This window comes from Hypanus sabinus, chromosome 1, assembly GCF_030144855.1.
Source record: "Hypanus sabinus isolate sHypSab1 chromosome 1, sHypSab1.hap1, whole genome shotgun sequence".
NCBI classification, from domain to species: domain Eukaryota; kingdom Metazoa; phylum Chordata; class Chondrichthyes; order Myliobatiformes; family Dasyatidae; genus Hypanus; species Hypanus sabinus.
The window spans coordinates 213,024,583-213,168,761 of record NC_082706.1 but is presented as its reverse complement, the minus strand read 5'-3'; the positions used below and the strand labels follow the sequence as shown (position 1 = coordinate 213,168,761).

The following is a 144,179-nucleotide window of genomic DNA, read 5'->3' as shown; positions in this document are numbered from 1 at the left end:
ACACATCAAAAGAAGTTTGCCAGAATTTTAAATGTCATGTCATATCTTTGCAAACTCCTAAGGAATAAGTTGCTGCCATGCTTTTGTTGTAATTGTGCTGAGCCCAGGACAAGTCCTCCGAAATGATAACACTGAGGCATTTAGAGTTGCTGACCCTGTCTACCTCTGCACCTCCAATGAGGACTGGACCAGTATCTCTGGTTTCCTTCTGATGAAGTCAATAATCAGATCCTAGTCTTGCTGACATTGAATTGGGAGGTTGTTGTTGTGGCACCGCTCAGTCAGATTTTCAGTCTCCCTTCTATGATGATTCATCACCACTTTTGATTTGGCCTAAGGCAGTGGTGTCACCAGCATTCTTGAATATGGCATTGGAGCTGTGATTAGCCATACCACTGTATGTGTAAAGCAAGCAGAGCAGAGGGTAAGCACCAAGCCTTGCTGTGTGCCTCTGCCGATGACAATTGTAGAGGAGATGTTGTTGCCAAACTAAACTGACTGAGGTCTGAAAGTGAAGAAATCGAGAATCCAGCTGCACAAGGAGGTGAACACGAGGAAATCTGTAGATGCTGGAAATTCAAACAACACACACAAAATTTGTTAACTTAGCAGCAGCAGTTCAATGCAATACATAATGTAGCAGAGAGAAAAAAAAATAATAATAAATAAAATAAATATAATATTTTACGAATGCAGCAGGGTTGCATTGAGACAGGGTCTCAATAAAATAAATCCCGAGATTTATTAACCTCTACTCAAACTTAGAAAAGTAAACAAACGACTAACTTAACCGAAAGTTTACAGTTAGGCAGCAGAAACATTCAAACTTAACGAGTTCTCATCCAAGCTCAGACTTGAAGTGATAAGTTCAAAAGTCCATGCGATTTATACAGTCAGTAAGGAGAGACTTCCCCAAAATAAAGGATTCGTTCGAAGTATCGACGATCTGTCAATTCCACCGCTGGGAGATGCCTTGTTCGCAGAAATCATGAGGAGATAAAAGGAACAGACCTTTTGACTGGAGGGTTGTCACTGCACAAACCTTCCCGACTTCGCAGGGGTTTAACTTAAATATGCATGCTGCAATTCCTGAATGAAGTCTCAAAGATCCATCATTCCCCAAAACACTGAATGACATTAACTTTATCCAATCCTTTGAGCTCAGTTAACTCTGATAATGCCTTCACTCTCTGCTACTGGACTGTAAGGGACAAATAAATGTGCAACAAACAAAACCGGTGGACCCTCCACACCTCCAACCGGCAACAACAACGTTGCATCAAAAATAAAAATGAGAACTGCGTCTCAGATCGCAGGCTTTGGTTTAAAAACCATTTGGAACATGCCATCACATGACATAACATCATTCCACTCATAAGACCATTACATCACCCCTCTCACAAGACCATTACATCATCCCACTGTCCCATGTTCAAACTGTGGGTATGTAACAAATAATTATAACAAATAAGTAAATCAATTATGGTATTGGCCAGCTGGTGGCGCAATGGTATCAGCACTGGACTTCGGAACGAAGGCCACCCCCCTCCCCCCCCCCTTTCCATCCACACTGTCCATCCGTGCCGGGTTGAGCGCCGAGATAGCCACTCGGCCTCACAAAAAACAAGGATCGGGTCAGGAATGTTCATATCGTGACCCGGTTAATCTGAAAGAACACCAATCCTGACACCACGTGCCAGACTAGAATGGCTGACTGTCTGGTGTGACACACTGAAAAAAAATTATGGTATATGCACAGTATAGTGAATATATTTTTAAAAATCGTGCAAAAACAGAAATACTGTATATATTTAAAAAGTGTGGTAGTGTCCAAAAATTCAATGTCCATTTAGGAATCGGATGGCAGAGGGGAAGAAGCTGTTCCTGAATCACTGAGTATGTGCCTTCAGGCTGCTGTACCTCCTACCTGATGGTAACAGTGGGGAAAGTGTATGCCCTGTGTGCTGGAAGGTCAAATTCCTTACTAGAGTCCATGTAGGCAACATCCACTGCCTTGCATTCGTCCACTTTCCTGGTAACTTCATCAAAAAAACTCGACGATTAGTTAGACGTGAACTGCCACACACAAAGCCATGGTGACTATCGTTAATCATTCCTTGTTTATCCAAGCACTTACATGTTTGCTCCCTTACAATAACTTTCCACAACTGATGTCAGACTCACTGGCCTATAATTACCTTGTTTCTGTTTATTGCCTTTTTGAAACAGGGGAACAACATTGCCTATCCTCCAAACCTGTGCTACTACTCTGGTTGCTAGGGTGCTTTAAATATCTCTACTAGGGCCCAAGCACTTTTGGCACTTGCCTCCTTAGGATTCTGGAGACTTATCCACCCTTATTTGCCTCAGGGTTGAAAACACCCTCCTCTCTAAGCTGTAGAGGATTGATGAAATTGATGCGGGTTTGCCTCACTTCTATAGACTCTGTATCCATCTCCTGAGTAAACACAGGGGCAAAGAATGCATTTGACATCTCCCCCATCTGTTTTGCCTCCACAGATTACCATTCTGCACTTCCAGAGGACCAATTTTGTCACGTGTATTCTTTTTGCTCTTAACATACTGTAGAATCCTTTAGAATTCACCTTCACCTTATTTGCTCGAGCAACTTCATGCCTTCTTTCAAGCTTCCTGCTTTATTTCTTGTGTTCTCTTGCATTTTCTTGTAGTCCATAAGCACCCCATTTGTTCTAACTGCCTATATCTGCTGTGCACCTCCTTATGTTTCTCTTAACCAGGGCCTCAATATCTATCAAAAACCAAGATTCACTATACTTGTTATCCTTATCTTTCATTCTGACAGACACATACAAGATTATTACTCTCACAATTTCATTTTTGAATGCCTCCCAGTTTCCAAGTACACAGTTACCGGAAAACAGCCCAATCCACACTTGACAGATCACTTCTGATGCCGTCAAAACTGCCCTTTTCCAATTTAGAATCTCAACCCGCAGACCAGACATATCCTCATCCACATTTACTTTGAAACTAATGGCATGGCGGTCACTGGAGGCAAAGTGTTCCCCAACACAAACTCCTGTCACCTGCCCTGTCTCAATCCCTCATAGCAGATCCAGTTTCACATTGTCACCACGGTTCAGATATGGCCCATGTGCAGAGTGAGAGGCACTGAAGCAGGTCGATAGTTCACAGACTTTAATACGAAAAAGGGAAAGTAAAACAATAAACACTAGGCCAAACAGGGCCGTTAACAAAAACTCTCAAAAGGAAAAGGAAGCCTACACTGCAGCTGAAAAGAACATCAAAATATTAAATGAATACCGTTAGTCTTCAGAGCCAGTTGATTTTGAAAATCCAATATCTCAGGAAAGGCCAAATGCAAAACAGCAGCGAAGCTTTGCTATGCTCTGTCCAAGTCTCGACAAGCACTACGACGGCAAGAATGGAGTTAAATACTGTCACGATTAAACAGTAATTTCCTGACATGTGCAAATTCACAAGCACAATTGCCGTATCTACTGTGCTGCTGAATCCGTGGTTGTGACACACATACGCTTTGGTTGGGATTTCTACCTACTGATGAAGGAAGTGTTCCTGAAAACTTTTGACAAACTCTATCCCATCTAGACCTTTTACAGTATGGGATACCCAGGCAACATGTTTTTATTTTTGTGACTGCATGTTTCTTGCTATCATAATTACATAGGCTATATGTGCCTTGTGCTACTGTTGGTTCTGTGATTTGCACCTTGGTCCTGCAGGAACGCTGATTCATTTGGTAATGAATTGAATTAATTTTATTTCTTCCATCCTTCACATACATGAGGAGTAAAAATCTTTACATTACATCTCTGACTAAATGTGCAATGTGCAATCATAGTAACATAATAAATAGAACAGTCAATGTAATATAGACTACACTCATATCAGCATGAGTTAATTGGTCTGACGGCCTGGTGGAAGAAGCTGTCCTGGAGCCTGTTGGTCCTGGCTTTTATGCTGCAGTACCACTTCCTGGATGGTAGCAGCTGGAATAAATTGTGGTTGGGATGACTCGGGTCCCCAATGATCCTACGGGCCCTTTTCTCACACCTGTCCTTGTAAATGTCCTGAATCATGGGAAGTTCACAACTACAGATGTTCTGGGCTGTCCGCACCACTCTCTGCAGAGTCCAGCGATTAAGGGAGGTACAGTTCCCATATCAGGCAGCGATGCAGTCAGTCAGGAGGTTCTCAACTGTGTCTTGTAGAAAGTTCTTAGGATTGGGGACCCATACCAAACTTCCTCAACTGTCTGAGGTGAAAGAGGCGCTGTTGTGTACAGACCATGTGAGATCCTCTGTGATGTGGATGCTGAGGAACTTCAAGCTGTTTACCCTCTCAACCCCAGATCCATTGATGTCAGTAGGGGTTAGCCCGTCTCCATTCCTCCTGTAATCCACAACCAGCTCCTTTGTTTTTGTGACATTGAAGGAGAGGTTGTTTTCTTGACACCACTGTGTCAGAGAGATGACTTCTTTCTTCCCTGTTGGCCACCTCCTTTATTGTTTGAAATAAGGCCAATCAATGTAGTGTCGTCGGCAAATTTAGTTAGCAGATTAAAGCTCCGGATGGCCATACAGTCATGGGTATACAGAGAGTAAAGGAGGGGACTCAGTACGCAGCCCTGAGGGGCTTTTGTATTGACAGTCAGAGGGCTGGAGGTGAGGGAACCCACTCTTACAACCTGCTTGCGATCTGATTCTGACAGAAAGTCCAGGATCCCGCTGCACAAGACAGGGTCAAGGCCGAGGGCTCTGAGCTTCTTGTCGAGCCCGGGTGGAACTATGCTGGTGAATGCTGAACTGCATGGTTGAATGACAATTAAACTTGGCGGAGACCGCGGCTCAGCGCCATCGCGACAGCTCGCCCTTGCAACAGCGAAGAGGGCATGTCAGAGGAGGACAAAAGGCCCGAAAAGCGATGAGGCAAAGATAACTGGCAGCTGATGCTGAAATGAAGCGTGAGCTTTCAGCTGAGGAGTCAGTCATAAATGGGGAAGAAGGCAATTGGTCAGGAAGCAGGTTAAAGAAGACAGTTGACAAAGCTTGCAAAAAAAATGGGGAAAACACCAGCGAGCCAGGTAGGAGTCGAACCTACAATCTTCTGATCCGTAGTCAGACGCGTTATCCATTGCGCCACTGGCCCCCTCCGCTCACTACAAACGACTGTCGGTGCTGGAGTACTTCAAAACGAACCAACACCAGAAAATTCTTTTTCTGTCGTTGGAAGTCTGCAGATGCTGGAAGTACAACGCAACACACACACACACAAAATGCTGAAGAAACTCAGCAGGCAACACAGCCTCTACGCCTAAGAGCGAAGAGTCGACGTTTCGGGCCCAGGCGGTAGGCAGGCAGCTGTCACTCAGCTCCATAAACATCGTTCGCAAGCAGGACTTCCCGACCTGTTTTATCACATCGAAGTAAGATCTTTCCTCTTACTGGCTTTTCACCTGGCACCTACCAGCCCTCTCCTTCTCTGACGAAGGGTCTCGGCCCGAAACGTTGACTGCTCGTTTCGACGAAGGCTGTCCGACCTGCTGACTTCCTCCAGTGTGTTGTACGTGTCTCTTGTGCCTTTCCTTCGATAGCTCAGCTGGTAGAGCGGAGGACTGTAGTGACAAATGCCGTCATCCTTAGGTCGCTGGTTCGATTCCGGCTCGAAGGACTCGCTCTTTTCTTATGCTAATCATCAATTCCATATCGCGGAGCTACTTACTGGCTGGCTCAACACTACTCTCAGAAGTGCCCCGACACGTAACCACATGGAAGGCATCCAATCACATTAGAGTATCGGCCCGAAACGTCGTCTGTGCACTGCACTCTTTCCCAGAGATGCTGCCTGGCCTGCTGAGTTCCTCCGGCATTTTTAGCCTGCGGCTTTGCATTTCCAGCAGCTGCAGAATATCTCGTGTTTGCCATACAAGGCGAGCTTATTTCAGGGTAAAATTCCACAGTGCCAGGTCTTCGCACAAGCTGCTTTAGAGGTACCGCCTGCCTGGCATGCAAACACGAATGCCCAGCAATGCAAAGCTCCACACAGAAAATGATGGATACAGTCCAGTCCATCTCTTGAAAAATCCTTCACACCATTGAGCACATCTCCATAGATCACGGTCACAAGAATCTTTCATTAAGGATCCCCACCATTCGAAGCTGTGCTCCTCTTTTCCGGCGCAAATCGTCACTCCCGTGTCACGGAGCAGCTTGTGACGTGACACTCACTCTGGAGTGCTCCCACTCGTCACCAGATGGAATACAGATGCATCACATCACACAATACCCATTGCTAGCTTATCTCAGCGTACCATTCCAAAGTACCAGGTCTAAAGACAGGCTGCTCCAGCAGTATCACCACTCTCAGAGTTGATTGGACTCCGCGCAACAAGATGATAGCACTCTTTGCTTCATAGCAAGTGTTCAACAGTAGAGATTACCACAAAGACACAGACATTACTTTCTAATTGGGAAACCTTTCGGTTCAGCGTTTGCAAATCCACACCAGCAGGTGGTGCCAGTATCTGAAGTTTCAGAACGCAGATGCAGGCCGGCATTATGCCAGGTCTCCTCCGATTTCTGTGGCTCATCTGAATCAGAGTCAGGCATGTGTCCTGAAATATGTTAACTTAATTCAATGCAATACAAAATGGAGGAAAAATATAATAAATAAATAAATAAATAAATAAATAAATAAATAGATCGTTTACAGTATACGTATATTGAATAGATTAAAACTCGTGCAAAAAACAGAAATATATATTTAAAAAGTAAGGTAGTTTTCACGGGTTCAATGTCCATTGAGGAATAGGATGGCAGAGGAGAAGAAGCTGTTCCTGAATTGCTGAGTGTGTGTCTTAGGCTTCTGCAGCCCTCTACAGCTTCTTCCGGTCTTGTGCCGCAGCCAGCCACCATGCCCCGCCTCCCCCAATACCGGACAGTGATGCAGCTTGCCAAAATGCTCTCCGCGGTACATCAATAGAATCAGAATCAGGTTTATTATCACCTGCATGAGATGTGAAATGAGTTAACTTAGCAGCAGCAATACTAAGTTTTTGAGTGTATTTGTTGACATCGTCTTCAAACTTCGAATGAAGTGTAGTCGCTGTCATGCCTTACTTATAGCTGTATGAATATGTTGGGACCCGGTTAGGTCCTCAGAGATCTTGACACCCATGAACTTGAAACTGCTCACTCTCTCCACTTCTGATCCCTCAATGAGGATTGGTATGTGTTCCTTCATCTTACCCTTCCTGAAGTCCACAATCAGCTCTTTCATCTTACTGACGTTGAGTGCCAGGTTGTTGCTGCGACATCATTCCACTTGTTGGCATATCTCACTCCTGTACGCCCTCTCGTCACCACCTGAGATTCTATCAACAATGCTTGTATCAACAGCAAATTTATAGATGGTATTTGAGTTATGCCTATCCACACAGTCATGGGTATATAGGGAGTAGAGCAGTGGGCTAAGCACACACCCCTGAGGTGCACCAGTATTGATCGTCAGCGAGGAGGAGATGTTATCACCAATTCACTTAGATTGTGATCTCCCGGCTAGAAAATTGAGGATCTAATTGCAGAGGGAGGTACAGAGGCCCAGGTTCTGTAACTTCTCAGTCAGGATTGATAAAAGCCTACCATCTGGGAAAAGGATCCAAAGCATTTGGGCTGTCACGACCAGACTATGTAACAGTTTCTTTGGCCAAGCTATCAGACTCCTCAATACCCAAAGCCTGGATGGACACCTTACTGCCCTATTGTCCTGTTTATTATTTTTTGTAATGCCTGCACTATTTTGTCCACTTTATGCAGTCCTAGGCAGGTCTGTAGTCTACTGTAGTTTTTTTTCTGTGTTGTTTTTTACATAGCTCAGTCTAGTTTTTGTATTGTGTCATGTAACACCATGGCCCTGAAAAAACGTTGTCTCATTTTAACTATGTACTGTACCAGCAGCTATGGTCAAAATCACAATAAAAAGTGACTTGACTTGACTTGATATGTGCTACTGCATGGACTGTGAAATTGGAGAGCTGGATGTACATTCAGTGTTGCAGAGAACATAAATATGACTCTGTCCAGAAGGGAGCTCTTGGAGTAGAAGTTGTGTCCCCAATAGATATTGGAGCTGAATTAGACCATTTGGCCCAATGACTGATCCAATTCTTCTCCCAGCTCCGATATCCTGCCTTCTCCCCATATCGCTTCATGTCCTGACTAAGCAGAGAGTCCATCTACCTCTGCCTTTATCATACGTAAAGATCTATGTATTCACAGGTGCATGTGGCATAGAATTCCACAAATTCACAACTCTCTACCAAAAGAAATTCCTCCCCATCTCTCTTCTAAAATGATGCCCATCTATTCTGAGGCTGCGTCCCCTGGATTTACACATTCCCACCACGTACGCTCAATCAAGGCCTTTCAACATTCGATAGGTTGAAAGGATTGTCCCTAGCAATCCTTTTGCTCTTAACAAACCTGGAGATCTTCACCATGTTTACTAGAAGAAATTAATGCCTTCACTAAGCCTTACTGATTTCTTTCTTGTGTTCTCTATAAAGCAGAAAAAGTGAGTGGGAAATTGGATGATTGGGAAGGTTTTAAAATCCAACAAAAAGCAACTAAAACGATATAAGAAAGGAAAAGATGAGATTTGAGGAAAAACTAGCCAAGAATATAAAGCAGGAAATGGTAAGTTTTTTTTCCAGTTATACAAAGAGCAAAATAGATGTGAGAGTTGATATTGGGCCACTGGAAAATGATGCTGGTCAGGTAGTAAGGGGGGACAGAGCAATGGCAGTTGAACTTAATAAGTACTTTGGATCTGTCTTCACTGTGGAAGACAGTGGCAGTGTGCCAGAGGTCTGTGAGTGTCAGGGAGCAGGAGTGAGTACCATTGGGATTACACAGGCAAAACTGCTCAGCCGACTGAAAGGCCTGAAGGTGGATAAGTCACTTGGGCCGGATGGACTACACCCCAGAGTCCTGAGAGAGGTTGCTGAAGAGATAATGGATGCTTTGTTCACAATCTTTCAAGAACTTATTGATTCTGTCATGGTCCCAGATTGCAAATGTCACTCCACTCTTTCAGAAGGGAGGAAGGCAAATGAAATGATATTATAGGCTAGTTAGCAGATTCAATGGGATGAATGAGCAAATTGTGCTCCTATGTTTTAGGACATAAAACCATAAGACTTAAGGGTAGAATTAGGCCATTCATCCCTTCGAGACCACTCCGCCATTCCATCATGGCTGATCCCACATCCCATTCAACCCCATGCACATTTCCCTTGATCCCCCAACCAATAAGGAATCTATCGACTTATGCTTGAATATACCCATGCTCTTGGCCTCCACTGCAGAACATTGCATATATTCATCACTCTTTGGCTAAAAACAATTCCTCCTTACTTCTGTTCTAAAAGGTCACACCTTCGATTTGAGGCAGTGCCATCTGGTTCTGGATGTCCCCACCAGAAGGATCATCCACTTCACATCCACCTCATTTAGTCCTTTCAATATAAGACCATAAGACACAGGAGCACAATTAGGCCATTCAGCCCATCGAGTCTGTTCTGCCATTCCCTCATGGCTAATCCCAGATTCCACTCAACCCCGTACACCATTACAGCTGTTGGGGAGGGTTTAAACTAATTTAGCAGCGGGGAACCAGAATGAAGGAATTCAGGATGGGACGAACAGTAAAAAAACAAAGATAGCGTGCAGTCAGACTGTCAGGAAGGGCTGGCAAATGAAAAGACATAATTGCAGCCAGCAGGGTGATTATCAGTGCTGTAGGGATGCAGAATCAAAAGGGGTAGCAAATACAGCACTCTAAGTGTTATATCTCAAGGCACGAAGGATAAAAAATAAAGTGGATGATCTTGCTCCACGATTACAGATTATCAGAAATAATATTATGGCCATCACTGAATCATGGCTGAAGGATGGTTGTACTTGGGAGATGAATGTCCAAGGTTACACATTGTATCAGAGTGATGGGAAGGTAGGCAGGGGGTGATGGTGTGGTACTGCTGTTAAAGAATGGCATCAAATCAGTAGAAAGATGTGACATAGGATTGGAAGATGTTGAAACCTTGTGGGTTTAGTAAAGAAACTGCAACGGTAAAAGGATCCTGATGGCAGTTATACACAGGCCTTCAAACAGTAGCTGGGATGTGGACCACAGATTACAACAGGAAATAGAAAAGATGTGTCAAAAGGGCAATGTTATGATAGTAATGGGGGGAGGTCCCAACATACCAATGCAGCTATAAAGAAGGTAAGACAGTGATTATATTTCATTAGGACTTTGAAGAGATTTGGTATGTCAACAAAAACACTAAAAAACTTCTATAGATGTACTGTGGAGAGTACTCTGTCAAGCTGCATCACTGTCTGGTAGGTGGAAAATACTTCACAGGACCGAAAGAACCTAAAGAGGGTCATAAATTTAGTCAGCTCCATCTTGAGTACTAGCCTACAAAGTACCCAGGACATCGTCAAGGAGCAGTGTCTCAGAAAGGCAGCATCCATTATTAAGGACAACCAGCACCCAGGCCATGCCTTTTTCTCACTGTTATCATCAGGTAGGAGGTACAGAAGCCTGGAGGCACACACTCAGTGATTCAGGAACAGCTTATTCCCCTCTGCCATTCGATTCCTAAATGGACTTTGAACCCTTGAACACCACCTCACTTTTTAAATATATATTATTTCTGTTTTTTCAACGGTTCTAATTTATTCAATATATGTATACTGTAATTGATTTACTTATTTACTTATTATTATGATTATATTTTTCTCCTCCTAGATTATGTATTGCATTAAACTGCTGCTGCTAAGTTAACTAATTTCACGACAGATGCCGGTGATGATAAACCTGATTCTGGAAAGATGCAATCACAACAGGCTTGTTGTGGTGGGAGATTTTAATGTCCCTAATATTGATTGGCATCTCCTGAGAGCGAGGGTTTAAACACAGAAACAGAGGAGCAAAATATCAGTCCTTAGGACAATAAAACTGTACCAAATGTGTCCTCACCTAAGAAATTACCTAGGGTTAACCATAACCCTGCATTTTTCTAAGCCCCCTCTACCTATCCAGGAGTCTCTTCAAATCCCACCACTTCCTCATCCAGGTCATTTATAAAAATCACAAAGAGAAAGGGTTCCAGAACAGATCCCTGTGGCACACCACTGGTCATCAACCTCCATGCAGAATATGACCCATCTACAACCACTCTTTGCCCTCTGTGGTCAAGCCAATTCTGGATCCACAAAGCAATATCCCATGCCTCCATACTTTCTCAATCAGCCTTGTATGGAGTACCTTATCAAATGCCTTGCTGAAATCCATATACACTACATCTACTGCTCTACCTTCATCAATGTGTTTAGTCACATCCTCAAAAAATTCAGTCAGGCTAGTAAGGCAGAAGCTGCCTTTGACAAAGCAATGCTGACAATTCCTAATCATATTATACCTCTCCAAATGTCCATAAACCCTTCCTCTGAGGATCTTTTCCATCAACTTACTAACCACTGAAGTGAGACTTACTGGTCCATAATGTCTTGGGCTATCTCTACTCCCTTTTTTGAATAAGGGAACAACATCTACAACCCTCCAATCCTCCAGAACCTCTCCCGTCCCCATTGACGATGCAAAGATCATTGCCAGATGCTCAGCAATCTCCTCCCCTGCCTCTAACAGTAGTCTGGAGTGTATCTTGTCTGGTCCCAGTGACTTATCCAGCTTGATGCTTTCCAAAAATTCCAGCACATCCTCTTTCTTAATGCCTATAAGCTCAAGCCTTTTGGTCCACAGTAAGTCATCCCTGCAATTTCCGAGATCTTTTTCTATATTGAATACTGAAGCAAAGTATTCATTAAGTACCTCCGGTATCTCCTCCAGTTCCATACACACTTTTCCACTGTCACACTTGATTGGTCCTATTCTCTCAATTCTTATCCTCTTGCTCTTCACATACTTACAGAATGCCTTGGGGTTTTCCTTAATCCTGCCCGCCAAGGCCTTCTCATGGCCCCTTCTGGCTCTTCTAATTTCATTCTTAAACTCCTTCCTGCAAGCCTTATAATCTTCTAGATCTCTATCATTACCTAGTGTTTTGAACCTTTCATAAGCTTTTCTTTTCTTCTTAACTAGATTTTCAACAGCCTTTGTACACCATGGTTCTTGTGCCTTACTATCCTTTCCCTGTCTCATTGGAACATACCTATGCAGAAATACCATATCATCAGGTTCACCAAGGATAGGACCGTGATGGATTTCTTCAGCAAGAACGATGAGTCAGCATACAGAGAGGCGGTGCAACAGCTAACGGACTGGTGCAGAGCCAGCAACCTGTCTCTGAATGTGAACAAAACAAAAGAGAAGGTTGTTGGCTTCAGGAGGGCACGGAGCGACCACTCTCCACTGAACATCGATGGCTCCTCAGTAGAGATTGTTAAAAAAACCAAATTTCTTGGTGTTCCCCTGTCGGAGAATCTCACCTGGTCCCTCAATACCAGCTCCATAGCAAAGAAAGCCCAGCAGCGTATCTACTTTCTGCCAAGGCTGAGGAAAGTCCATCTCCCAACCCCCATCCTCATCACATTCAACAGAGGTTGTATTGAGAGCATCCTGAGCAACTGCATCACAGCCTGACTTGGAAATTGCACCATCTCGGATCGCAAGACCCTGCAGTGGATAGTGAGGTCAGCTGAGAAGATCATCGGGGTCTCTCTTCCCAACATTACAGACATTTACACTACGCGTTGCATCCACAAAGCAAACAACATTTTGGAGGACCCCTCGCACCCCTCATTCAAACTCTTCTCCCTCCTGCCATCTGGGAAAAGGCACCAAAACACTTGGGCTCTCACAACACACAATGAAACAGTTTCTTCTCCCAACCCATCGGACTCCTCAATCGCCAGTGTCTGGACTGACACCTACTTACTGCCCTTTACTGTACCTATTGTCTTGTTTATTATTTATTGTAATGCCTGCACTGTTTTGTTCACTTTATGCAGTTCTGGGTAGGTCTGTAGTCTAGTGTAGTTTTTTTCTGTGTTGTTTTTACATAGTTCAGGGTAGTTTTTGTATTGTTTCATGTAGCACCATGGTCCTGAAAAACGTTGTCTCATTTTTACTGTGTACTGTACCAACATTTATGGTCGAAATGACATTAAAAAGTGACTTGACTTGACTTGACAGAACGCCATGCAAATATCCCCTGAACATTTGCCACATTTCTTCTGTAAATTTCCCTGAGAACATCTGTTCCCAATTTATGTTTCCAAGTTCCTGTCTGATAGCTTTATATTTCCCCTTACTCCAATTAAACACTTCACTAATTTGTCTGTTCCTATCCCTCTCCAATGCTATGGTAAAGGAGATAGAATTGTGATCACTATCTCCAAAATGCTCTCCCACTGAGAGTCCTGACACCTGACCAGGATCATTTCCCAATAACAGATCAGGTACAGCCTCTCCTCTTGTAGGCTTATCTACATATTGTGTCAGGAAACCTTCCTGAACACAACTAACAAACTCCACCCCATCTAAACCCCTTGCTCTTAGCAGATGCCAATCAATATTTGGGAAATTAAAATAGCCTACCACGACAACCCTGTTATTATTACAACTTTCCAGAAGCTGTCTCCCTATCAGCTCCTCAATGTCCCTGATACTATTGGGAGCTCTATAAAAAACACCTAATAGAGTTATTGACCTCTTCCTGTTCCTAACTTCCACCTACAGAGACTCCGTAAAAATCCCTCCATGACTTCCTCCTTTTCTACAGCGTGACGCTATCTCTGATCAGCAGCGCCATGCCACCAGTTCTTTTGCCTCCCTCCCTGTCCTTTCTGAAACTTCTAAAGCCTGGCACTCCAAGTAGCCTTCCAAGTCTCTGTAATGGCCACAACATCGTAGCTCCAAGTACAAGTTTAGATGGGGTGGAGTTTGGAGTACTGTGCTCATTTCTGGTCACCTCACTGCAGGAAGGATGTGGAAACTATAGAAATGGTGCAGAGGAGATTTACAAGGATGTTGCACGGATTGGGGAGCATGCCTTATGAGAATAGGTTAGGTGAACTTGGCTTTGCGAGGGAAGAGAAGTGACAGTAATTACTAGTAGAAGGGTGAAGGTCCTCAAAAGTTGAAATATCTGAGGGTAAGTAAGTCACTGGGGTTAGATGAACTGCACCCTCAAGTTCTGAAAGAAGTAGCGGTACAGATAGAAGGGGCATTAGTAATGATGTTACAAAAATTTTTGGACTCTGGCATGGTGCTAGAGGATTGGAAAATTGCAAATGTCACTCCACTATTTAAGAAAGGAGGAAGGCAGCAAAAAGGAAATTATAGACCACTTAGCCTTGTTGGGAAGATGTTGGAGTCAATTGTTAAGGATGACATTATGGAGCACTTTGTGACACAGGACAAGATAAGACAAAGTTAGCATGATTTCCTTAGGCAAAAATCTTGCCTGATCAACTTGTTGGAATTCCTTGAGGAGATTACACATTATCTAGATAAAGGGGATGTAGTGGATGTTGTATATTTGGACTTCCGAATGCCTTTGACAGGGTGTCACACATGAAGCTACTTACCAAGTTAAGAGCCCATGGTATTAGAGGAAATTACTGGCATGATTAGAGCATTGGCTGGTTGGTAGGAGGCAGCAAGTGGGAATAAAAGGGATCCATTTCTGTTTGGCTGCCAGTGACAAGTAGTATTCTGCAGGAGTCAGTGTTGGGACCACTTCTTTTTATGCTATCTATTAATGAATTAGAAGATAGAATTGATGGTTTTGTTGCCAAGATTGCAGATGATACAAAGATTGTTGGGGGAGGGGCGGGTCGTATTCAGGAAACAGGTATGCTTGCAAAGGACTTAGACAGAATAGGAGAACATAAGAGATAGGAGCAGGAGTAGGCCGTCTGGCCTGTCAGTCAATAAGAACATGGCCCATTGGGCAGAGAATTCCACAGATTCACCACACTCTGGGAAAAGCAGTTCTTTCTCATCTCCGTCCTAAATCTACTCCCCTGGATTTAGAGACTGTGTCCCTAGTTCTAATCTCACCTGCCAGTGGAAACAACTTTTTTGCCTCTATCTTATCTATCCCTTTCATAATTTTATTGGTTTCTGTATGTTTTATGTGTAACATGCTGTAAGGTTTCACTGCTAAGGTTAATGTAATGGCTTCTGCTGTTAAGGTAGTGTTTTCTCTGTCGCAGCAATGTTTGGGTTTTGACCAGAGATAATGGGACTTTGGAATTCAGTGGCTATCCAATGGGAGAAATGTTGTTCTTTCTTGTGTGTCTGGGGGCTGGATTTTTCACGGTCTTTTGTCGAGGAGAGATGAAGAGGGAGGATGCGTGTGGAGAGAGCAGGTAGACCACTGGATGGAGTGGACTGGGATCTGAGGGTCCGAAGGTCGGCGACATTCGGAGGAGACCGATGGTGGAAGAACGACTACTGAGTGAGCTCCAACGGGGACTTTGACTTTGACTTGGGCCCTTTTTTTTGTCTTGTTTATTTTCATTACTATGTTCAGATTAAGCTTCATGAAGTCTATCACTTAATTGCATATGGTGTACTGTTTGATATTTTGCAGTGTTGGTTTGTGACTGTGGGTACATTACACAGCATCCACAGAAACATCATTACCCAGTTTGGCGGGGCTGAAGGCTGATTCCTCTAGACGAATGTGAGCTGGGTGAGCCTGAGGCTTACATATATGTCTATATTTTATATGAATGGGCATGGGCAAGAGAGTGGCAAATGAAATACAATGTTGGAAAATGCATGGTCATACACTTTCATAGTAGAAATAAATGTGCAGATTATTTTATAAACGGGGAGAAAATCCAACAATATGAGATGCAGAGGGACTTGAGAGTCCTTGTGCAGAACACCCTAAAGCCATTTAACCATTGGCTTCCAGTCCTCCCTACTCCTCTGCTTTCACCCCATACTCTTTGATGCCCTGGCTAATCAAGAACCTATCTATCTCTGTCTTAAATACACCCAATGACTTGGCCTCCAGAGCTGCTCATGGCAACAAATTCCACAGATTTACCACCCTCTGACTAAAGTAGTTTCTCCACATCTCAGTTTTAAAAGGACGTCCTTCAATCCTGAAGTTGTGCTCTCTTATCCTAGAATCCCATAGCATGGGAAAGAACTTCGCCATATCTAATCTGTTCAGGTCTTTTAACATTCAGAATGTTTCTATGAGATTCCCCCTCATACTACTGAACTCCAGGGAATACAGCCCAAGAGCTACCAGAGGTTCCTCATACAATAACCCTTTCATTCCTGGAATCAATCTTATGAATCTTCTTTGAACCTTCTCCAATATCAGTATACCCTTTCTAAAATAAGGAGCCCAAAACTGCACACAATACTCCAAGTGTGGTCTCACGAGTGCTTTATAGAGCCTCAACATCACATCCCTGCTCTTATATTCTATACCTCTAGAAATGAATGCCAACATTGCATTTGCCTTCTTCACCACCAACTCAACCTGGAGGTTAACCTTTAGGGAATCCTGCACAAGGACTCCCAAGTCCCTTTGCATCTCTGCTTTTTGAATTATCTCCCCATCTATATAATAGTCTGCCCATTTATTTCTTATTCCAAAGTGCATGACCATACACTTTCCAACATTGTATTTCATTTGCCACTTCTTTGCCCATTCCCCTAAACTATCTAAGTCTCTCTGCAGGCTCTCTGCTTCCTCAACACTACCCGCTCCTCCACCTATCTTTGTATCACTGGCAAATTTAGACACACATCCATTAATACCATGGTCCAAATCATTGATGTACATAATAAAAAGCAGCGGTCCCAACACTGACCCTTGTGGAACTCAACTGGTAACCGGCAGCCAGCCAGAATAGGATCCATTCATTCTCACTCTGTTTTCTGCTGACCAGCCAATGCTCCACCCATGCTAGTAACTTCCCTGTAATTCCATGGGCTCTTATCTTGCTAAGCAGCCTCATATGCAGAGCCTTGTCAAAGGCCTTCTGAAAATGCAAGTACTCCATGTCTACTGCATCTCCTTGTAATTTCCTCAAAGATTTACAGTCGGTTTGTCAGGCAGGATTTTTCTTTCCAGAAATCATGCTGGCTTTGGCCTATCTTGTCATGTGGCTCTAGGTATTCCATAATCTCATCCCTAACAATCAATTCCGAATTCGTTACCTCTTTGGTGTACTTTGCCCGTTTAAATTAAAGCCTTCTGAACTCTCTCATTTCACCCAGTGTTCACGGCAGCTTCCTTCTCACCACTTAACTGTTTTATGACAGAATCCTCACAGGAAGCTTATCCTTTACTGAAACACCAGCTGCCAGCTAGCTTTTCCTCCTATCTGCTTTCAACACAGCAAACCTACGACATTTTCTCCCTGCCCTTCGACTGAGACACTTTCCGCTCCATCTCCGACAGCGGCGTCTATTGTGCATTCCAAGCTTCGCAGGCACTTGATGAGACGAATTCCTCCGAATACAAAATGTCCATGGAGAATGCGAGCATCGATCTCGCTACCTCTCGCATGCTAAGCGAGCGCTCTACCATTTGAGCTAATTCCCCAGCACATTCGAGTAACCTTCTATAATTTGCTTCGCACCACAAGCACTATTGCATGCCTGCGACTGCTCACCGATGTACAATCAGCAGCTCACAGACAGTCACACACACTCCCTCACTCACTCACTCCCTCACTCACTCATCAACCAACCACTCAGACACCCTGACTCAGATTCACGCTATCTGCCACTGTTAATATTCAAGTCCCGAAACTCATTCTCCCGCAAGAAAAAAATTATCCTTCTGTCTATTTGGACAACAGACCGTTATAGCAATTGGAATTGATATCTCCATTTGAATGTAGCCACTCCCATTCAGTGTCCAATCAATTCATCACTTCTACATGGAAACATACCAATACAGTATGCCAAAGTGCTCCGACTCGTGACTGGATGGAATATAGAGGCATCAAATCACAGAATACGCAAGGCCAGTTTATCACAGGGTCACATGCCAGTGCGCTATGTCCTCACATTTGCCATTCTGACAGTACCACCACTCTCACTGGTCCTAAAGTAACAAGATGATAGCACTCTGGCCTTCATAGCAAGTATACAATGATACATCTGGGCCTTTGTGGAAGAGACTGCCACAAAGGCCGAGATGCAACATTGGTCAACTCTTCGTTGGAAGACTTTTAGCAATAATTCGATGTTCAGCAATTCCAAATCCACACGAGCACATGTTGCCAGAATTGGAATTTCTGTACACAGTTCGAGGGCACTGATATACAGTGGCATGCAAACGTTTGGGCACCTCTGGTCAAAATTTCTGTTACTGTGAATAGCTAACTGAGTAAGAGATGACCTGATTTCCAAAAGACATAAAGTTAAAGATGACACATTTCTTTAATATTTTAAGCAAGATTACTTTTTTTTATTTCCATCTTACAGTTTCAAAATAACAAAAAAGGAAAAGGGCCCAAAGCAAAAGTTTGGGCACACTGCATGGTCAGTACTTAGTTACACCCCCTTTGGCAGGTACCACAGCTGGTAAATGCTTTCTGTAGCCAGCCAAGAGTCTTTCAATTCTTGTTTGGGGGATTTTTGCCCATACTTCCTTGCAAAAGGCTTCTAGTTCTGTGAGATTCTTGGGTTGTCTTGCATGCACTGCTCTTTTGAGGTTCATCCACAGATTTTCGATTATGTTTAGGTCAGGAGACAGTGAGGACCATGGCAAAACCTTCAGCTTGAGCCTCTTGAGATAGTTCATTGTGGATTCTGAGGTGTGTTTAGGATCATTTTCCTGTTGTAGAAGCCATCCTCTTTTCACCTTCAGTTCTTTTTACAGATGGTGTGAGAATTTGTTGGTATTTAATTGAATTAATTCTTCCCTCTACCAGTAAACTGTTCCCCGTGCCACCGGCTGCAACACAAGCCCAAAGCATGATTGATCCTTCCCCGTGCTTAACAGTTGGAGAGGTGTTCTTCTCATGAAATTCTGCACCCTTCTTTCTCCAAACATACCTTTGCTCATTGTGGCCAAAAAGTTCTATTTTAACTTCATCTGTCCACAGGACTTGTTTCCAAAATGCATCAGGCTTGTTTAGATGTTCCTTTGCAAACTTCTGACACTGAAGTTTGTGGCGAGGACGCAGGAAAGGTTTTCTTCTGACAACTCTTCCATGAAGGTCATATTTGTGCAGATGTCACTGCACAGTAGAACAGTGCACCACCACTCCAGAGTCTGCTGAATCTTCCTGAAGGTCTTTTGCATTCAAATGGGGGTTTTGATTTGCCTTTCTAGCAATCCTACAAGTAGTTCTCCTGGAAAGTTTTCTTGGTCTTCCAGACCTCAACTTGACCTCCACCATTCCTTTTAAGTGCCATTTCTTAATTACATTACCAACTGAAGAAACAGATACCTGAAAACACTTTGCTATCTTCTTATAGCCTTCTCCTGCTTTGTGGGCATCATTTATTTTAATTTTCAGAGTGCTAGGCAGCTGCTTAGAGGAGTCCATGGCTGCTGATTGTTGGGACAAGGTTTGAGGAGTCAGGGTATTTATAAAGCTTTGGAATTTGCATCACCTGGCCTTTCCTAACAATGATTGTGAACAAGCCATAGCCCTAACAAGCTAATTAAGGTCTGAGACCTTGGTAAAAGTTATCTGAGAGCTCAAATCTCTTGGGGTGCCCAAACTTTTGCATGGTGCTCCTTTCCTTATTTTAACTCTAAAATAGTACAAAACAAAAATAATACACCAATCTTGCTTTAAATGTTGAAAGGAATGTTTCATCTTTAACTTTATGACTTTTGGAGATCAGTTCATCTTCTACTCACTTAATTGTTCATAGTAACAGAAATTTTGACGGGGCGCCCAAACCTTTGCATGCCACTGTAAGCTAAGCCAGCTAGCAGCTTTGTTATTGGCCTTATGTCGTTTCCATTGATCAGATGAGCTGCTACTTCTGCTCCCGTGTGGTGAAAAATCGGGAACAAGTCGGGAGAAAAATCTTAATATTTCTGCAAGAGGTTTGAGGTGTGAGCTGTGAAATAGAAGAGGTAGATGTACATTAATTGTAGACGAGCATGAAACTGGGAGTCCTGCGAAAGAGAACTCTTGGAACAACAGTTTTGCCGTGTGGGTATGTCGGCAGTGTGTTGTCCCTCCTATCATCGTCCAGGACAGAGGCAAAAGGTCCAGTAATGATCGACTTTAGTCTTGTCCGTGTGCTGCACAGAACCCTTTGCCGAAGCCATCAGGAGGGATGGGGGCATAAGAGGGGTGACGCTGCCAGGCAGTGGAGGGACCCAAGTCAAAACCTCCCTGTACATGGACGACGTCACCGTCTTCTGCTCTGATTCGAGGTCAGTTCGCAGGCTGATCAGCATCTGCGAACAGTTCGAGCAGGCATCGGGGGCCAGGGTCAACCGCACGAAGGGCGAAGCCATGCTCTTCGGCAACTGGCCCGACCGATCCACCATCAGGGCTGATCACGTGAGGGTATTAGGGATCTGGTTCGGAGGGGCCGAGGCGTGCAACAAGAACGGGCAGGAGCGGACTGCCAAGGTGAAACAGAAACTGGGACTGTGGGGAGGGCACTCCCTATCGATAGCGGGCAAGAACCTATTCATCAGGTGTGAGGTGCTCTCAGGGCTGCTGTACTTGGCGCAGGTGTGGCCCGTCCCCCGCTCCTTCAACTCGGAAATCACCCGAGCCGTCTTCAGATTCCTCTGGAGATCCAAGATGGAGCGGGTCAGACAGACCACCATGCACAAGTCCCTGGACAACGGGGGCAAAAACGTCCCCAATGTCGCCCTCACCCCAGTGGCCAACTTCGTGTGTGGCTGCATCAGGTTGTGTGTGGATCCCAGGTACGTGGGCACCAAGTACCACTAGGTGCCCAGATTCTACCTGTCGCCCTGGCTACGAAGGATGGGTCTGGCCCCTTTACCGCGCAACACCCCTGTCAGCTGGTCGTTGCCGCCATACCTGTCCTTCGTAGAGAAGTTCTTTCAGGTCAACGCCTTTGACCACAGGGCCATCAGGCAGTGGTCGGCACGTAAGGTCCTGCAGGCACTGCAGAAGGACGAGATGGACACAGTGGGGTGGTTCCCTGAGCAGACTGTCCAGTTCATCTGGCAAAATACCTCATCGCCAGACCTCACCAACAGGCACCAAGACCTCGCCTGGCTGGCGGTGAGAGGGGCCCTCCCAGTCCGATCCCTCCTGTACGCCCGGAACGTCGTCTCCACACCCCTCTGCCCACGGGAGGACTGCAGTGAGGAGGAGTCGGCGACCCACCTCTTTGCACACTGTGGGTTCGCGGAGAAGGTGTGGAGAGGATGGAAGGGCAGAGTCGAGGTTCATCCCCAGCAGCTGCGTAACAGAGGACTCTGATCTACGGGCTGTTCCCGGAGACGCACACGGAGACCAACATCCGGTGCTGCTGGCAGATCATCAACTCGGTCAAATACGCTCTTTGGTCGGCCCGATACTTGATGGTCTACCAGCACACGGAGATGTCCGTGGGGGAATGCTGCCGACTGGCACATTCTCGGCTGCCGGAGTACGTGCCGAGGGACGCACTCAAACTCAGTGCAGATGACTCGACATTTGGCTGCAGTTTTCCAAAAAACGTCAGAGGATGCTGCAAAAAATCGACGGGAATGGCAGATGCGAGAATGCTCTCTTTGACAGCAGTGTAGATTTCCAGCAGAATGCTCAGTTGAAGATGGAGTTGTATCATCTGTCGGAAGAAGTGCTTGACGCCGCCAGCTTCTCAGTTCATGAAGAAGTTCTGCTTGTGACAGATAGGTCCCACCGGGGCGTCCTGATGCAGGAAAAGTGAATGTTGACACGCTGCTAACTGTGGCGTTGTTGATGATATCTGGGAGTTGAGGGGACACATTTCAGCTGAGGTATGCATGTTCACGTAAGCGACGTATTATACGGCATGTTTCCATTTATATTCGATCATTTGAATCGGGAGCAAGTTACAGCTTGTGATTCAGCTGGGAGCTCAGAGAATTCGACCGTGCAGGTAGGATTTAAGCCTACCTGGTCAATACCTGTGGAGGAGGGGGAACTGCGCAGGCGCGAGTGACGTCAGCGTCGAGTGCGCACTTTAAAAGGCAGGACTTCTTTTCAGAGCGGGCAGCGGAGTCCGTGGAAGCAGAGTCCTGGGCTTTGGCTAAGTGGGCTTCGGCGTAAGGGGACTTCGGTAAGCTTGTGTGATTGCTCGCTGAGGGGAAGAAGGTAAGGTCGCTAGGTGCTTTTTAGACTTATTCCATTAATCCAGTTCAGGTATGGGGGAGACAGTCAGAGCAGTGGTGTGCTCCGTATGCAGTATGTGGGAGGTCAGGGCCAACACAGTTGTCCCTGATGACCACACCTGCAAAAGGTGCGTCCAGCTGCAGCTCCTAACAGACCGAGTTAGGGAGTTGGAGCAAGAGCTGGATGAACTACGGATCATTCGGGAGGTGGAGGCAGAGAGGAGTTATCAGGAGGTAGTCACACCAAAAATCCAAGAAGTAGGCAGATGGGTGACGGTCCAGAGAGGCAGGGGGAGCAGGCAGAGAGAGCAGAGCACCCCTGCGGCCATTCCCATTAACAATAAGTATACCGTACTGGATACTGTTGATGGGGATGACCTACCAGGAATGAGTTGTAGTGGTCCTGCCTCTGGCACAGAGGTTGAACCCTCAACTAGAAAGAGGAGGAGGGAAGAGAAGAGAGCGATAGTTTTAGGGGATTCTACAGTTAGGGGGGCAGATAGGAGATTTTGTGGGGCAGATCGGGAGTCTCGGATGGTATGTTGCCTCCCTGGTGCCAGGGTCCGGGACATCTCAGATCGGGTGCAGGCTATTCTTGAGAGTGAGGGCATGAACCCAGATGTAGTGGTCCATGTAGGGACCAATGATGTAGGTAAGGTGAGTGAGGGGGTCCTGCTTAGAGATTTCAGGGAGTTAGGAGTGAAGCTGAAAGGCAGGACCTCCAGGGTGACAATCTCGGGATTGCTACCTGTGCCACGTGCGAGTGAGGCGAAGAATAGAATGATTATGCACATTAATACGAGGCTGAGAGCATGGTGCAGGAAGGAAGGGTTCAGGTTTTTGGATAATTGGTCTTTGTTCCAGGGACATTGGGATCTGTTTCGAAGGGACGGTCTACATCTGAACCGGAGGGGTACTAACATTCTTGCAGGAGTATTTGCCAGTGCTGCTCGGGGGGGGGGGGGGGGGGGGTTAAACTAGATGCGCAGGGGGCAGGGATCCAGATCCAGAGGGTTGGTCAGAAGGTGCATGGGTTAAATGTGTACAAGGTTTGGGTGATCTTGAGAAGGTCATCAAAATTCAGGGTGCAATTTGCCCGATGGAAGTTCAAGGAGCTGGGTTAGGTACAGTAGACAGTGTTTTAAGCAAAGAGAGGAGGAATGGGCTAAGAATTCTATACTTGAATGCGTGTAGTGTCAGAAATAAGACAGATGAGCTTGAAGCTCAGATGAAAATGGGGAACTACGATATTGTTGGGATAACGGAGACGTGGCTGCAAGGGGATCAGGCCTGGGAATTGAGTGTACCAGGGTATACGTGCTATCGTAGAGACAGAAATATGGGAAGAGGGGGTGGGGTGGCCCTGTTGGTGAGGAATGAGATTCAGTCCTTAGCAAGAGGTGACTTGGGAACAGGGGAAGTAGAGTCTGTGTGGATTGAGCTGAGGAACAGTAAGGGTAAAAAGACCCTTGATGGGTGTTGTGTACAGGCCCCCAAACAGTAGCATGGATATTGGGTACAAGTTGATTAGGGAGTTAACATTGGCATGTGCTAAAGGTAATGCAGTCGTTATGGGAGATTTCAACATGCAGGTGGACTGGGAGAATCAGGTAGGTGCTGGACCCCAGGATAGGGAGTTTGTGGAGTGTCTAAGGGATGTATTTTTGGAACAGCTTGTGCTTGAGCCAACCAGGAACGAGGCTATTTTGGACTTGGTGATGTGTAATGCACAGGAATTGATAAGTGATCTTGAAGTAAAGGAGCCATTAGGAAGTAGTGATCATAACATGATAAGTTTTTATCTACAATTTGAGAGGGATAAGGGCAGATCAGAGGTGTCAGTGTTGCAATTAAATAAAGGAGACTACGGAGCCATGAGGGAAGAGCTGGCCAAAGTTAAATGGGCGGATGCCCTGGCAGGAAAGACAGTGGATCAGCAGTGGCAGATATTCTTGGGCATAATACAAAAGATGCAAATGTAGTTCATTCCAATGAGAAGGAAGGATTCAAAGAGGGGGAAGGGGCCACAGTGGTTGACAAAGGAAGTCAGAGATTGTATAGCATTAAAGAAAAAGAAGTATGACAGGGCTACGATGAGTGGGAATACAGATGATTGGGAAAGTTTTAAGGAACAGCAGATCTTAACTAAAAAAGCAATACGGAGAGAAAAAATCAGGTATGAGTTCAGTCTAGCAAGGAATATAAAAGGGGATAGCAAAAGCTTTTTTAGCTATGTGAAGAGAAAGAAGATAGTTAAGAACAATGTTGGCCCCTTGAAGAATGAATTGGGAGAAATTGTTATGGGAAACAGGGAAATGGCAACAGAATTTAAAGCGTACTTTAGATCTGTCTTCACCAGGGAGGATACAAGCAATCTCCCAGATGTATGGATGGGCCAGGGTCATAAGATATCAGAGGAATTGAAGCAGATTGACATTAGGAAAGAAACTGTGATGAGTAGACTGATAGGACTGAAGGCTAATAAATCCCCGGGTCCAGATGGTCTGCATCCGAGGGTTCTAAAAGAGGTGGCTCAGGAAATTGCGGATGCATTGGTAATCATTTTCCAATGTTCCTTAGATTCAGGATCAGTTCCTGAAGATTGGAGAGTGGCTAATGTTATCCCACTTTTCAAGAAGGGAGGGAAGGAGAAAACGGAGAACTATCGCCCTGTTAGCCTAACGTCAGTCGTGGGGAAGATGCTTGAGTCCATTATTAAGGACGAAATAGTGGCATATCTTGATGGCAGAAATAGGATTAGGCCGAGCCAGCATGGATTTACCAAGGGCAAATCATGCTTGACTAATCTGTTGGAGTTTTTTGAGGGTGTAACAAGGATGTTAGACGAGGGTAAGCCAGTAGATGTTGTGTACCTAGATTTTCAGAAGGCATTCGATAAGGTGCCACATAGGAGATTGGTGAGTAAAATCAGAGCTCATGGCATTGGGGGCAGGGTTTCAACATGGATAGAAAACTGGTTGGCAGATAGAAAGCAAAGGGTAGCAGTGAATGGGTGTTTCTCAGACTGGCTGGAGGTGACTAGTGGGGTACCAGAGGGCTCTGTATTGGGACCACAGCTCTTTACGATTTATGTCAATGATTTAGATGAGGGCATTGAAAACTATAACAGCAAGTTTGCTGACGATACTAAACTGGGTGGCAGTGTGACATGTGAAGAGGACGTTAGGAGAATACAGGGAGACTTGGATAGGCTGAGTGAGTGGGCAGATACTTGGCAGATGTCATTCAATGTGAATAAATGTGAAGTTATCCACTTTGGAAGCTGGAACAAGAGGGCAGAGTATTGTCTGAACGGTGTCGAGTTAGGTAAGGGAGAAATGCAAAGAGACCTAGGAGTCCTAGTTCACCAGTCAATGAAGGTGAATGAGCAAGTGCAACAGGCAGTGAAGAGGGCAAATGGAATGTTGGCCTTTGTTACAAGGGGAATTGAATACAGGAGCAAGGATGTTCTTTTGCATTTGTACAGGGCCCTGGTGAGCCCACACCTGGAATATTGTGTGCAGTTTTGGTCTCCAGGTTTAAGGAAGGACATTCTGGCAATTGAGGAAGTGCAGCGTAGATTCACTAGGTTGATTCCTGGGATGGCAGGGCTGTCTTACGCAGAGAGATTGGAGAGATTGGGCTTGTACACGCTGGAATTGAGGAGATTGAGAGGGGATCTGATTGAAACGTTTAAGATAATTAAAGGATTTGATAGGATTGAGGCAGGAAATATGTTCCAGATGTTGGGAGAGTCCAGTACCAGAGGGCATGGATTGAGAATAAGAGGTCAGTTATTTAAAACAGAGTTGAGGAAGAGCTTCTTCTCCCAGAGAGTTGTGGAGGTGTGGAATGCACTGCCTCGGAAGACGGTGGAGGCCAATTCTCTGGATGCTTTCAAGAAGGAGCTGGATAGATATCTGATGGATAGGGGAATCAAGGGATATGGGGACAAGGCAGGGACTGGGTATTGATAGTGAATGATCAGCCATGATCTCAGAATGGCGGTGCAGACTCGAGGGGCTGAATGGTCTACTTCTGCACCTATTGTCTATTGTATTACGATCAAATTACGCACCAGATGGCGACGTATGGAGAAAGACTGGGGGCATTTGCAGCTGATCTTCGCTACTGTACTCAGCATTGCTATCTCTCGTTCCCTGCCGCAGCCCAGGAATTGCTTGCCCTTCACGGCTCTGCAAAGGCACTGACAATGGAGCCCCCTTCGGCAGCATGATCGCCTGACATCACGATCGTCGCTGGACTAAGCGCTGGCGGACGCGGAGAGGCAATTTTTTTCTCCCAAGATGTTCCAAAATCGCCCCGCACGCTGCGAGCCTGGGCTTGTGTCACCGAGGTGGAGGGGCAATCTGAGGTAGAGAAGCCCGTGAGGCAGGTCCGACCAGCGCCGCGCCGACCCAGCCAGCAGCCACGAAACAATCTCTGATACCGGTGTGGTGAGGCAGGTCATTTGGCTCGGGACTACCCCGCACCGGCACACACACCAGCCCAGTGCAACCATCCGGAAACGCCGAGCGGGCAGCGCCGCCCGAATCCCCCCGTAGAACCCCTCCGTTTTCGCCCCGCCGGGTGGGCCGTTTGGGTGAAGAGCAGGACTTCTACGTGGAGAGCATCAGATGCCGGGCGTTGCTGGAGACAGGATCACTATCATCCGTCCCGGTGTTCTCCCCAACACCGACCAGCCATCCCCACCTGGGTGGACAACGACTGTGCCGCGCTGCGAGGGAAGAGGAGGCTGCGCATCGCAGTGGGGAAAACACGGTGCAGCTCGATGTGTAGCTCGCCGACATCTGAGGGTCCTGCAGCAGCCTTGGCCTGGACCTGCTGTCCAGCTGGGCGGCCCGTGTAGATGTGTCGGAGCCGAAACCGTGGCTCTCCGGCAGTGCAGATCCAGGAAGCGGCCTTCATCAATCGTGGAATTGAATTTAGGTGCGAAGTGGTAATGTTGCAGCTATATTGGACCCTGGTCAGACCCTACTCGGAGTACTGTGCTCAGTTTTGATCGCCTCACTACAGGAAGGATGTGGAAGCCACAGAAACGGTGCAGAGGAGATTTACAAGGATGTTGCCTGGATTGGGGAGCATGTCTAATGAGAATAAGTTGAGTGAACTCTGCCTTTTCGTTGAGAGCTGACCTGACAAGTGTATAAGATGATGAGAGGCATTGATCATGTGGATAGTCAGAAGCATTTTCCCAGGGCTGAAATGGTTGCCAAAAGAGGACATAGGTTTAAGATGATGGGGATTAGGTACAGAGGAGATGAGGAAATGTCAGGAGTAAGTTTTTTACTCAGAAAGTGATGAGTGCATGGAATGGGCAGCGGGCAAAAGATGGTGGAGGCGGATACAATAGGGTCTTTTAAGAGACTTTTGGATAGGTACATGGAACTTATAAAAAATAAAGGGCTATAGGTAAATCTAGGTAGGTACCTGTTCGGCACAACTTTGTGGGCCGAAGGGCCTGTATTATGCTGCAGGTTTTCTATGGTTCTAACATTTGCCTCACGTTATTTTCTTCACTCTGTGCCACAAACTCCACTGTATGCTTGCAAAGACTGCCTAATGCACAAGGAGGAATGAAAGACAAAACAGAAACACACACCCAGCAGCCAGCTATTGCTGCACACGTTCTGGTGCTCTGTGCTAGTATGGATTTGCAACAGTGGAAACTGGAATTCATTCCACATGCTGATGAATATTATTCTTGCATATATGTGGAGAACATTGGTGTTGAAATGTGGCGTTGAATGTTGCGATTCCTATTCAGATTTGAATTAATTTAATGCATACACATGGAAACATACAGAGAAATGCAATTTTTTTTGCATTAACAACCAACCAACCAACCAACATCCGTGAAGATGCGAATTAACCTCAGAGGAAATGCGTCTGCTCTCCACCCACATAATGTCAACAACTCTACAGCTGGCACCGTTTCAACATTCAGCTTTTGGATATGTAACCACCTGGGTCGCCTCAGGCTCGCTCAGCTCATTCTCGTCTGGAGGGAGCAGCCTTCGGCCCCGCCAAACTGGGTAATCAGCTGGTGTGGATGCTGTGTGATGTCCCCGCCTCGCCCAAAAACAGACAGTACACCATAAGCGATTAAATGAGTACAATTTATAAAGGTTACTATAACTAAGTGATTAATAACGATACAGTATATATGAAGAGAAAAAATAAAGAAAAAGCACCAAACTTATCAAAGTCCAAACCACTTCGTGCACAACCGTTGGAGCTCAATTACTGAAGTCTTCTGGCCACCATTGATCCCCTCCGAACTCCTCGACTCGCAGCTCAGGACCCTCCAAGTGGTCAACCAAGCACATCTAGCTTCATCCCCCCTCCTCGGAGTACCTCCTGGCCACGGACCCCCGCTTGGGGTCCGTTCCTCGCCCAGCTTACAGCATTGCGTCCTCTCTCTCGACCCCCTCGCGCCGATCTGCCCAAAAGCCCGTCAACAAAAGCTTACAGACTCAGAAGAAAGAACATTAATCCCCATTTGGTTTACAAAGGAATACAATTCTCATTATCAATAATTTTTAACCCAAACAAGCTTCCAGCACTCTCTCGCAACAAAGAAGCATTTCTACTAGTTAACAAAACAAAGCCCTTTTGATTACATACACAGTAACAAAGAAAAAAGAAGAAACCCCCTTTACAGATATAATAACGTTCCGGCCAGGACCTCTTGTGGGAATCATATCTCCTTCATTAACCAAGTGATTGCCAGAGGATCTACTTCTTGTGGCAGATGGTAAAATTTCATCTTCCACAGATCATGCTAGTGTAATTCGACACAGCTGTCAGGGAGCGCATTCTCACATCAACCATCACTGTTTGGTTTGGTGCTGCATCCTCTGACAATATCGGAACACTAGAGCGAACTATCAGATCAGCTGCAGTTCACCATCACTGGACGTCTTGTCTGAGTCCAGGACAATGAAGGTGAAGAAAACACAGTACAGACACGAGCAAAACTACTGTTCCAAGATCTCCCTTCCGCAGAGTGCCATATTTACCTTATTACAGCCCTAAATGCATATCCACATCTTCGATGTCATAGCCCATACTGTAACTCTGATGCAGGGGGGATTTCTAGATGGCTTTTTAGAGCAGCTCGTGGTTGAGCCCACGAGAAGATGAGCTATTCTGGAGTGGCTGTTTTGCAATGAACCAGCATTGATTAGTCAACTTAGGGTGAAAGAACCCTTCAGAGTGAATGATCATAACATGAACGAATTCGCTCTGATATTTGAGAAGTAAGATGCAGCAGTATTACAGAGAATTAAATGAAATTACAGAGGCATGAAAGAGGGGTTGTTGAAAATTGCAGGGATAACGGCGGAGCAGCAATTGCTGGAACTTCTGTAAGCAATCTGTAAGGCACAGGTTACATACATCCCAAAGAGGAAAAACTATTCTAAAGGTAATATGACACAACCGTGGCTCACAATAAAGTTAAAGCTGACATAAAAGCCAAAGAGAGGATATATATTAGAACAAGAATTAGGGGGTAATTAGAGGATTGGGAAGCTTTTAAAAACCAACAGAAGACAACTTAAAGGGTAATTGAGAAGGTGAAGATGGAACATGAGAGTAAGCTAGCCAGTAACGTTAAAGAGGATACAAATGTTTCTTCAAATACATAAAAGTCATGTGTGACAATGAAATGATGGATGAACTGAATAAATGTATTTTGCCTCAGTCTTCACCATGGAAGACACGAGCAGTATGGTGGAAATTTCAGGTATCGGGGGCATGAAGTCAAGTCAAGTCAAGTTGTCACTTTTATTGTCATTTCGACCATAACTGCAGGTACAGTACACAGTAAAAATGAGACAACGTATTTCAGGACCATGGTGTTACATGACACAGTACTGAAACTAGACAGAACTATCGTAAAAAAAACAACACAGAGAAAGCTACATTAGACTACAGACCTGCACAGGTCTGCATAAAGTGTACAAAAACAGTGCAGGCTCTACAATAAATAATAAACAGGACAGTAGGATTGGATGCCTTCCATGTGGTTACGTGTCGGGGCACTTCTGAGAGTAGTGTTGAGCCAGCCAGTAAGTAGCTCCGCGATATGGAATTGATGATTAGCATAAGAAAAGAGCGAGTCCTTCGAGCCGGAATCGAACCAGCGACCTAAGGATGACGGCATTTGTCACTACAGTCCTCCGCTCTACCAGCTGAGCTATCGAAGGAAAGGCACAAGAGACACGTACAACACACTGGAGGAAGTCAGCAGGTCGGACAGCCTTCGTCGAAACGAGCAGTCAACGTTTCGGGCCGAGACCCTTCGTCAGAGAAGGAGAGGGCTGGTAGGTGCCAGGTGAAAAGCCAGTAAGAGGAAAGATCTTACTTCGATGTGATAAAACAGGTCGGGAAGTCCTGCTTGCGAACGATGTTTATGGAGCTGAGTGACAGCTGCCTGCCTACCGCCTGGGCCCGAAACGTCGACTCTTCGCTCTTAGGCGTAGAGGCTGTGTTGCCTGCTGAGTTTCTTCAGCATTTTGTGTGTGTGTGTTGCGTTGTACTTCCAGCATCTGCAGACTTCCAACGACAGAAAAAGAATTTTCTGGTGTTGGTTCGTTTTGAAGTACTCCAGCACCGACAGTCGTTTGTAGTGAGCGGAGGGGGCCAGTGGCGCAATGGATAACGCGTCTGACTACGGATCAGAAGATTGTAGGTTCGACTCCAACCTGGCTCGCTGATGTTTTCCCCATTTTTTTTGCAAGCTTTGTCAACTGTCTTCTTTAACCTGCTTCCTGACCAATTGCCTTCTTCCCCATTTATGACTGACTCCTCAGCTGAAAGCTCACGCTTCATTTCAGCATCAGCTGCCAGTTATCTTTGCCTCATCGCTTTTCGGGCCTTTTGTCCTCCTCTGACATGCCCTCTTCGCTGTTGCAAGGGCGAGCTGTCGCGATGGCGCTGAGCTGCGGTCTCCGCCAAGTTTAATTGTCATTCAACCATGCAGTTCAGCATTCACCAGCATAGTTCCACCCGGGCTCAACAAGAAGCTCAGAGCCCTCGGCCTTGACCCTGTCTTGTGCAGCGGGATCCTGGACTTTCTGTCAGAATCAGATCGCAAGCAGGTTGTAAGAGTGGGTTCCCTCACCTCCAGCCCTCTGACTGTCAATACAAAAGCCCCTCAGGGCTGCGTACTGAGTCCCCTCCTTTACTCTCTGTATACCCATGACTGTATGGCCATCCGGAGCTTTAATCTGCTAACTAAATTTGCCGACGACACTACATTGATTGGCCTTATTTCAAACAATAAAGGAGGTGGCCAACAGGGAAGAAAGAAGTCATCTCTCTGACACAGTGGTGTCAAGAAAACAACCTCTCCTTCAATGTCACAAAAACAAAGGAGCTGGTTGTGGATTACAGGAGGAATGGAGACGGGCTAACCCCTACTGACATCAATGGATCTGGGGTTGAGAGGGTAAACAGCTTGAAGTTCCTCAGCATCCACATCACAGAGGATCTCACATGGTCTGTACACAACAGCGCCTCTTTCACCTCAGACAGTTGAGGAAGTTTGGTATGGGTCCCCAATCCTAAGAACTTTCTACAAGACACAGTTGAGAACCTCCTGACTGACTGCATCGCTGCCTGATATGGGAACTGTACCTCCCTTAATCGCTGGACTCTGCAGAGAGTGGTGCGGACAGCCCAGAACATCTGTAGTTGTGAACTTCCCATGATTCAGGACATTTACAAGGACAGGTGTGAGAAAAGGGCCCGTAGGATCATTGGGGACCCGAGTCATCCCAACCACAATTTATTCCAGCTGCTACCATCCAGGAAGTGGTACTGCAGCATAAAAGCCAGGACCAACAGGCTCCAGGACAGCTTCTTCCACCAGGCCATCAGACTGAATAACTCATGCTGATATGAGTGTAGTCTATATTACATTGACTGTTCTATTTATTATAAATTACTATGATTGCACATTGCACATTTAGATGGAGATGGAACGTAAAGATTTTTACTCCTCATGTATGTGAAGGATGGAAGAAATAAAATTAATTCAATTCATTACCAAATGAATCAGCGTTCCTGCAGGACCAAGGTGCAAATCACAGAACCAACAGTAGCACAAGGCACATATAGCCTATGTAATTATGATAGCAAGAAACATGCAGTCACAAAAATAAAAACATGTTGCCTGGGTATCCCATACTGTAAAAGGTCTAGATGGGATAGAGTTTGTCAAAAGTTTTCAGGAACACTTCCTTCATCAGTAGGTAGAAATCCCAACCAAAGCGTATGTGTGTCACAACCACGGATTCAGCAGCACAGTAGATACGGCAATTGTGCTTGTGAATTTGCACATGTCAGGAAATTACTGTTTAATCGTGATAGTATTTAACTCCATTCTTGCCGTCGTAGTGCTTGTCGAGACTTGGACAGAGCATAGCAAAGCTTCGCTGCTGTTTTGCATTTGGCCTTTCCTGAGATATTGGATTTTCAAAATCAACTGGCTCTGAAGACTAACGGTATTCATTTAATATTTTGATGTTCTTTTCAGCTGCAGTGTAGGCTTCCTTTTCCTTTTGAGAGTTTTTGTTAACGGCCCTGTTTGGCCTAGTGTTTATTGTTTTTCTTTCCCTTTTTCGTATTAAAGTCTGTGAACTATCGACCTGCTTCAGTGCCTCTCACTCTGCACATGGGCCATATCCGAACCGTGGTGACAATGTGAAACTGGATCTGCTATGAGGGTTTGAGACAGGGCAGGTGACAGGAGTTTGTGTTGGGGAACACTTTGCCTCCAGTGACCGCCATGCCATTAGTTTCAAAGTAAATGTGGATGAGGATATGTCTGGTCTGCGGGTTGAGATTCTAAATTGGAAAAGGGCAGTTTTGACAGCATCAGAAGTGATCTGTCAAGTGTGGATTGGGCTGTTTTCCGGTAACTGTGTACTTGGAAACTGGGAGGCATTCAAAAATGAAATTGTGAGAGTAATAATCTTGTATGTGTCTGTCAGAATGAAAGATAAGGATAACAAGTATAGTGAATCTTGGTTTTTGATAGATATTGAGGCCCTGGTTAAGAGAAACATAAGGAGGTTAGAACAAATAGGGTGCTTATGGACTACAAGAAAATGCAAGAGAACACAAGAAATAAAGCAGGAAGCTTGAAAGAAGGCATGAAGTTGCTCGAGCAAATAAGGTGAAGGTGAATTCTAAAGGATTCTACAGTATGTTAAGAGCAAAAAGAATACACGTGACAAAATTGGTCCTCTGGAAGTGCAGAATGGTAATCTGTGGAGGCAAAACAGATGGGGGAGATGTCAAATGCATTCTTTGCCCCTGTGTTTACTCAGGAGATGGATACAGAGTCTATAGAAGTGAGGCAAACCCGCATCAATTTCATCAATCCTCTGCAGCTTAGAGAGGAGGGTGTTTTCAACCCTGAGGCAAATAAGGGTGGATAAGTCTCCAGAATCCTAAGGAGGCAAGTGCCAAAAGTGCTTGGGCCCTAGTAGAGATATTTAAAGCACCCTAGCAACCAGAGTAGTAGCACAGGTTTGGAGGATAGGCAATGTTGTTCCCCTGTTTCAAAAAGGCAATAAACAGAAACAAGGTAATTATAGGCCAGTGAGTCTGACATCAGTTGTGGAAAGTTATTGTAAGGGAGCAAACATGTAAGTGCTTGGATAAACAAGGAATGATTAACGATAGTCACCATGGCTTTGTGTGTGGCAGTTAATGTCTAACTAATCGTCGAGTTTTTTTGATGAAGTTACCAGGAAAGTGGACGAATACAAGGCAGTGGATGTTGCCTACATGGACTCTAGTAAGGAATTTGACCTTCCAGCACACAGGGCATACACTTTCCCCACTGTTACCATCAGGTAGGAGGTACAGCAGCCTGAAGGCACATACTCAGTGATTCAGGAACAGCTTCTTCCCCTCTGCCATCCGATTCCTAAATGGACATTGAATTTTTGGACACTACCACACTTTTTAAATATATACAGTATTTCTGTTTTTGCACGGTTTTTAAAAATATATTCACTATACTGTGCATATACCATAATTTTTTTTTCAGTGTGTCACACCAGTCAGCCATTCTAGTCTGGCACGTGGTGTCAGGATTGGTATCCTTTCAGATTAACCGGGTCACGATATGAACATTCCTGACTCGATCCTTGTTTTTTTGTGAGGCCGAGTGGCTATCTCGGCGCTCAACCCGGCACGGATGGACAGTGTGGATGGAAAGGGGGGGGAGGGGGGTGGCCTTCGTTCCGAAGTCCAGTGCTGATACCATTGCGCCACCAGCTGGCCAATACCATAATTGATTTACTTATTTGTTATAATTATTTGTTACATACCCACAGTTTGAACATGGGACAGTGGGATGACGCAATGGTCTTGTGAGAGGGGTGATGTAATGGTCTTATGAGTGGAATGATGTTATGTCATGTGATGGCATGTTCCAAATGGTATTTAAACCAAAGCCTGTGATCTGAGACGCTGTTCTCATTTTTATTTTTGATGCAACGTTGTCGTTGCCAGTTGGAGGTGTGGAGGGTCCACCGGTTTTGTTTGTTGCACATTTATTTGTCCCTTACAGTCCAGTAGCAGAGAGTGAAGGCATTATCAGAGTTATCTGAGCTCAAAGGATTGGATAAAGTAAATGTCATTCAGTGTTTTGGGGAATGATGGATCTTTGAGACTTCATTCAGGAATTGCGGCATGCATATTTAAGTTAAACCCTTGCAAAGTCGGGAAGGTTTGTGCAGTGACAACCCTCCAGTCAAAAGGTCTGTTCCTTTTATTTCCTCATGATTTCTGCGAACAAGGCATCTCCCAGCGGTGGAATCGACAGATCGTCGATACTTCGAACAAATCCTTTATTTTGGGGAAGTCTCTCCTTACTGACTGTATAAATCGCATGGACTTTTGAATTTATCACTTCAAGTCTGAGCTTGGATGAGAACTCGTTAAGTTTGAATGTTTCTGCTGCCTAACTGTAAACTTTCAGTTAAGTTGGTCATTTGTTTACTTTTCTAAGTTTGAGTAGAGGTTAATAAATCTCCGGACTTGTCTTAAACCCTGTCTCAATGCAACCCTGCTGCATTCGTAAAATATTATATTATTTTATTTATTTATTTTTCTCTCTGCTACATTATGTATTGCATTGAACTGCTGCTGCTAAGTTAACAAATTTTGTGTGTGTTGTTTGAATTTCCAGCATCTACAGATTTCTTCGTGTTTACCTCCTTGTGCAGCTGGATTCTCGATTTCTTCACTTTCAGACCTCAGCCAGTTTAGTTCGGCAACAACATCTCCTCTACAATTGTCATCGGCAGAGGCACACAGCAAGGATCGGTGCTTAGCCCTCTGCTCTGCTTGCTTTACACATACAGTGGTATGGCTAATCACAGCTCCAATGCCATATTCAAGAATGCTGGTGACACCACTGCCTTAGGCCAAATCAAAAGTGGTGATGAATCATCATAGAAGGGAGACTGAAAATCTGGCTGAACGGTGCCACAACAACAACCTCCCAATTCAATGTCAGCAAGACTAGGATCTGATTATTGACTTCATCAGAAGGAAACCAGAGATACTGGTCCAGTCCTCATTGGAGATGCAGAGGTAGACAGGGTCAGCAACTCTAAATGCCTCAGTGTTATCATTTCGGAGGACTTGTCCTGGGCTCAGCACAATTACAACAAAAGCATGGCAGCAACTTATTCCTTAGGAGTTTGCAAAGATATGACATGACATTTAAAATTCTGGCAAACTTCTTTTGATGTGTGGAGGAGAATATATTGATCAGCTGCACCACAGTCTGGTTTGGTAACACCAATGCCAATGAATGGAAAGTCCTACCAGAAGTAATACATGTGGCTCAGTCCATCAAGGATAAAGCATCTTGATAGGTTTCAATTTGGTCACCCCTCATTCTTCTAAATTCCAGTGAATAGAGGCCCAGAGCCATGTAACGTTCTTCATATGAGAAACTATTTCATCCTGGAATCATTTTTGTGAGCATCCTTTGGACCGTCCACAGTTTTGGCACATGCTTTCTAAGGTAAGGAGTCCAAAACTACTCACAATACTCCAAGTGAGGCCTCACCAGTGCTTTATAAAGTCTGAATATTACATCCTTGCTATTAAATTCTAGTCTTCTTGAAATGAATGCTAACACCCTATTGGCCTTCCTCGCCACAGACTCAACCTGCAAATTCACCTTTAGAGTAAGTCCATAAGACATGGGAGCAGAATTAGGCCATTTGGCCCATCGAATCTGCTCTGCCGTTCAATAGTGGCTGATCCTTTTTATCCCTTTTTAGCCGCACTCCCTGGATTTCTCCCCATAACCTTTAATGCCATTTCCAATCAGAAACCTATCAAACTCTGCCTTAAATACACCCAACAACCTGGCCTGCACAACTACCTGTGGTAATAAATTCCTCAAATTCATCACCCACTCTCCGCATCCCTGTTCACTGGTCACTGGCAGACAACCAGAAAAGGATCCTTTTATTCCCAGTTGTTGCCTCCTACCAATCAGTCAATGCTCTAACCACGTTTGTAACTTTCCTGTAATAACATGGGCTCTTAAGTTGGTCAGCAGCCACTTAAGTGGCACCTTGTGAAAGGTTCTGGAAGTTAAAAACATGCTACATCCACTGCATCTTCTTTATCTATAATATGTCATCTCCTCAACAACTTCCAACAGGTTTGTCAGGCAAGGTTTTCCCTTAAGGAAACCATGCTGACTTTGTCTTATCTTGTCCACTGTCACCAAGTACTCCATAACCTCATCCTTAACAACTGACTCCAACATCTTCCCAATCACTGAGATCAGACTAACTGGTCTATAATTTCCCTTCTGATGCCTTCCTTCTTTCTTCAAGTGTGGAGTGACTTTTGCAAATTTTCAGTCCTCTGGCACCATGCCAGAGTCCAATGTTTTTTGAAAGATCATTACTAATGCCTCCACAATCTTTACCACTACCTCTCAGAATCCTAGAGTGCAGTCCATCTGATCTGGGTGACCTACGTACTTCTAGGTCTTTCAGCTTTTTGAGCACTTTCTCCCTTCTAATACTAACTCACCCACTGCTCTACTTTTACACACTACAACATCAGGCACACCACTAGGGTCTTTTACAGTGACAACTGATGCAGAATACTCAGTTAGTTCATCGGCCATCTTCTTGGCCCCTGTTGTTATTTGTCTGGCCTTGTTTTCTAGTGGTCCAGCAGCCAACCAGAAAAGGCTCCCTTTATCCTCACTCTTGGCCTCCTGCCGATCAGCCACTGATTTATCCATGTAGAATCTTTCCTGCCATGCCATCGGCTCACAGTTTGTTAAGGAGCCTCATCCCTGGCACCTTGTCACTTTCTGAAAACCCAAGTACACAACATCAGCTAATTCTCCATTGTCTATCCTGCTTGTTATTTAGAAACATAGAAGCATAGAAAACCTACAGCACAATACAGGCCCTTCATCCCACAATGATGTGTCGAACACGTCCCTACCTTAGAAATTACTAGGCTTACCCATAGCCGTCTATTTTACTAAGCTCCATGTACCTACCTATAAGCCTCTTAAAAGACCCTATCGTATCCATTTCCAGCACCATCGCCGGCAGCCCACTCCACGCACTCACCACTCTCTGAGTAAAAAACGTACCCCTGACATTTCCTCTGTACCTACTACACAGATCCTTAAATCTGTGTCCTCTTGTGGCAGCTTTTAGCTTTCAGCCCTGGGAAAAAGCCTCAGACTATCTGCACAATCAATTCCTCTCATCATCTTGTACACCTCTATCAGGTCACCTCTCATTCTCTGCTGCTCCAAGGAGAAAAGGCCGAATTCACTCCACCTATTCTCATAAGGCATACTCCCCAATCCAGGTAACATCCTCGTTTGCTACTGCTGTTCAGGAGGCTTTAAACTAATGTGGCAGGGGGATGGGAACAAGTCCAGAGAGACAGAAGGGCGTAAAATCAGGGTAGAAGCAAAAAGTAGTAAAGTGAAAAGTGAAAGTGGCAGGCAGGCAAATCCAGGGCAAAAAGCAAAAAGAGCCACTTTTCAACATAATTGTATAAGGGCTAAGAGTGTTGTAAAAACAAGGCTGAAGGCTTTGTGTGTCAATGCGAGGAGCATTCGTAACAAGGTGGATGAATTGAATGTGCAGATAGTTATTAATGAATATGATATAGTTGGGATCACAGAGACATGGCTCCAGGGTGACCAAGGATGGGAGCTCAACATCCAGGGATATTCAATATTCACGAGGGATAGACAGGAAAGAAAAGGAGGTGGGGTAGCATTGCTGGTTAGAGAGGAGATTAATGCAATAGAAAGGAAGGACATTAGCCTGGAGGATGTGGAATTGATATGGGTAGAGCTGCATAACACTAAGGGGCAGAAAACGCTAGTGGGAGTTGTGTACAGGCCACCTAACAGTAGTAGTGAGGTTGGGGATGGCATTAAACAGGAAATTAGAAATGCGTGCAATAAAGGAACAGTAGTTATAATGGATGACTTCAATCTACATATAGATTGAGTGAACCAAATTGGTAAGGGTGCTGAGGAAGAGGATTTCTTGGAATGTATGCGGGATGGTTTTCTGAACCAACATGTCGAGGAACCAACTAGAGAGCAGGCCATTCTAGATTGGGTATTGAGCAATGAGTTAGTTAGCAATCTTGTCGTGCGAGGCCCCTTGGGTAAAAGTGACCATAATATGGTGGAATTCTTCATTAAGATGGAGAGTGACATAGTTAATTCAGAAACAAAGGTTCTGAACTTAAAGAAGGGTAACTTTGAAGGTATGAGACGTGAATTAGCTAAGATAGACTGGCAAATGATACTTAAAGGGTTGACGGTGGATATGCAATGGCAAGCATTTAAAGATCACATGGATGAACTACAACAATTGATCACCCAAGTTTGGCAAAAGGATAAACCAGGGAAGGTAGTGCACCCGTGGCTGACAAGGGAAATTAGGGATACTATCAAGTCCAAAAAAGAAACATATAAATTAGCAAAAAAAAGCAGCACACCTGAGGACTGGGAGAAATTCAGAGACCAGCAGAGGAGGACAAAGGGCTTAATTAGGTAAGGGAAAAAAGATTATGAGAGAAAGCTGGCAGGGAATATAAAAACTGACTGTAAAAGCTTTTATAGATACGTGAAAAGAAAAAGATTGGTCAAGACAAATGTAGGTCCTTTACAGTCAGAAAGAGGTGAATTGATCATAGGGAACAAAGACATGGCAGACCAATTGAATAACTACTTTGGTTCTGTCTTCACCAAGGAGGACATAAATAATCTTCCAGATTATAGTGGATGCATTAGTGATAATTTTTCAAAACTCCTTAGATTCTGGATTAGTTCCTAAGGATTGGTGGTGGCATCCGTCGGTCTCGAGAGACCATGGATCTGCGCCCAGAATTTCCAGGGTGCAGGCCTGGTCAGGGTTGTATGGGAGACCGGCAGTTGATAAGCTGCAGGCCTTCTCCTCTCCATGGCACTGATGTTGTCCAAGGGAAAGGCACTAGGACCCATGCAGCTTGGCACCAGTGACGTCGCAGAGCAATGTGTTGTTAAATGCCTTGCTCAAGGATACAAACATGCTGCCTCAGCTGAGGCTCGAACCAGTGACCTTCTGGTTACTAGTCTGATGGTTGGCCCACGCGCCAACAAGTTCCTGAGGAGTGGAGGGTGGCTAATGGAACCCCACTTTTTAAAAAAGGAGGGAGAGAGAAACCGGGGATTTATAGACCGGTTAGTCTGACATCGGTGGTGGGGAAAATGCTCGAGTTGGTTATCAAAGATGTGATAACAGCACGTTTGGAAAGAGGTGAAATCATCGGACAAAGTCAGCATGGATTTATGAAAGGAAAATCATGTCTGACGAACCTTATTGATTTTTTTGAAGATGTAACTAGTAGAGTGGATAGGGGAGAACCAATGGATGTGGTATATTTAGATTTTCAAAAGGCTTTTGACAAGGTCCCACACAGGAGATTAGTGTGCAAACTTAAAGCACTCGGTATTGGGGGTACGGTATTGATGTGGATAGAGAATTGGTTGGCAGACAGGAAGCAAAGAGTGGGAGTAAACGGGACCTTTTCAGAATGGCAGGCAGTGACTAGTGGGGTACCGCAAGGCTCAGTGCTGGGACCCCAGTTGTTCACAATATATATTAATGATTTAGACGAGGGAATTAAATGCAGCATCTCCAAGTTTGCGGATGACATGAAGCTGGGTGGCGGTGTTAGCTGTGAGGAGGATGCTAAGAGGATGCAGGGTGACTTGGATAGGTTAGGTGAGTGGGCAAATTCATGGCAGATGCAATTTAAAGTGGATAAATGTGAGGTTATCCACTTTGGTTGCAAGAACAGGAAAACGGATTATTATCTGAACGGTGGCCGATTAGGAAAAGGAGAGATGCAATGAGACCTGGGTGTCATTGTACACCAGTCATTGAAGGTGGGCATGCAGGTACAGTAGGCGGTGAAAAAGGCAAATGGTATGTTGGCATTCATAGCAAGAGGATTTGAGTACAGGAGCAGGGAGGTTCTGCAGTTGTACAAGGCCTTGGTGAGACCGCACCTAGAGTATTGTGTGCAGTTTTGGTCCCCTAGTCTGAGGAAAGACATTCTTGCCATAGTGGGAGTACAGAGAAGGTTCACCAGATTGATTCCTGGGATGACAGGACTTTCATATGAAGAAAGACTGGATCGACTAGGCTTATGCTCACTGGAATTTAGAAGATTGAGGGGGTTTCTTATTGAAACGTATAAAATTCTAAAGGGATTGGACAGGCTAGATGCAGGAAGATTGTTTCCGATGTTGGGGAAGTCCAGAAGGAGGGGTCACAGTTTAAGGATAAAGGGGAAGCCTTTTAGGACCGAGATGAGGAAAAACCTTCACACAGAGAGTGGTGAATCTGTGGAATTCTCTGCCACAGGAAACAGTTGAGGCCAGTTCATTGGCTATATTTAAGAGGAAGTTAGATATGACCCTTGTGGCTAAAGGGATTGGGGGGTATGGAGAGAAAGCAGGCACAGGGTTCTGAGTTGGATGATCAGCCATGATCATACTGAATGGCGGAGCAGGCTCGAAGGGCCGAATGGCCTACTCCTGCACCTATTTTCTATGTTTCTATGTAAATCTCCTCTGCACCCTTCCTGTAGTGAGGCAAACAGAACTGAGCACAGTACTCCAAGTGAGGTCTGACCAGGGTCCTATATAGTGCAACATTACCTCTCGGCTCCTAAATTCAATTCCACGATTGATGAAGCTGATCCATATTACAAGTTATGCTACCGCTGACACCAGGCAGACAATCTGGAGTATTGATAATGGCTGGGGTCACCTGTCTTGTAAAGACATTGCCCAGAAGAAGACACTGGCAAACCACTTTTGCAGAAAAAAATTTCAAGAACAACCATGGTGATGGAAAGACGATGAGCACCCATGTCATACAAAATGCCACATAATGATGATGATGATGACCACACCCAGGAAATCTTGGAAGCTGATCCTCTATTGTCTCTCTGATCCTTATGGAACCTCAATGGCCCATGGACATCAGAGGTGCCTCTGTACATTTAGGCTGTTACTTCGACCACAGATCATAAAATATATGGGCAGAATCGGGCTATTCGGCCTATCATTTCTACTCCCCCATTCCATCATGGTTGATTTCTCCTGGGAGTGCACATTGCACAGAATTTCCCATGGTCCCAGAACACATCTTACACTCTTTCTGAGGAGGCTAAGGAGAGCTGGTCTACACATATCTATATTCACATCATTCTATGGTTGAATAGTGGAGAGCATCCTAACAAACTGCATCAGTGCATGATATGGAAACTGCACTGTAGCAGACAGGAAGGCTTTACAACAGGTAATCAAAACTGTCCAATGCATTATTGGCAGCAGCCTGTCCTGACTAATCAATAACCTACTAGCTTCCTCATCTCTGTTCTCAATGGACATCTCTGATGCTTGAGTTGTGAAGGATAGAGCTGTCAGTCTTAACATATACAAAAAACCTTAGTACCTTCGTACATGATTTATCTTCGTGATTAGTTATGTTTGAACTAAAGAAACCCTCAATTTATTTTGTCGATGAGACTTCACTGAGTGGGAACAAAGGGCACAGCCTCAGAATAGAGAGAAATCCATTTCGAACAAAGAGAAAGAATTTCTTCAGCCAGAGAGTGGTGAATCTGTGGAATTTGTTCCCACAGATGGTCGTGGAGGCCAAGTTGATGGGTATATTTAAAGCAGAGGTTGATAGGTTTTTGGTTAGTCAGGGTGACAAAGGTTACACAGGGGGAAGGTAGAAGAATGGGGATGAGAGGGATAACAAGCCAGCCATGATGGAATGGCAGAGCAGACTGGATGGACCAAATGAGCTAATTCTTTTCTTATGGTTTTATGACATTAATTACATTTTACTAGTTGTTTTCTGAATAAGGAAGAATCAGCAGGCTCTTAAACCAGAGGAGATAACTTCAATAGATCCATCACTGAACAGTTTCCACAACCCATACACTCACTTTCAAGGGCTCTTTCAACTCATGTTCTCTATATTTCTCATTACACACCAAATTATGGACACATGGAGCAAGCTACGTAGTTATGTAGTTGAGAGTAGTACCTTAGGGACTTACAAATCTAAATTTGATAGTTATTTCAACACTATTTGAAAAGGAATTTGGCAAGTTTTGTTGGACTGAATGGCCTCTTCTTGTCAACAACTTTCTAATGTTCTAATTTATTGCTTGTTTATAGTTAGTAGTATTTTTTCTTTTTTTCGTTTTATATTTCCACAGTCTGTAGTCTTTTGCATGCTGGTTGTCCACCCTGTTGGTGTAGTTTTTCATTGATTCTATTGTCATTATTAATTTTATTTAGTTTTCCCACAAGAAAATGAATCTCAGGGTTGTATATAGTGACCTACATGTACTTTGATAATAAATTTCCTTTGAACTTTGAAGTTTCTGCTGGATTCTTGGTGCATTTTTTAGTGACTGTCTTATTCTGAAAACATTTGATTCTGACAAGCACCAAAAGTAGAAAAATCTTCCCTTGATATGAGTAACTACAATATAATTCAAATTATAAGGAGTAAAACCATGGAAATCATCAGTACTTGAGGCAGCATTTGTAGAGAAACAATGTGATTGATTCTGAGTAATCATTACTCGGGTTGAATTCTCGTTTAAGCCTGCACTTCAATGAGGTTCATTAAACCAAGTTCAGTTTTAATTGTCATTCAACAATACATGAACACTCATGAATTCATCCAAATGAAACAGTGTTCCTCTGAGGTCAAGGTGCAAAACACAATACCAACAGTCACACACAGTGCAAGGCATTTGTAAACTACAGTCACACAGGAAAATATAGTCTAACTCCTAGGGCCATGAATGATGCAGCCGTCTGCAGTCAAGTGCCAGGAGGCAGCACCGACTCCAACACCTCTCTCCTGGGTGGCTGCAAACACAACAGCTTGAGGCTTAGTCCTTGCAACAGCCGAGAACATGCAGCTCCCCTGCCATCTGCCCTTGCCGTCTGCCTATAAACCAATGAATCCGACTTGCAGCATTCCACGTTAACAATGTCCAACAAGGTTTAGTGATCACAAGAAAATTGGCTAAGTCACCTTTGTTTAAATAGTACAAAAATAGTATTCATACATGCTGATTTAACCAGGGTTTACTCAAGCTGCAACATTATCATGTGGCTCTTGAACTCAATCCCCCAACTAATGAAAGCCAAAATACTCTTGCATAATATTTATCAAATAATATCTATAACATATTGGCGATTTTCCTTCCTGAAAGACCCAACCACTAACCACAGCCACCATTTATAGTGCTGCTAAAATGTTTATGAAGCCTGTATAATTTTCTCAATTTCTGCATAAATGACCTAAAATGTTGTCATGTCTTCACATAAGTCCTAAAACTAGTTAATGAGAACCCAGTTAAATAAATAACACAAAAACATTATACTTGTTTGTTTGTTTGTTTATTGAAAAAAATGATCCAATATGACATGTATTTGTTGGGAAAAAGTAGTGAACCTTTGTTTTCACTAACTGGAGTGACCCCTATTCCCCTTGTGCCGCAATATCTTCAAGCAAATGTTTCTGAACTGTTAATCAGTTCTGCACCTTGGCTTTGAGGAATTTTAGGTGATATGACTTTACAAAACTGCTTCAACTCTGGGATGTTGCTGGACCTCTTTGTATGAACTGCTTCCTTCAGGACCTCCACAACATTTCAGTAGGATTGGGTCAGGACTGTGACTCGGCCATTCCAAAACATGAAGGTTTCTTTTGTTTTAAACCATTCTGTAGTTGATTTACTCTTGTCTTTCAAATCATTGTCTTGTTACATTATCCAACTTCAGGTGATGGACAGCCACCCTGACATTCTCCTGAAAAGATGTCTTGATACAATTTTGAATTCATTTCTCCCTCAATGATTGCAAACTGTCCAGGCCCTGAGGCAGAAATCCATCACAAACCGTGATGTTCCTTCCACCATGCTTTGCAGATGGGTTGAGGGTTTGGTTTTGGTGTGCTGTGCCCCTTTTCCTCTAAATATAGCAATGTGCATTTCTGCCAAGTGTTTTGCTTATAGTGGTTACATGAACAGACTCTTTAATGAGTTCTGGAGATTTCTGCAGGTCTTTTGTCATTACCCATGGTTTTTTTTTCACTTCTTTCAGCATTGCACATTGTGCTCTTGGTATGATCTTTGCAGGATGCCCTCTCCTCGCATTAACATTATTATTTAAATATTTATGGTTTTATATTGCTATATTTCTTCACTATTCTTGGTGGTGCGGCTGTAACAAAACCTAATTTCCCTCAGGATCAATAAAGTATGTCTGTCTGTCTGTCTCTGAGTTTGCTTCATTTACAGACAATTTCTCTTTCTGTGAACTGATGAACACTCAAGTCTTTAGAAATGCATTTGACCCTTTTCGAGCTCATGCATCTCTACAATTCTTCTTCTAAGATCCTCTGAAAGTTGTTCTGATTGGGGCATGGTGCACATAAACAGATCTTTCTTGAGAAAAGCAGGCTCTGAGAGTAACCTGACTTGGTGTGTGTTTTTATAGGGCAGGGCACATCTACAACCCACATCTCCAATCTCATCTCTTTGATTGCAACACCTGACTCCAAATAGCTTTTGTGGAAGGCATTACCCCAGAGGCTCACATACTTTTTCCAACAAATACATAGATAATTTTTCTTAATAAATAAATGAACAAGTGTAATGGTTTTGTGTTATTTATTCAGTAAGATTCTCTTTATCTAATTTTAGGATTTACATGAAGATCTGATAACATTTTAGGACATATTCATGCAGAAATAGAGAAAACTCTACAGGGCTGGCAAACTTTCCAAGCACCACTGTACACTGCAGCAGAATATTGGATCTCAGATTGGCCATCTGAGGACCCACCAATAGACAACCCCTTAGGAGGACTTCATACTCGACTTGAGATATCTCACTACTACCCTTAAATGTTATCAAATGAAATTGATGGGTTAACTATCCCAATACCTATTTTGCAAGAGATAATTTCCTTTGAAGATGTTTATTTCAATTGAAGTGTAAGGAAGGGAAAACATCAGATAGTGGAGAGCACCCCTATGGTCACCCCCCGAACAATAAGTACTCCATTTTGAGTACTGTAGTACATATTGAGTCCTGGTACATATTAGTACCAATGACATAGATAAAAAACGGAGGCGGTTCAGAGGAAAGAGTACAGAGAGTTAGGAAGGAAGCTGAGAGTCAGGACCTCAAGGGTAGGAATCTTGCAAGAGCAATACCCTGGTTTTCATGGCTGTGTAAGTCTAGGGAAGACAACCTCCAGCCAAACTCGTGAGATTGAGGTGTGCTTGATCCCACCCCAAACCTCGGTTTGTCTCGATTCTGTGTCATTTGCTACCCTTTTACAAATTAATGCTACAAAATAACAGACTGTACACTGCATACAATTAAAGGAATTATATTTAGGAATCTTAATTTGAAGGCAAAGAGTGGTTGTAGATGAGTAATATTCTGCATGGAGGATGGTGGCCAGTTGTGTGCCTGAGGGATCTGTTCTGGGACTCCTTCTCTTTGTGATTTTTATAAATGACCTGGATGAGGAAGTGAAGGGATGAGTTAGTAAATTTGCAGATGGCACAAATGTTGGGGGTGTTTTGGATACTGTGGAGGGCTGTCAAATACTACAGCAGGACATCAATAGGACGCAAAACTTGGCTGAGAAGTGGCAGATGGAGTTCAACCCAGACAAGTGTAAAGTGGTTCATTTTGGTAGGTCAAATATGATGACAGAATATAGTATTAATGGTAAGACTCTTGGCAGCGTGGAGGATCAGAGGGACCTTGGGGTACGAGTCCAGTGGACAATCAAAGCTGCTGCGCAGGTTGACTCTGTGGTTAAGAAGGCATGCGGTGCATTGGCCTTCATCAATCGTGGGATTGAATTTAAGAGCCAAGAGGTAATGTTACAACTATATAGGACCCTGGTCAGACCCCACTTGGAGTACTATGCTCAATTCTGGTCACCTCACTGCAGGAAGGATGTGGAAACTATAGAAAGGTTGCAGAGGAAATTTACAAGGATGTTTCCTGGATTGTGGAGCATGCGTTATGATAGATTGAGTGAACTCAGCCTTTTCTCCTTGGAGCAGCAGAGAATGAGAGGTGACCTGATAGAAGTGTATAAGATGATGAGAGGCATTAATCATGTGGATAGTCAGAGGCTTTTTCCCAGGGTTGAAATGGCTAACACAATAGGACATAGTTTTAAGGTGCTTGGAAGTAGGTCCAAAGGAGTTGTCAGGGATAAGTTTTTTACACTTACAGCACAATGCCGTGCCGAACCTGTACTTACTTTAGAGATTACCTAGGGTTACACATTGCCCTCTATTTTTCTAAGCTCCATGTACCTATCCAAGACCCTATCATATCCAGCCACACCACCGTCGCCGGCAGCCCATTCCATGCACTCACCTATGTTTCTATAAATACAAGGAGATAATGCTGAGCCTTTATAAGGCACTAGTTAGGCCACACTTGAGTATTCGCAGCAGTTTTGGGTCCCTTATCTCAGAAAGGATGTGCTGTCATTGTAGAGAATCCAGAGGAGGTTCACGAGGATTATTCCTGGAATAAAGTGGTTAACATATGAGGAATGTTTGGCAGCTTTGGGCCTTGTCTTACTGGAACTTAGAAGAATGCAGGGAGATCTCATTGAAACCTACTGAATGTTGAGAGGACTAGATAGGGTAAATATGGAGGGGATGTTTTCTATGGTGGAGAATCCAGAACTAGAGGGCACAGCCTCAGTTTTGAGGCCCTTTAGAACCGAGGTAAGGAGGAATTTCTTTAGTCAGAGAGAAATAAATCTGTGGAATGCTCTGCTTCTGACAGTGGAGGCCAAGTCTGTGGGTATATTTAAGACGGAAGTTGATGGTTTCCTGGTCAGTCAGGACATCAAAGGATATAATGAGAAGGCAGGTGTATGGGGTTGAGTGGCATCTGGGATCAGCCATGATGGAATGGTGGAGCAGACTTGGTGGGCTGAATGGCCTAATTCTGCTCCTATGGTAATGTAGAATACGGCAAGTCTGGTTGACTGGTTCACTGGAGAGTCTAATGGCCAGGGAGTTGTGTTGCATTGGCTGTCCCATGGACCAGGCCTTCGTGCCTATTGCAGTCGTCTGCAGGAGGAGATGCTGGAGGCCGTGTGGGAGAATGCATCGACTTGGCGAGCCGTGCTGTAGTTTGTGTTGGGTTGGAGGCTGGCCCATCCACTGATGCTGCTCTCCAGTGTTTGCTTGATGGAAGACAGGATGAATTGCCTACATTTGCAGCTGCACTTGCATGAGATGAGGAATTGTGTGTGCTTGTTCTTATGGAAATGTGGCTTCACTATAACATCCCGTGTTCCATCAATCTGCAGGCCATGCCTCTCAAATCTCTTTGTATGCTTTTCCGCTCTGGTACTGTTTTACAGCTTGGCCCAGAAGGTATGTAGTTTTTTTGGCTGCATATATATGTATTGCTGAATGACTATTAAACTTGAACTTGAACTTGAATCTTTGTTTCCTCCGAGTGAAGGAGAAGGTACGGGGGCCTGAAGACACACACTCAACTTTTCAGAAATGTCTTCTTCCTATCTGCCATCAGATATCTAAATGCACATTACCTCATTCCTTTCCCCTCTCTTTGGCACTATTCATTTAATTTAATTTTCCTCTTTATATACATTGTACTTATTGTAATTTATAGTTTTTATTGTTTTGTACTGCTGCCGCAAAACAGCAAATTGCAGGACATTACACCTGATTCTCGAAGTAGACTGTAGAGTACAGCAGGCACTAGGACCTGGGGCGCGCCGAGGCGGGAGAGCTTTACGTCAGCTACACTTGAAAGATAACAAGAAGTTGCAACATCCGTCCTGGGACAAATGCAGATTAATCTGGGTGGTTTTTGCAGTGTACAGTCACGGCGTAAAGTAGTGAAACGGCTGAGGGAGCAGAGGTGGACGGCGAACAGTGTGAGTAGAGTAACTTTGTCACCAGAGACTCGCTTGTCACTCACTGTAACCCTGCTGCCCTGTTTACCGTTCATTTAAAATAATGAGAAAAGCCACTTTCGTAACCAAGCCTAATGTATCTATAAATGGGGAAACTTAGAGAACGTTTATTTCTTCCCCAAACTACATGTCATGCACGCGTTGTTTAATTAACTGTTTCCTGTGATTAGCTATATAAACTCTTATGTATCTACATTTATTGTTTTTTATTGTATTTTTTGTGCTGCATCGGATCCGGAGTAACAATATTTCTTTCTCCTTACACTTTTGTAGTGGAAATGACATTAAACAATCTTGAATCTAGGCGTACTGAAACGGGGGTGGTGACTTACTGCAGTTACGTACACAAGTATTGATTGACTTTTGGTTAAAGGATAAAGGTTAGAGGACCGTTAATCCTCAGATAGAAAGTCATTGTGAGTCTGGCCTGTGGATCTCGATGGCTGCACCGTGTGGTCCTGCACTTCATAAGATCTTTGTATTCATTCTACATAATTAGAATACCTTTCAAATGTCTCAAATTCCTGACCGCATCTTTAAAGTAACAAAAAGTCAAAATACATTTTTTAGTTTATGCCACGGAGTGCTGACATTTTGCAGAGAATTTTAAACGTTTAGCTGATGTTTTTCCAAAGCACATGTCCTCAGTTTCACGGACTAATTTCACAGAATTCGTCATTGCGAAGTTGAAGCGTACGTGTTTTGCTATGAATTCACATTCAAAACAAGCGCTCTATTTAAATGACCTTGTAACCTTGGCCAAGCAATTAAAATGTAAATGATGCTATTTCCTGAAACTATTTGATTTGCATCACCACAAAAGCAACAGATTTGAGTATTTTTGACACGTTTGGGCATGTTTTGCTGGGTTTGTCAATCCATATGTTATAGAAAGCAAAGGGTAGCAGTGAATGGGTGTTTCTCGGACTGGCTGGAGGTGACTGGTGGGGTACCACAGGGCTCTGTATTGGGACCACAGCTCTTTACGATTTATGTCAACGATTTAGATGAGGGCATTGAAAACTATATCAGCAAGTTTGCTGACGATACTAAACTGGGTGGCAGTGTGACATGCGAAGAGGACGTTAGGAGAATACAGGGAGAATTGGATAGGCTGAGTGAGTGGGCAGATACTTGGCAGATGTCATTCAATGTGAATAAATGTGAAGTTATCCACTTTGGAAGCAGGAACAAGAGGGCAGAGTATTGTCTGAACGGTGTAGAGTTAGGTAAGGGGGAAATGCAAAATTGATGATAGAGGTATTTCTGAAAGTTGATCCCCAGTTGAAAGTGGAGGGCCTTACCTCTGTGAAGTGGTGGAACAGTTTTCAGCTGCCCTGGCCCGAGCCTCAATGTTTCGGCTCCATCTGTCCTTCCCTCATGATAAAATGGTCTGATTTTGCTCCAATGTCTTATGGTCTAATACTCATCCTCCATTTCTTCAGCCTTTACAAAGCACTTGGAGATTTTTCTGTAACTCCAGTTGATTGTTCCCAAGTAATGCAATCCTTTGGATAATTTTCCATTATCTCGTCTTGTTTCTCAGCCTACACAGTGAGGTGGGCAATGGAAGAAGAGAGGAAGTGGGATCAGGATTAGGCTGTGAAGTCCCAGATAGCAGCTCTGTGTGGAACAGGATCGACACTGATCTTTGTCACAGATCCATATCCCTGTAGAACATCTCTCCTTTGCATCCAGAGAGTAATCCATCAGCATCCTCTCCACATCCACTCTCTTTCACCATTCGATAAGTTTCATTGACAGCATGTGTAATCTGGTATGGGACCCAGAGGCCAATTGTTTCAGAATGAATGCTGAGAGTCTTCTGTATGACAAGTCACTGATGGAGGAATTTGAGAGAGATTGTGTTCTTTGCTTTGAGTCTGTTACCATTTACATGTGAGGCCAGAATAGTCAGTTGACAGTTCTGTCTGTAATCACTGGCATTCATCTAGTCCATTATCAGGAGGAAGAGTGGAGAAGTTTATGAAGTTGAAGGACTGGTCCTATTTCCATTCCAGCCCAGATGAAGAGTCTCATCCTGAAACACTGACTGTTTATTCGACGCTGTCTGACCTGCTGAGTTCCTCCAGCATGTTGTGTGATTGTTGCACTCTGGATTTCCAGCATCTGCAGAACCTCTCATGTTTGCTTTTGCTTGTTGTTGCTTCACAACTGAGCTTCCAGCATGCGTGTACGTAGTGGCCGGCGTATAGGGTTGGGAACTGGCCCTAGCTTGCCAGCTCTCTGCTAGGTGTTGCTGTCCAGTGTCAGCTAGCTGAATTGTCTTCAATTGTGGCTGACTCAGAGCAAGATGAGGAACTGCTGCCTGCTTGTTCTTGCAGAATCCAGGACAGCATCTGCTCCAGTAATCCCAGGCTATGCCACTCAGGAACTTGTGCTAACATTATTTTGTGACTGTATGTACTATATGTGTTGTGTGTGACAATTGGCTGTGTTTTGCAATTTGGCCCTTGAGGAATGCTGTTTCGTTTGGCTGTATACATGTGTACATTTGAAGGACAATTAAACTTCAACTTGAGTTATCTGCATGGACTCTTCAAAGTAATAACCTGCTGTGCAATCCACCTAAAAATACCGTAATCTTCAATTGTATATCAAGAAATATTTTGTAGGAGGATTAAGTTTACTGTACATCCCGTGTCCATTCATGGCTCTTCTGAGATGACTAGTTAATTGTTGCAGAGAAGTGGAGCGCTCTCAAATGGTGTAGGGCTTTTTAAAATTTTATCGGCGAAATATGTTCCTTCTTAAATTTCCCTCTTCATTGCAGGCATGTTAACCAAGTAGAAACAAAGAGATGTTTCCTGTGGCAACCACAGGGTTCATCTTGTAATAATCGCGTGCGTCTACATTTGAAAATAAACCGTCTGCGGAGACAATAAACTACCCAACCGTTGCGTCTTTTACACGACCCATAGTGCTCAGTACTGAAGCACTGATCTTCTTGGAAGTTCTCTACATCCATCTTAAATTTCCGGTCGAATTTTTAAAATTAACTTTTCGGTAAAGGTTAGAACAAAACATGCCCAGTTATTCACGAGACAGTTATTCAGTATAGCCCGTGCCGGTCTGAAGCACCATTTCATGTTCTTAGAAAAAAATACAGAACACCCCCCTCCCGCCCACCCGAAAGTTGTGGGAACAGCTCCCCCCCACACACCCGCCCGATGGGTGGGGGGAACAGCTCCCCCCCACACACCCGTCCGATGGGTGGGGGAACAGCTCCCCCCCACACACCCGTCCGATGGGTGGGGGAAAGCCCCCATCACCAGCCCGGCAGAAGAGCAGCTCCCCCCGCCCGCCACACACAAACGCTGCGGGACAGAAACACTCTTCACCACCCCCCCCCCCCAACCCCGAATGGTGCGCGAACAGCTCCCCTGCTCCCACTCGTCCCACACAAACGCTGCGGGACAGCCCGCCTCCCTGCTCGAATGGTGCGCGAACAGCCTCCCAGTCCAACAGTGACAGTTCCCAGCTCGAACGTGCACGGGAGCAGCAGCCAGAAAGGACCTCTGCATTGTCCATGATGTGATTTGATGAGACAGGTGGTTACAGTCGTATGTAGTCGGGTGGAAGTGGACTTGTGTGGAATATGTTTTAGTAGTGTGAATTACCCCATTTGAAAGGCAGCTTTATTTGCTCAGATTCTGTGCTGAGCAATGTGTGGTAATTACTACACCAATAGTTGATACTTCTAGACTCAACACCTACTGTTAATTGGTTCCTGCTGCACCAGAATCAGAATCACAATCAGGTCGATGATCACCAGCATGAGTGAAATTTGTTAACTTAGCAGCCATGCCTCCTTACTTTCTCAATAAGCCTTTCATGGGGTACCTTATCAAATACCTTGCTGAAATCCATATACATTACAACTACTGCTCTTCCTTCATCAATGTGTTTAGTCACATCCACAAGGCACGATCTGCCCTTGACAAAGACATGCTGACAATTCCTAATCATATTATACCTCTCCAAATGTTCATAAACCCTGCCTCTCAGGATCTTCTCCATCAACTTACCAACCACTGAGGTAAGACTAACTGGTCTATAATTTCCTGGGCTAACTCTACTCCCTTTCTTGAATAAAGGAACAACATCTGCAACCCTCCAATCCTCCAGAACCACTCCTGTCCCCATTGATAGGGCAAAGATCATTGACAGAGGCTCATCAATCTAGTTAATTGATCATTATAAATTGCCCCATGATTAGGCAAGGATTTGATTGGGGTTGCAGGCTCAAATGGCTGGAAGGGAAGACTCTGAGCTCTGTCTGAATAAATTAATATTTTGCAGTTTTGAAATGACATGATATCAGACCTTGCATTACAGTATTTTATCTGAATTCTGTACCAGAGTATTTTTAATTCAATCTTGGACTATATTCTGAAAAATGTTTCACTTGCATAACAAATTCCTGTTTCCGGTAAGAGTAAAAACTAATGGTACATCATCAGAGGTATTGCACGAAACTGTACATTAACTGAATTTCAATCACATTACATTAAACTGTGTACACAGACCAATTTCCAACATGAGGTATTGCACTAAACTGTTACACGGATCGATTTCCATCACAGTAGGTATTGCAAACAGATGCAGATAATCTATCTCCTTACTTGAAGGTCAAACCAATTTTCTGTGGAAATAGGGTTGTTATTAATGGGCCCAATAGGGAATTAAAGAGACAACTGATTTCCCAGTGAATGGTTAGAATGACCAATGATATATTTATGATGGGTAGCTTGGATTTATTTAAGAGAAAACAGGATTAAAAATGAGAAGGACGTGGAATTAATAGTTAATAGGATTATAGGAGAATTAGTAGGAATAGGTCTTTGGGACGTAAATACCAGCTTGAATCAGTCAGCCTGTGGCTGTGTTATCAACTCTCTGTAATTACTGAATAAAACCCATTTGTGAACAGTGACATTCAAAACCATACTGGGGTAATGGTTAGTTATTACAGCACCAACAACCCACTGTTGTCCATAAGGAGTTTGTACATTCGCCCTGGGTTTCCAACAGGTGCTCCATTTTCCTCCTACATTCCAAAGATGTTCAGGTTGGTATGTTAATTGATCACGTGAGTGTTACTGTGTTGTATCTGTATTTAAAAATTTTTAAATGTTACTACAGAGAAATAGATATTACAGCTGGCCATATCCATGTCAACAATTTTGCTTCCCCACACTGCCACCATTTCTTTCTCGGCCTTGGCTATTTAAGTGCCTGTCTAAGTAGAGCAAGTCTTAAATGTAATGTTTGTATCAGACTTCACGTCACCTCTGGCAGTGAGACTTGTGTATAAATATAATTATCTCCTCTTTTGGTTGTCACAGCAACCTGGGATAATTCTTATTAGGCCCCAGGGATTTATTAGTCCTCCTCCACCTAATGGCCCCTCCAGCTAAATACTGACCTGCTTCAGGTCAGAATCAGAATCAGGTTTAGTATCACTGACATTGTCGTGAAATTTGTTGTTTTGCTCCAGTACATTGGAATGCATAATAAAACATCTATAAATTACAATCAGAAATATATACTATTGAAAAGATAAGTAAGGAGTGCAAAAAGAGAACAAAAAATAGTGAGGTAGTGTTCATGGGTTCATTGTCCATTCAGAAATCTGATGGTGGAGGGGATGAAGCTGTTACTGAGCTGTTGAGTGTGTGTCTTCAGGCTCCTGGACCTCTTGATGGTGGCAATGAGAAGTGGGCATGTCCTGAGTTGTTCTCCACAAGCCTGACCACAGTTTACGTACAACTAGCCACCAACTATAATCAAGCGCTTGAGATAGTGAATGCCATCATCCTCAAACAAGAAACAGTCCATCCTGACACATTTCAAATCATAGTTGGGGACTTCAACCAGAAAACCCTGCCTATTACCATCAGCATATACTGTAATCTGTAGTACCAGAGGTCCCAACATAAGATAAGGAATGCCTCCTGTTCCACGCCCAGGCCATATTTTGATAAATCTGATCACTTGGCTGTCCTTTAGGAAGAGGCTGAGGAGCAAGGCTCCAGAAGTTGGGACAACAGAGAGGTGAATGTAGGAGGCAGAGGAGGGGCTACAGGTTTGCTGCAAGTCGGTGAACTGGGCCATAGGAGGGCGATTGAAAACCTGGCTAGTGGTGTCACAACAACAACATCTTACTCGACATTTTTTCCTTGGAGTGACGGAGGATGAGAGGCGACCTGATAGAGGTGTATAAGATGATGAGAGGCATTGATCAGAGTCAGAGGCTTTTTCCCAGGGCTAAAATGGCTAGCACAAGAGGGCATAGTTTTGAGGTGCCTGGAAGTAGGTATAGAGGAGATGTCAGGGGTAAGTTTTATTATGCAGAAAGTGGTCAGTCCGTGGAATGGGCTGCTGGCGACGGTGGTGGAGGCAGATACAATTAGGTATTTTAAGAGATTCCTGGATAGGTACATGGAGCTCAGAAAAATAGAGGGCTATGTGTAACCCTAGGTAATTTCTAAGGTAAAGCCATGTTCAGCACAGCTTTGTGGGCCGAAGGTTTTCTATGTTTCTATGTATATTTAAAGCAGAAGTTAATAGTTTCCTAATCAGTCAGGGTATCAAAGGATATGGTGAGAAGGCAGGTGTATGGGTTTGAGTGGGATCCGGGATCAGCCATGATGGTATGACAGAGCAGACTCGATGGGCTGAATGGCCTAATTCTGCTCCATGTCTTAAGGTCTATGATCTTCTGGTCTATGGTCCCTTTGCACCTCATTTTTTTGTATGGTCTCTCCATTTAGAAAATAGTCAACCCTTTCATTTCTTCTACCAAATTGCATGACCATACACTCCTTGATGCTGTACTCCATTTGCTATTTCTTTACCATTCTCCCAATATGTCTAAGTCCTTTTGTAGCCTCTTATTTCCTCAAAACTAACTGCCTCTTGCACGTATGAGAACTGCCACCTCCCTCAGCTGGTAACTTCACACACCTCATGACCCCTAACACTTGGAACTTCCACCAAATTGCTAGTGGTTTCCACAGTGGAGACTTGTGTAAGTCACTTAATGCACCCCTTCACTGGCTAAGCTCTTTCTAGCCTGTGTTTCTGTTAGAAATGGCACAGCAAGTTTCAAACCGCAAAGCCGGTAATGTGAGAAATGATTATTTGTCCTGGATGTTTTCATTGTGATTACAAGACCCTGTTGGACATTGGTAATGTGAAATACTGCAAACTTGGTGTTGATGGGATCAGAGGCGCAGCCAATGCACTGGAGTTCATACTATGTTGGGGACTAGCCCCTCTCAGTGCTGCTGCCCTGCAGTGTCCACTTGATGGAAAACAAGCCGGATTGCGTTCGCCTGCGGCTGCATGAACACAAGATGCTTGATCTGCTGTGTGTTTCTCCTTGCCAACAACACCCATGCACCATCAATCTACAGAACGTATCACTGAGGGACTTGAGCTACATTATATTTTTTGCGTGACCTGCATTTACTGCTGCCTTATACGTGCCTTGTGCTGTGTAATGGCTGTTGGTTCTGTGTTTTGCACCTTAGCTGTTTTGTTTTGCTGCATTTATGTGTATGAATGAATGACAACTTACCTTGAATTTGAGCTTGATGTGGCTGGTTCTGAGTGTCTGTAGTGATTCTGAACTGTATGTTAACTTTTGACAATGGAGCTTGAAGGAATGAAACTGAGCTGAAAATGATATTTCTTTAAAATTCAGTAAATACAAGATGTTGCTTGAATAAAGTAAAAGGGATTAAACTTAAAATGTTACCAGAAGTGTGTGTGTGTGTGTGTGTGTGTGTTGTGCCAGATGTCTGAAAGGAAATCATTCTGCCAGACATGAGTGCAGTTACTTCAGGACAATATGCAGCTGTTCTATAAATAGAAAGTTTGTCCAATACTGGGGAATTTAATGACGTGCTGGAAAAGCACTCAGCACAGGAATATTATTGTTCTAGTTTAGATCTCTCACTCAAGTATGTCTGTTTGAAGCTTCATGCCAGTTCGCTGAGATAACTGGCTTCATGACAGTTGCTTGGCAGGATATTTGCTCCTAGTTAATTTTAAAGTGTTTGGAGGGACGTATGGGAGGGATGTCAGAGGTAGTTTTTTTTTACACAGAGTTGTGCATGTGTGGAAAGTACTACCTGGGGTGCTGGTAGAGGCAGATATATTAGGGACACTTAAGACACTTTTAGATAGGCACATGGAGAATAGAAAAATGGAGAGCTATGTGGGAGGGAAGGATTAGGTTGATACTGGGGTAGGCTGAAAGATCATGGGCTGAAGGGACTGTGCTCCGTTGTAGTGTTATATGCGTGCCACGGTAGCATAGCAGTTTGCACAACACCATTACAGCTTGGGGCATTCCAGAGTTTGGAGTTCAATTCCAGCACCATCAAATTCCAGATCACCATCTGTGAGTTTGTTTGTCCTAAATTGTCCTGTGAAAGGAGGTTGCTGGCTGGTGTGGCTCAGAGGGCTGGAAGAGCCTGTTCTGTGCTATATCTCAATAAATAAATATTCCATATTCTAATACATGAATTTTCTGGGTGCTTGTCTATAGGACTGCATAGAATTTGTAACATGAAAACTAGCTCAAGGTGTCACTGCTCCCTAACTCTTTTCACCAAAATATGATTTTCTTCCTCTCTGCTCTCCTCATCTGCTCCTTGAAACAAAATCCAAACTTTGTCCCGTATGAATGGATGAATCTGCAGGGGCCCTTTCGTGCAGCTTACAGGAAAGTGCTAATTTGTGAACAATAATCACAGGAATGAAAGAGCAAGGAAATGAAAATTGCATGAAGCCAAAATCTGAATTTTTTTTTGGAAGAAGTTCCACTAAGGAAGGACATTTTTAAAAGCTTTAGCAGTTTCTACCACCTTTATTGCTACTTTTATGTCAGGAACACCTGGGGGTTGTGAGGGAGGAGGTGTCAATAGTGGTGGATGATTCAAACCCGACTCTCCAACAGTTTGGTGGCATTTATTCTTTGGCCTCTTTAGACCATAAGATCATAATATATAGGAGCAGATCTAAGCCATTTGCCCTATTGAGTCTACCCCAGCATTTCATCATGGCTGATCAATTTTCCCTCTCAGCCCCAATTTCCTGCCTTCCCCACATACCCCTTCATGCCCTGACTAATCAAGTTCTATCAACCTCTGTCTTAAATAAACCCAATGACTTGGCCTCCACAGCCACCTCTGGCAACAAATTCTACAGATTCACCGCTTCCTGGCTAAAGAAATTCCTCCTCATCTCGATTCTAAAAGGATTACCCTCTATCCTGAGATTGTGTCTTCTACATTCCCCCACCACAGGAAGCATCCTCTCCACATCCGCTCTATCAAGGCCCTTCGAAGGGTTAAAATGAGGTCACCCCTCATTCTTCTGAACGCTGAAACAGAGCCATCAAACACTCTTCATATGACAAGCTTTTCAATCTAGGGGTTGTTTCTGTGATTCTCTTTTGAACACTTGACAATGTCAGCATAATCTTTCTTAGAAGTACCACGAGCTCTTGTTAAGCATCCTCGCCTGTGGTACCCGGTTAAAAGCCATCAGAAAACCCAAGAATACACCATTTCCCCGATTCTCCTCTGTCTATCTTGTTTGTTATTTTTTCTTGCTCCCCCGATACTCTATTTTTTTTGGCATACTGCTAGTTTCTTCCACAGTGAAGATTGAAGTGAAATACTTATTCAGTTCACCTGCCATTTCCTCTCTCCCATTACTATCTCTCCAGCATCATTTTCCAGTGGTCCAAAAGCCACTCTCTTTTACACTTTATGTATCTGAAGAAACTTTTGATATCCCCTTTAATATTATTGGCTCGATTACTTTCATATTCCATCTTTTCCTTCTTATTGAATTTTTTAGTTGGCTTCTGCTGGTTTTTAAAAGCTTCCTAATTCTCTGAAATTCCCACTAATTTTTTCTCCATTCTATGTCCTCTCTTGGGCTTTTATGTTGGCTTTGACTTTCTTGTTAGCCACAGTTATGTTACTACTTCCTCTTTGGGATGTATATATCCTGCGGCTTCTAGAAATTTGTTTCCAGAAATTTTAGCAAATTGCTGCTCTGCTATCAACCATGCCAGTGTTCTTTTCAACTCAGGTCTGGCCAGCTCCTTTCTTTTGCCTCTGTAATTCCATTTACTCCACTGTAATACTGATCCATCTGATTTTAGCTTCTCCATCTCAAATTTCAGGGTGAATTCAATTGTATTATGATCACTCCCTTAAGGGTTCCTTTACCTTAACTCTAATCTGCACAAAACCCCATTGAAAATAGCTGATCTCCTAAGGCATGAGCTGCTCTGAGAAGCCATCTCATAAGCATTCTAGAAATTCTCCCACTAGGGAACCAGCACCAACAAGAATGTCCCAATCTATTGAAATCCCCATGACTATCATAACATTGCTATTTTGGGATACATTTTCTATCTCTCTTTGTCATTTGTAGACCATATCCTTACTACTGTTTGGAGGTTTAAATATAACAGCCATCAGGATTTTTACCCTTGCAGTTCCTCAACTCTACCCACAACAATTCAACACCTTCTGACCCTATGTTACCTTTTTCTAATGATTTGATGTCCTTGTTTAACAACAAAGCCATGCCTGTCCTTTAGATATAATATATATCCTTAGACATTAAAACTCCCAGCTACAATCTTTCGCCACAAATGAGTGAAACATATAAGATTATTAAGGGATTGGATGCACTAGAGGGCAGGAAACATGTTCCCGATGTTGGGGGAGTCCAGAGCCAGAGGCCACAGTTTGAGAATAAGGGGTCGGCCAGTTCAAACGGAGTTGAGGAAAATCTTTTTCACCCAGAGAGTTGTGGATCTATGGAATGCTCTGCCTCAGAAGGCAGTGGAGGCCAATTCTCTGGATGCTTTCAAGAAAGAGTTAGATAGAGCTCTTAAAGATAGCGGAGTCAAGGGATATGGGGAGAAGGCAGGAACGGGGTACTAATTGTGGATGTTCAGCCATGATCGCAGTGAATGGTGGTGCTGGCTCGAAGGGCCGAATGGCTTACTCCTGCACCTATTGTCTATTGCCAATTGAATTGAATTAACTTTATTTCTTACATCCTTCAAATACATGAGGAGTAAATATCTTTTCACTACCTCTGTCTAAATGTGCAAAAATCATAGTAATTTATGATAATTTATAATAAATAGAAAAATGTAGTATAGAAATACACTCAAATTGTGAGTTAATCAGTCTGATGGCCTGGTGGAAGAATCTTTCCTGGAGCCTGTTGGTCCTGGCTTTTATGCTGCAGTACCGTTTCCCGTATGGTAGCAGCTGGACGAGATTGTAGTTGGGATGACTCGGGTCCCTAATGATCCTTCGGGCCCCTTTTACACACCTGACCTTGTAAATGTCCTGAATCTTGGGAAGTTCACATTTACAGATGCATTGGGCTGTCCGCACCACTCTCTGCAGAGTCCTGCGATTAAGGGAGGTACAGTTCCCATACCAGGCAGCGATGCAGCCAGTCAGGATGCTCTCAATTGTGCCCCTTAGGATTTGGGGGCCCATACCAAACTTCTTCAACCGTCTGAGATGAAAGAAGTGCCTTTTTCACCACACAGCTGGTGCGTACTGACCACATGAGGTCCTCAGTGATGTGGATGCCGAGGAACTTAAAGCTGTTTACCCTCTCAACCCCAGATCCATTGATGTCAGTGGGGGTTAGCCAGTCTCCATTCCTCCTGTAATCCACAACCAGCTCCTTTGCTTTTGCGACATTGAGGGAGAGGTTGTTTTCTTGACACCAATGTGTCAGAGAGATGACTTCTTCCCTGTTGGCCACCTCATTATTGTTTGAGATAAGGTCAATCAATGTAGTGCAGTCAGCTAATTGAATTAGCAGATTAGAACTGCAGGTAGCGACACAGTCATGGGTATACAGGGAGTAAAGGAGGGGACTTAGTACACAGCCCTGAGGGGCTCCTGTGCTGATAGTCAGATAGGTGGAGATGAGGGAGCCCACACTTACCACCTCCTGGCAATCTGACAGGAAGTCCAGGATCCAAGGCAGGGTGTAGGCTGAGGTCGCTGAGCTTCCTGTTGAACCTGGATGGAATTATGGTGTTGAATGCTGAACTGTAGTCCAAGAACAGCATTCCCACATAAGCATCCTTCTTCTCCAGATGTGTAAGGACGGTATGTAGAGTAGTGGCTTTTGTGTAGTCTGTCAATCCGTTGAGTTGGTAGGCAAATTGTCGGGAATCTGCAGCTTGGGTGGTAGCAAGCTACAGATGTAATCCTTGACCAGCCTCTCAAAGCATTTGCTTATTATTGTGGTGAGTGAGATAGGGCACCAGTTATTAAGACATGTTATCTTGGTCTTTTTTGTACAGGGACAATGGTGGATAATTTGAAGCAGGAGGGAACTCTGCACTGGGAGAGGGAGAGATTAAAAATGTCTGTAAACACACCTGCCAGTTGTGCTGCGCATATCCTGAGTACTTAGCTGGGATGCCATACAGTCCCGCAGCATTGCGACTGTCCACTTGTTGGAAACCTTTCCGTACCTCAGCCTCAGAATCCAGGGTTTCTGGTTTGGGAAGACCCTGAACATTTCACATTTCTGTCATGCATTTCCCTGAGAACATCTGCTTCCAATTGATGTTCCCAAGTCTCTGCCTAATAACATCATATTTCCCCCTACCCCAATTAAATATTTTTCCAAATTGTCTGTTCCTATCCCTCTCCATTACACTATCATAAAGGAGATAGAGTTATGGTCGTTACCTTCAAAATGCTCTCCCATTGTGCTATCTAACAGCTGACCAGGTACATTTCCCAATACCAGATCATGTACAGCCTCTAGTTGCTTATCTACATATCACATCAGGAAACCTTACTGAACGCACCTAGCAACTCCATCCCATCTACACCCCTTGCTCTAAGGGGATGCTTGTCAATATTCTGTGCCAATCTATTATGCTGTTCAGTTCCATTATCCTGCACCCAGACCATAGTCCTCAATACCCCTCCCATGCATGTACCTGTCCAAATTTCTCTCAAATGTTGAAATTGAACCTGCACCCTGTGAGTGAAGAAGTTCCCTCTTGTGTTCCTCTTCAACATTTCACCTTTCACCCTTAACATATGACCTCTAATTGCAGCCCCACCTCACCGCAGTGGAAAGCCTTCTTCAAAGGTTCAAAGGTACATTTAATAGACAATAGACAATAGGTGCAGAAGTAGACCATTCGGCCCCTCGAGTCTGCACCGCCATTCTGAGATCATGGCTGATCATTCTCTATCAATACCCAGTCCCTGCCTTGTCCCCATATCCCTTGATTCCCCTATCCATCAGATATCTATCTAGCTCCTTCTTGAAAGCATCCAGAGAATTGGCCTCCACCGTCTTCCGAGGCAGTGCATTCCACACCTCCACAACTCTCTGGGAGAAGGAAGTTTTTCCTCAACTCTGTTTTAAATAACTGACCTCTTATTCTCAATCCGTGCCCTCTGGTACTGGACTCTCCCAACATCTGGACATATTTCCTGCCTCAATCCTATCAAATCCTTTAATTATCTTAAATGTTTCAATCAGATCCCCTCTCAATCTCCTCAATTCCAGCGTGTACAAGCCCAATCTCTCCAATCTCTCTGCGTAAGACAGCCCTGCCATCCCAGGAATCAACCAAGTGAATCTACGCTGCACTTCCTCAATTGCCAGAATGTCCTTCCTTAAACCTGGAGACCAAAACTGTACACAATATTCCAGGTGTGGTCTCAACAGGGCCCTGTACAAATGCAAAAGGACATCCTTGCTCTTGTAATGTCACAGAAATGTATACAATATACATCCTGAAATGCTTTTTCTTCACAACCATCTCTGAAAACAGAGGATTGCCCCAAAGAATGAATGACAGTAAAATGTTAGAACCCCAATGTCCCCCCACCCCAGCTCTCCTGCCTCCCGTGCCTAAGTGGCAGCAAGTAACAATCTCCTCTCCCCCCACCGGCAAAAAAAGGCATCAGCACCTGCCACTGAGCACTCAAGTGTGTGCAAAGCAACAGCAAAGACACAGACTTGCAGTTACTTCAAAATTTGCGTTTCACCCAGCATTCGACATACCACTGGCTCTCCCTCTCTGTCCCTAATAAGGGAGAAGATGGTGTCTCCATTTTTCCCGGCAAGCAGGGAAACATAATAAACAATTTGCTAGTTTATGATGTTAAAAGTCTGTTACATTGCTTTTTTCGAGCTCAGTGCCTGAAGATCTCAAAGATTTCAGGTTTCTGGACACACAGCCGTAGATATTTCAAATCCCCCTGATGACACATGGGTCTCCTGCTGTGACACCGACCGCTTGGCATGCCGAACAATGGCCAGTTACCCAGAAGCCCAGAGAGTCCGAAACCCTTTCCCGCAAGGAACCAAAGTCAGTATATAACTCCAGGTCAGGTCTTCAAAAGAACCCTGAAAGGGAAAAATAAAGATATTAAAGATGGGAATAGAGCTGTATCTTGCATAAACCCTATCTATACCCCTCAATGATTTTTATACCTCTATCAAATCTCACCTATAGGTAAATGCATTACTCCAAATTAGGTAACACCAATATCTTATACAACTTCAGCATAAATTTCAACTCCTGTACTCAACACATTGATTCATGAAGGCCAATGGGCTGAATGGCCCATCTGCTCCTGCATCTTTTGTGCCAACAGCTCTTTATGACCCTCTCTTCCCATAATGCCAATTTAACAAGGCAGCAGTCTTGGACTTTTTTTCTCTGTTTTTCACTTCTTAAGAACATAAGAAATAGAACAGGAGTAGGCCATCTGGCCCGTCGACCCTGCTCCGCCATTCAGTAAGACCATGGCTGATCTGGCCAAGGACTCATCTCTACCTACCTGACTTTCCCCCCATAACCCTTAATTCCCCTACCTTGCAAAAATCTATCCAACCTTGTCTTAAATATATCTACTGAGGGAGATCATGGGGGTTCATGAAAAGTTCAAGACATGTTCAGTATTTGCATTGCCATTCAGTTGATCATGTTCTATGACATGCAGTTCTGACAGGTGACAAGCTTCTTTTAAAATACCTTCATCACAGAAAGGGCTCTTTGGCCATGCCGGTTGACCAGTTGAGATGACCAACAAAATCAAGATCATTTTGTCTGAAATGTAAATGACAGCATACCAAATGAGTAAAGTACAATTTGATGCAATTTGTTTGGTTCACTTCATTAGTCTTCCAACTCTGGAATGCCCTCTCTAAACCGTTCTACTTCAACTCATTTATAAATCTTTCAGCCAAGTTGGTGAATATCAGCCATGCAAAATTTCATGTCAAGTTTCATCGGCTCACTGAAGATGCAAGCCAAATTCCTTTGATGCAGCTGGGGACAATGGGAGGTTCTTAAGGTGCAACGTGTTTGCACTTTGATTGGGTCTTGGGCAGGGATTGCACTTGTGGGAGACTTTGGAGTACAGCACAGGTGCAGCAGAAGTCCGGCGAAGAGCTTTACAAACCTAGTCTCCACAAAAGAGAGGTAGCTTCCAGTGAAGCGGTCATCATGGGAGTGGTCTTGAGTCAGAGTGGTACGGCTTTAGCTCAGCAGGGCTTTGGCGAGAATAGGCGGAGGCAAGTCAATTAGGTAAGTTCATTCTGTATTTCTTTTTCCTTATTGAATTCTTGAGAGAATAGAGGGTATGTCTGCAGAGCCAGTGTCTGTTCTGGGTGTCAGATGTAGGATTTCTGGGAGACTACCAGCCTCCCCATTGGCCACGTCTGCACCAGGTGCATCGAGTTGCAGCTTCTTAGAGACCATATAAAAGAACTGGAGCTGCAGCTTGATGACCTTTGGCTTATTAGGGAGTGCAAAGAAGTGATAGACAGGAGCTACAGGGTGGTAGTCACCCCAAGGCTACACGAGACAGATAAATGGGTGACTGTCAGGAGAGGGAAGGGAGAACGTCAGATAGTGGAGAGCACCCCTGTGGCCGTCCCCTTCAACAGTATGTACTCCACTTTGAGTGCTGTTGGGGGGGAAACCACTTAACTGGGGGAAGCAACAGGGGCTGTGCCTCTGGCACAGAGTCTGGTCTTGTGGCCCAGAAGGGTAGAGAATTGAAAACGATAGCAGCAGTAAAAGGGGACTCTATAGAAAAGGAGACATCAATCCTATTGATGCGAAAAAGACAGAACTGATGATAACTTGTCTCCCAGGTGCCAAGGTCAGTGATGTTTCTGAACATATCCACGATATCCTGAAATGGGAGGGCGAGCAGCCGGATGTCGTTGTACATATTGGTACCAGCGACACAGGTAGAAAAAGGGAGGAGGTCCCAAAAAAGACTACAGGGAGTTAGGAAGGAAGCTGAGAAGCAGGATCTCAAGGATAGTAATCTGCTGCCTGTGCCATGCGACAATGAGTATAGGAATAGAATGAAGTGGCAGATAAATGCATGGCTGAAGAATTGAGCAAGAAGCAGGGATTCAGATTTCTGGATAATTGGGACCTCTTCTGGGGCAGGTGGGACCTGTACAAAAGGGATGGGTTGCACTTGAATCCAAGGGGTCCAATATTCTTGTGGGCAGATTACTAGAGCTGTTGGGAGTGGTTTAAACTAATATGGCAGGAGGATGGTGACTTGTATGATAGAGCTGAGGATGAGCCAGCAGGTTTACAAGTAGATGATGGGTGTAACATGAATGTAAGGATAGACAAGACAATGATTAGGTACAAATGCAGACAGAGCAAAGAGTTAAATTATACCACAGAGGCAAAGTTCAAAAGGGCTAAGAAAGCAGGCATGAAGGTGCTGTATTTAAATGTGTGTAGCATTCAGAATAAGATGGCACAGTTAGAGATTGGTCAGTATGACATTGTGGGCACTGAGTTGTGGCTGAAAGAAAGTCATAGTTGGGAGCTTAACATCAAAGGATATACTTTATATTGAAAGGATGGGCAGGAAGGGATAGGTGGTGGTGTGGCTCTGTTTGTAAGAGATGGTATCACACCTTTAGAAAGAGGTGACATAGGTTCAGAGAATGTTGAATCTTTGTGGTGGAGTCAAGAAACTGCAAGGGTAAAAAAAACTATTATGAGAATCATATATAGGCCTCCAAATAGTAGCCAAGATGTGGGGTTGAGATTGCAAAGGGAGCTGGAAAAGGCACGTAGAAAGGATGATGTCACAATTGTAATGGGGGACTTCGATATGCAAGAGGATTGGGAAAATCAGGTTGGCATTGGAACACGAGAAGGAATTCGTTGAATGTCTATGAGATGGCTTTTTAGAGCAGCTTGTGCTTGAGTCTACTCGGAGAAAGGCTATCTTAGATTGGGTGTTGTGTAATTACCCAGATCTTATTAGGGAGCTTAACGTGAAGGTGCCCTTAGGAGGCATTGATCAAAATATGACTGAATTCATACTGCAGTCTGAGAGGGAGAAGCACAAGTCACATGTATCAATTCGCAACGGACTAAGGGAAATTACAGAGACACGAGAGAGGAGCTTTCCCAGGTGGATTGGAGGAGGATACTGGCCCGGATGACCGCAGAGCAGAGATGGCTGAAGTTTCTGGGAATAGTTCACAAGGTGCAGGATAGATATGTCCTACAGAAGATGAAGTTCTCAAATGTCATGGGTAGGCAACTGTGCCTAACCAGTAAAGTTAAGGACAGCATTAAAGCTTAGGGAAGTGCATATAAGGTAACAAAAGTGAATGGGAAGTTGGATGATTGGGAAGCTCTTCAAATCCAACACAAAACAACTAAAAAAGCTATAAGAAGGGAAAAGATGAAATATGAGGGCAAAAAAGATGAGGGTAAACTAGTCAATAATATAATGTAGAACACTGAAAGATTTTCAGTTATATAAAGAGTAAAAGGGAGGTGAGAGTTGATATTGGACTATTGGAAAATGATGCTGGTGAGGTAGCAATGGGAGACAAAGAAATGGCAGATGAACTTAATGAGTACTTTGCTTGGGTCTTCATTGTGGAAGACACTAGCGATGTGCCAGAGGTCCCTGAATGTCAGGGAGCAGGAGTGAGTGCCACTGCTATTACAAAGTACTAGGCAAGCTCAAAGGTCTTAAGATGGATAAGTCACCTGGGCCAGATGGACTACATCCCAGAGTCCTGAGAGAGATTGCTGAAGAGATAACGGATGCATTGGTCATGATCTTTCAAGAATTACTTGATCCTGGCATGGTACCAGAGGACTGGAGGATTGCAAATGTCACTCTATCCTTTAAGGGAGGAAGGCAAAGGAAAGGTAATTCTCGGCCAGTTAGCCTAACCTCAGTGATTAAAAAAGTGTTGGAGTCTATTATTAAGGATGAGGTTTCAAGGTACTTGGAGACTAATGATAAAGTAAGTCAAAGTCAACATGGTTTTTCTAAAGGAAAATCCTGCCTGACAAATCTGTCAGAGTTCTTTGAGGAAGTAACAAGTAGGGTGGACAAATGAGAGGCAGTAGATGTCATTTACTTGGATTTTCAGAAGCTCAAATACTATGGTATTATATGAAAGATACTGGCATGGATAGAGGAATGGTTGACAGGCAGGAGGCAGTGCATGGGAATAAAAGAGGCCTTTTCTGGTTGGCTGCCAGGGACTGGTGGTGTTTCTCAGGGGTCAGTATTGGGAGCGCTACTTTTCATATTGTTTGTCAATGATTTAGGTAATGGAATTGATGGCTTTGTGGCAAAGTTTGTGGATGATACGAAGATGAGTGAAGGGACTAGGTAGAGCTGAGGAAGTAATGTGATTGCAGCAGGGGTTAGGCAAATTGGAATAATGAACAAAAAAGTGGCAGATTGAATACAAAATTGGGAAATGTATGATGATGCATTTTGGTAAAAGGAACAAAAGTGCATACTATTCTCTAAATGGGGAGTAAATTCAAACATTGGAGATGCAGAAGGAGTTAAGATTCCTCATGGAAGACTGCCTTGTTGCACAGAGTGACTGAGCAGAACTCAAGTGTAGGACACAGGCATGGAGACTGAGTTGGGGATGCTGGCACAGATGTGAATGTTGAACAGCAAACTAGAGCTCTGATATAGAGTCTTGACATGGAGATTGGGTTTTCATGGAATATCTTGAAACTGGAACTGAACTTGGAACAAACAGTTCTAAGCAGTCAAGAAACTAGGTTATCATATGGGAATAGACCAACAAACTGGCAACCTGTGATAGTGACACCATCGTATTTATTTCACAGTCTCTGATGAAAACCAGGTGTATTGTAATTGAGTAAACTAGCAGCAATTGGAGATCTAATGACTGAAATCAGGGCATAATTAGGGAGAAAGGAGTGTTAAAGGGGAACAGCCAACCGGAACTATGACATGCCCAAAAGGCTAATTTACAGGTTGAGTCTGTAGTGAAAGAAGGCAAATGCAACATTGGTACTTACTTCGAAGGGAATAGAATATAAAAGCAATGAGATAATGCAGAGGCTTTATAAGACACTAGTCAGGCTGCACTTGGAATATTGTCAATAGTTTTGGGTCCCTTATTTCAGAAAAATTGTGTTGTCATTGGAAAGAGTCCAGAGGAGGTTCATGAGGATGATTCTAGTAACGAAGGGGTTAATGTATGAGGAGCATTTGGCAGTTTTGGGCCTGTAATCACTGGAATTTAGAAGAATGTGTGGGGATCTCATTGAAACATACCAAAAATGCTGAAAGAACTCAATAGGGTGGATGTGGAGAGGACGTTTCCTCTGGTGGGGGTATCCAGAACTAGAAGGCATAGCTCAAAATTGAGGGGTGACCTTTTACAACAGAGGTAAGGAGGAATTTTTTTTAGCCAGAGAGTAGTGAATCTGTGGAATGCTCTGCCCCAAACTGCATTGCAGGCAGACTCCTTGAATATAGTTAAAGTGGAATTTGATAGTTTCATGATTGGGAAGGCAGATGCATGGAGTTGAGTGGGTTCTGGGATCAGCCATAATGGAATGGTGGAGTGGTCTCAATGGGCTAAATGGCCTAATTCTGTCATACATCTTGTGGTCTTATGGGCCAGTGTTGCAGCGTGCCTGGTTCTTGGGCAAGGACATTTTGAGTCTCTGAAGGTGCAACATGATTGCAATGTAGATGCTTTTTCTCTGCAGTCATCGAGATTAGAATGTCCCACCAGACTTGTGGAAACCTCCCATTACCCCATTCCTCCCTGAGGTGTTTCCATCATAAAATACAGCATTAAAAAGGGTCGAAACTGCTCATGTCTATTGTGATTAAGGAATGAAAGAGTCAAGGGGACACTTGTTGTGACCAAAGATTTCATACTACTGTGCAATTGTTCAGTGTTAAAATGAAATAATTTATATATGTTTCTCTTTTAACAGGTCTTCATCCATTCTTGACCGTTGACAAACAGCAGAAATGTATCCAGGATCAGAATATTTGTCAAACTCATTACATGGTAATTTGAAAGAAAACTATCAAGAAATTAAATGCTGAACAATTTATTGCCATGTGATTTAAGACAATTTCAGCATATTTATTTTAATCTATTTCAACAAAATCATCGAAATGTTTCCATTAAATTCCTCATTTCAGGACATCTGCTTTTGTATTCCTTGTCCATGCTGTTCTAATGTCCCATCACCTTCTCTCTGTAAACTTAAACCTGAGCTTGCTGTCTTCCACAAACCCTGTTCTTCCACCAGCTCTGTACTCACTGCTCCACATCAGCTCTTGACTGCTCAGCACCCCAGAGTTGTTCTTCTCAAATTCCTCCATGGCACAGAGCTTTACTCTGAACCCTCTGTTAATTTTAGTTTTCTCCAATTCTGGCTTCTGGTGCATGCCTGAGATTGGAATTTGTGCCTACAGCCATTCAGTGTTCTGGTTCTAGGACATAGAGCATTACAGCACAGTACAGGCCCTTTGGCTTATAAAATATTGTGCCCACTTTTTAACCCGCTCTAAGATCAATCTCACCCTTCCCTTCCACATAGCCCTCCATTTTTCTATCATTTATATGCCTAAGAGTCTCTTAAATGTCTCTAACGTGTCTGCGTCTGCCACCACCCCGGCAGTTTGTTCACACAGCCACCACTCTATGTTTTTTTTTAAAAATACCTCTGACATCCACCTGATATTTTCCTCCAATCACCTTAAAATTATGCTCACAGGCATTAGCCATTTCTTCCCCAAGGAAGAAACCTTTGTCCACACAATCTATGGCTCTTATCATTTGGTACAACTTCATCAAGTTAAGTCACATCCTCTTTCACTCCAAAGAGAAAAGCCCTAGATTGGACAATCTATCCTCATAAAACTGCTCTGTGATCCAGGCAGTGGTCTGGTAGATCTCCTCTGCACTCTGTGAATTTTGGTTTGCTTCAGGTCTGGGTTCTGGTGTGTGCCTGAGATTGGAATCTGTGCCTATGGGCCATCCGGTGCTCTGATTCTGTGATTCCTGAATAAAATTGTTCTGTGTAAGAGTGTTTGAAGTTAAATCAGATCCTTGACTCGGAAATGGTGACCTGCTATTGTCCCGGGAAAACAATATCAATGCACTGGGACCATGTTTGGAGGAAAAGGCTTTGCCCATGGTATTAGACTGAGCTTCTTCATTGATCATAGTTGACCATGAATGTTACTTCCTAGCTGTGATACGCAAGCCAGGGGAGTATGATATGGAAAGCAAACTGTTGCCTATGCAGCAGGCTCTCTTTCTCCTTGCAGCTGTGAATCAAAAAGGAACGGCAGAGACTGATGCAGTTTGGCACCAGTGGCATGGCAGAAGTTGCCAGTCAGTGTTGAACTCCACATAGGACTGCTTAGGGACTCCAACTCTAAAATGTTCCTCTGGGTTTACTCTCAAAGTCTTCCTCATTAGTGGGTATAACACAATACAACAGAGATAAGAGTTTTCCTTCCAGATGAGCTGCCAACCATAGCTGATAAGCCCCATTTGCTTAAATTGACTGGTTTTATTGTGCCAGTAACCCACCTTCTTCTGTCAGTCCAGCTCCTGGCCTTCACGTATGGCTTAGCTACTAAGTCCAGGTTCTGCCTGGCATTGTAGCTAAGCCACATGTGAAGACCAGGAGCTGGACTTAGTTGTCAGAGGCGATTTGAGGTGCACGCCATTGGGAGCATTTAATAGGTAGTAGGAGCTCATTCCCAATGCAGCCCCAGCTATGGCAACCTTAAATACTGTGGTATTAGATATGTCATTACTTACAGCTAGACCACATCCTACCACCCCCACCCACTGGCTATGACAACCTTAAGGAACCTTGGTATTAGATACAAGAGAAAATCTGCAGATGCAAGCAACATACACAAAATGCTGGAGGAACTCAGCAGGTTAAGCAGCATCTATGGAAAAAAAGTACAGATGATGTTTCTGGCTGAGACCCTTCATCAGAACCCTTCATCGTGGTATTAGATATGTCATTACTTACAACTAGACCCCCATTTACACTTTTGCTAAACTGCTCATTTTAAAGGCTGATGTGAATTTTAAAGAAGGCAGAACTAACTCGTACAATCCATTCATAATATTTATAAGATATTTTATATAGTATATCTTCTTTCTGCCCCTGCCTCCCAACTGCTCTTTCCTTTTTCCCCTCTTGGCCATTCCTTGCAGCTTGGTCATATGAAGCTCTTGGGGTTTGTACCTTCACATGATCTGTATTTAAATGTGTGCAAACAGCCAATATTCCGTGAGATTGTTGGGTGCACTAGCTTAATCCAATCTTTCTGACCATTTTTTAACAGCTAACAAAGTATTTATTGCCTTTGGCAGCTGCACAGATATTTCCAGAGGAAGTTCCGAAGGAGCTGTCTCCGAAAAGGGTCCTTCAAAGGTATTCAGATGCATACTAAAGTTTGTTTTTATTGTACATTGTTTAAAATGTGATTCTTCCAAAGTCAATGCTTAGAAACATGTTTTTTTTTTGTCATCGCAAGGAAGGTATGATAGCAACTCTACTTAGAAGTTTAAGTAGATTTCTGCATGTAACGTAAACTTTGTAGCACCGTACAGGACATTTGGCCCATGATGTTGTGCTAACCTTTTAACCTACCCTAATATCATTCTAACCCTTTCCTCCCCCCCACACTGCTCTCCATTTTTATCATCCATGTGCCTAAGAGTTAACTTATTTATATATATATATATGTGTGTGTGTGTGTGTGTGTGTGTGTGTATGTATGTATATATATATATATATATATATATATATATATATATATAAATATATATATATATATACATATATATATATGTGTGTGTGTATATACATATGTATATATATATGTATATATGTGTGTGTATGTATATGTGTGTGTGTATATATATATATATATATATGTATATATAAAAATATTATTTATATTTGGGATATAAATAATATCCCAAAACATATCTGCTTTTACCACCACCCCTGGCGGGGTGTTAGTGCACCGACCACTCCACATGTAAACAAAACCTTAGCTCTGACATCCTCTAAGACCATAAGACATAGGAACAGAATTAAGCAATTTGGCCCATCAGGTCTGCACTACCATTTCATCATGGCTGATCCATTTCCTCTCAGCCCCATTTCCTACCTTCTCTCCATTAACTCCCCCCCCCCCCAATGCTTAACTCTAATCACCTCAAAATCTTGAGCAATGCACACAAAATGCTGGAGGAACTCAGCAGGCCAGGCAGCATCCGTGGAGAGGAATAAGCAGCTGGAGAGGAAGGGGGAGGAAGCTGAGAGAAATGAAGGTGAGAGAAGGGGAAGGAGGACAAGCTGGCAGGTGATAGGTGAAACCTGGTGAGAGGGTAGGTAAGTGGGGAAGAGGAAATAGGTGGAAGATGTCAGATAGGAGAGGAGAGTGGACTATAGGTGAAAGAAAAGGGAGGAGAGGAATCAGAGGCAGGCGAGGAGATGTGGTGGGGTAAGAGGGGAAACAGAATAGGAAATTGAAATGAAAAATGGGGGAGAGGAGATAAATTACTAGAAATGAGAGAAATTGAGGTTTATGTCAACAATTTGGAGCTAGCCAGATGGAGTTACCTCCAAACTGAGTGTGGCAGAAGAGGAGGTGGTGGACAGTTGGAATAGGATGTTGGATTGAAATGGGTGACCTCTGGGAGATCTGGGTGACCATCCTTTCACTTCCACAATACTGCTTGACACCATAAGTTCTTCAAGCATCTGCAGTCTCCTGTTTGCCTTAATAAATCTAGCCGCTTTCTTTCTTTTGTATTTTGTTGCTTCTAGCATCTCATTGATGACCAGTGAGAGCCCTTATTCGCCTTGTCACCTAAATCTTCTGGGAGGCTCCCCATGTGTGTGCCGTCGGAGTCCACGACTGTTGACTAACGGTTATTATGATGTGAGTGAAGAGAGCTTCATTGATGAAGAAGGGAATATTACCTTAACTCCATCCAAAATAAACATCAGCTACAAGGAAAACCTGGTAAGGTGAGTGTCCATTCCCATAATCACTGTGGGGAAATCAGAACGTAGCAACCACAATGGATACAACCTGCATCAGGCATGATATTCAGCTTGGGTATTCTTACCTGATCCAGGGTAAAGGATTATCTTTATTTACAGGTTACAGTTACTATACAATATGAAAGTAAGCCCGCCAATAATATTGAAGATGGTAGCAAAGGTTTTTTCAAATATACCAGCAATAAAAGAGTGACAGAGTGGATGTTGGAAAATGAAGTTAGAGAAATAGTAATGTGGACCAGGAAATAGCGGATGATCTGAATGAATATTTTGGATCAATCTTCACTGTGGAAGACACTTGGAGTATTTCAAAATTTTGAGAGTGTTGGGACAGTAGTGAGTACAGAGGCTATTACTAGCAAAAAAGGTACTTTGGAAACTCAAAGATCCAGATGATGTATAGCCCAGGGTTCTGAAAGAGGAGAATGAAGAGATTGTGGAGGCATTAGTAATGATCTTTCAAGAAACACTAGATTGTGGAATGATCCCAGAGGACTGGAGAATGCCAACTGTCACTCTCCTTTTCAAGAAGGGAGAGAGGCAGAAGAAAGGAAATTAAAGGTGAGTTAGTCTGACCTCCATGGTTGGGAAGATGTTGGAGTCGATTGTTAAGGATGTGGTTTTGCGGTAGTTAGAGGCACATGATAAAATAGGTCACAGTCAGCATGGTTTCCTCAGGTTAAAGCCTGACAAATTTGTTAGAACACTTTGAAGAAATTGGGTCAGTGTGGGTCATAATCTGCATGGAAGCCGGTGACCAGTGGTATGCCTCAGGGATCTGTTCTGGGACCCCTACTCTTCATGATTTTTATGAATGACCTGGACGAAGAATTGGAGGGGTGGATTTGTAAATTTGCTGATGACACAAAGGTTGGAGGTGTTGTGGGTAGTGCAGAGGGCTGTCAGAGGGACATTGATAGGATGTAAAACTGGGCTGAGAAGTGGCAGATGAAGTTCAACCCAGATAAGTGTGAGGTGGTTCATTTTGGTAAGTTAAATATGATGACAGAATTTAGTATTAATGGTAAGCCTCTTGGAAGTGTAGGGATCAGAGGGATCTTTGAGCCCGAGTCCATAGGACACTCAAAGATGCTATGCAGTTTGACTGGTTAAGATAGTATGCGGTGCATTGGCCTTCATCAATTGTAGGATTGCATTTAGGAGCCAGGAGGTAATATTGCAGCTATATAGGACCCTGGTCAGACCCTACTTGGAGTACTGTGCTCAGTTCTGGTTACCTCACTATAGGAAGGACGTGGAAACCACAGAAAGGGTGCAGAGGAGATGAACAAGGATGTTGCCTGGATTGGGGAGCATACCTTATGAGGATAGGTTAAGTGAACTTGGCCTTGTTTCCTTGGAATAACAGAGGATCAGAGGTGGCCTGATAGAAGTGTATAAGATGATGAGAGGCATTGATCGTGTGGATAGTCAGAGGCTTTTTCCCAGGGCTGAAATAGCTAGCATGAGAGGGCACAGTTTTAAGGTGCTTGGAATTAGGTACAGAGGGGATGTTAGAACCATAGAACACTACAGCACAGTACAGGCCCTTCAGCCCTCCATGTTGTGCCAACCCATATAATCCTTAAAAAAAAGTACTAAACCCACACTACCCCATAACACTCCATTTTTCTTTCATCCATGTGCCTGTCCAAGAGGCTCTTAAATACCCCTAATGTTTTAGTCTCCACCACCATCCCTGGCAAGTCATTCCAGGCACTCACAACCTTCTGTGTAAAAAATTTTAAAAAAGCAACTTACCCCTGATGTCTCCCCTAAACTTCCCTCCCTTAATTTTATACATATGCCCTCTGGTGTTTGCTATTGGTGCCCTGGGAAACAGGTACTGACTACCCACCCTATCTATGCCTCTCATAATCTTGTAGACCTCTATCAAGTCCCCTCTCATTCTTCTATGCTCCAAAGAGAAAAGTCCCAGCTCTGCTAACCTTGCTTCATATGACCTGTTCTCCAAACCAGGCAACATCCTGGTAAATCTCCTCTGCACCTTCTCCATAGCTTCCACATCCTTCCTTATATGAGGTGACCAGAATTGAACACAATTAGGAGTAAGTTTTTTATGTAGAGTGCGGTGAGTGCGTGGAATGGGCTGCCAGCCATGGAGGTGGAGGTGGATACGATAAGGTCTTTTAAGAGACTCCAGGACAGCTACATGGAGCTTAGAAAAATAGATGGCTATGTGTAACCCTAGGTAATATCTAAAGTAAGTACGTGTTCGGCACAGCTTTGTGGGCCAAAGGGCTGTATTGTGCTGTAGGTTTTCTATGTTACTGTGCTTCTAAATAACAAGCAGGATGGGCAAAGGTGAATCAATGGATGTTGTATATTTGTATTTTCAGAAGGCCTTTGATAAAGTAATGCACGTGAGGCTGCTTATCAAGCTACAAGTCCATGGTATTACAGGAACGATTCTAGCATGGATAAAGCGTTAACTGGTTGGCAGGAAGCAACAGTAGGAACAAAGGGAGCCTTTTCTGATTGGCTGCTAGTCACTAGTGGTGTTCCACAGGGGTCTATGTTGCGACTGCTTCTTTTAACGTTATATGTCAATGGATGACGGATTTAATGGCTTTGCGGCCAAATATATGAGCAATACAAAGATGCAAACGTTAGAGGGCATATGTACAAAATTAAGGGAGGGAAGTTTAGGGGAGACATCAGGGGTAAGTTTTTTTTACATAGAGGGTCGTGACTGCCTGGAATGACTTGCCAGGGATGGTGGTGGAGGCTAAAACATTAGGGGTATTTAAGGGCCTCTTGGACAGGTACATGGATGAAAGAAAAATGGAGGGTTATGGGGTAGTGGGTTTAGTACTTTTTTTTAAGGATTATATGGGTCGGCACAACATGGAGGGCTGAAGGGCCTGTACTGCGCTGTAGTGTTTTATGGTTTTATGGATGGAGAGACAGCTATAGTTGAGGAAGCAGGGAGGCTGCAGAAAGACTTGGACAAGTAGGAGAACAGGCAAAGAAGTGGCAGTTGGAATACAGTGTTACAAGGTGTTCCTTCATACACTTTGGTAGAAGGAATAAAAGCATAGACTCTTCTCTAAATGGAGAAAAAATTCAAAAATCTGAGATGCAAAGGGAATTGAGATTCCATACGCAGGATCACTACAGGTTAATTTGCAGGTTGAGTTGGTGGTGAGGAAGGCAAATGTAATGTTTACATTCATTTCAAGAGGAGTAGAACATTAATAACAAGGATGTGATGCTGAGGCTTTATAAAGCACTGGTGAGACCTCACTTGGTGTATTGTGAGCAGTTTTGAACCCATTATTTAAGTAAGGATATGCTGACATTGGAGAGGGTTCAGAGGAGGTTCATGGGAACAATTCCAGGAATAAAAGACATCGTATGAGGAGTCAATGATGGCTCTGGGCCTTAACTCTCTGGGATTTATAAGACTTGCGGGGCGGGGGAGGAATATCTCATTGAAACCTGCGGAATGTTGAAATGCCTAGCTAGAGTGGATGTGTAGAGGATGTTTCCTAGCGTGGCAGGGTCTTGGGTCAGGGGGCACTGACCTAGAAACCAAAGGTGTCCATTTAGAATGGAGATGCCGAAGAATTTCTTTAGTCAGAGGGTGCTGAATCTGTCACATTTGTTGCCATAGATGGCTGTGGAGGCCTGGTAATTGGCTGTACAATATTTAAGGTCAAGATTGATACATTCTTAGTCAAAAAGGGAAATGTATTAGCCATGATGAAATTACAGAGCAGAATCAGTAGTCTATTGGACCTAATTCTGCTCTTGTGTCTTATAGTTATATTAAGAATTTGCATTGGTGTGTGTGACATACAACATTTAAAAAGTATAAAAAATTGTATAAAGATAATGTTAGAAGTACAGATATAAAATGTGTATTCTGTCTCTCGCCTTTCACCACTGCTTGTGATAGTGTCAGTGACATTATCCTGTCTCAAATAAACCTGCACCTCACACTTTATGTCAACCTGTTAATCTTCAGACCATGTCACTCAGGGATTTGTGCTAATGTTATTTTGTGACTGTATGTGCTGGATTGTATCTAGAGGTGTTGTGTGTACCTACTGGTTCTGTGTTTTTCACCTTGGCCCAAGAAGAACAACATTACATTTAGCTGTATGAATGAATAACAATAAACTTGAACTTTAATCTATATTTATGCACATTTTAGTCCATATCTGTACTACTAACATTAAGAAAATGAATCTTGGGTTTGTATATGATGACATGTATGTACTTTGATAATAGACTTACTTTGAACTTGTAACTTTGAACTTTAAACTTTTATATAATCTTACACTTGAGGGAGATTGCAATTTCCACAATGAATCAACCTTCAGAAATGAATTCCAGAAACTGGACAAGTCACTAACAGTTATGAATAGCCTTCCACATAATTTACATATTTACTGTGCAGAAAATTATTCTTTTTCTTCTCCTCACCTGCCTATTATATCCCTCTGGTGCCCCTACTCCTTCGCTTTAGACAATAGACAATAGGTGCAGAAGTAGACCATTCGGCCCCTCGAGTCTGCACCGCCATTCTGAGATCATGGTTGATCATTCACTATCAATACCCAGTCCCTGCCTTGTCCCCATATCCCTTGATTCCCCTATCCATCAGATATCTATCTAGCTCCTTCTTGAAAGCATCCAGAGAATTGGCCTCCACCGTCTTCCAAGGCAGTGCATTCCACACCTCCACAACTCTCTGGGAGAAGGAAGTTTTTCCTCAACTCTGTTTTAAATAACTGACCTCTTATTCTCAATCCGTGCCCTCTGGTACTGGACTCTCCCAACATCTGGAACATATTTCCTGCCTCAATCCTATCAAATCCTTTAATTATCTTAAACGTTTCAATCAGATCCCCTCTCAATCTCCTCAATTCCAGCGTGTACAAGCCCAATCTCTCCAATCTCTCTGCGTAAGACAGCCCTGCCATCCCAGGAATCAACCTAGTGAATCTACGCTGCACTTCCTCAATTGCCAGAATGTCCTTCCTTAAACCTGGAGACCAAAACTGTACACAATATTCCAGGTGTGGTCTCACCAGGGCCCTGTACAAATGCAAAAGGACATCCTTGCTCTTGTACTCAATTCCCCTTGTAATAAAGGCCAACATTCCATTTGCCCTCTTCACTGCCTGTTGCACTTGCACATTCACCTTCATTGACTGATGAACTAGGACTCCTAGGTCTCTTTGCATTTCTCCCTTACCTAACTCGACACCGTTCAGACAATACTCTGCCCTCTTGTTCCTGCTTCCAAAGTGGATAACTTCACATTTATTCACATTGAATGACATCTGCCAAGTATCTGCCCACTCACCCAGCCTATCCAAGTCTCCCTGTATTCTCCTAACGTCCTCTTCGCATGTCACACTGCCACCCAGTTTAGTATCGTCAGCAAACTTGCTGATATAGTTTTCAATGCCCTCATCTAAATCATTGACATAAATCGTAAAGAGCTGTGGTCCCAATACAGAGCCCTGTGGAACCCCACTAGTCACCTCCAGCCAGTCCGAGAAACACCCATTCACTGCTACCCTTTGCTTTCTATCTGCCAACCAGTTTTCTATCCATGTTGAAACCCTGCCCCCAATGCCATGAGCTCTGATTTTACTCACCAATCTCCTATGTGGCACTTTATCGAATGCCTTCTGAAAATCTAGGTACACTACATCCACTGGCTTACCTTCGTCTAACATCCTTGTTACACCCTCAAAAAACTCCCAGATTAGTCAAGCATGATTTGCCCTTGGTAAATCCATGCTGGCTCGGCCTAATCCTATTACTGCCATCAAGATGTGCCACTATTTTGTCCTTAATAATGGACTCAAGCATCTTCCCCACGACTGACGTTAGGCTAACAGGGCGATAGTTCTCCGTTTTCTCCTTCCCTCCCTTCTTGAAAAGTGGGATAACATTAGCCACTCTCCAATCTTCAGGAACTGATCCTGAATCTAAGGAACATTGGAAAATGATTACCAATGCATCCTCAATTTCCTGAGCCACCTCTTTTAGAACCGTCGGATGCAGACCATCTGGACCCGGGGATTTATTAGCCTTCAGTCCTATCAGTCTACTCATCACAGTTTCTTTCCTAATGTCAATCTGTTTCAATTCCTCTGATATCTTATGACCCTGGCCCATCCATACATTTGGGAGATTGCTTGTGTCCTCCCTGGTGAAGACATACCTAAAGTACGCATTAAATTCTGTTTCAATTCTGATCTAAAGTACGCATTAAATTCTGTTTCAATTCCTCTGATATCTTATGACCCTGGCCCATCCACCTTCCTCCTCACATGGTCTCACCTATCACCTGCCACTCCCCTTATCACCTTGTTCTGGCTTCTTCCCTCTTTTTTAGTCCTGAGGAAGGGTCTTGACCTGCAACATCAACTGTTTGTTCATTTCCATAGATGCTACTTGACCTGCTGAGTTCCTCTAGCATTTTGTGTGTGTTGCTCTGGATTTCCAGCATCTGTAGAATCTCTTGTGCAGAGAATAATTGCTGAAAGTAGTTCATTAGATAGAAATTTGATTAATTCAACAAAGCCATCAATTCTAACATCTAAATCATTGACATAAAGAAAAAGAATTGGTCCCAACACCGCTGGTCACTGGTAGCCAAGCAGCAAAAACTCGCTGTATTTCCACTCTCTGCCTCCTTCCAGTCAGCTACTGTTTTATCAGTGCTAGACTCTTTCCTATAATACCATGGGTTTGTAGCTTGTTAAACAGTCTCATGTATAAAGGCCTTCTGAAAATCCAAGTACACAACATCAGCTGATTCTACTTTGTCTGTCCCGTTGGTTTTTCTTCAAACAATTCTAACAGATTTGTCAGACAAGATTTTCCCTTGGGAAAACCATACTGACTATGGTCTATTTTATCCTGTGCCCCCAAATACCCCCAAACCACATCCTTAACAATCGACTCTGACATCTTTACAACCAGTGAGGTTAAACTAATTGGCCTATAATTTCCTTTCTTCTTTCTCTCTCCCTTCTTGAAGAGTGGAGTGGTATTTGTAATTTTCCAATCTTCTGGAACCATTCCAGAAACTAATGATTCTTAAAAGATCATTGCTAATGCTTCCACAATCTCTTCAGGCATCTTTTAGAAACCTGGGGTGTACACCATCTGGTCCAGGTGACATCTACTTTCAAACCTTTCCGTTTTCCAAGAACCTTCTCCTCAGTAATAGCAACTTTACACACTTCATGACCCCTGACACCTGGATCTTCTACCATACTGCTAGTGTCATCCACAGTGAAGGCTGATGCAAAATACTTATTCAGTTTGTCTGCCATTTCTTTGTCCCCCATTACTACCTCTCCTGCATAATTTTCCAGTGGTCTAATATCCATTCTTGTCTCTCTTTTACACTTCGTGTATCTGATGAAACTTTTGGTATCCTCTTTCTGCATCAGTCTTATAGACAATAGACAATAGACAATAGGTGCAGAAGTAGACCATTCGGCCCCTCGAGTCTGCACCGCCATTCTGAGATCATGGCTGATCATTCACTATCAATACCCAGTCCCTGCCTTGTCCCCATATCCCTTAATTCCCCTATCCATCAGATATCTATCCAGCTCCTTCTTGAAAGCATCCAGAGAATTGGCCTCCACCGTCTTCCGAGGCAGTGCATTCCACACCTCCACAACTCTCTGGGAGAAGAAGCTTTTCCTCAACTCTGTTTTAAATAACTGACCTCTTATTCTCAATCCATGGTACTGGACTCTCCCAACATCTGGAACATATTTCCTGCCTCAATCCTATCAAATCCTTTAATTATCTTAAACGTTTCAATCAGATCCCCTCTCAATCTCCTCAATTCCAGCGTGTACAAGCCCAATCTCTCCAATCTCTCTGCGTAAGACAGCCCTGCCATCCCTGGAATCAACCTAGTGAATCTACGCTGCACTTCCTCAATTGCCAGAATGTCCTTCCTTAAACCTGGAGACCAAAACTGTACACAATATTCCAGGTGTGGGCTCACCAGGGCCCTGTACAAATGCAAAAGGACATCCTTGCTCTTGTATTCAATTCCCCTTGTAACAAAGGCCAACATTCCATTTGCCCTCTTCACTGCCTGTTGCACTTGCTCATTCATCTTCATTGACTGGTGAACTAGGACTCCTAGGTCTCTTTGCATTTCTCCCTTACCTAACTCGACACCGTTCAGACAATACTCTGCCCTCTTGTTCCTGCTTCCAAAGTGGATAACTTCACATTTATTCACATTGAATGACATCTGCCAAGTATCTGCCCACTCACCCAGCCTATCCAAGTCTCCCTGTATTCTCCTAACGTCCTCTTCGCATGTCACACTGCCACCCAGTTTAGTTTCGTCAGCAAACTTGCTGATATAGTTTTCAATGCCCTCATCTAAATCATTGACATAAATCGTAAAGAGCTGTGGTCCCAATACAGAGCCCTGTGGAACCCCACTAGTCACCTCCAGCCAGTCCGAGAAACACCCATTCACTGCTACCCTTTGCTTTCTATCTGCCAACCAGTTTTCTATCCATGTTGAAACCCTGCCCCCAATGCCATGAGCTCTGATTTTACTCACCAATCTCCTATGTGGCACTTTATCGAATGCCTTCTGAAAATCTAGGTACACTACATCCACTGGCTTACCTTCGTCTAACATCCTTGTTACACCCTCAAAAAACTCCCAGATTAGTCAAGCATGATTTGCCCTTGGTAAATCCATGCTGGCTCGGCCTAATCCTATTACTGCCATCAAGATGTGCCACTATTTTGTCCTTAATAATGGACTCAAGCATCTTCCCCACGACTGACGTTAGGCTAACAGGGCGATAGTTCTCCGTTTTCTCCTTCCCTCCCTTCTTGAAAAGTGGGATAACATTAGCCACTCTCCAATCTTCAGGAACTGATCCTGAATCTAAGGAACATTGGAAAATGATTACCAATGCATCCTCAATTTCCTGAGCCACCTCTTTTAGAACCGTCGGATGCAGACCATCTGGACCCGGGGATTTATTAGCCTTCAGTCCTATCAGTCTACTCATCACAGTTTCTTTCCTAATGTCAATCTGTTTCAATTCCTCTGATATCTTATGACCCTGGCCCATCCATACATTTGGGAGATTGCTTGTGTCCTCCCTGGTGAAGACATACCTAAAGTACGCATTAAATTCTGTTTCAATTCTGATCTAAAGTACGCATTAAATTCTGTTTCAATTCCTCTGATATCTTATGACCCTGGCCCATCCACCTTCCTCCTCACATGGTCTCACCTATCACCTGCCACTCCCCTTATCACCTTGTTCTGGCTTCTTCCCTCTTTTTTAGTCCTGAGGAAGGGTCTTGACCTGCAACATCAACTGTTTGTTCATTTCCATAGATGCTACTTGACCTGCTGAGTTCCTCTAGCATTTTGTGTGTGTTGTTCTGGATTTCCAGCATCTGTAGAATCTCTTGTGCAGAGAATAATTGCTGAAAGTAGTTCATTAGATAGAAATTTGATTAATTCAACAAAGCCATCAATTCTAACATCTAAATCATTGACATAAAGAAAAAGAATTGGTCCCAACACCGCTGGTCACTGGTAGCCAAGCAGCAAAAACTCGCTGTATTTCCACTCTCTGCCTCCTTCCAGTCAGCTACTGTTTTATCAGTGCTAGACTCTTTCCTATAATACCATGGGTTTGTAGCTTGTTAAACAGTCTCATGTATAAAGGCCTTCTGAAAATCCAAGTACACAACATCAGCTGATTCTACTTTGTCTGTCCCGTTGGTTTTTCTTCAAACAATTCTAACAGATTTGTCAGACAAGATTTTCCCTTGAGAAAACCATACTGACTATGGTCTATTTTATCCTGTGCCCCCAAATACCCCCAAACCACATCCTTAACAATCGACTCTGACATCTTTACAACCAGTGAGGTTAAACTAATTGGCCTATAATTTCCTTTCTTCTTTCTCTCTCCCTTCTTGAAGAGTGGAGTGGTATTTGTAATTTTCCAATCTTCTGGAACCATTCCAGAAACTAATGATTCTTAAAAGATCATTGCTAATGCTTCCACAATCTCTTCAGGCATCTTTTAGAAACCTGGGGTGTACACCATCTGGTCCAGGTGACATCTACTTTCAAACCTTTCCGTTTTCCAAGAACCTTCTCCTCAGTAATAGCAACTTTACACACTTCATGACCCCTGACACCTGGATCTTCTACCATACTGCTAGTGTCATCCACAGTGAAGGCTGATGCAAAATACTTATTCAGTTTGTCTGCCATTTCTTTGTCCCCCATTACTACCTCTCCTGCATAATTTTCCAGTGGTCTAATATCCATTCTTGTCTCTCTTTTACACTTCGTGTATCTGATGAAACTTTTGGTATCCTCTTTCTGCATCAGTCTTATAGACAATAGACAATAGACAATAGGTGCAGAAGTAGACCATTCGGCCCCTCGAGTCTGCACCGCCATTCTGAGATCATGGCTGATCATTCACTATCAATACCCAGTCCCTGCCTTGTCCCCATATCCCTTAATTCCCCTATCCATCAGATATCTATCCAGCTCCTTCTTGAAAGCATCCAGAGAATTGGCCTCCACCGTCTTCCGAGGCAGTGCATTCCACACCTCCACAACTCTCTGGGAGAAGAAGCTCTTCCTCAACTCTGTTTTAAATAACTGACCTCTTATTCTCAATCCATGGTACTGGACTCTCCCAACATCTGGAACATATTTCCTGCCTCAATCCTATCAAATCCTTTAATTATCTTAAACGTTTCAATCAGATCCCCTCTCAATCTCCTCAATTCCAGCGTGTACAAGCCCAATCTCTCCAATCTCTCTGCGTAAGACAGCCCTGCCATCCCTGGAATCAACCTAGTGAATCTACGCTGCACTTCCTCAATTGCCAGAATGTCCTTCCTTAAACCTGGAGACCAAAACTGTACACAATATTCCAGGTGTGGGCTCACCAGGGCCCTGTACAAATGCAAAAGGACATCCTTGCTCTTGTATTCAATTCCCCTTGTAACAAAGGCCAACATTCCATTTGCCCTCTTCACTGCCTGTTGCACTTGCTCATTCATCTTCATTGACTGGTGAACTAGGACTCCTAGGTCTCTTTGCATTTCTCCCTTACCTAACTCGACACCGTTCAGACAATACTCTGCCCTCTTGTTCCTGCTTCCAAAGTGGATAACTTCACATTTATTCACATTGAATGACATCTGCCAAGTATCTGCCCACTCACTCAGCCTATCCAAGTCTCCCTGTATTCTCCTAACGTCCTCTTCGCATGTCACACTGCCACCCAGTTTAGTATCGTCAGCAAACTTGCTGATATAGTTTTCAATGCCCTCATCTAAATCATTGACATAAATCGTAAAGAGCTGTGGTCCCAATACAGAGCCCTGTGGTACCCCACTAGTCACCTCCAGCCAGTCTGAGAAACACCCATTCACTGCTACCCTTTGCTTTCTATCTGCCAACCAGTTTTCTATCCATGTTGAAACCCTGCCCCCAATGCCATGAGCTCTGATTTTACTCACCAATCTCCTATGTGGCACTTTATCGAATGCCTTCTGAAAATCTAGGTACACAACATCCACTGGCTTACCTTCGTCTAACATCCTTGTTACACCCTCAAAAAACTCCAACAGATTAGTCAAGCATGATTTGCCCTTGGTAAATCCATGCTGGCTCGGCCTAATCCTATTTCTGCCATCAAGATGTGCCACTATTTCGTCCTTAATAATGGACTCAAGCATCTTCCCCACGACTGACGTTAGGCTAACAGGGCGATAGTTCTCAGTTTTCTCCTTCCCTCCCTTCTTGAAAAGTGGGACAACATTAGCCACTCTCCAATCTTCAGGAACTGATCCTGAATCTAAGGAACATTGGAAAATAATTACCAATGCATCCGCAATTTCCTGAGCCACCTCTTTTAGAACCCTCGGATGCAGACCATCTGGACCCGGGGATTTATTAGCCTTCAGTCCTACCAGTCTACTCATCACAGTTTCTTTCCTAATGTCAATCTGTCTCAATTCCTCTGATATCTTATGACCCTGGCCCATCCATACATCTGGGAGATTGCTTGTGTCCTCCCTGGTGAAGACAGATCTAAAGTATGCATTAAATTCTGTTGCCATTTCCCTGTTTCCCATAACAATTTCTCCCAATTCATTCTTCAAGGGGCCAACATTGTTCTTAACTATCTTCTTTCTCTTCACATAGCTAAAAAAGCTTTTGCTATCCCCTTTTATATTCCTGGCTAGACTGAGCTCATACCTGATTTTTCCTCTCTGTATTGCTTTTTTAGTTAAGATCTGCTGTTCCTTAAAACTTTCCCAATCATCTGTATTCCCACTCATCTTAGCCCTGTCATATTTCTTTTTCTTTAATGCTATACAATCTCTGACTTCCTTTGTCAACCACTGTGGCCCCTTCCCCCTCTTTGAATCCTTCCTTCTCATTGGAATGAACTGCATTTGCATCTTTTGTATTATGCCCAAGAATATCTGCCACTGCTGATCCACTGTCTTTCCTGCCAGGGCATCCGCCCATTTAACTTTGGCCAGCTCATCCCTCATGGCTCCGTAGTCTCCTTTATTTAATTGCAACACTGACACCTCTGATCTGCCCCTATCCCTCTCAAATTGTAGATAAAAACATCATGTTATGATCACTACTTCCTAATGGCTCCTTTACTTCAAGATCACTTATCAATTCCTGTTCATTACACATCACCAAGTCCAAAATAGCCTCGTTCCTGGTTGGCTCAAGCACAAGCTGTTCCAAAACTACATCCCTTACACACTCCACAAACTCCCTATCCTGGGGTCCAGCACCTACCTGATTCTCCCAGTCCACCTGCATGTTGAAATCTCCCATAACGACTGCATTACCTTTAGCACATGCCAATGTTAACTCCCTAATCAACTTGTACCCAATATCCACGCTACTGTTTGGGGGCCTGTACACAACACCCATTTGGGTCTTTTTACCCTTACTGTTCCTCAGCTCAATCCACACAGACTCTACTTCCCCTGTTCCCAAGTCACCTCTTGCTAAGGACTGAATCTCATTCCTCACCAACAGAGCCACCCCACCCCCTCTTCCCATATTTCTGTCTCTACGATAGCACGTATACCCTGGTACACTCAATTTCCAGGCCTGATCCCCTTGCAGCCATGTCTCCGTTATCCCAACAATATCGTAGTTCCCCATTTTCATCTGAACTTCAAGCTCATCTGTCTTATTTCTGACACTACGCGCATTCAAGTATAGAATTCTTAGCCCATTCCTCCTCTCTTTGCTTAAAACACTGTCTACTGTACCTAACCCAGCTCCTTGAACTTCCATCGGGCAAATTGCACCCTGAATTTTGATGACCTTCTCAAGATCACCCAAACCTTGTACACATTTAACCCTGTGCTCCTTCTGACCAACCCTCTGAATCTGGATCCCTGCCCCCTGCACATCTAGTTTAAACCCCCCCGAGCAGCACTGGCAAATACTCCTGCAAGAATGTTAGTACCCCTCCGGTTCAGATGTAGACCATCCCTTCGAAACAGATCCCAATGTCCCTGGAACAAAGACCAATTATCCAAAAACCTGAACCCTTCCTTCCTGCACCATGCTCTCAGCCTCGTATTAATGTGCATAATCATTCTATTCTTCGCCTCACTCGCACGTGGCACAGGTAGCAGTCCCGAGATTGTCACCCTGGAGGTCCTGCCTTTCGGCTTCACTCCTAACTCCCTGAACTCTCTAAGCAGGACCCCCTCACTCACCTTACCTACATCATTGGTCCCTACATGGACCACTACATCTGGGTTCATGCCCTCATTCTCAAGAATAGCCTGCACCCGATCTGAGATGTCCCGGACCCTGGCACCAGGGAGGCAACATACCATCCGAGACTCCCAATCTGCCCCACAAAATCTCCTATCTGCCCCCCTAACTATAGAGTCCCCTAAAACTATCGCTCTCTTCTCTTCCCTCCTCCTCTTTCTAGTTGAGGGTTCAACCTCTGTGCCAGAGGCAGGACCACTACAACTCATTCCTGGTAGGTCATCCCCATCAACAGTATCCAGTACGGTATACTTATTGTTAATGGGAATGGCCGCAGGGGTGCTCTGCTCTCTCTGCCTGCTCCCCCTGCCTCTCTGGACCGTCACCCATCTGCCTACTTCTTGGTTTTTTGGTGTGACTACCTCCTGATAACTCCTATCTATCTCTGCCTCCACCTCCCGAATGATCCGTAGTTCATCCAGCTCCTGCTCCAACTCCCTAACTCGGTCTGATAGGAGCTGCAGCTGGACGCACCTTTTGCAGGTGTGGTCATCAGGGACAACTGTGTTGACCCTGACCTCCCACATACTGCATACGGAGCACACCACTGCTCTGACTGTCTCCTCCATACCTGAACTGAATTAATAGAATAAGTCTAAAAAGCACCTAGCGACCTTACCTTCTTCCCCTCAGCGAGCAATCACACAAGCTTACCGAAGTCCCCTTTCGCCGAAGCCCACTTAGCCAAAGCCCAGGACTCTGCTTCCACGGACTCCGCTGCCCGCTCTGACAAGAAGTCCTGCCTTTTAAAGTGCCTTCACAGATGATCAGCCAGATGTTGAAGGGTGTAAGGGAAAAAATGAGTACAGTTACTGTTCCAAGGGAGAAAGTGCTCCAAAAGCTGAAAGACCTAAAATTAGATTAGATTAGATTAGATTCAACTTTATTGTCATTGTACTGAGTACAGATACAAAGCCAATGAAATGCAATTAGGATCTAACCAGAAGAGGCCATTGACCTTATATATACACTTTCTTGTACTCTTCTTCTATGTAGAAACTAATAAAAATATTGAAAAAGAAAATGTCTAACCAGAAGTGCAAAAGAATAGTGTTATTTACAAAATAACTGCAAATAAAAAGTGCTAAAGCATACAAATATAAAAGTACTGAGACAGTATAATATGGGTACAATACTGTTTAGCGCTGTGATGTGAGGTTCAGCAGGGTCACTGCCTCAGGGAAGAAGTTCTTCCTGTACCTGCTGGTGTGGGAGCAGAGGCTCCTGTAGTGCCCGCCGGATGGGAGAAGAGTAAAAAGACTATGGTTAGGGTGAGATACATCCTTGATAATGGGGTACATAAGTCACCAGACCAGATGATCTACACCCCAGGGTTCTGAAAGAGGTAGTGGTAAAGATTATGAAGTCATTAGCAATGATCTTTCAAAAATCATTGGATTCTGGCAAGGTGCCAGAGGACTGAAAAATTGCAAACGTCACTCCACTCTTAAAGAAAGGAAATTATAGACCAGTTAGTCTGACTTCAGTGGTTGGGAAGATGTTGGAGTCAATTGTTAAAGATGAGGTGTTATGGACTACCTGATGACACAGGACAAGATAAGACAAAATCAGCATGGTTTCCTGATGTAAAGATTGGTAGAGGGTCAGGAAGTATTGAGGAAACAGGTAGGCTGCAGAAGGACTTGGATAGATCAGAAGAATGGGCAAGAAAGTGGCAAATGAAATGCAATGCTTTAAAATGCATGGTCATGCACTTTGGTAGTAGAAATAAATATGCAGACTATTTTCTAAATGGGGAAAAAATCTAAAATCTGAGATACAGAGGGACTTGGGAATCCTTGTACAGAACACCCTAAAGGTTAACTTGCAGGTTGAGTTGGTGGTGAGGAAGGCAAATGCAATGTTAGCTTTCATCTCAAGAGGTCTAGAATACAAGAGCAGGGATGTGAGGCTGAGCATTTTCAAGGCACTGGTGAGGCCTCACCTTGAGCATTGTGAACAGTTTTGAGCTCTTCATCTAAGAAAAGATGTGCTGGCATTGAAGCAGATCCAAAGTCGGTTCACAAGGATGATTCCAGCAATGAAAGGGTTGTCGTAGAAGGTATGTTTGGTAGCTCTGGGTCTGTACTCACTGGAGTTCAGAAGGATGAGGGGGGATCTCATTGAAACCTTTTGAACATTGAAAGGCCTAGACAGAGTAGATATGGAAAACAAATTTCTCATCGTGGGGGAGTCAAGGACGAGCGCACAGCCTCAAGATAATGGGGCCTCCATTTAAAATGGGAATATGGAGAAATTTCTTCAGTCAGATGATGGTGAACTTGTGGAATTTATTACCAGAGGCAGCTGTGGAGGCCAGGTTTGGGGTGTAATTAAGGCAGAACTTGATAGGTTCTTGACTGGACACAGCATCACAGGTTATGGGGAGAAGGCTGGGGAGTGGGGCTGAGAAGGGGGAAAGATGATTCAGCCATGATTAAATGGTGAAGCAGACTCGATGGGCCAAATGGCCTAATTCTGTTCTTGTGTGTTATGGTCTTATGATCTAATATTATGGCTAGCTAGCTTTCATATTCCATCTTTAACTTAATGCCTTCTCTTGGTATTTAAAAGTTTTCAAATCCTCTAACTTCTGACTAATTTTTGCTCTATTATATACCCTCTTTGGCTTTCATGTTGGCTTTGGCTTCTCTTGTTAGCCACAGTTGTCATCTTGCCTTGGGAATACTTCTAAAGAATTCTCTTTGGGATATATGTATCCTGTGCCTTCCAAATTGCTTCCAGAAGTTTCAGCCATTTCTGCTCTGATGTCATACTTTTGAAAGTATGCCACAGTTCTGAGTCTCCTGCTCTCCCAGTAAGGGAAATTTCCTCAAAGCCAAGGACCCTTGGGGTCTTCAATTTTCATCAATTCTTGTTTAGAGGGTAGGATTGTCAGTGATGTAGTTGCATTTGGACATTTGAGGTCTGTGTTTATCCATCAGTAGAAGTGGCTCAGGGCATTGGAACTGATATCTAGCATGTAATTCCATCTCCAGTCATATGCTGAAGCAACTGATTTTGCAATCCTGCAGAGTCTTCCGACGGAGGAGAAAGGCTCGTCGATCCTTTGCAAGCTTCTTTAACATGGATTCCTCAGGTTCGTGGCTGAACAGCCAACTCTTCAGTGGAGCCAATTGTCCCCTTGCAGAATCCTCATGGATTGATGAGGGAAGTGATTGTGACACCAGCTACAGCCATAAGCAGGGTATGGAATTTCACCATTTCAAAGTCAAGGTTATTGTCATCAATACAGGTTCATGTGTGCACAGGTGAAATGAAAAAATTACTCGCAGCGTCATCTTAGACACGGAGCATCTGCTAAGCAGCACTCACAAGAAAAACATAAAAACAATATAATTTTTATTCAAATAAAAACGATCAGAACAAAATTAGGTAACAAACTGGGTCAGGTCACAGATCTGTCAGTGGGTGAGCATCTGGGGGACAGTGATCACTGCTCCCTGACCTTTAGCATTATCATGGAAAAGGATAGAATCAGAGAGGATAGGAAAATTTTTAATTGGGGAAGGGCAAATTATGAGGCTATAAGGCTAGAACTTGTGAGTGTGAATTGGGATGATGTTTTTGCAGGGAAATGTACTATGGACATGTGGTCGATGTTTAAGAATGTCTTGCAGGATGTCAGGGATAAATTTGTCCCACTGAGGAAGATAAAGAATGGTAGGGTGAAGGAACCATGGGTGACAAGTGAAATGGACAATCTAGTCAGGTGGAAGAAGACAGCATACATGAGGTTTAGGAAGCAAGGATCAGATGGGTCTGTTGAGGAATATAGGGTAGCAAGAAAGGAGCTTAAGAAGGGGCTGAGAAGAGCAAGAAGGGGGAATGAGAAGGCCTTGGCGAGTAGGGTAAAGGAAAACCCCAAGGCATTCTTCAATCATGTGAAGAACAAAAGGATGACAGGAGTGAAGGTAGGACCGATTAGAGATAAAAGTGGGAAGATGTGCCTGGAGGCTGTGGAAGTGAGCAAGGTCCTCAATGAATACTTCTCTTCGTTATTCACCAATGAGAGGGAACTTGATGACAGTGAGGACAATATGAGTGAGGTTGATGTTCTGGAGCATGTTGATATTAAGGGAGAGGAGGTGTTGGAGTTGTTAAAATACATTAGGATGGATAAGTTCCCGGGGCCTGATGGAATATTCCCCAGACTGCTCCATGAGGCGAGGGAAGAGATTGCTGAACCTCTGGCTAGGATCTTTATGTCCTTGTTGTCCATGGGAATGGTACCGGAGGATTGGAGGGAGGCGAATGTTGTCCCCTTGTTCAAAAAGGTAGTAGGGGTAGTCCAGGTAATTATAGACCAGTGAGCCTTACGTCTGTGCTGAGAAAGCTGTTGGAAAAGATTCTTAGAGATAGGATCTATGGGCATTTAGAGAATCATGGTCTGATCAGGGACAGTCAGCATGGCTTTGTGAAGGTCAGATCATGCCTAACAAGCGTGATAGAGTTCTTTGAGGAGGTGACCAGACATATAGATGAGGATAGTGCAGTGGATGTGATCTACATGGATTTTAGTAAGGCATTTGACAAGATTCCACACGGTAGGCTTATTCAGAAAGTCAGAAGGCATGGGATCCAGGGAAATTTGGCCAGGTGGATTCAGAATTGGCTTGCCTGCAGAAGGTAGAGGGTCGTGGTGGAGGGAGTACATTCAGATTGGAGGGTTGTGACTAGTGGTGTCCCACAAGGATCTGATCTGGGACCTCTACTTTTTGTGATTTTTATTAATGACCTGGATGTGGGGGTAGAAGTGTGGGTTGGCAAGTTTGCAGATGGCACAAAGGTTGGTGGTGTTGTAGATAGTGTAGAGGATTGTCAAAGATTGCAGAGAGACATTGATAGGATGCAGAAGTGGGCTCAGATGGAGTTTAACCCGGAGAAATGTGAGGTGGTACACTTTGGAAGGACAAATTCCAAGGCAGAGTATAAAGTAAATGGCAGGATACTTGGTAGTGTGGAGGAGCAGAGGGATCTGGGGGTACATGTCCACAGATCCCTGAAAGTTGCCTCACTGGTAGATAGGGTAGTTAAGAAAGCTTATGGGGTGGTAGCTTTCATAAGTCGAGGGATAGAGTTTAAGAGATGTGATGTAATGATGCAGCTCTATAAAACTCCAGTTAGGCCACACTTGGAGTACTGTGTCCAGTTCTGGTCGCCTCAGTATAGGAAGGATATGGAAGCATTGGAAAGGGTACAGAGGAGATTTACCAGGATGCTGCCTGGTTTAGAGAGTATGGATTATGATCAGAGATTAAGGGAGATAGGGCTTTACTCTTTGGAGAGAAGGAGGATGAGAGGAGACATGATAGAGGTGTACAAGATATTAAGAGGAATAGATAGAGTGAATAGCCAGCGCCTCTTCCCCAGGGCACCACTGCTCAGTACAAGTGGACATGGCTTTAAGGTAAGGGGAGGGAAGTTCAAGGGGGATATTAGAGGAAGGTTTTTCACTCAGAGAGTGGTTGATGTGTGGAATACACTGCCTGAGTCAGTGGTGGAGGCAGATACACTAGTGAAGTTTAAGAGACTACTAGACAGGTATATGGAGGAATTTAAGGTGGGGGGTTATATGGGAAGCAGGCTTTGAGGGTCAGCACAACATTGTGGGCCAAAGGGCCTGTAATGTGCTGTACTATTCTATGTTTTATGTTCTATTAAAACAAGCCCATGATAGTCCAAAGTGGTCATAGTAGTGACTAGGGTTAGAACCATAGAACACTACAGCACAGTACAGGCCCTTCAGCCCTCCATGTTGTGCTGACCCATATAATCTCTAAAAAAAAGTACTAAACCCACCCTACCCCATAACCCTCCATTTTTCTTTCATCCACATGCCTGTCGAAGAGGCTCTAAAATACCCCTAATGATTTAGCCTCCATCACCATCCCTGGCAAGTCATTACAGGCATTCACAACCCTCTGTGTTTATATTTAAAAAAAAACTTACCCCTGATGTCTCCCCTAAACTTCCCTCCCTTAATTTTGCACCTATGCCCTCTGGTGTTTGCTGTTGGTACCCTGGGAAACAGGTACTGACTATCCACCCTATCTATGTCTCTCATAATCTTGTAGACATCTATCAAGTCCCCTCTCATTCTTCTACGCTCCAAAGAGAAAAGTCCCAGATCTGCTAACCTTGCTTCATCTGACTTGTTCTCCAATCCAGGCAATATCCTGGTAAATCTCCTCTGCACCCTCTCCATAGCTTCCACATCCTTCCTATAATGAGGTGACCAGAATTGAACACAATACCCTAAGTGCAGTCTCACCAGAGATTTGTAGAGTTGCAACATGACCTCTCTACTCTTGAACTCAATCCCCCTGTTAATGAAGCCTAGCATCCCATAAGCCTTCTTAACTACCCTATCAACCTGTGCAGCGACCTTGAGGGATGTATGAACAAGTTCCCTTTGTTCATCCACACTCTTGAGTAACTGACCATTAATCCTGTACTCAGTCTTCTGGTTTGTCCTTCCAAAATGCATCACCTCACACTTGTCTGGATTGAACCCCATCTGCCATTTTTTCTGCCCAACTCTGCAGCCTGTCTATATCCTCTTGTAACATTTGACCACCTATAGCTCCATCCACAACTCCTCCAATCTTCGTGTCATCTGCAGACTTACTCACCCATCCTTCCACCTCTACATCCAGGTCATTTATAAAAATCACAAATAGCAGGGGTCCCAGGACAGATCCCTGCGGCACTCCACTAGTCACTGACCTCCAGGCAGAATATTTTCCTTCCACGACTACCCTCTGCTTTCTTCCTTTTAGCCAATTTTTTATCCAAACAGCCAAGGCTCCACTTATCCCATGCCTCATGACTTTCTGCTTTGCTAAAGTCCATGTAGACCACATCCACTGCCCTGCCCTCATCAATTTCTTTTGTTACCTCTTCAGAAAACTCAATCAGGCTTGTGAGGCATGATCTTCCCTTCACAAAGCCATGTTGACTATCCATGAGTAGACTGTACTTCTCCAAATGCGCATAGATCCTATTCTTAAGAATCCTTTCCAGCAGTTTGCATACCACTGACGTAAGACTCACTGGTCTATAGTTCCCAGGTTTCTCCCTATTACCTTTTTTAAACAAGGGAACTACATTTGCCATTCTCCAGTCCACCGGCACTTCCCCTGCAGCCAAAGAGGATTCAAAGATCATAGCTAATGCTCATGCGATCTGTTCTCTCAATTCCCACAACAACCTGCGGTGTATCATATCCGGCCCTGGGGATTTATCAATCTTAATGTTTTTAAGAAGATCCAGCACTTCTTCCCTAATCTCCACATTGTCCAGCACGCAGGCCTGCTCTGTTTCAAACTCATCCTGACCAAGATCCCTTTCACTTGTGAATAATGAAGCAAAGTATTCATTTAGGACCTCCCCAACCTCCTCCGCCTCCAGACACATGTTGCCCTCTTTATCCTTTAGCAGCTCCACCTTCATTCTTGTCATCCTCCTATTCTTCACATACACATAGAACGCCTTGGGGTTCTCCTTAATCCTGCATGTCAAGGCCTTCTCATGCCTCCTTCGAGGTCTCCTAAGTCCTTTCTTTAGCTCCTTCCTGGCAACCCTATATTTCTCATAAGCCCTTCCTACTTCCTGCTTCTTATATCTAACATATGCTTCCTTTTCTCTCTTGATGAGTTGCCTCACATGTTTTGTCAGCCACGGTTCCCTTTTCCTACCATTTTTTCATTGCCTCAGTGGGACAAACCTATCCTGAACCCAGCTCAAGTGGTCCCTAAACTTCTGCCACATTAATTCTGTGCTTTCCCCTTTGAACATCTGTTTCCAATTTAATTGCGCTAGTTCCTGCCTCATCCCTTCAAAGTTAGCCCTTCCCCAGTTAAGCACTTTACCATTTCATCTGATTTTATCCCTTTCCATAGCTATGCTGAAGCTAAGGGAGTTGTGGTCACTTTCACCAAAATGCTCCCCCACCAAGAGGTCTGTCACCTGACCAGGTACATTATCCAGTATAGCCTCTCCTCTCATCGGCTGGTCCACATACTGTGTCAGGAATCCTTCATGAACACAGCTGACAAATTCAGCCCCATCTATCTCCCTTGCACTCAGGAGGTGCCAGTCAATATGAGGGAAGTTGAAATCACCCATAAGTACAACACTGTATTTCCTGCTCCATTCTAAAATTTGCCTGCTTATCTGCTCCTCGGTTTCCCGAGGGCTATTTGGGGGCCTATGGACTACTCCCCAGCACAGTGATTGATCCCTTCCTATTTCTGACTTCCACCCAGACTGACTCTGTGGACACTCCTTCTGCAGCGTCCTCCCTTTCTATAGCTATGATACTATCCCTGACCAGCAATGCCACTCCCCCCCCCCACCACTTTTACCTCCCACCCTATTCCTTTTAAAACACCTGAACCCCGGGACCTGCATCATCCAATCCTGCCCTTCCTCCAACCAAGTTTCAGTAACGGCCTCAACATCGTAGTTCCACGTACTAATCCATGCTCTAAGTTCATCCTCCTTGTGCCTAATACTCCTAGCATTGAAATAGACATATTTCAACCCATTTCACATTTCAATCAATAGGGTTGTACAGCTTGGTTCAAGTACCAAATGGTGAAGGGATATAACTGTTCCTGAACCTGGTGGTGTGAGGTTTTAGACTTTTGTACCTTCTGCCCGATGGTAGTTGTCAGAAAATGACATGGCCTGGGTAGTGGGGATCTTTGAAGAAGGATGTTGTCTCTTGAGGCAGCGCTTCCTGTAGAGACTACTGATGGTGAGGAGGTTTGATAAACCTCCTCACCTGTGATACATTGGACAGAATCCATTACTCTTTACAGCTTCTTGCATTCAAATTGAACTTGACCATGATGCAACCACTCAGGATGCTTCAGACCACAGCACCAAAAGCTATAGGAGCAGAAGTAGGCCATTCAGCCTATCAAGTCTGCTCTGCCATTCAATCATGGGCTGATCCAATTCTTCCAGTCATCCCCACTCCCCTGCCTTTTCCCCATACCCTTTGATGCCCTGGCTAATTAAGAACCCATCTATCTCTGCCTTAAAAGACTTGGCCTCCACAGCCGCTCGGGGCAACAAATTCCACAGATTTACCACCCTCTGACTAAAGTAATTTCTCTGTATCTCTGTTCTAAAAGGATGTCCTTCAATCCTGAAGTCATGCCCTCTTGTCCTAGAGTCCCCTAACATGGGAAACAACTTTGCCATATCTAATCTGTTCAGGCCTTTTAACATTTGGAATGTTTCTATGAGATCCCCACCTCATTCTCCTGAACTCCAAGGAATACAGCCCAAGAGCTGCCAGAGGTTCCTCATACGAGGGGCTCCTCATAAGTTTGTGGCCTAAGGTAGAAGGAGTGAATTTGAGAAGATCTAGCACATTTATTTTTCAACATAGTGCCATCCCACATTTAAACCCTTGGTCCAGCGGTTGTGGAGCATACGGATCTTGGACCTCCAGAAAGTGTCCACAGATGGGTGATTGATAGGTTCCTGGTCTAAGGTAGAAGGAGATGAGTTATGCAGCTCTCGTTACATCACATGCAGGTCAACTTCTTGAGTGATTATGCAGAAAGTTTGAAGTTAATAACTCATCTCCTTCTACCTTAGGTCACGAACTAAACAATCACCCCGATATGTTATTAACTGATGAGTAGGGGCACCAGAGGGATATGATAGGTGAAGAGAAGAAAATGGTAAATATGTAAATGATGTGGAAGGTATTCACAACTGTTAGTGACTCATCCAGTTTCTGGAAATCATTTCGGAAGGTTGATTAAATGTGGAAATTATTGCAATCTTTCTCAAATGTAAAATTATATAAAACTCATCTCCTTCTACCTTAGGCCACAAACTAATTGATCACCCCTGATGTGTTATTAACTTCAAACTTTCTACATAATCACTCGAGAGTTGAACTGCATGTGCATGTAAAGAGAGCTGTATGACGCAGACTGGGAGACCATTTTGCTGAACACCTATGCTCGGTCCACCAGAGAAAGCAGGATCTCCCAGTGGCCACACATTTTGATTCCACATCCCATTCCCATTCTGATATGTCTATCCATGGCCTCCTCTACTGTCAAGATGAAGCCACACTCAGGTTGGAGGAACAACACCTTATATACCGGCACGGTAGCCTCCAACCCGATGGCATGAACATTGACTTCTCTAACTTCTGTTAATGCCCTTCCTCCACTTCTTACCCCATCCCTTATTTATTTATTTATTTATTTATTTATTTCCCCCCTTTTTTTCCTCTCTCTGTCCCTCTCACAATCACTCCTTCCGTGTCTCCATCTTCCTCTGGTGCTCCCCTCCCCCTTTCTTTCTCCATAGGCCTCCCATCCCATGATCCTTTCCCTTCTCCAGTTCTGTATCCCTTTTGCCAATCACCTTTCCAGCTCTCAGCTTCACCCCACCCCCTCTGGTCTTCTCCTATCATTTTGCATTTTCCCTTCCCCCCCCTCCTACTTTCAAATCTCTTACTATCTTTCCTTTCAGTTAGTCCTGACGAAGGGTCTCGGCCTGAAACGTTGACAGTACTTCTCCCTATAGATGCTGCCTGGCCTGCTGTGTTCCACCAGCATTTTGTGTGTGTAACTCATCTCCTTCTACCTTAGGCCACAAACTTATCAATCAACCCTGCTATGGACACTTTCTGGAGGTCCAAGATTCGTATGCTCCACGACCGCTGGAGTAAGTCTGTAAATGTAGGAGAGGACTTTGTTGAAAAATAAATGTGCTAGATTTTCTAAAATTAACTCCTTCTGCCAGGCCATGAACTTATCAATCACCCCTCGTTTGTCAATGATTTGGATGATGGCATAGATACCTTGTTTGCAAGCGCCATCAAGATAGGTGGATGGACAGGTAGTTTTGAGGAAGTAGAGGTGCTACAGAAGGACTTGGAAAGATCAAGAGAAAGGACAAAGAGGTGACAAATGCAATATGGTGTTGGGATACAGTCATGCACTTTGGTAGAAGAAATAGAGAGATAATACCATAAGATCGTAAGACAGAGGAACAGAATTAGACTGTTCAGCCCATCAAATCTGCTCCACCATTCCATCATGGCTGATCCCAGATCCCACTCAACCCCACAGACCTGTCTTCTTGCCATATCCTTTGACGCTCTGACCGATCAGGAAACAATCAACTTTTGCTTTAAATATACACATGGACTTGGCCTCCACCACTGTCTGTGGCAGCGCATTCCACAGATTTACCACTTTTTGGTGAAAAAATTCCTCCTTACCTTTATTCTAAAAGGTTGCCCATCTATTTTGAGGTAGTGCCCTCCAGTTCTGGATACCCCCAACATGGGAAACATCCTCTCCACACCCACTCTATCTAGTTTTTTAACTATTTGGTAGGTTTCAATGAGATCCCCTGCATCTTTTTAAATTCTAGTGAGTACAGCCCAAAGCTGCCAAATGCTCCTCATATGTTAACCCCTTCATTCCCAGAATCCCAGATTCCCAGAATCGTGAACCTCCTCCGGACTCTCCAATGATAACACATCCTTTCTGAGATATGGGGCCCAATACTGTTGACAATATTCCAAGTGCAGCCTGACTAGTGTCTTATAAAGCTTCAGAATTATCTCTTTGTGTTTATATTCTATTCCCCTTGAAATGAATGTCAACATTGCATTTGTTGTCTTTACCACAGACTCAACCTTCTGCGGGTTTTGCATGAGGACTTCTAAGTCCCTCTGCACCTCTGATGTTTAAACCTTTTCCCCATTTAGATAGTAGTTCGCACTATTGTTCCTTTTACCAAAATGCATTATCAAAATTTCCCAACACTGTATACCATCTGCCACTATTTTTTGCCATTCTTCCAATTTGTCTAAGTCCTGCTGTAATCGCTTTGCTTCCTCAGCACTTCCTGCCCCTCCACCTATCTTCATATCATCCACAGACTTGGTCATAAAGCCATCAATTCCATTATCTAAATCATTGACAAACAATGTGAAAAGCAGCAGTCCCAATACTGACCCCTGAGGAACACCACTGGTCACTGGCAGCCAACCAGAAAAGGCCCCTTTTATTCCCACTCACTGCTTCCTGCCTGTCAGCCATTTTCTGTAATGCCATAGGATTTTATCTTGTTAAGCAGCCTAGTGTGTGGCATCTCATCAACCACCTTCTGAAATCCAAGTAAATGAGATTCAATGCCTCTCCTTTGTCCATCCTGCTTGTTACTTCCTCAAAGAATTCTAACAGATTTGTCAGGCAAGATTTCCATTGACAGAAACCATACTGACTTTTATTTTATCATTAGTCTACAAGTACCTCGTAACCTCATCCTTAATATTAAATTCTAATGCTTTCCCAACTACTGAGGTTAGCCTAGCTCACCTATAATTTCCTTTCTTTTGCCTCCCTTCCTTATTAAAGAGTGGAGTGAAATTTGCTATCTTCCAGTTGTGTGGGACCATGCCAGAGTCAAGTGATTCTTGAAAGATCATGACCAATACATCCATTATCTCTTCAGCAAACCCTCTCAGGACTCTGGGATGTCGTCCATCTGGCCCAGGTGACTTATCCGCCTTAAGATCTTTGAGTTTGCCGGGCACTTTTTCCTTTGTAATAGCAATGGCTCCCTGACCTCTGGCACGCCACTAGTGTCTTCCATAGTGAAGACCCAAGCAATGTATTCATTAAGTTCATCTGCCATTTCTTTGTCCCCCATTACTACTTCACCAGCATCATTTTCCAATGGTCCAATATCAACTGTCACCACCCTTTTACTCTATATTACTGAAACAACTTTTGGTAACCTGCTTTAAATTATTAGCTAGTCTGCCCTCATATTTCATCTTTTCCCTTGTAGCTTTATTAGTTCCCTTTTGTTGGATTTTAAAAGCTTCCCTATCATCCAACTTCCCTTTCACTTTTGCTACCTTATATGCCCTTTCCTTGGCTTTGATACAGTCCTTAACTTCCTCTGTCAGCTATGGTTGCCAACCCCTGCCATCTGAGAACTTCTTCCTCTATCGACATATCTATCCTGTGCCTTGTGAACTAGTCGCAGAAACTTCAGCCATCTCTGCTCTGCCGTCACCCCTGCTAGTGTCCTCCTCCAATCCACCGGGGCAAGCTCCTCTCTCGTGCCTCTGTAATTCCCTTTATTCCATTGCGATGCAGGTATATGTGAATTATGCTTTTACCTCTCAAATTGCAAATGAATTCAATCTTGTTATGATCACTGCCTCCTGTTGGTTCTTTAACTTTAAGTTCCTTACTAATTACACATCACCCAATCTAAGGTAGCCTTCCCCTGAGTAGACTCATACATAAACTGCCCCAAAAAGTTATCTTTTAGCCATTTAACAAATTCTCTCTCTTGCTATCTGACACCAACCAGATTTACCAAATCACCTTGCACATTGAAGACCCCCAGTACATTTGTGTCATTACCTTATTACATGCCTTTCCCAACTCCCTTTGTAATCCCAACCCTACATCTTGGCTACTATTTGGAGGCCTATATATGATTCCCATAATGGTTTTCTGCACCTTTCAGTTTCTTAGCTCCAACCACAAAGGTTCAACATTCTCTGACCCTATGTCACCTCTTTCTAAAGATATAATTCCATCTCTTACCAACAGAACCATGCCTATGCCTTCCTGCCTGTCCTTTCAATATGAAGTATATTAAGCTCCCAACTCTAGCCTTTTTTCAGCTATGACTCAGTGATGTCCAAAATGTCATACCGACTGATCTTTAGTTCCATTGTCCACCTTATTCCAAACACTATGTGCATTTACATACATGTAAATGTATGTACATTTCAGTCCTGTATCCTTCACCCTTTTGAATTTTGCCTCTGTGGTACAATTTAACTTTTTGCTCGATCTGCATTTGTACCCAATCATTGGCTTGTCATTCCTTACATTCATGTTACACGCATCATCAATTTCTAAACCTGCTGGTTCATCCTCAGCTCTATCATACTGCTTTCTATCCCCCTGCAATATTAGTTTAAACCTCCCCCAACAGCTCTATTAAATCTACCCGCAAGAATATTGGTCCCCCTTGGATTCAAGTGCAACCCATTCCCTTTTGTACAGGTATGTATACAAACTTAATGTTTGGGCAATATCCTCCCACATTTCCCTTCCTTATTGCTTGTACATAGCGACAGAGAATCAACATAAAGATTTTTACTCCCTCATGTTGTGAGATGGATGTAAGAAATAAAATTCTAATTCTAACTCTTTGAATCCTGTCGAGTTTCATACAGATATGTTAAACAAGTTAGCAATGATATATATGTACATAAGTGTGGAAATAGGAACAAAACTAGGCTCTTTCAAACCTAGGGGTGGATGGATGTTGTCTTACGATGATGAAGAGAGCTCAGTTCAGTTTGAGGTAGTTGGTTGAGTAACGTTGGAGAGAGAGAGAGGTAAGAGGTGAGCTAATGCCGTCAATCTTCCCGTTGTCTTCCGAAATCCTCTTGTAGTCACTGACCATGACCATAACACGTACGACCATTCTTCAGTGATGGAATTATCACCCAGGCGAGGGTGGACATACAAATAATTCCCCACCGGTTGCACCTTTTCACACTGCTAGAGCCACTGATTGATTTCCCTGAATCAATTCTCCAAAAACCCCACCTGCCTGTGGGTACAACAAAGCTTGTTCAGTGTCCGTAACTGTGTGTCTGTCTGTGTAACAGCGGACCTGGTATTTATCTCCACATGTTGGACACCAGCTGTCCATCAACCTGCTCCGCCCTCCTCTCTCTGTAAGAACTTTACAAGCAGGCAAGTGTCCTTGTGGAAAGGTAAACAACTTGTAGCGAAACCATAACCTCAATCTTTCGAGCTGTTTCTCTCTGTCTCCCTCAATAACAGGGTCTCTGTGTTGGATGCCTCCCTCTCTCTCTCTTAATAACACCTCAAACATCCAAAAGTCAGTCTCATTCTCCCGACATTTTAAAGTAAAAGTCCACAGAAAATATGAACCCTAGGGGTACATAACACATCATCCAACTTATTGTCATATAGTATAAGAAGAATCCTTCCCAATACAGACCCTGTGGAACATAACTACTTACCAGCAGCTAAGCAGAAAAGGCTGCCTTTATTTCCACTCTGCCAATCAGCCACTGCTTTCTCCATGCTAGAATCTTTCCTATAATACCATCAATCGATTCTCCTTCATCTATTCTGCTTATTATTTCTTCAAAGAATTCCAACAGATTTATCAGGCAAGACTTTCCCTTGTGGAAATCATGTTGACTATGGCCTATTTTATCATGTTGTCTTCAAGTATTCTGAAACTACATCCTCAAAAATCGACTCCAACATCTTCCCAACCAGTGAAGTCAAAATAACTGGCCTATCATTTATTTTCTTCTGCATCTTTCCCTTCTTGACGAGTGGAGTGACATTTGCAATTTTCCATTCTTCCGGAACCGTTCCAGAATTTAGTGATTCTTGAAAGATAATTATTATTGTTTCCATGATTTCTTCAGCCATCTCTTTCAGAACCCTGTGAGACTTCTGTGGTGAAGACTGATGCAAAATACTTATTCAGTTTGTCCATAATTTCCTTGTCCTCCATTACTACACCTCCACCATCATTTTCCAGCGGTCCGATATCCACTCTTGCTTGTCTTTTACACTTTATGTACCTGAAAAATCTTTTGGTATCCTCTTTGTTTGGCTAGCTTAGTTTTGTATTTCATCCTTACCTTAATGACTTTTTCAGTTACAATAACAAAAGGGAGAAGGCAGGAGATTGGGGCTGAGAGGAAATTTGGATCAACCAGGACAAAATAGTGGAGCAAACATCATAGGCTAAATGGCCTAAGTCTGCTCCTGTATCTTAAGGTCTTATGATCTACTATGCTGCCACAACTCACTGCTGCCTTTTTCTGCTCAGGCAGTGGACCTGAGTGAAATACCCTACTCTCAAACTTCTGATTCCAGATTGATTGCTGCTTAAATCTAACTTATTTTTATTGGTCCTAGCCAAGTGGCTGATTCTGCACAACCCAATGTCCTGTGGCATGCAGAATGTCCTGACTGCTCCTGCTTGCTTCTTTTGAACTCCCTTTCCTGCTGCACAAAATCCAGCATCTTCTAATGATCCGGTGCTCGGAGATTAAGTTAAACAGCCAAATTACCCTGCAGCTCATTATTTATCTGCGCTTCCCATTCTCTGTGGCAGCATCTTGCTCTTGTTTTACCTTGTACAGCCTCAATGCATTGTGTAATGATCTGATCTATATGTAAGACAATGACATAGGCAGGAGAGGGGTGGAGGTCCTGCACATTAAATTTATGGAGTTGGGAAGCAGGCCGAAGAGCAGGACTTCTGAGATGGTAATCTGTGGATTACTCCCAGTGCCACGAGCTAGTGAAGGTGACAGCAGGAAGGTAGCACATCCAATGATTTCAGAGCTGAAGTCGGAACAAAATTAACTTGTACTTCAGTATATGAAAGATGAAAAGATCAATGAGAAGAAGGTTAACGTGATTAGTTTGAATCTGCAACGTGGTGACTGTGAGGTCGGTACAAAAAAGCAAACTGGACATTGAAAAGAGTTATGAATGGATACTTGAGGGGTGATTACCTGCAGGCATACAAGGAAATGGGATGACTGAATTGGCACACGAAGTGCCAATATAGACTTGACCAACATAGTGATCCTCTGATTTTAAACATTTTGCATCCAAAGATGTTGACTGCGCTGAAAATACTTAGCTGACTGTTTCCCGTACAAATAGATACGACATTCATTTAGACTTTTCTATTTTTTGCTGAGATTGCCAGTGCTTGAATCATTTTCCTTTCCTACCAGTAGAATGTACTATTGTGAGAAAAGAGAGTGTAAATGTTTAAATATCTAACAGATAAAGATGGTTATAATGCTAGAACATGCTTTGTAATTACAGGACAAAGCAGTGTGGATTTGTCCATGACTGATAAGTCTTGGTTATTAGAAGAAACTCAACCCTTCATTAATGCTAAAGTTTTCTCCACTGAAGATCTATTGATAGACAGATCACAAAGATTCTTGGATCTTCCTTCTCATTCCCAGATCCAACCTGCAAAGTGCTACGTCAATAATGCGCCAAATAGCCCAGGTGAGATGAGCTGTAAGTGATGTGTGAACCGTTCCTGGACAGGCTGTTTGGTAGTGAGATCCAGTGAGGAATAATCATCTTTTTGATTATCATCATTCATTTTGTTGCATTTTGTTTTACTAATTCAAATGTTCTAGTTGGCCCATTCCTAACCCCCTCTATCTGTTACCCCTGTCACTGCACTGTAAACACTTTAAGCCACTTTTTATAATGTTGTTTATATTGTAAATACACACTGGTATTTATGTGATCTCTGTGATCTCTGTCTCAGAGGCCGATGTTAGGCTGTCTTTAAAGAGGGTGAACCCTCGCAAGGCGGAAGGTCCTGATGGAGTACCTGGTAAGGCTCTGAAAAATTGTGCCAACCAACTGGCGGGAGTATTCAAGGATATTTTCAACCTCACACTACTACAGGCAGAAGTTTCATCTTGCTTCAAAAAGGCAACAATTATACCAGTGCCTAAGAAGAATAATGTGGGCTGCCTTAATGACTACACCCAGTAGCGCTCATATCCACAGTGATAAAATGCTTTGAGAGGTTGGTCATGACTAGACTGAACTGCCTCAGCAAGGACCTGGGCCCATTGCAATTTGCCTGTAGCCACAATAGGTCAACGGCAGACGCAATCTCAGTGGCTCTCCCCACACGGCTTTAGACCACCTGGACAACAAAAACACCAATGTCAGGATGCTGTTAATCAACTATAGCTCAGCATTTAATACCATCATTCTCCCTCCCATTTCAGACAAAGATGAAACTAATTAGAATTCTCTCCACAGTACATCTGTAGAAACTTGCAAGTGTCTTTAGTGATATACTAATTCTCCTCAAACACCTAATGAAATATAGCCGTTGTCATACCTTCTTTCTAATTGCATCAATATGTCAGGTGCAGGATAGATCCTCAGAAGTGTTGACAGCCAGGAACTTGGAACTGCTCACCCTTTCCACTGATGACCCCTTCATTTGGACTGGTGTGTGATCCTTTGGCTTCCCCTTCATGAAGTTCACAATTAATCCTTTATCTTATTGATGTTGAGCAACACATTCCAGCAAATTCCTAATAGATGTTGGGTTTGATGTTTCAATGCAAGGTTCTTTCAGAGATCAGGGAAGAGGCACAAATCTCATTGCTTCATGATCATTGTATTAAGTGTTGATAGAACAAAAGAAAGGGAGCAGAAGCTAGTAGCAGAGGGGTTAGAGACAAAGAGACTAAGGTAGTGCTCAGCGTGGAGCAGCTACTTTTCTACTACAGAGAGAAGGAAAATTCCATTCACAATTTTAGGTAATAGTTAACCAATGAGAAAGGACTTATTCAAATACTGCAGTACCGAATTAACCAATGGGAAAGCACTCACTCAAATATTATAGAACAAAGAACATTCCAGAGCTTTCCAGAATCATACTTTGCATAACCACTAAGTTCATATGGAACTTGCATAAAACACAAGCAGATAATAAATTGTTAAATTTCAAAGAAAATAACAATTAAGCAGTCTAATCTAAGAATTAAACAGTTGGATCCAACATTGTAAATATATATAGTTGATTATGTTACTAGTTAAGTAAGCCACATTTTTACTAAACAAGCCATTAATGCTGTATCACTAATTAGAAGGTGTTTCTTGATTCTATTTCAGATTTAATAACCATCAGGAATTACTTCTCCCACCTGATAATTCTGGCCCTCTCCATCAGCATCGCTGTATTCGCAAGGTTTGCTTGTTTTAAGATTGACTGGAGGGTCTGATTCGATTTTAGTTTTATTGTTTATCCTCACTGTGATATGTCTCAGATTTGAGTGGGTTTGCCGACCCTCTGTCCACTTGTCCTTTCTGTGGCCAGGAAGAGATGGTATACATGTATAAATCAAGTGTGAGATGTTGCAGTCTCTGAATATCTGAAGGGACAGTTCCTCAAGTTCTGGCTGCACGTCAACCCTACACTCCTGCTCTACTGTTACTCAGAATTGAGAGGAAGCCGACCGCTCTGAGGCTCTCTTGGTTAGCCTGGTCCTGGGCCCGGACCAGATGGCTATTTATGAGTCCAAGTCGCAGGTAGTCAAGAGCTCTGTCTGAACTGACTGCCTGCCTTTCTTCTGGGTTTCCTTTTATGCCCAGGTGACCTTAGAGAGGGAGCATGTGGTCATTATGAGTACAGTGGTCCCCTCAGTGTTTTACAGGCAATAGGAACTGTATTTTAATTTGAAATTGTTAATGGTTTTGTAAAGCCCTGACCATGTATTTGAATAATATTTTGTATATTTGTGAAAACAACAGGTGCTTTTTCGGAGGAATGATTGCTGCACTGATCAGCACCACACTGCTGTTTGCAACCGTACTGAGTATGTAAACATCATATGCAGTCATTTCTTCTGATTTTTCACACTCATGTTAATGGTGAATTATAGTGCACCTTTCCTCTTCCAGCTACAGCAAGATTAGCGTATACTTATTTCATTAAATCGCAAAAGATCCTGCAACAGACACAGGCTGAGGTAGGGATGACTTTTTATTGTATACTGATGGGAACTATTGAACGGTTGCACTGAAATACTTAAACTCTAAGCCAGGAACAGTCCCTAACCCAGTTGTAAGAAAGCAGTTATTGTTCACACCATAAGACATTGGAGCAGAATTAGGCCATTTGGCCCATTGAGTCTAATCTGCCAATCCATCTTGGTTGACTTAGAAACACCAAACTGGCAGGAAGAGGAAAATAAAACAGAAGATGCTGGAGACATTTAGCAGGTGAGGCAGCATCACTGCAGAGAGAAGCAGGTTTTCAGCAGAACCAGGAAGAAAGAAAGGGCAGTCAGTGCTTGTCTTTGTAATGGCCTGTACTTTAATAGTCGTTATTCCCTGCTCCCAATTGTTATTCTGTTACTAAATGTTCCCAATGGCGCGTGCCTCAAATAGCCTCAAATAGTCCAGCTCCTGGACTTCACGTGTAGCTCTGCTACTGAGCCTGGCCGGACCGTTTCTACTGACAGGAATAGAGGCAAAGGCGGTTTACTGGCATCTTCAAACCAGTCACTTCAAGCAGCTCATCTAGGAGAAGGAAAACTCAACCACAAGCTTCCGCTGCCTTGCAGCTATACCCGCTCATGGGGAAGGCTTCGGCAGTAAACCCTGAGGGAAAAATCTGGAGTTGGAGAGCCTGGAGCTCAACTACGTTGAGTTCAATGCTGACTGGCAACTCCTGCAATGCCGCTGATGCCAAATTGTGATGGTCTCTGCCATGTCTTTGGGTACATCAGCTGCGTGGCGAGAGGGAGATTGCTGTGTGGACAACAGCTCACACTCCATATCATATTGCGCTGGCTGGTAGATTGATAGCTAGGATGCAGCATCCATGGTCAACCCTGACCAACAGAGCACTTAAGGTCTCGAGATTCCAAAAGCTGAGAATAAAGCCTGTGCTAGACAAAAGAGAGTTGAATTAGAGAGGGCAGAATCACAACATAGCTCTGTTCAGTCACTGCTTTCCTGCGATTTCTGGCATCAGGCTAATTTCTGATTATCATGGGAACTTAGTGCCACTCGATCTAACTCTGAAGGAATGTGCAGGAGTTCTGCTCAGTGCCACACAAAGGCAAAGACATGCCAGTGCCAAAGTTAATTCTTGTTAAGCAACAAGAAGAAGCATGGTCATGTGAATCCTCTTGAACAGATGGTCCATTGTTCCACTAGCCGAGCCTGGCTTGGTTTTCCTTTAGCTCACTGCTCTTCGGGCCTTACCCAGTTCAGAAACATTGAGTGAAGGATCTCATATCAGGCCTTCTTAACTATCAAGACATCAGGCTAAACTATGGCCATAATACCATAGGACATAGGAGCAGAATTAGGCCATGTCGCCCATTGAGTCTGCTCTGCCATTTCATTATGACTGATCCAATTTTACCTCTCAGCCCCAGTCTCCTGCCTTCTCCCTGTAACTGTTCATGCCTGACCAATCAAGAATCTATCCACCTCTGCCTTCAATATACATAAAGACTTGGCCTCCACATCTGCCTGTAACAAAAAATTCTATAGATTCACCACCCACTGGCTAAAGAAATTCCTCCTCATTTACTTTCTAAAAGCACACCCCTCTATTCTGAGGTTGTGTCCTTTGGTCTTAGACTCTCCCACCATGGGAAACACCCTCTCCACATCCACTTTGTCAAGGCCCTTCAACATTTGATAGGTATCAATGAGGTCACCCCTCATTCTTCTGAATTCCAGCAAATACAGGCCCAGGGCTATCATTTGATATGACAAGCTGTTCAAACCTGGAATCATTTTTGTGAACCTCCTTTAAACCCTCTCCAGTTTCAGCACATTCCTTCTAAGATAAGGGGTGCAAAATCGCTCACAATACTCTAAATGAGGCCTCACCAGTGCTTCATAAAGTCTCAACATTATATCCTTGCTTTTGTATTCTAGTTCCCTTGAAATGAATGCTAACATTGCATTTGCCTTCCTTTCCACTGACTCAACCTGCAAATTAACCTTGAGGGAATCCTGTACATGCACTCCCAAGTCCAAACATGCCTCAGTTTATATATTTGCTCTCCATTTAGAGAATAGTCAACTCTTTCATTTTTTTCTACCAAAGTACATGGCACTTTCTGACACTGTATTACATATATAACCATATAACAATCACAGCACGGAAATAGGCCATCTTGGCCCTCCTAGTCCGTGCCGAACCCTTAATCTCACCTAGTCCCACCTACCCGCACTCAGCCCATAACCCTCCACTCCTTTCCTGTCCATATACCTATCCAATTTTACCTTAAATGACTCAACTGAACTGGCCTCTACTACTTCTACAGGAAGCTCATTCCACACAGCTATCACTCTTTGAGTAAAGAAATACCCCCTCGTGTTTCCCTTAAACTTCTGCCCCCTAACTCTCAAATCATGTCCTCTAGTTTGAATCTCCCCTACTCTCAATGGAAACAGCCTGTTCACGTCAACTCTATCTATCCCTCTCAAAATTTTAAATACCTCGATCAAATCCCCCCTCAACCTTCTACGCTCCAATGAATAGAGACCTAACTTGTTCAACCTTTCTCTGTAACTTAATTGCTGAAACCCAGGTAACATCCTAGTAAATCGTCTCTGCACTCTCTCTAATTTATTGATATCTTTCCTATAATTCGGTGACCAGAACTGCACACAATATTCCAAATTTGGCCTTACCAATGCCTTGTACAACTTTAGCATTACATCCCAACTTCTGTACTCAATGCTTTGATTTATAAAGCCCTCTTCACCACCCTATCTACATGAGACTCCACTTTCAGGGAACTATGCACAGTTATTCCTAGATCTCTCTGTTCCTCTGCATTCCTCAATGCCCTACCATTTACTCTGTATGTTCTATTTGGATTATTCCTGCCAAAATGTAGAACCTCACACTTCTCAGCATTAAACTCCATCTGCCAACGTTCAGCCCATTCTTCTAACCGGCATAAATCTCCCTGCAAGCTTTGAAAATCCACCTCATTATCCACAACACCTCCTACCTTAGTATCATCGGCATACTTACTAATCCAATTTACCACCCCATCATCCAGATCATTTATGTATATTACAAACAACATTGGGCCCAAAACAGATCCCTGAGGCACCCCGCTAGTCACCGGCCTCCATCCCAATAAACAATTATCCACCACTACTCTCTGGCATCTCCCATCTAGCCACTGTTGAATCCATTTTATTACTCCAGCATTAATACCTAACGACTGAACCTTCTTAACTAACCTTCCATGTGGAACTTTGTCAAAGGCTTTGCTGAAGTCCATATAGACTACATCCACTGCCTTACCCTCGTCAACATTCCTTGTAACTTCTTCAAAAAATTCAATAAGGTTTGTCAAACATGACCTTCCACGCACAAATCCATGCTGGCTACTTCTAATCAGATCCCGTCTATCCAGATAATTGTAAATACTATCTCTAAGAATACTTTCCATTAATTTACCCACCACTGATGTCAAACTGACAGGTCTATAATTGCTAGGCTTCCTTCTAGAACCCTTTTTAAACAATGGAACCACATGAGCAATACGCCAATCCTCCGGCACAATCCCCGTTTCTAATGACATATTAAAGATCTCCATAAGAGCTCCTGCTATTTCTACACAAACTTCCCTCAAGGTCCTGGGGAATATCCTGTCAGGACCCGGAGATTTATCCACTTTTAAATTTCTTAAAAGCTCCAGTACCTCCACCTCTTTAATTGTCATAGGTTCCATAACTTCCTTACTTGTTTCCCACACCTTAGACAATTCAATATCCTTCTCCTTAGTGAATACCGAAGAGAAGAAATCATTCGAAATCTCTCCCATCTCCTTCGGTTCCACGCATAGCTGACCACTCTGATTCTCTAAGGGGCCAATTTTATCCCTCACTATCCTCTTGCTTTTAATATAACTGTAGAAACCTTTCGGATTTACTTTCACCTTATTTGCCAAACCAACCTCGTATCTGCCACTGCCACATCTGCCACTTTTTGTCCAATCTCCAAATCTGTCTAAGTCCTCTCTACTTTCTCAAAACAACCTGCCCCACCATTTATCTCCATATCATCTGCAAACTTTGCAACAAAGACTTCAAATCCATCATCCAAATCATTACCATAAAATGTAGAAAGAATCGGTCCCAACACAGACCCCAGTGGAACACCACTAGTCACCAGCAGCCAGTCAGAAAAGGCTCCCTTTAATCCCACTGTTTGTCTGCTGCCAATCAGCCACTGATTTATCCATACTAGAATCTCTACTGCAATACCATGGGTTCATAGCTTGTTAAGCAGCGTCATGTGTGGCACCTTGTCAAAGGTCTTCTGAAAATCCAAGTATACGACATCAACCAATTCTCCTTTGTCTATCCTGCCTGTTATTTCTTCAAAGAATTCAAACAAATTTGTTAAGCAAGATTTTCCTTGAGGAAACTATGCTGACTACGGCCTGTTGTATCATGTACCTCCAAGTACCCTGAGAACTCATCCTTGTAATCCAACATCTTCCCAGCCTCTGAGGTTAGGCTAACTGGCCTATAGTTCCCTTTCTTCTACCTCTCTCCTTTCAGTGGAGTGACATTTACAGTTTTTCAGAACTCCAGAACAATTCCAGAATCTAGTGATTCTTGAAAGATTATTACTAATACCTCCACAATCTCTCCAGCCACCTCTTTCAGAACCCTGGGGTTTACACCATCTGGTCCAGTGAAGACCAATACCAAGTACTTATTCAGTTGGTCTACCATTTCCTTGTCCCCCATGACTACTTCATCAACATTATTTTTCAGTGGTCTGATATCCACTCTGCTTCTCTTTTACACTTTATGTATCTGAGGAAACTTTTGTTAAACTCTTTAATATTATTGGCTAGCTTGCTTTTGTATTCCATCTCTCCCTTAATGACATTTTTGGTTGCCTTCTGTTGGTTTTGAAAAGCTGCAAAATCCTCTAACTTTCCACTAATTTTTGCTCTATTATATGCTCACTTTATTTTTTCTCATCAGACATAGTTGTGTCATCTTTTATTTAGAATATGTCTTCCTGTTTGGGATATATGTATACTGTGTCTTCCAAATTGCTTCCAGAAATTCCAGCTATTGCTTCTCTGCCATCATCCCTGCCCGAGTCTTTTCCTATCATTCCTGGCATGTTCCTCTCTCGTGCCTCTGTAATTCCCTTTACTCCACCTGTAATTCCCTTTACTGATACATGTGACTTTCTGCTTCTCCTTCTCAAATTTCAGGGTGAAATATGAACACTCTCCCCTAAAGGTTCTTTTACCTTAGCTCTCTAATCAATTCTGGTTCATTGCACAACACCTAATCTAGAATAGCAGATTCCCTGCTAGGCTCAACCACAAGCTGCTCCTAAAAGTCATCTCATAGGCACTCTAGAAACTCAGCCTCTTGGAAATCAGCACCAACCTGATTTTCCCAATCTACCAGCATGTTGAAATCCCCCATGGCTATTGTAAAATTACCTTTTTTTTGGGGGGGGGGTGGAGGGTGTGTTTACGTACACACAAAAGGAAGTGGAGGGATGGGTTAATAAGTTTGCTGATGACACAAAGGTTGGAGGTGTTGTGGATAGTGTGCGGGGCTGTGAGAGGTTACAGCGGGACATTGATAGGATGCAAAATTGGGCTGAGAAGTGGCAGATGGAGTTCAACCCAGATGAGTGTGAGGTGGTTCATTTTGGTAGGTCAAATATGATGGCAGAATGTAGTATTAATGTTAAGACTTGGCAGTGTGGAGGATCAGAGGGATCTTGGGGTCCGAGTCCATAGGATGCTCAAAGCAGCTGCACAGGTTGACTCTGTGGTTAAAAAGGCGTATGGTGTATTGGCCTTCATTAATCGTGGAATTGAATTTAGGAGCTGAGAGGTAATGTTGCAGCTATAGAGGACCCTGGTCAGACCCCACTTGGAGTACTGTGCTCAGTTCTGGTCACCTCACTACAGAAAGGATGTGGAAGCCATGGAAAGGGTGCAGAGGAGATTTACAAGGCTGTTGCCTGGATTGGGGAGCATGACTTATGAGTGAACTTGGACTTTTCTCCTTGGGGCGTCAGAGGATGAGAGGTGACCTGATAGAGGTGTATAAGATGATGAGAGACATTAATCGTGTGGATAGTCAGACTTTTTCCCAGGGCTGAAATGGTTGCTACAAGAGGACACAGGTTTGAGGTGCTGGGGAGTGGGTACAGAGGAGAAGTCAGGGGTAAGTTTTTTACTCAGAGATTGATGAGTGAGTGGAATGGGCTGCCGGCAACAGTGGTGGAACCAGATATGATAGGGTATTTTAAGAGACTTTTGGATAGGTACATGGAGCTTAGAAAAATAGAGGGCTATGGGTAAGCCTAGTAATTTCTAAGGTAAGGACATGTTTGGCACAACTTTGAGGGCCAAAGGGCCTGTATTGTGCTGTAGGTTTTCTATGTTTCTAACTGCACTGCTCCAAAGAGTGCTATATGAAATCATTCTTATCATCAGCCATTAGGCTCTATAATGAACCAACCTGTTGCTGGAGAAGTGATGACCCCCTCTCCTGTTAGACCGTTCGAGGGAACTTTTTTTTATTCTTTCTTACTTCTCTTCCAATATTTGTATGTCTGTGCACTTGTAATGCTAGTGTCTGTGACACTGATTTCTTTGAGATAAGTTATCTATCTATACAATTTCCATAGACTTTTTTACCCTTGCATTTCCTTAACTCTATCCACAATGATTCAACACCTTCCAACCCTATGAAACCTCTTTCTAATGATTTGAGTTCATTTTTTTTTACCAACAGAGCAATGCTGCTTCCTCTGCCTTGCTGCCTATCCTTTCGATACAACATATATCCTTGGAGATTAAGCTCCCAGCTACGAGGGTTGATTGATAAGTTCCTGGTAGAAGATGAGTTGTACAGCTCTCATTACATGCACATGCAGTTCTACTCCTTGAGTGATTATGCAGAAAGTTTAAAGTTAGTAACTCATCTACTTCTACCTTAGGCCACAAACTTATCAATCAGCCCTGAAGAGTTATTAACTTCACGATGAAGAATCCAGGAATTAGTGCTTTAACATGAGGAGCATTTGGCCGCTTTGTACTCACTGGAATTTAGAAGAACGCAGGTGGCAGGGGGAGAGCACAGGATCTCATTGAAATCTACCAAATGTTGAGGGGACTAGATAGGGTGGATGGGGAAAGAATGTTTTCTGTGGTGGGGGTATCCAGGACTGGAGGGTACAGTCTCAAAATTAAGGGGCAACCCTTTAGAACAGAAGTAAGGAGAAATTTCTTCAGGCAGACTGTAGTGAATCTGTGGAATGCTCTGCCACAGTCTGCTGCACAGGCCAAGTCCATCGGTATATTTAAGGCAGAAGTTGATAGTTTCCTGATTGGTCGGGACATCAAACGGTATGTTGAGAAGGCATGTTGAGAAGGTATGTTGTATGGGGTTGAGTGGAATCCGGGATCAGCCATGATGTAAGTTGGAGCAGCCTTGATGGGCTGAATGGCCTAATTCTGCTCCTATGTTTTATGGGAAGGCAGGATTAACAAACCGTCCCACTACTATATTAGTTCCCATCCAGTTCAGGTGCAAACCATCCCTTCTGCATAGGTCACACCTTCCCTTGAAGAGAAACCAGTAATCTAAAAATGTTATGCCCTCCCTCCTATACCAACCCCTTAGCCATGTGTTAAACTGTATAACCTTTCTAGTTCTGCCCTCACTAGTACGTGGCTCAGGTGGCAATCCTGACATCACAACCCTGGAGGTCCTGCCCTTTAACTTAGCACCTAACTCCCTGAACTCCCTTTGCAAAAACATGTATTTATTTTATATTTCAATGTCTGCTTTCTGTCATATTGATCGAATCAATATTTTAATTCTTTGTAAGGAAGTCACATCAAACAAAGACTGAAGTAAGTTTCCAGTAACAATGATTGTAATTCAGAGAACTACCCAATGCAAATATGGGAAAGTAGTGCTGGAGTGTAGGCAGTAGAGATTAGTTAGCCATTTGCTTACTAACTTAATTGGCATTGCACAGCATTGTGAGTCAGAAGGGCCTGTTCCTGCGCTATACTGGTCTGTGTCCTATAATCTAATGGAGTGAGATTCACTGTGAGGTCTCCCTGATGGGCAGTCTGCTTCCTCTCCTTCCAGTAACTTGCATCCACTCCATCTGCCCTTCCTGTTCCAATCAACACATCAAAACACAAACTGAGAGTGTCAGAATCAGAATCCGCTTTATCATCATGGACATATATCCTTACATTTGGTAACGGTCTAATGTAACTAACTTTTTTCTTCCAATAGGTTATCAAGTATAAATGTAACTCGACACTTCTACAAGTGAAGCAATGAAAGGCTCGAAACGTCTGGAAAATTTGATGAACTAGAGCAAAGCATTCAGACCAAGTTGGCAACCTAATCCTAACTGGTTTATGAATATACTTACATGAAGGTCCCCCTATATGATGCCCATTCAATCCAATGCCAATAATGTTCGCTCTCTCTTGCTCCCTTCCATGAGCTACTCAATTGTATTTAAAACACAAAGAAATGGCCATATGGGCAGTTAACTACTACCTGGTCAATGGAGACAAAACCAGCTAAACAATCTGCAAAGTGCAGTTTTCTAACGTTTGCAAGCCTTTGCCAAAGTTGGGCAGCAGACAAGTTCAGGGGCAATAAATCCTCCTATTTGTTAAAATGAATTCACCAACTGACATACTGGACTCATTTCCAACTTGGCAACAGACCTACCAGAAGAAGGGAGCTGTCCGAGGAGTTGCATGATTTCTCTGAATACTTCACCTGATCTGAAGCCAACCGGGGTAATAACCTGCTGTCCAAATCACTTGCCTCCATTATTTTGAATATGGAAGAGGGATTGATGGTGACAAGATCACTGAAGGGACTGTGAACACCCTCCAGAGTCATTTTATCAATGACGGAATAAGAAATTAAGACCATAAAACATAGGAACAGAACCAGGCCATTCAGCCCATCATGTCTTCTCTGTCATTCCATCATGGCTGATTTCTACCCTTCTCCTGTAGCCTTTAGCATCCTGACTAATCAAGAACTTATTAATCTTCATTCGAAGTATACCCAATAATTTGGTCTCCACAGCCATCTGTGCCAATGAATTCCTCAGATTCATCACCCTCCAGCTACAGAAATTCTTCTCATCTCTTTTTAAAGAGATGCCCCTAATGGGTGAGTTGTAAAGGATAGAGCTGACAGTCTAGATCTTAAGGGCTTGTAACAGCAGCAAATGTAAGGCACCCAATTTATCTTCACAATGTATTGAGGTTGTACTCCCAACTCCCTTCTAGTTCATCTACTGGTTAATTCCCTGCCTCCTGGTTATTTACATTAGTTTACCCTGTTTGTGCCTCATGGCAGGATCAGATATAATATCACTGGCCTATGTTGTGAAATTTGTTGTTTTGTAGCAGCAGTATATTCCAATATATAATAATACAAATATAAATTACATTAAGAAAAATATGCATAATATAAATTAAATAAGTAGTGCAAAAAGAGAGCCAAAAAAAGAAAGAGGTGGTGTACGTTGTCCATTCAGAAATATGATGGCGAAGGGGGAGAAGCTGTTACTAAGATGTTGAGTGTGTGTCTTCAGTCTCCTGAACAACCTCCTTGAAAGTAGTAATGAGAAGAAAGTGTGACCAGGAGATGAGGGTCCTTAATGATGGATGTCATGTTTTTGAGTCATCATCTTTTGACGATGTCCTTGATGATGGGGAGGCTAGTGCCCATGATGGAGCTGGCTAGTTTGCAACTCTGCATCATTTTCTGATTCTGTGCAATCCCTCTCCATACCAGTTGATGATGCAACCAGTTAGAATGCTCTCCATGGTACATCAATGGAAATCTGTGAGTGTCTTTGGTGACATACCAAATCTCCTCAAATACTTAAGAAATATAGCTGCTGGTGTGCCTTCTTTGTAATTGCATCAATATTTTGAGGCTCAGGATAGGTATTCAAAGACATTGACATTCAGGAACTTGAAACTGCTCACCCCTTCAACTACAAATGGCAAAATAGTACAACCATGGCTGACAAGGGAAGTCAAAGTTAACATAAAAGCAAAAGAGAGGGAATACACCAAAGTAAATATAAGTGGGAAGCCAGAGGATTGGGAAACTTTTAAAACACTACAGAGAGCAACCAAAAGAATCATTAGGATGTAAAAGATAATATGAAATCAAGCTAGCAAACAATATCAAAGTGGAGAGTAAAAGCTTTCTCAAGTATGTATTTAAAAAAAAATAAATAAGAGGGAGATGAGAGTGGATATAGGACCAATAGAACATGAAGCCGGAGAAATAAAAACAGGGGCCAAGGAGATACCAGATGAACTACATGAGTATTTTGCATCAGTCTTCAGTGTGGAAGACACTAGCAATGTGCGAGATGTTGAAGGGTGTGAGGGAAGAGAAGTGAGTGCAGTTACTATTACAAGGGAGAAGGTGTTCAAAAAGCTGAAAGACCTAAGGGTACATAAGTCACCTGGACCAGATGAACTGCACCCTAGTGTTCTGAAAAAGGTAGCAGAAGAGATTATGGAGGTATTAGTAATTATCTTTCAAAAATTATTGGACTCTGGCATACTGCCAGGGGACTGGAAAATTGCAAATGTCACTCAACTGTTTAAGAAAGGAGGAAGGCAGCAGAAAGGAAATTATGGACCAGTTAGCCTGACCTCAGTGGTTGAAGAAGTTGAAGTCAGTTGTTAATGATGAGGTGATGGAGTACTTGGTGACACAGGACAAGATAAGACAAAGTCAGCATGGTTTCCTTCAGGGAAAATCCTGCCGGATGAACCTGTTCAAATTGAATGAGGAGATTGCAAGTAGGATAGATAAAGGGGATGCAATGGATGCTGTATATTTGGACTTACTGGCCTTTGACAAGGTGCCACACATGAGGCTGCTTACCAAGTTAAGAGCCCGTGGTATTGTAGGAAAGTTATTGGCATGATTAGAGCATTGGCTGATTGGTAGGAGGCAGCGAGTGGGAATAAAAGAATCCCTTTTTGGTTAACTGCCAGTAACTAGTGGTGTTCTGCTGGGGTTGGTGTTGGGTCTGGTTCTTTTTGTGCTGTATTTAGATGATGGAATAGATGGCTTCTCTGCTAAGTCTGCAGTTGGTACAAAGACTGGTGGAGGGGCAGGTAGTGTTGAGGAAGCAGGTAGGCTGCAGGAGGACTTGGAGAGATCAGGAGAATGAGCAAGAGAGTGGCAAATGAAATGCAATGTTGGAAAATGTGTGGTCGTGCACTTTGATGGTAGAAACAAATGTTCAGAATATTTTCTAAATGGAGAGAAACTCCAAAAATCTGAGATGCAAAGGAACTTGGGAGTCCTTGTGCAGAACACCCTAAAGGTTAACCTGCAGGTAGAGTTTGTGGTGAGGAAAGCAAATGCAATGTTAGCATTCATTTCAAGAGGTCTAGAATACAGGAACAGGGATGTAATGCTGAGGTTTTATAAGGCACTGGTGAGGCCTCACCTTGAGTATTATGAACAATTTTGGGCCACTCATCTTGGAAAAGATGTGCTGGCATTGGAGAGGGTCCAGAGGAGGTTTACAAGGATGATTCCAGGAATGAAAGTGTTATCATACAAGGAATGATTGATGGCTCTGGGTCTATACTCACTGGAATTTAGATGGATGATAGGTGTATCTCATTGAAACCTTTCAAACGTTGAAAGACCAAGAGAGAAGATGCGAAAGGATGTTTCCCATGTTGGGGGAGTCTAGAACAAGAGGACACAGCCTCAGGATAGAGGGGCACCCATTTAAAACAGAGATATGGATAAATTTCTTTATCCAGAGGGTGGTGAATTTGTGGAATTTATTACCACAAGCAACTGTGGAGGCCAGGTCATTTGGTGTATTTAAGGCAGAGCTTGAAAAGTTCTTGATTGAACATGGCATTAAAGGTTATGGGGTGAAGACTGGGGAGTGGGGCTGAGGAGGGGAAAATAATCTTCCATGATTGAATGGAGGTGCAGTCTTGATGGGCCAAATGGCCTAATTCTTCTCCTATGTCTTATGGTCTAATCCCTCAATGAGGACTGGTGTGTATTTCCTTGTCTTCCCCTCCCTCAACTCCACAATGAATTCCTGATCTTTCTGATATTGAGTGCAAGGTTATTGCATCACTCATCCAGCTGATCTATTTTGCTCCTATACATGTCTTCATTACCATCTGATATTCAGCCAACAATAGTCATGTAATTGGCAAAGTTACAGGTGCCTAGCCACAGATGTGGGTGTAGATAAATTTGCTGATATATTACTCAAGATAAATTTAATTAGTTCCTCGTGTTCCCCTTTCTGTTGTACAATATGTCTGTTTTTTTAAAAAGCTTGATAGAAATTGTTCATTGATTCCATTTTCCTTGTGTCAGTTATTTAAATACAGAATTAAGCAGTGATTGAACAGTTGAAAACCTTACTAAAATAGATTGGATTGTCCATTGGAAATGTATTTCCCTTCCCTCTACACCTTCAGATTTGAATTTGCTTTCTTAGCATACGAGTGGACAAGCGTTCTGGTATTGAGGATCCACGAGTTATGTTACGGACCTCCTAGAATGTGCAAAACCTCCAAGGTTTTATGTCTCGTGCTCTCAGAATGTTTTCACAAATGACGACTGATAAGAATGAATGTACTTATATTTAATAGATACCGTTCTAAAATAGTGAATGTATTAGAAATTTGTAAATAAAGAGTTTTGAATACTTTGGTAAAGCTCTGTAATATTGCATTTAAGTTAATTTGACAATGTGATGCAAGATGGGTAGAGTGCATCAGTAATGACCTACAACCACTTCACATGCTGATTTTTGTGAAACCTGTCCGTTTTCATGAGCTTTGTGGTCACAACATTGAGACTGTGATGGCGAACTTGTGTTTGTAGATCATATGGGTGTAATATGCATTGCTCAGATCACACTTAAGTATTGTGAGCAGTTTAGGGCCCCTGATCTACGTAAGAATGCATTGGCTTTGGAGAGGATCCAGAGACAGGTCATGAGAATGATCCCAAGAATGAAAGGGTTAAAATATGAAGATTGTTTGATGGGTTTGGGCCTATACTCGCTGGAGATTAGCAAATTGACGGGGATCTCATTAAAACCTATCAAATATTTGAAAGGCCTAGACAGAGCCTATGTGGAGAGGATGATGCCTTTTGTGGGTGAGTCTAGGACCAGAGGGCACATCCTCAGGATACACTTTAGAACAGATGAGCAGGAATTTCTTTAGTTAGAGGGTGGTGAATCTGTGGAATTTATTGCTAAAAGTGGCTGTGGAGGCCAGGTGATTGGGTGTATTTAAAGCAGAGGTTGATAGGTTCTTAATTAGTCAGGGCTTGAGAGGGATAATAAATTCGAGATTGTTTAATGTAATTTCCAGTACACAAGTGTAGGAGAACAAAGTAATTATTACTCTGGATCTGATGCAGCACAAAAAACATGATAAAAACACAACAACAATAATAATAACACAATACATATAAATACATAAAATAGCTTGTATACAGAGATTGGTGGTTATGTCCATAAAGTGACACTAGGTCTTACATAATACGACTGGCAGGAAATAGAACATAGAACATAGACATCTACAACACATTACAGGTCCTTCGGCCCACAATCTTCACAATTATCTAGGGTGAACTTCATCTGCCACTTCTCAGCCCAATTCTGCATCCTATTGATGTCCTGCTGTAACCCCTGACAACTTTCCAGACTATCCACAACGCCCCCAACTTTTGGGTCACCTGTATTTGTGAATCCACAAAACAAAGTCTCCTTGAATCCCATGTCTCCTTATTTTCTGAATCAACTTGGCATGGGGAATCTTATCAAATGCTTTACTGAAATCCATACACCCTGTACACTGTATCCACTGCTTTAACTTCATCAATGTGTTTTGTAACATCCTCAAAGAATTCAATCAGGCTCATAGCCATGCTGACTATCCCTAATTAGATTGTCTCTCCAAATACTCATAAATCCTGCCTCTCAGAATCTTCTCCAACAACTTGCCCACCACTGAAGTCAGTCAGACTGACTGTCTATAATTTCCTGGATAATCTCGACTCCCTTTCTTGAACAAAGGAACAACATTTGGCAACCTTCCAATCCCCTGACACTTCTCCTGTCCCTGTTGATGGTACAAAGATCACCGCCAGAGGCTCAGCAATCTCCTCACTCACTTCTCACAGTAGCTTGGGGATATCGCATCCAGTGCCGATGACTTATCTAACTTAATATCTTTCAAAAGCTCCAACACATCCTCTTTCTTGATGTCTATATGCTGAAGCATTTCGGTCCACTATAAGCCATCTCCACAATTGCCCAGGTCCTTTCCATGGGTGAATACTGAGGTAAAGTATTCACTAAGTATCTCCACTACCTTCTCCGACTCCATCCACACATTTCCACTATCGCACCTGATTGGTCCTATTCTCACACGGCTCATCCTCTTGCTCTTCACATACTTGTAGAAGGCCTTGGGGTTTTCCTCAATCCTGCTCACCAAAGGCTTCTCATGGCCCCTTCTAGCACTCATAATTTTGTTCTTGAGCTCTTTCCTGGCACCCTTGTAATTTTCTAGGGCTCTAACAGCACCTCATTTCTTGAACCTTTTTTTAATCTTAACGATTTTCTATATCCTTTGTACAGCATGGTACTTTTACCCTATCATCCTTTCCCTGTCTCAATGGAACATATCTATGCAAAGCACCATGCAAATGTTCCCTGAATGTTTGCCACATTTCTGCCGTGCATTTTCCTGAGAACCTCTGCTCCCAATTAATGCTCCCGAGTTTCTACCCAGTAGCATCATATTTCCCCCTACCCCAATTAAATATTTTCCCAAATCGTCTTCTCCTATCCCTCTCCAGTGATATAGTAAAGGAGATAGAGTTGTGATCACTACCTCCAGAATGCTCTCCCACTGAGAGATGTGACACCTGACCCCTAACCCTAACCCTAATGATCAGCCATGATCTCAGAATGGCGGTGCAGACTCGAGGGGCCGAATGGTCTACTTCTGCACCTATTGTCTATTGTCATAATTGTTCTTGGCAATTTTTTTTCTGAACTGGTTTGCCATTATCTTCTGGGCAGTGTCTTTACAAGATGGGCGACCCCAACCATAATCAATACTCTTCAGAGGTTGCCTAGCATCAGCGGCTGCATAACCAGGACTAGTGATATGCACAGCAGTTCCAGTGGCTTCATACGACCCTGATCGGAGGGTAAGCAGACACTACACCTTGTCTAAGTGTGACCAGCAGGCTAGTGGAGAACAGAAGCCCCTTGCATCTCATTTGCTAGAGACATTTCTCCATTCCACCACCCAAACTGCATGTGGTAAAGTGTCCAGTAACAAGGGCGGTGTGAGCAGATGAAATGGGCTTTTGAGCAATAGCTCCATTTCTTAAATGGCTGAGAAAGCTTGAATGGGTTAATATAAAGAATGCAGTGTCCATATGCTTGTAGTCATCAGGCTCAAAGCAAACTCTGGCCTGAGGCAGGGTCTCCACTCTCTTCCCCCTCCCACCCCGACTCTGATCCTGCTTGATGCCCCAAGTTCCTTCAGTAGTTTCTCTTTGCTCCAGGTTCCAGCATCTTTGGTCTTTTCTTCATCTTAAACCAAACACCACTGACTTGAACGGCAGAGGAAATATTAACCAAAATGGAAAGCAAAAGCAACAAAATAAAAAATTTGAAGTGAGGATCTCAACAATGTCTCAAACTTCATAAAGTTTGGTTTATTTTCCTGTAAATGCCTGCAAGAAAATGAATCTCAATGTGGATTATGGAAATATATATATATGTATTTTGACAATAAATTTACTTTGATTTTAACTTGTCTCAGCTTCGATTGGTCTCCAAGAAAAGAGTATATAGGAATCTTAAGACCATACGATGGAGGAGTAGAATTTAGCCATTTAGCCCATTGAGTCTGCTCTACCACTGCATCTCCTTCCTTCACCCCCTATCCTTTCCTGCTTTCACCAGTCAAGAATCTATCAATCCCTACCTTAAACATACATAAAGACTGGGCCTCCACAGCTGCCTGTGGCTAAGAATTCCACAGATTCACCACTCTCTGGTTAAAGAAATTCCTATCCTCTCCACCACCACTCTATCAGGGCCTTTCACCATTTCATAGGTCACCCCTCATTCTTCTGAATACAGACCCAGAGCCATCAAATACCCTTCATATGACAAACTGTTCAAAGCTGGAATTATTTTTGTGAATCTCCTTTAAACCCTCTCCAGTGTCAGTACATCCTTTCTAAGATAATGGGGCCAAAACTGCTCACAATACTCCAAGTGAGGCCTCACCAGTGCTTTTTAAAGTCTCAATATTACATCCTGGCTTTTATATTCCAGTCCTCTTGAAATGAATGCTAACATTGCATTTGTCTTCCTCACCACAGACTCGACCTGCAAATTCACCTTTAGGGAATCCTGCATAAGCACTCTGTTACGTACCCCGTAACTGGGTCACTTACCAGCAAAGATAGAGAGGTCCGTTGAAGTCTGATGGTACTATTTTTAACAGTATTTATTGATAAAAATACACAAAAATAATATCAATGCAAACATACAGATAATATACGTCGTCAATACTAAATCTAAAAGTGCGGGTATAATAATAATCAATAAGAAATAAGCTCTGTCGTTTTCTAGGGGATAATGTATTGTCCGATGGAAATATATAAGTCACTCAAGTTCATTCAGGCTGCAGCTTTTGGTTGGAGAGAGAGACGATTTTTTTTAGAACTTGCCCGTTTTCCTTTTTATGATGTCAATCCTTCGAAATGTCGTTGGTGTCCTTTTCCTTTTAGCTAAGCCGTTCTTCCGTGGTCAGTCCCGCCAATCCCAGGCAACGGGAAAGGACACACGTGGGCCCCCCACCGGCTGTCGCTATTAAACGATGTCACGGGTTTTCTAGCGTTTCTCCTGGTGCGTCTAAAGGGGTTGTTCCCCAGACCCTCTTTTAACCTTACTCACAGGGTCTCAGATGTCAATCAGGTTGCAATGATGCCATCCCTCAACCAGCCCACTTTGGTCATTTCCTGAGGGCTTCAAATAAATAGTACAGTACTCAATACACAACTCCGTCTCCAAGAGACAATGGCCGTTTTCTGTGGCTTTGTATTGCTGAGGGGCCAGGGCATTCCAAACCCCTTGTGGATTCTGTGTGTCTCTCTCTCTCATTTCCTGGGACCCAGACCCGCATTAATAGCGATCTTGCGATTCTCAAAAAGGAGGGGGCTACTTTGTACCCTTCGGCCCCTCAGAGTTGGGGCACAGTCGTAACAACTCCAAAATCCAAATGCCAACACAAGGAAATCTGCAGATGCTGGAAATTCAAGCAACGCATACAAAATACTGGTGTAACACAGCAGGCCAGGCAGCATCTATAGGAAGAAGCGCTGTCGATGTTTCGGGCCAAGACCCTTCGTCAGGACTAACTGAAAGAAAAGATAGTAAGACATTTGAAAGTAGGAGGGAAGAGGGAAATCTGAAATGATAGGAGAAGACAGGAGGGGGAGGGGAGAACCAGAGGGAGATGGAGAACAGGCAGAGTATAGGACAGTGAGAGAACAAAAAGTGGAGGAGGAGTAAATAAATCAGGGGAGGGGTGAGAGGGGGAGGAGGGGCATTAACGGAAGTTAGAGAAGTCAATGTTCATGCCATCAGGTTGGAGGCTACCCAGACGGTATATAAGGTGTTGTTCCTCTATCCTGAGTGTGGCTTCACTTCATCTTGACATAAGACATCATCGAGCCAGGTAGGAGTCGAACCTACAATCTTCTGATCCGTAGTCAGACGCGTTATCCATTGCGCCACTGGCCCCCTTGCCCCTCGTTGTTTTGTATTTGCTCTTCATTTAGAAAATAGTCAATCCTTTCATTTCTTCTACCAAAGTGCATGACCGTACATTTCCAGGCAAAGAATTCCATCTGCCATTTCTTTGCCCATTCTCCTAATCTGTCCTTCTGTAACATCTGTACTTACTCAAAACTAATCTTCATATCATCTGCAAACTTTGCAGCAAGACCATCAATTCCATGATCCAAATCATTGACACAGAACATAAAAAGGATTGGTCCCAACACAGACCCCTGTGGAATACCATTAGTCTCCAGCAGCCACGCGAAAAGGACTCCCTTCATTTCTACTCTGCCAATCAGCCACTGCTTTACCCATCATGTTAGGATCTTTCCAGTAATACCATGGGCTCGTAGCTTGTTAAGCAACCTCATGTGTGGCACCCTATCGAAGGTTTTCAGAAAATCCAATAAATCTTGCATTAATAGCAAATGGATTCAGTATGATGTCCATAAAGACATCGGGTAACTTTCCTCGTGTCTAAATGGACAACCTGTTTTTGTGCCAAAAATACCATCGTTACGGGGAATTAGCTCAAATGGTAGAGCGCTCGCTTAGCATGCGAGAGGTAGCGGGATCGATGCCCGCATTCTCCAGGGTTTCATTTTGCATTCAGGGGTATCTAGGGCCGTCCGTGCGTCATACAATTGGGTCTGTTGCTGTACAGGAAAGAGGAAGGAGGCGAAGTCTTGTGAAACTCTGATTCAGATTTATTTATCACATGTACATCGAAACATATCGTGAACTGCGTCAATGTGTAAACAGCCAATAAACCTGGGAATGTGCTGGGGTCAGCGCGCCAGCGTCGCCACACATCCCAGCGCCAACGGAGTATGCCCGGCAGAACAACACCGGGCACAGAACAAAACGCGGTGAAAAGTTCAAAGCAATTTATTATCGAAGTACATATTCATTTTCTTGCCACACTCAATAATTCCAGGATATTCTAATAACCATTCAGAATCAATGAAACACTGCGCCAACTGGACGTTCAACCAGTGTGCAAATGACAACAACCTGTGCAAATACAAAGAAAGAATTAATAATAATAAATAAGCAATAAATATTGAGAACATTAGATGAAGAGTCCTTGAAAGTGAGTCCCTAGGTTGTGAGAACAGTTCAGTTTTGGGACGAGTGAAGTTATCCCCTCTGGTTCAAGAGCCAGATGGTTGAGGGTTAATAACTGTTCCTGAACCTGGTGGCGCAAGTCCCGAGATTCCTGTCCCTTCTTTCTGATAGCAGCAGTGAGAAGAGAACTTAACGCTAGTGGTGTGGGTCCCTGCTGATCTTCACTGCTTTCCAGCCACTACACTTCCTGTAGCTGTGCTCAGTGGTGGGGTGGGCTTTAATCGTGATGCAGGACTGTATTCGCTACGTTTTGATAGATTTTCTGATCAAGGGCACTGGTGTTTCCATACCAAGCCGTGATGCTTTCCACTGCACATCTACAGAAGTTTGTCAAAGTTTTAGGTGGCATGTCGAATCTTCGGAAACACCTAAGGAAGTAGGGGCGCTGCGGCGCTTTCTTCGTAATTGCACGTACATGCTGCCACAGTACAGGCCCTCCGAGGTGATAACACCGAGGAACCTAAAACGGATGACCTTCTCCACCTCTGTTCCTTCATTGAGGACTGGCTCATGGACCTCCAGTGTCCTCCTCTTGAAGCTAATAATCAGGACTGAAGAAGGGTCTTGGCCAAAACATGGACTGTACTATTTTTTATAGATGCTGCCTGGCTTGCTGAGTTCTTTCTGCATTTTGTGTGATTCGGATTCCCAGCATTTGCAGATTTTCTCTTGTTTGTGACTGACCAGCCCTGGTACCTTCTCGTCCTTTCTGCTCGCACAAGGCATCTGACCCCGGGACCACAGACCTGAGACAGCCACGGATCCCCTTGTCACCCTTCAAGCGTGGATGGCGGAGCAGAGGCCAGACATTAACTCCTCCACATACCTGTCCCTCAACCCACATATTACCTCTATCTCCCCTACATGACTATCCGAAAACGCTAAACTGATCATCAACCTCCTCCTTGTCACCAAGACCAACTTAAAATGCAACTAAGCCGAGATTCCTGCCACTCACGTGCTTGGGCTATATTACAGTATTTGTCATGTACGTCGAATATCAAAGTATATCTGTACTGTATGTTATCTGATATCATGATAAAATATGCATTTTGACAGGCTGCACCACTGTCTGGTATTGGGAGTGGGGGCTACTGCACAGGATCGAAAGAAGCTGCAGAAAGTTGTAAAGTTAGTCAGCTCCATCATGGGTTCTAGGCTCCTTAGTATCCAGGACATCTCCTAAGAGCGGTGCCAGAGACAGGCGGCACCCATTATTAATGACCTCCATCACCCAGAACGCGTGCTCTTCTCATTGTTACTGCCAGGGACTGGGTTCAGAAGCCTGAAGGCACCCACTCAGTGAGTTAGGAGCAGCTTTTTCCCTCTGCCATCCGATTCCTAAATGGACATTGAACCCACAGACACTACCTCACTTTTTTGTATTATGTCTGCTTTTGCGCTATGTTTAATTTAGTTATTTAATATACATATATACACTTACTTTATAAACAGACTGCTGTTTATAAACAGGGCCTGCGGCCTTGCACCCTCCTAAAAGAGAGCCTGACATCGGCCTCTGAGACAGATCACAGGGTCACCAGGTGCAGCAGGGGTCTTCACAGCTGGAGTAATATTCTCCTTGCGAAGCGGGTATAGAAGGTATTGAGTTCATCTGGTAGAGGGCAATTCATGCTATTGGGTTTCGCTTTGTAGGAAGTAGTGTCCTGCAAACCCTGCCAGAGTTGACGTGTATCCAATGTCGCCTCCAATCTCGCTCGGAATTAATTGTTTATTCATTCTTGAAATAGCTCTCCGCAAGTCATACCTGGTTTTCTGGTACAGACCTGATTTGAATGCCACAGATCTAGCAGACGACATACCTCCTGGTTCATCCACGGCTTTTGGATTGGGAATGTACAGCAAGTCTTTGTAGGCACACACTCATCCACACAGGTTTTAATGAAGTTGGTAACAACTGCAGCCTACTCCTCCGGATTCGAAGATGAGTCCCTGAATATAGTCCAGTCCACCGATTCAGAGCAGGCATGTGAGCGCTCCTGTGCTTCCCTGGTCCATTTCTTGGTCCTCACTACTCCTGCTGCAGTCTCCAGCCTCTGTCTGTACTGTTACGAAAGATGAACAGCTCTGATGGGCAGAAGGGTGCAGAGTTGCCCATGACCCCCCCCCCCCCCCCCCCCCCCCGGAGAATCACAAACGTTACTGTTGCTATGCTGCTAATGAGAGAGAGAGATGTAAAAGAAAACAAATTGGAACATCTGCTACAGATAAGAGAGAGATAAAGCAGGGGAGAGAGGCTTCTTGATTCACCGTATTATGACTTCTGAGGGACTTATGGCTTCTGAGAGGGTTATTTATCTTATACCATTCTGTTCATTAAAATTCCTCAGTGGACAGCCAGAGTGGGCTGGGTTGATGGACACAGCCATTCAAAACTGATTGACACCTGAGACCCCGTGAGTGGGGATAAAAGTGAGGTCTGGGGAGACACCCCTCAGACACACCAGGAGACACTAGTGAGCACTGCTTGAGTGTTGGAACCCACGAGAAGGTGTGGGGTATCGGGACCGAACAAAGGATCGGTCAGTTTAACTCACAGTGTTATAGCAGGGCCGGTGGGGGCTTGTGTCTGTGTCCACTCATGCCAGAGTGACAAATCCACCACAGAAGAACGGTCTAGCAGAAGGACAGAGGGGTCATACCTGAATGGCCACAACAAAACGATGGATTGAGAACGTAAAGGAAGGTTTGCCTGCCTGTAGCTGTTACTGCTCACTCGCTCTCTCTCTCTCCAACTATTACAACACAACAACCAACATCTACCTCAGCACGTATGAACTGAACTGAACTTTATATTCACATATGACAATTCATTATCTCCTAGACATCGATAGAGCTTGTTTATTATTGATTATTATTATACCCACACTTTTAGGTTTAGTATTGCTAACGTGTATTATCTATATATTTGCATTATTGATATTGATTTGTGTATTTTACTAATAAACACTATTTGAAAATAGTACCACCAGACTCCAACAGATACTTCTTTCTCTGCTGGTTAGACACCCAGTTACGGGGTACGTAACAGTACACAGGGAGTAGAAGTACAGCCAGGAAATCAGACTTTCAAAGTGTGGGCAGGGAAGAGTGGTAAGCACTCTTGATAGCGGTGGAACAGTGGCCCAGTCTGTTGGTGTCTCTATTACAGCAAGTCATTTGTTGATGATAATTATTTAATGCCTGTTTCAAGCTGGCCTGGTTAAAATCCCACAAAAAGATAGTGAAGTTTCTTCATGTCTGAGTGGACAGCCTGCAAAAGGAACTGGTCTCTGCAGTTACTAATCTGCACTATCCGGCAGCGTCAGCAAATGCACAGCAATAGCCTGAGGGAGGAAGCATCTGCTCATTGCTACTAATAACTTCTGCACTGAGGGATTTCACCACGCTTTGGTGGGTGTGACGCAGTGCAAAGAAATAATGAAGCAGTACTTTGTGGGGAATTAGCTCAAATGGTAGAGCACTCACTTAGCATGCGAGAGGTAGCGGGATCGATGCCCACATTCTCCAGTGCTCCTTTTGTGCTCCAGTGCTCCATATCCATAGATATGTAGCGCCATCCATCTGTCATAGAATTGCAGCGTCTGTTGCCCGATATGCTGAATTTGCTGGCAGAAGGCAGCTGGCAAGGCTAGCAATAGAACAGGCAAGAAAGCCAAATCTATAATCTTCCAATCCCTAATCAGACATGTTATCCACTAGCCCACACTGCTTAAAGGAGTGGATAGCTGCAATTGACAGGAGGCAGACAAACATACACAAGGAACTCAGCAGGCCAGGCAGCATTCATAGATGTGTGTTGCTCGGATTTCCAGCACCTGCATATTTTCTCTTGTTTGTGGTTAGGCAAACTGCTGTAACTGGTCTCCATAAACTTTACCAGCAGGGGTCAATGTTGTGAAGTTTGCTGCCTGCTTTTCTTCAACAGTTCAGATGCTTGAGCAGAGAATGTAGTTATCCTTAGGTCAATGGTTCACCTCCAGCTCAAGGGAGCAGCTGTAACTGGAATAAGTTACAACCCTGGTTGGGTTTGAACCAAGGTTGTGTGGTGAACTACATATACCAGCCTGGACACGCCCCCCTGCTGACTGCTCCCGTGGCTCCTCCCACGGACCCCGGTATAAAGGCGATTGGAGACACAGCCCTGGCCTCAGTCTCCAGGATGTAGTGTGGTGGTCACTTGCTGCTTGTTCTTTCTTCCAGCCAATAAAAGCCTACCTTAACCCACATCTCAGAGTTATTGATGGTGCATCAGGTTGTTATGGTGAAGTTCCGTATCTTTAACCAGTCGACTTCTGGAACATACAGTACTTAGATCAGGCGAACCCCAGTGCAGAGGGAAGGTAAACTCAAGACTTAGTAAAGACGAACAAAACAGAGGGAACTTAAATAGACAAACAAAACAAGGCATAGACTTGTTGATAACTAAAACAAGAGGTAGGTGAAAATGATCAACTAATAATTAGGGGAGGAGGAATGTCAGAGCCTGGAGGACTCTCACCCCCTCCCCCAGATGGCCAGACAGCAGCATGACACGGGTCTTATTTTCTTATGCAAATCAGCAATTCCTGCAATATGGAGCAACCAGGTGGTATCCAGCTGCTAGCATCAGCACTCAGGCACACGACCAGGATGAAACTAAACAATACCCAAGACTTTCTTTAAGACAGGGTGGCATCCCAGAGTGCTAGGTCCTCACACATGCTGCTGTTGCAAAACCAAATGTCGTTGCATCACTGCGGGCATGGAAAACCCAATGTCCAGAAGTGGAAAGTCTACAGAAAGTGGTGGATGCTACCCTCTATCACCATGGAGCATATTTACATAGAGGGCTCTCACTCCAGCCAAACAAAACATATTATATCAACACACATAACACGCTGGAGGAACTCAGCAGGTCAGCATCAGTGGAAACGAACAGTCAGCGTTTCAGGCCGAGACCCTTCATCAGGACACATATTATAAGTTATCAGGAATGCCTCTATATATGACCCCAAGATTCACTTTCTTGCAGGCATACTCAACAAATCCAATAACCACAATAGAACAACTGGGTGGATAACCAGTTTGCAAAAGACAACCAACTGCGCAAATACAAAAAAGAAAGGGAAAAAATCCATCAAGCTTCTAGGCCATGATTTCTTGCATAGGAGGTATAGGAGCCTTGGCTCCCACACCACCAGGTTCAGGAACAGTTACTACACTTCAACCATTAGACTCCTGAACTGATATGGATAACTTCACTCACTTCAGCACTGAACATATTTTACAATCTACAGATTCAATCTCAAGGACTCATGTTCTCGGCTTTATTTATTGTTTATTTGGACGATTTGTCTTTTGCACATTAGTTGTTTGTTGGTCCTTGTATAGGAATAGATATGCATAAATTGGAAGGTATTTCACAATGTTCCTGTAAATACCTGTAAGAAAATGAATCCCTGTGTGGTGTATGGTAACATACGTACATTGTTATTTCTTCGGCAGTTTGAACAGGGCACGACTGCACAAGTGCGTGGAGGTCGGCCGGTGAGAACAGCGGGAAGAGTTTAAAAGGAAGACAGATTTACAGAGCGGGCATCAATGGAGCGGGCGACGGAGTAGAGGGAGACAGAGTAGGAAGGCTTTGGCTCAAAGAGGCTTTGGCAATAAGGTGTCGAGGCCAGGTCGGTTAACTGTTTAAAATAAAGATAGAAGGTACATGTGTGAGGCCATTTTTCTGTGCTCGGTGTCAGATGTGGGAGGTCCCAGAGACTCCCAGCCTCCTGGATGGCCACATCTGCAGCTTCTTAGAGACAGTGTTAGGAAACTGGAGATGCAGCTCGATGACCTTCGTCTGGTCAGGGAGAGTGAGGAGGTGATAGAGAGGAGCTATAGGCAAGTGGTCTCACAGGAGACAGACAAGTATGTAACAGTCTGGAGGGGGAAGGACAAGAAGCAGGTTCTAGGGAGTACCCCAGTGGCTGTCCTCATTAACAATAAGTACTCCTGTTTGAGTTCTATGCAGGGGGGGAACAACCTACTAGGGCGAAGCAACAGTGGTCGTGCCTCTGGTTCAGAATCTGGTCCTGTGGCTCAGAAGGGTAGGGGAAAGGAAGAGGATGGCAGCAGTGATAGGGGACTCTGCAGTTAGGGGGTCAGACAGGTGATTCTGTGGATGAAGGAAAGAAACTTGGATGGTAGTTTGCCTCCCAGGTGCCAGGGTCTGGGATGTTTCAGATCACATCCAAGATATCCTGCAGTGGGAGGGAGAACGGCCAGAGGTCATGGTACATATTGGTACCAATGACATAGGTAGGAAAAGGGAAGAGTTCCTGAAAACAGACTACAGGGATTTAGGACGGAAGTTGAGAAGCAGGACCGCAAAGGTAGTAATCTCGGGATTACTGCTTGTGCCACGCAACAGGGAGTATAGGAATAGAATGAGATGGAGGATAAATGCGTGATTGAGGGATTGGAGCAGGGGACAGGGATTCAGATTTCTGGATCATTGGGACCTCTTCTGGGGCAGGTGTGACCTGTACAAAAAGGACGGTTTGCACTTGAATCCCAGGGGTGACCAATATCCTGGCAGGAAGGTTTGCTAAGCCTACTGGGGAGAGTTTGAATTGCTGGGGGATGGGAACCGAACTGAAGTGATGGAGGAAAGGGAGGTTGGCTCACAAATAGAGAAAGTTTGGAGACAGTGTGAAAGGGAGGATAGGCAGCTGATAGAGAAGGGATGTGCTCAGACCGATGGTTTGAGATGTGTCTATTTTAATGCAAGGAGTATCATGAACAAAGTGGATGAGCTTAGAGTGTGGATCAGTACTTGGAGCTATGATATTGTGGCCATTACAGAGACTTGGATGGTGCAGGGGATGGTTACTTAAAGTGCCAGGCTTTAGATGTTTCAGAAAAGACAAGGAGGGAGGCAAAAGAGGTGGGGCATGGCACTGTTGATCAGAGAGAGTGTCACGGCTGCAGAAAAGGAGTAAGTCACAGAGGGGTTGTCTATGGAGTCTCTGTGGGTGGAAGTTAGGAATAGGAAGGGGTCAATAACTCTACTGGGTTTTCTTTATAGACCACCTAATATTAACAGGGACATCAAGAAGCAGATAGGGAGACAGATTCTGGAAAGGAGTAATAATAACAGGGTTGTTGTGGTGGGAGATTTTAATTTCCCGAATATTGATTGGCATCTCCCTAGATTGAGGGGTTTAGATGGGGTGGAGTTTGTTAGGTGTGACACAATATGTAGATAAGCCTACAAGAGGAGAGGCTGTACTTGATCTGGTATTGGGAAATGAACCTGGTCAGGTGTCAGATCTCTCAGTGGGAGAGCATTTTGGAGATAGTGATCACAGTTCTATCTCCTTTACCATAGCATTGGTGACGGATAGGAACAGACAAGTTAGGGAAGTGTTTAATTGGAGTAAGGGGAATTATGAAACTATCAGACAGGAACTTGGAAGCAAAAACTGGAAACAGATGTTCTCAGGGAAACGTGCCAAAGAAATGTGGCAATTGTTCAGGGGGTATTTGCGTGGGGTTCTGAGTAGGTACGTTCCAATGAGGCATGGGAAGGATGATAGGGTACAAGATCCGTGGTGTACAAAGTCTGTTGTAAATCTAGTCAAAAAGAAAAGAAGAGCTTATGAAAGGTTCAAAAAACTAGGTAATGATTTGATTCTAGGAGATTATAAGGCTAGCTTAAGGATGAAATTAGGAGATCCAGAAGGAGCCATGAAAAGGCCTTGGTGAACAGGATTAAGGAAAACTCCAAGGCATTCTACAAGTATGTGAAGAGCAAGAGGATAAGAGGTGAGAGAATAGGACCAATCAGGTGTGACAATTGAAAAGTGTGTACAGAACCGGAGGAAATAGCAGAGGTACTTAATGAATACTTTGCTTCAGTATTCACTATGGAAAAGGAGCTTGGCAATTGTAGGTTTGACTTGCAGGGGACTGAAAAGCTTTAGAATGTAGATATTAAGAAAGAGGATGTGCTGGAGCTTTTGGAAAGCATCAAGTTGAATAAGTCACTGGAACTGGACAGGATAGTAAGCGAGGGATGAGATTGCTGAGCTTCCGGCAATGATCTTTGCATCATCAATGAAAAAGTGTGAGGTTCCAGCGGATTGGAGGGTTGCAGATGTTGTTCCTTTATTCAAGAAAGGAGTAGGGATAGCCCAGGAAATTATAGGCCAGTGAATCTTACTTCAGTGGTTGGTAAGTTGATGGAGAAGATCCTGAGGCAGCATTTATTGATATTTTGAGAGGCAAAATATGATTAGGAATAGTCAGCCTGGCTTTGTCAAAGGCAGATCGTGTCTTACGAGAGTGATTGAAATTTTTGAGGATGTGGCTAAACACATTGATGAAGGAAGAGCAGTAGATGTGATGTATATGGATTTCAGCAAGGCATTTGATAAGGTACCCCATGCAAGACTTATTGAGAAAGTAAGGAGGCATGGGATAAAAGGGGACATTGCTTTGTTGATCCAGAACTGGGTTGCCCACAGAGGGCAAAGAATGGTTGTAGATGGATCATATTCTGCATGGAGGTCGGCCACCAGTGGTGTGCCTCAGGGATCTGTTCTGGGACCCTTTCTCTTTGTGATTTTTATAAATGACCTGAATGAGGAAGTAGAAGGGTGGGTTAGTAAATTTGTTGATGACACAAAGGTTGGGGATGGGGGTGTTGTGGATAGATTACAGCAGGACATTGATAGGATGCAAAACTGGGCTGAGAAGTGGCAGATGGAGTTCAACCCAGATAAGTGTGAAGTAGTTCATTTTGGTAGGTCAAATATGATGGCAGAATATAGTATTAATGGTAAGACTCTTGGCAGTGTGGAGGATCAGAGGGATCTTGGGGTCTGAGTCCATAGGACACTCAAAGTTACTGTGCAGGTTGACTCTGTGGTTAAGAAGGCATAAGGTGCATTGGCCTTCATCAATCATGGCATTGAGTTAATAGCCGAGATGTAATATTGCAGCTATATTGGACCCTGGTCAGAACCCACTTAGAGTACTGTGCTCAATTCTGGTTGCCTTCCTATGGGATGGACGTGGGAACCATAGAAAGGGTGCAGAGGAGATTTACAAGGATGTTGCCTGGATTGTGGAGCATGCCTTATGAGAATAGGTTGAGTGAACTTGGCCTTTTCTCCTTGGAGTGACAGAGGATGAGATGTGATCTGATAGAGGTGTATAAGATGATGAGAGGCATTGATCGTGTGGATAGTCAGAGGCTTTTTCCCAGGGCTGAAATGGCTAGTATGAGAGGGCATAGTTTTAAGGTGCTTGGAAGTAGGTACAGAGGAGATGTCAGGATAAATTTTTTATGCAGAGAGTGGTGAGTGTGAGGAATGGGCTGCCGGCGGCGGTGGTGGAGGTGGAAACGATAGGGTCTTTTAAGAGATTCCTGGTTGGATACATGGAGCTTAGAAAAATAGAGCCTAGGTAGCTCTAGGTTAGGGAAATGTTTGACACACCTTTGTGGGCTAAAGGGCCTGTATTGTGCTGTATATTTTCTATGTTCTATGAAATTAACATTGACAATCACCAGTCTGAGCTTCAGTTTGTCTCAAAGCAAAGAGTAGATAGAAATCTGGCATTAATAGCAAGTGGATTCAGTACACTGTCCACAAAGATAAAACTGGAATGCCTCCTACTGGCTGAAGGATAAATTTCTTCACCCAGTAGCAGGCATTCTAGTTTCCAAGTTGAAAATCTACACCAGCATGGAGTGCCAGAATGAGAGCAGCAACAGCTGGTTGAGGGTTGAGAGTTTGCGTTTGTTGGCTTTTACAAATGTGCTGGGGCATCGTTTGCAGACCACATATTGGTGGGTCTGGCATCAAGACAAGAGTGCAGGGGAATTACCTCAAATTGTACTGCATTTGCCTGGCACGCAAGAGGTAGTAGGATCAATGCCTGCATTCTCCATTGTCCTCTGGATTCAGAGGCATGTAGGGCCATTCGCCTGCCATAGAATTGCTGGGTCTGTTGCAACACACAAAATTTGGAGGAGCTCAGCAGATCAGGCAGCAGCTATAGAAATGAATAAACATTCAATAGTTTGGACAGTGAAGGTGTTTGGTGAGCTGAAAGATCTGAGGGTAGGTAAGTCACCTGGACTATATGAACTACAACCCAGTGTTCTGAAAGAATCTATCTGAAGAGATTGTAGAGGCACAAGTAATGATCTTTTATTCTGGCATTCTCCTCCTTCCTTACCAGTCCTGAAGAAGGGTCTCAGCCCAAAACATCAAATGTTTATTAATTTCTGTACATGCTGTCTGACCTGCTGAGTTTCTCCAGCATTTTGTGTGTTGCTCTAAACATATAGTGCCTATAGTATCTCTTGTGTTGATGATTTCAGGGTCTGCAGCAAAACGTGCAGGACGGAGGAGAGAGAGCATATCCTGTCTGTTTCTACAAAGGTAAAGACATCCTATTGGGCTTAGTAGTGAACTGAGAGGAAGATACCCTCTCCAATGCCAGCACATCCTTTCTTAGATAACGGGCCCCAAATTACTCATAATTCTCCAAGTACGGTCTGACCAATGCCTGATAAAGACTCAGCATTACATCCTTGCTCATATTCTAGTCCTCTCAAAATGAATGCTAACACTGCATTTGCCTTCCTCACCACTGATTCAACTTGCAAGTTAACCTTTAGGGAATCCTGCACGTGGACTTCCAAGTTCCTTTGCACCATGGATTCCTGAATTTTATCCTAAATTTGGAAAATAGTTTATGCTTTTATTCATTCTACTTAAGTTCATCAGCATACATTTCACTACACTGTAATCCATCTGCAGCTTCTTTGCCCATTCTCCAATCTGTAGTCCTCTGCAGACTCCCTACTTCCTCAACAATACCTGCTTGCTTGGGGGGATGACCTAAGTTGTCAGATTTCTGATGATAGATGGAATAAAATTCTTATACGGGTTAATAAATCATCTTTCTGTGCTCGTCATTCTCTTCCACAATTTAAAGTGGTTCATAGAGCTTACATTTCTAAACAGAAGCTCTCCAGTTTTTACCCGAATGTTTCTCCACTTTGTAATAAATGCAACTCTGCTGATGCCTCCTTAATTCATATGTTTTGGTTTTGCCCTACAATTGAAAAGTTTTGGCAGGAAGTATTTCATACCTTCTCTCAACTTTTTAGGGTCCAATTTGACCCAAATCCCCTTACTGCCTTGTTTGGTATTATTGCAAATGAAGATATAACTTTAAATACTCCTAACCTACAGGTTTTAGTTTTTACCTCTCTTTTAGCAAGAAGAGCAATCTTGCTTAAGTGGAAGGAGTCTACCCCTCCTACACATCTTCAATGGCTACGTGATATTATGTCGTATTTAAATTTAGAAAAGATCCGCTGCACAGTCTTAAATTTGAAACAATCTTTTTATGATATTTGGGGACCTTTCCTAAATTACTTTTCCAATTTATAAAGTTTAACAGTGCACAGACTGTTATGTATATTTTTATCTTCCCTTCTTAAGTGAATATGTTTTTTTCCTAATTATCTATTGTCGTCCATCAGCTTTTTCCTTTGGTAGTTGGTAGGGGGTTGACCTTTTTTTTATATATATAAAAAAATTATTTTATGTTGTATGACCTATCTTTAAATTTTTGATTACAGAGTGGTATACCTTTATGTGTTATGCTATAACATTTTTATCAATTTTATTACAATATATGAATGTACACAAGTTATGTTGAGATGTATCTATGTGTTGCACTCTGTAAATCTTTTTTTTCTTCTGAATAAAAATATAGTAAAAAGAAAGAACAATACCTGTCTCTACACCTATCCTCATATTATCTGCAAATTTGGCCATAAAGCCATCAATTCCTTCATCCAAATGATTTGAAAAGAAGCAGCCCTATCAAACCACTGCAGCACACTACTAATCACTAGCAGCTAACTAGAAAAGGCTCCTTTATTCATGCTTTTTGTCCTCTTGCAGTCAGTCAATCTTCTATCCATGTTGGTATCTTTCCTTTAATACCAATGTCCCTCACGAGAGACTCATCCAGAAAGTCATGAGGCATGGGATAAGTGGAACCTTGGCTGTTTGGATAAAAAATTGGCTTAAAAGAAGAAAGCAGAGGGTAGTTGTGGAAGGAAAGTATTCTGCCTGGAGGTTGGTAACTAGTGGAGTGCCGCAGGGATCTGTTCTGGGACCCCTGCTATTTGTGATTTTTATAAATGACCTGGATGTAGAGGTGGAAGGTTGGGTGAGTAAGTTTGCGGATGGCACGAAGATTGGAGGAGTTGTGGATGGAGCTGTAGGTTGTCAAAGGTTACAAGAGGATATAGACAGGCTGCAGAGTTGGGCAGAAAAATGGCAGATGGAGTTCAATCCGGACAAGTGTGAGGTGATGCAGTTTGGAAGGAAAAACCAGAAGACTGAGTACAGGATTAATGGTCAGTTACTTAAGAGTGTGGATGAACAAAGGGAACTTGGGGTTCAAATCCATAAATCCCTCAAGGTCGCTGCACAGGTTGATAGGGTAGTTAAGAAGGCCTATGGGATGCTAGGCTTCATAAACAGGGTGATTGAGTTCAAGAGTAGAGAGGTCATGTTGCAACTCTACAAATCTCTGGTGAGACTGCACTTAGAGTATTGTGTTCAATTCTGGTCACCTCATTATAGGAAGGATGTGGAAGCTATGGAGAGGGTGCAGAGGAGATTACCAGGATGTTGCCTGGTTTGGAGAACAAGTCATATGAAACAAGGTTAGCAGAGCTGGGACTTTTCTCTCTGGAGCATAGAAGAATGAGAGGGGACTTGATAGAGGTCTACAAGATTATGAGAAGCATAGATAGGGTGGATAGTCAGTACCTGTTTCCCAGGGCACCAATAGCAAACACCAGGGGGTATAGGTACAAAATTAAGGGAGGGAAGTTTAGGGGAGACATCAGGGGTAAGTTTTTTACACAAAGAGTTGTGAGTGCCTGGAATGACTTGCCAGGGATGGTGGTGGTGGCTAAAACATTAGGGGTATTTAACAGCCTCTTGGACAGGCACATGGATGAAAGAAAAAAGGAGGGTTATGGGGTAGTGTGGGTTTAGTACTTTTTTTTAAGGATTATATGGGTTGGCACAACATGGAGGGCTGAAGGGCCTGTACTGTGCTGTAGTGTTCTAGTGTTCTATGTTCTATGGCTCTTGTTAAGCAGCCTGATTTGCAACAGTTTATCAAAGACCTTCTGAAAATCCAAGTTGACAATACCTACTGACTCTCCATTGTCCATCCTGCCTGTTATTTCTTCAAAAAATTTCAATTGGTTTGTCAGGCAAGGAAACCATGCTGACCGGCCTAGTTTATCATGTGTCTGCAATACCCTGAACATTCATCCTTAATAATGGACTCCATCATCTTTCCAACCACTGACATCAGGATAACTGGCCTATAATTTCCTTTCTTCTCTCTCCCCCCCTTCTTAAAGAGTGGAATGACATTTGCAATTTTACTTTCCTCTGGAGCCATGCAGAATCTATTGATTATTGAAAGATCAATACTAATGCCTGTACAATCTCTTCATCTAGCTCTTTCAGATCCCTGGGTTGTAGTCCATCTGGTCCAGGTGACTTATCCACCTTCAGATCTTTCAGTTTCCCAAGCACCTTCTGTGTGGCAATAGCAACAACACTCAATTCTTCCCCCTGACACTTGAATTTCTGGCACATTGCTGGTGTCATTCCTCACTGACACAAAATATTTGTTGAGTTCACCTGCCATTTCGTTGTTCCTCCATTACTTCCTCCACAGCATAATTTTCCAGTGGTCCAATATCCACTTTTACCTCTCTTTTACTCTTTACATGTACACCGCATTTGACACATGTGAAGCCTTGGGAGCAGGTGGTTGATGGCCGTATGAGCAGCTGATGTGTATCACAAATCCTGATTATGTGACCACTGACACCAAGCAGACAATCTCTGAAGATTATTTATAATGGCTGGGGTCACCGTCTTGTAAAGAAACTGCCCAGAAGAAGGGAACAGCAAACCAATTCTCTAGAAAAATTTGCCAAGAACAAACATAGTCAAAGACCATGATTGCCTACATCATCAACATGGCACATCATGATGAAGATGATATTTGACAAAAATGTTGGCATCCTCCTTTATCCACAGTATGATTCCTTGAGGAAGTCTTCTCCTTTTCTTGCTGCTCAAGTGCTGGTCATTAAACAACTCTCACACTCGATGCACTGTTCTTTTTTGTTCTGTCCTCCCCTCCTCTTTTTCTGCACCTTACATCCTGTTTATGCCTAATTTGATCCAGCTCTGATGAATATTTCTCTCCTCATGCATGCCTTCACAGTGTCTGTGATGTTACTGTGTCCATGTGAGAATCCTACAGTATTCTGGCCTTGCTGTCAAGCACCATTCTCTTCTGTAATTTCATCAAAATTTCATTACTTCAATCTGTCATTGATCTTGTAACTTCTTTGTGGTATCTATATTACAATATAAACTTACTTAAAGATTACTAATTTCTCCAGAGGTTTAGCATTAATACGGAGTCCTTTTTTGCATGTACTCACCACTAATAAATCAGCCATGATGGAATGGTAGAGCAGACTCAATGGGCTGAAGGCCTAATTCTGCTCCTATGTCTCGTGGTCTGATGCTTTTCATTGAAACTCAATTTAGGCTAAGACAGAACGTTCTACCAAAAGTAATGATGAAGATAATTCCACATTTAGTGTACAGAGTAAGTGATAAAACTGATTTTTAAAATAAAGGTTTGTTATGAACCTTCATAACTGTGGTAGTGATTTAGACAGTGAAATATAACCATATAACCATATAACAATCACAGCACGGAAACAGGCCATCTTGGCCCTCCTAGTCCGTGCCGAACCCTTAATCTCACCTAGTCCCACCTACCCGCACTCAGCCCATAACCCTCCACTCCTTTCCTGTCCATATACCTATCCAATTTTACCTTAAATGACACAACTGAACTGGCCTCTACTACTTCTACAGGAAGCTCATTCCACACAGCTATCACTCTTTGAGTAAAGAAATACCCCCTTGTGTTTCCCTTAAACTTCTGCCCCCTAACTCTCAAATCATGTCCTCATTATACAATAATATTCAGAGCAAAATCACCTTTCAGGCATTATGACTACAAGGAAGATTTTTAGAGGTCAGTCAGGTCATTTCCAATATGCATTGGCATCGTTTGAATTTACTGAGAACAATTAGAGATGACAACAGAACTAAACATAGTCAAAGTTTGACCTTTTGAATTCAGTATCAAATACTGAAAGGTCTAGATAGATTGGATGTGGAGAGGATGTTTACTATAGTGGGGGAGTCATAGACCAGAGGGCACAAGCTCAGAATAGAGGAATGTCCATTTAGAACAGAGATGAATATGAATTTCTTTGGCCAGTGGGTGGTGAATCTGTGGAATTCTTTGCCACAGATGGCTGTGAGGCCATGTTGTTGAGTATATTTATAGCGGAGACTGATTTTTAATTAGTAAGGTTGTCAAAGGTTACAAGGAGAAAGTAGGAAAAAGGGTTTGAGAGGGATAATAAACCAGCTATGATGGAATGGTCGAACAGACTTGATGGGCTGAATGGCCTAATCCTAAGTCTTATAGTCCTATTTTATGGTTGATGACATGAATGTATTTAAAGTTAAAGTGAAGTTGGCCAGTGGCGCAATGGATAACGTGTCTGACTACGGATCAGAAGATTGTAGGTTCGACTCTTACCTGGCTCGATGATGTTTTCCTCATTCTTTTATTGAGAAAGTAAGGAGGCATTGGATCCAAGGGGACATTGCTTTGTGGATCCGGAACTGACTTGTCTACAGAAGGCAAAGAATAGTTATAGATGGGTCATATTCTGCATGGAGGTTGGTGACCAGTAGTGTGCCTCAGGGATCTGTTCTAGGACCCTTACTCTTTGCAATTTTTATAAATGGCCTGGATGAGGAAGTGGAGGGTTGAGTTAGTAAATTTGCTGATGACAGAAAGGTTGGGGATGGGGGTGTTGTGGATAGTGTGAGGGCTGTCAGAGGTTGCAGTGGGACACTGATAGGATGCAAAACTGGGCTGAGAAGTGGCAGATGGAGTTCAACCCAGACGTTAACTCAGTCTATTAAGAGACTTTTAGATAGGTGCATGGAGCTTTGTAAAATAGAAGGCTACAGGCAAGCCTAGTAATTTCTAAGGTACAGACATGTTCGGCACAGCTTTGTGGAGTGAAGAGCCTGTGTTGTGCTGTAGGTTTTCTATGTTTCTAAGTGTGAAGTGGTTCATTTTGGTAGGTCAAGTATGATGGCAGAATATAATATTAATGGTAAGACTCTTGGCAGTGTGGAGGATCAGAGGGATCTTGGGGTCTGAGTCCATAGGACGCTCAAAGCAGCTGTGCAGGTTGACTCTGCAGTTAAGAAGGCATACGGTGTATTGGCCTTCATCAATCGTGGGATTGAGTTTAAGAGCCAAGATGTAATATTGGACCCTGGTCAGACCCCACTTAGAGTACTGTGCTCAGTTCTGGTTGCCTTCCTATAGGATGGACGTGGGAACCATAGAAAAGGTGCAGAGGAGATTTACAAGGGTGTTGCCTGGATTGGGGAGCATGCCTTATGAGAATAGGTTGAGTGAACTCGGCCTTTTCTCCTTGGAGTGACAGAGGATGAGATATGATCTGGTAGAGGTGTATCAGATGATGAGAGGCATTGATCATGTGGATAGTCAGAGGCTTTTTCCCAGGGCTGAAATGGCTGCCACAAGAGGACACAGGTTTAAGGTGCTGGGGAGTAGGTACAGAGGAGATGTCAGAGGTAAGTTTTTTTATGCAGAGAAAGGTGAGTGCGTGGAATGGGCTGCAGGCAAAGGTGGTGGAGGCAGATACGATAGGGTCTTTTTGTATTTTTGGATCTGTACATGGAGCTTGGAAAAATAGAGGGCTATGGGTACCCTAGTAATTTCTAAGGTAAGGCTTCGACACAATTTTGTGGGCCGAAGGGCCTGTATTGTGCTCTAGGTTTTCTGTTTTTAAAATTAAAATATTTTAAAAAAGATAACATTTGTACAGCATTGATGTTTCTGTATAAGCTTTCAGTCCTCTGCAGCAGGGGTCACCAACCCATCTCGTACTGCGGACTAGTTTAATATTTACAATATTCTTGTGGACCGGCTGACCAGGGTTGGGAGGGGGGGTGGTTGGTGGTGTTAATCACGACCGGAATATAGGTGATAAATCAACTATAAGTCACTTATGAGTGGCTAATACACTCAATTTCATTTTTAAAAGGGTTTATCTAACAAATGTAATATTAAACACACAGCACATATTTTCCTTGCATGAATATGGTGATAAGTCAATAGCATCATAACATTTTAAGTAACATTTGGATATTAAACACACAGCGCATATTTTCCTCATATGAACATATAAAATCACACCAATATTGCTGAATCAGTGGGAGCCCTGGGCTTGTTTCCCTGCAACAAGATGGTCCCATTAAGGGGTGTTGGGAGATTGCGATACTCGAAGCGGGTTCCTTATGTCCAGTCTATTCCGTAATTCAGCTTTCATTGCATTCATTGCAGAAAACCCCGCTTTGCAGAAATATGATGTTGGAAATGGAAGCAACATTTTCAGTGCTTTCATGGCTATCTCAGGATATTCAGCCTTGACTTTGATCTAGAATGCTGGCAGAGGTGTTATGTCAAACATACTTTTCAGCCCACTGTCATTTGCAAGCTCGAGGAGTTGATCTTCTTCCCACGCTGACGTGGATGATTCACCGGGGGCATTCACAAATGGGTCATGGACCCATTCCTTTGCACGTCTTGGGTCATTTGCGGTTAGGAAGTAACGCTTGAATTCTGTCGACAGTGACGATAGGTGATCGTGCACCAGCTGTGAGAAGGACGGTGCAGCCTCAGTCTCTCCCAAAATCCCAGCTAATGTTGGGAACATGTCAAATATGCCCCTGTCCACTCGCTGTCCCCACAGTTCCAGTTTGGCTTTGAAAGTAGA

General features: G+C 43.5%; 1 protein-coding gene and 7 non-coding genes across 10 annotated transcripts; 4 read left to right on the top strand and 4 right to left on the bottom strand.

Annotated features, from left to right (window-relative positions):
• Nucleotides 1-5,099: 5,099 nt before the first annotated feature.
• trnar-acg (transfer RNA arginine (anticodon ACG)) lies at nt 5,100-5,172 on the bottom strand. The gene has a single exon. It is a non-coding gene; the product is annotated as a tRNA-Arg (tRNA).
• A 435-nt stretch (nt 5,173-5,607) lies between these two features.
• On the top strand, nt 5,608-5,694 carry trnay-gua (transfer RNA tyrosine (anticodon GUA)). Its single transcript is given in 2 exon segments — nt 5,608-5,644; nt 5,659-5,694. It is a non-coding gene; the product is annotated as a tRNA-Tyr (tRNA).
• Nucleotides 5,695-17,562: 11,868 nt separating this feature from the next.
• Nucleotides 17,563-17,635, bottom strand: trnaa-agc (transfer RNA alanine (anticodon AGC)). The gene has a single exon. It is a non-coding gene; the product is annotated as a tRNA-Ala (tRNA).
• A 12,863-nt stretch (nt 17,636-30,498) lies between these two features.
• On the bottom strand, nt 30,499-30,585 carry trnay-gua (transfer RNA tyrosine (anticodon GUA)). The gene is given in 2 exon segments: nt 30,499-30,534; nt 30,549-30,585. It is a non-coding gene; the product is annotated as a tRNA-Tyr (tRNA).
• A 433-nt stretch (nt 30,586-31,018) lies between these two features.
• Nucleotides 31,019-31,091, top strand: trnar-acg (transfer RNA arginine (anticodon ACG)). Its single transcript has one exon. It is a non-coding gene; the product is annotated as a tRNA-Arg (tRNA).
• A 17,767-nt stretch (nt 31,092-48,858) lies between these two features.
• Nucleotides 48,859-122,878, top strand: tmem71 (transmembrane protein 71). Of its 3 annotated transcripts, XM_059985295.1 has the most exons (11): nt 48,859-48,977; nt 69,388-69,464; nt 71,808-71,868; nt 73,276-73,479; nt 90,415-90,587; nt 104,332-104,523; nt 104,795-104,863; nt 106,168-106,243; nt 106,807-106,871; nt 106,957-107,024; nt 115,354-122,878. In XM_059985295.1, the coding sequence occupies exons 2-11, from the start codon at nt 69,425-69,427 to the stop codon at nt 115,399-115,401; spliced, it is 996 nt and encodes a 331-aa protein (XP_059841278.1). In that variant the 5' UTR covers nt 48,859-48,977; nt 69,388-69,424; the 3' UTR covers nt 115,402-122,878. The 3 variants fall into 3 exon arrangements, 2 of the variants coding, with proteins under 2 accessions (XP_059841278.1, XP_059841281.1); XM_059985298.1 differs by lacking the exon at nt 104,795-104,863; XR_009514902.1 differs by lacking the exons at nt 106,957-107,024; nt 115,354-122,878 and having other exon boundaries at nt 104,795-105,498; nt 106,807-106,838.
• A 2,012-nt stretch (nt 122,879-124,890) lies between these two features.
• trnar-acg (transfer RNA arginine (anticodon ACG)) lies at nt 124,891-124,963 on the bottom strand. Its single transcript has one exon. It is a non-coding gene; the product is annotated as a tRNA-Arg (tRNA).
• Nucleotides 124,964-125,522: 559 nt separating this feature from the next.
• trnaa-agc (transfer RNA alanine (anticodon AGC)) lies at nt 125,523-125,595 on the top strand. Its single transcript has one exon. It is a non-coding gene; the product is annotated as a tRNA-Ala (tRNA).
• Nucleotides 125,596-144,179: the final 18,584 nt, after the last annotated feature.

Excerpts from the sequence above, each read along its gene's own strand:
- tmem71 (XM_059985295.1), top strand. The coding sequence starts at position 69,425 with ATGTATCCAGGATCAGAATATTTGTCAAACTCATTACATG. Across the intron at positions 90,588-104,331 it reads CAGCTACAGCCATAAGCAGG|GACAAAGCAGTGTGGATTTG; the intron begins GTATGGAATTTC and ends TTGTAATTACAG. Across the intron at positions 104,864-106,167 it reads AGGTCCTGATGGAGTACCTG|ATTTAATAACCATCAGGAAT; the intron begins GTAAGGCTCTGA and ends ATTCTATTTCAG.